This window comes from Lemur catta, chromosome 3 (assembly GCF_020740605.2).
Source record: "Lemur catta isolate mLemCat1 chromosome 3, mLemCat1.pri, whole genome shotgun sequence".
NCBI lineage: Eukaryota > Metazoa > Chordata > Mammalia > Primates > Lemuridae > Lemur > Lemur catta.
The window spans coordinates 93,972,746-94,094,768 of NC_059130.1; the positions used below are offsets into that span (position 1 = coordinate 93,972,746).

The 122,023-nt window shown below is 52.3% G+C and overlaps 6 protein-coding genes across 16 annotated transcripts; 1 reads left to right on the forward strand and 5 right to left on the reverse strand.

The window, feature by feature from the left end:
- Window positions 1–43,544: 43,544 nt before the first annotated feature.
- Window positions 43,545–73,769, forward strand: SLC6A9 (solute carrier family 6 member 9). Of its 7 annotated transcripts, none has more exons than XM_045545614.1 (15): window positions 43,554–43,700; window positions 49,401–49,513; window positions 60,254–60,342; window positions 61,029–61,102; window positions 61,796–61,927; window positions 62,291–62,561; window positions 67,340–67,472; window positions 67,676–67,810; window positions 67,895–67,998; window positions 68,652–68,889; window positions 68,964–69,098; window positions 69,209–69,308; window positions 69,397–69,497; window positions 72,231–72,401; window positions 72,501–73,769. In XM_045545614.1, the coding sequence occupies exons 2-15, from the start codon at window positions 49,475–49,477 to the stop codon at window positions 72,693–72,695; spliced, it is 1,917 nt and encodes a 638-aa protein (XP_045401570.1). In that variant the 5' UTR covers window positions 43,554–43,700; window positions 49,401–49,474; the 3' UTR covers window positions 72,696–73,769. The 7 variants fall into 7 exon arrangements, with proteins under 7 accessions (XP_045401572.1, XP_045401570.1, XP_045401571.1 ...); XM_045545615.1 differs by having other exon boundaries at window positions 60,257–60,342; window positions 72,501–73,756; XM_045545616.1 differs by lacking the exon at window positions 60,254–60,342 and having other exon boundaries at window positions 43,545–43,700; window positions 61,029–61,185.
- Window positions 73,770–73,976: 207 nt separating this feature from the next.
- On the reverse strand, window positions 73,977–77,528 carry CCDC24 (coiled-coil domain containing 24). The gene is made up of 9 exons (XM_045545622.1): window positions 77,451–77,528; window positions 77,153–77,310; window positions 76,774–76,949; window positions 76,522–76,638; window positions 75,727–75,801; window positions 75,108–75,162; window positions 74,580–74,649; window positions 74,392–74,470; window positions 73,977–74,307 (listed from the first exon to the last, which is right to left on the reverse strand). Exons 2-9 carry the CDS (start codon window positions 77,276–77,278, stop codon window positions 74,070–74,072), a joined length of 936 nt encoding a protein of 311 aa, XP_045401578.1. The 5' UTR covers window positions 77,279–77,310; window positions 77,451–77,528; the 3' UTR covers window positions 73,977–74,069.
- A 458-nt stretch (window positions 77,529–77,986) lies between these two features.
- B4GALT2 (beta-1,4-galactosyltransferase 2) lies at window positions 77,987–88,122 on the reverse strand. 3 transcript variants are annotated; one of them, XM_045545624.1, is made up of 7 exons: window positions 87,851–88,122; window positions 85,878–86,233; window positions 85,421–85,656; window positions 82,412–82,602; window positions 82,074–82,196; window positions 81,854–81,958; window positions 77,987–78,869 (listed from the first exon to the last, which is right to left on the reverse strand). In XM_045545624.1, exons 2-7 carry the CDS (start codon window positions 86,179–86,181, stop codon window positions 78,719–78,721), a joined length of 1,110 nt encoding a protein of 369 aa, XP_045401580.1. In that variant the 5' UTR covers window positions 86,182–86,233; window positions 87,851–88,122; the 3' UTR covers window positions 77,987–78,718. The 3 variants fall into 3 exon arrangements, with proteins under 3 accessions (XP_045401580.1, XP_045401581.1, XP_045401579.1); XM_045545625.1 differs by lacking the exon at window positions 87,851–88,122 and adding an exon at window positions 87,745–87,820; XM_045545623.1 differs by lacking the exon at window positions 87,851–88,122 and adding an exon at window positions 87,302–87,507.
- A 919-nt stretch (window positions 88,123–89,041) lies between these two features.
- Window positions 89,042–92,418, reverse strand: ATP6V0B (ATPase H+ transporting V0 subunit b). Of its 2 annotated transcripts, XM_045545627.1 has the most exons (8): window positions 92,228–92,418; window positions 91,435–91,483; window positions 91,109–91,192; window positions 90,900–90,977; window positions 90,645–90,714; window positions 90,488–90,539; window positions 90,097–90,287; window positions 89,042–89,356 (listed from the first exon to the last, which is right to left on the reverse strand). In XM_045545627.1, exons 1-8 carry the CDS (start codon window positions 92,292–92,294, stop codon window positions 89,330–89,332), a joined length of 618 nt encoding a protein of 205 aa, XP_045401583.1. In that variant the 5' UTR covers window positions 92,295–92,418; the 3' UTR covers window positions 89,042–89,329. The 2 variants fall into 2 exon arrangements, with proteins under 2 accessions (XP_045401583.1, XP_045401582.1); XM_045545626.1 differs by lacking the exon at window positions 89,042–89,356 and having other exon boundaries at window positions 89,911–90,287; window positions 92,228–92,415.
- A 1,956-nt stretch (window positions 92,419–94,374) lies between these two features.
- DPH2 (diphthamide biosynthesis 2) lies at window positions 94,375–97,692 on the reverse strand. Of its 2 annotated transcripts, none has more exons than XM_045545628.1 (6): window positions 97,348–97,692; window positions 96,974–97,086; window positions 96,513–96,736; window positions 95,633–96,316; window positions 95,370–95,546; window positions 94,375–95,289 (listed from the first exon to the last, which is right to left on the reverse strand). In XM_045545628.1, exons 1-6 carry the CDS (start codon window positions 97,492–97,494, stop codon window positions 95,165–95,167), a joined length of 1,470 nt encoding a protein of 489 aa, XP_045401584.1. In that variant the 5' UTR covers window positions 97,495–97,692; the 3' UTR covers window positions 94,375–95,164. The 2 variants fall into 2 exon arrangements, with proteins under 2 accessions (XP_045401584.1, XP_045401585.1); XM_045545629.1 differs by having other exon boundaries at window positions 97,358–97,429.
- Window positions 97,693–99,666: 1,974 nt separating this feature from the next.
- Window positions 99,667–120,571, reverse strand: IPO13 (importin 13). Its single transcript, XM_045545631.1, has 20 exons — window positions 119,693–120,571; window positions 117,199–117,935; window positions 111,413–111,553; window positions 111,163–111,304; window positions 110,886–111,052; window positions 110,563–110,683; window positions 110,329–110,476; window positions 109,709–109,890; window positions 109,599–109,625; window positions 109,269–109,403; window positions 108,953–109,096; window positions 107,276–107,356; window positions 106,586–106,723; window positions 106,309–106,405; window positions 103,259–103,311; window positions 100,957–101,023; window positions 100,813–100,871; window positions 100,576–100,665; window positions 99,921–100,102; window positions 99,667–99,831 (listed from the first exon to the last, which is right to left on the reverse strand). Exons 1-20 carry the CDS (start codon window positions 119,774–119,776, stop codon window positions 99,735–99,737), a joined length of 2,892 nt encoding a protein of 963 aa, XP_045401587.1. The 5' UTR covers window positions 119,777–120,571; the 3' UTR covers window positions 99,667–99,734.
- Between the last annotated feature and the right edge of the window lie 1,452 nt (window positions 120,572–122,023).

Here is a 122,023-nt window from a genome sequence, read left to right on the forward strand (position 1 = left end):
TGTCTTTTCTTCTTTCCTGAGTTCAATGAACTCATCATTTATTCCTTTGGAGGAGACGGATGTCCATTTCTGTTTTTAATTTTTGAATTTCTGTTTCAAGGTGATTGTTCATATCCTCCAATGTTTACTTGGAGACAATCCAGCTTAGCGTGTTACATTGCAGTTTTCTTCTGCTTCACGGTCGTCTTTCACTGGGGGCGAATGTAGAAATGTTCGTCACTTGAGCTATTTGGATTCTCATTTTCTATTTTATTACAGAAACTTGGTATCAGTTTGATCTGTTTTTGGCTATTCATTTTTTGGAATGAAGGTGGTTTCCAAGATTCTTAGTGCAATGGCACTTCCTTCTGTCCGTGTAATGAGGTACAATTTTTTAACTCGACAGATCTCAAAGTGTGGTTCAGGGATGCTCTGATGGTCCCAAAACCTTTCAGGTAGCTGCAAAGTCAAAACTATTTTAATAGTAATACTAGGACATTGCTTATCTTTTTCACCTTCATTCTCTTACAAGTGTGGAGTTTTCTAGAAACTGCGTGGTGTGACATTGCGACAGGTTGCATATACAGATTCTCGTATACAGATGTGAGAATCCAGCTGTCTTTTCTTTAGCCAGACGTTAAAGAGATTTGCAAAACTGTAAAATAATACCACTCTTCTCATGAAATTTTTTGTTTTGGAAAATATAATTAGTCTTTATTTTAAAAAATTAGTTATGTTGACATGTAATCAGTTTATTATTTTTAATTAATTTCTAAAATATTAAAAAAATTCTCAGCTGTAATACTGAATACAGGAAATGTTGCTAGATGTAACCCACAAATTCAAAAGCTCTTTAGATGACTCAAATTTTAAGAGTGTAACAAAGTCCTGAGACCAAAAAGTCTGAGAAGTGCCGCTTTAATGGCTGTCTCCTGTGTGTGTGTGTGTGTGGTGGGAATTGTATATCCTGCAAGTTTTTGGTTCGGTTTTGTGTTGCGTGCCCTACATTTTCCTCTTTTGATTCTTTTCCTCTCCGCCACCTGATCTCCAGAGGGCCCGTCTCTTTTCCCGTTCTGCGTCCTCTCCCGCCAGAGACGCACTTTCCGAGAGCGCCTCCTTGAGTCCTACGGGGCTTTTTCGAGTCCCTCCCGCGGTCCGTGCTCTGATCTCCCCGCACTCCTTTCCAGCATTTTCCACCGAGAGCGGACTTTCTCTTTAACACGGTGGTTTTAGATCAATCTTTGACCTGTCAGCTGCCCCCTCTCCTCTTTCCCTCGGTTTCTGCAGGACTGCGCTGGCTCTGCACAGAGCTTTGCGGTGGAATCGTGCACGACGTCTCACCGGGATTCAGGGCTTATTTTTCTACTTACAGGTAATTTAGAGGCTGGGAATTCTCTGTCATCTAGTTATGCTGAGAATGTAGTTTTTGTTTTATTTTTTTCTTCTTGTTCTATATCAGGAATCAGGAAACTTTTTCTTAAAGGGCCAGATAGTAAACATTTTAGGCTTATAAGCCACAGGATCCCGGTCACAAGTACTCAACCCTGCTATTGTGATGTTAAAGCAGCCACTAAGACAATGCATAAACAGATGGGTGTGGCTGTGTTCCCATAAATCTTTATTTACAAAAACAGGTGCCCAGCCCCTAGGACATTATTTGATGATCCCTGTTCTTTTTTTTTTTTTCTTATTAATTTTTTGTTTTAAGACACAGGGTCTCACTCTGTCACCCAAGCTGGAGTGCAGTGCCTATTCACAAGTATGATCATAGCCCACTGTAGCCTCCAACTCCTGGGCTCAAGCAATCCTCTTGCCTCAGCTTCCTGAATAGCTGGGACTACCAGTGTGCCACCATGCTCAGCTAATTTTTTAAAAATTTCTTGTAGAGTTGGGGTCTCAATATTTTGTCCAGGCTGGTCTCAAACTCCTGGCCTCAAACAATCCTCCCACCTTGGCCTCCCAAAGCACTGGGGTTACAGGCATGAGCCTCTGAGCCTGACCCTGGTGCTGTATAGCTGTTTGGAATGTGAAGAGACTCAGATCCAGGCCGCCACTTTTATCCTTGGCAACTCAGAAATTCATATTGGTTTGCAGGGGTTCTTCATATATGCCAAATAAAACATGAGTCACTTTGTGGCAAACACAGAGATGCACCACCCAGATCCCCCTTCAGGGAAGAACTTGTTGCCCAGCTGCAGGGAGCGCATTAGGCAGACAGCCTCCAGCTGTTAGCTATTTCAGGATCTGCCTCATCTTCCGAGAGCTGCCTCACCCAAGGTCATACACTTCCCAGCAGTCCATATCTGGACACTGAGGGGGATGGCAGGATAGAAAGGCCCAGCTATTTTGGCTTAACTTAGAACACTTTGATGTGCAGTGTTGGCTCTAGAGCTCCCTGCTGGGTTAGTGGAGGCTTTGCAGGGCTGTATCTCAGTTCAAGTTCTTCCTCTGCCCAATCCTGCTTCCTCCGCCTTCCTTTCACAAGTGTTGATCCCTGCTCAACTTCTTGAACCTCAGCATCTGCTTCTGGAGAAAACAATCTGTGACACTCTTGCTGGTTACATGTGTTGCAAATATTTCCCTCTGTGACTTGTGTTTGGTTATGCCGCAGTTTTTTCCCAATACAGTGTAGTCCCACCTTAATACCTTTTTTTTTTTTTTTTGAGACAGAGTCTCACTCTGTTGCCCGAGCTCGAGTGCTGTGGCATCAGCCTAGCTCACAGCAACCTCGAACTCCTGGGCTCAAGCAATCCTCCTGCCTCAGCCTTCCAAGTAACTGGGACTACAGGCATGTGCCACCATGCCCAGCTAATTTTTTCTATATATATTTTTAGTTGGCCAGATAATTTCTTTCTATTTTTAGTAGAAACGGGGTCTCGCTTTTGCTCAGGCTGGTCTCGAACTCCTGACCTCAAGCGATCCTCCCGCCTTGGCCTCTCAGAGTGCTAGGATTACAGGCGTGAGCCACTTCGCCCAGCCCCCACCTTAATACCGTTACCTATTTTACCTTAGGTTACTCTCCTTCCTTCCTTGAAGATTTAACACCTGGCTCACTGTCACTCTCTGTGACACTAGTCCTATGATAGTTCTTGGTAATTTCAGTACACACAGAGATGTTCCTTCTAATGCCCTGGCCTCTCAGTTCCTGGGTGTCCACTCCTCCAGGGGTCTTTTCATCCACTAACTCAGCCATTCATTCCCGCAGTCATATTCTGGATTCTATCATTACAAATGGTTGCAGCCCCTCTGAGATCCCAATTCCATACACCCCATTCTCCAATCAACTACTGCTATTTCCAGCTCACACCTAATGCTCCAACTCCAATGATCATTAGCTACATCCATTAATCTTATCACCTTTTCACTGACCGAAACCCCCTCATATACTTCCTTCCTTCCTGTTAGAGACTGATTCATGTCCCCCCCAAATTCGTATGTTGAAACTCTAACACCCAATGTGACTGTGTCTGGAAATGGAGCCTGTAAGGAGGCAATGAAGGTTAAGTGAAGTCGTAAGAGTGGCCCTGGCTGGGCACAGTGGCTCACACCTGTAATCCCAGCACTTTGGGAGGCTGAGCAGGAGGATCATTTGAGCCTAGGAGTTCTAGACCAGGCTGGACAACATAGTGAGACCCATCTCTATAAAAATTTAAAAAATTAGTTGGGCGCAGTGACACACACCTATGGTCCCAGTTACTCAGGAGACTGAGGCAGGAGGATCGCTCAAGCCCGGGAGTTCGAGGCCCCAGTGAGCTATGATTGCACCACTGCTCTCTACTCTTAAAGAGAAAAAGGAAAGAAAGAAAAGAAAAGAAAAAGAGTGGCCCTAATCTAATAGGACTGGTGTTCTTATAAGAACAAGAAGAGACACCAGAGATCTCTCTCCACAGTCATGGAGGAAAGGCCAGGTGAGGCCACAGCCAGAAGGCAGATGCCTGCAAGCCAGGAAGAGAGGCCTCACCAGAAACCAACGCTGCTTGTACTTCGATCTTGGACTTCCAGCTTCTAAAACTGTGAGACAATAAATGCCTTTCCTTTAAGCCACCCACTCTGTGGTATCTTGTTGTGGCAGCTTGAACTGACTAATACACTTCCTTACCTAGTTTAAATTTTATGCTCAGTCATAATCAACCGTTGCAAAGACCCTCCACTCCCTGGCTGGATCTCAGTTTGTGTCATTTGCTTGGCAAAACCCAAACCTTGGTGAAATCTGATTCTTCCCTGTCTACATCGGTGCTGCCGAATACAGCTGAAGAAAAGCAGCCGTGTTGACTGGACCACTTTACATTCATGGCCACCTACCTCAAGTGGGCACTTAACTTCCTGGCAATTATTCTCCATTTTTCTAGTCCATTAACTCTCCCACTCTCTGAGTTAATTATTTCACATCTTTTCCTTCCTCTTTATGCACGGTCCATCCTAACTCTCTGCTAATGACCCTGCTTCTTATTTCACTATCAGAGGCCACCAGGAGAGAACTTCCATGAGCTCCGGCCATCAAACCTGCCTTCTCCCCTGGGGCTGTCTCTGCCGCCACTCTGCTCCTGCGGTTCCACTGATATTCACTCTCCAGCGGATAATCGCCATCCGCATTGAAAGATGCTGAATTGTCCTCCAATCTGCACCCCCCAAAAGTCCAGAAAACAAAAGGGCAAAGGCAAAAGCTTTCCTTCTTTCCCCTTCTAGCTGTTGTACTGTTTCTGTGCTCCCCTTTAAAGCAAACCCCTCAACACAATTGTCTAGGTTCACCGTCTCCAGTCTCTCTCCATCTGGTTGCCTCTGGCGCCACTTGGTGAGGTTTTCACCCTGTCACTCCTCCAGAGCTGGTCCTCGCTCGGTTCTCATCTCACTCCACGACCAGCAGCATGTGACAGAGGTCACTCTCTCCTCCTTGGACACATTTGCTTCACTTGGTTTGCAGAACAGCACGGTGTCCTGGTTACCCTCTACCTCTGTCAAAACTTGTACTGGCTCCTCCTCACCTCCCAGACCTTCAGTAACAGAATGTGCCGGGACCATTTCTCTCCTTCTGCGTGGGACGTAGGCACACAAAGTTCATCACTCATGATCTTGGAGTGCTCTTCCCTCAGGCAGCCGCATGCTTACTGTTACTTCCTTCTGACTTTATTCAAGGGCCCCTTCCCAGGGAAGCCTTGTCCTGGCTAAAATCGCACTCCTCTTCCCACCTACCACATACATACATTTTATCCACATTCCTTGCTTTATTTTTCTCATTAGCAGTAAAACTACGAACATAATATATAACAATTTACCTCTGTACTTTGTTTGTTTTCTGTCTTTCCCACTAGAATGTGAGCTCCAGGAGGGAGGCAGTTTTTACCTTCTTTAGTCACTTTATCCCCAGCACTTAGAGCAGTGCTTTGTATATAGCAAGTGCTTGCTAAATATTCATCGAGGCCAAGTGCGGTGGCTCACGCCTGTAATCCTAGCACTCAGGGAGGCTGAGGCAGGAGGATTGCTTGAGTTCAGGAGCTTGAGACCAGTCTGAGCAAGAGTAAGGCCCTGTCTGTATTAAAAATAGAAAAAATTAAATTAGCCAGGTGTGGTGGCGCATGCCTATAGTCCCAGCTACTTGGGAGGCTGAGGCAGGAGGATCACTTGAGCCCAGGAGTTTGAGGTTGCTGTGAGCTATGCTGATGCCACGGCACTCTAGCCCAGGCAACAGAGTGAGACTCTGTCTCAAAAAATAAATAAATAAATAAATAAATATTCACTGAATGGATGAACAATAATGCCAACTTGCCCAGTAAATACCAGTAGCTCACCCTCTACCACAAAGGATATTTATAAATTTGTAAGTTGTTTCTACCCAGACAAAGAAATGTTCATTTGGTTATGCCTTGGTAATTCACGTATGTTTTTAGAACAGAGAGAAACTCAGCAATGAGCAAAAGTTTATACAATCACCACCAATCAGAAACTTCTTCAGAGCTTCACTCCTAGATTTAGGCAACTTTAGCCTCTAACAGTGATCACAGCCTTCAGTTTTCAGGTCAAATTGTAAGGAAATGTGTAAAGTCTTACCGATACACTAATCCTGTCACTGGAGTAGTGTGCCACAATTAGCTTGGGATAGTGGGAAGCCAAAACGGAATTTCAAAATATAAATTGGCTAAAATGTGTGGACGAAAATGGCCAGATGTCTTGCCCACAGTTTTCAAGATCGTGAGATCTGTAGCTGACAGGACTGGATGGGCTCATGAAACTTCCTTCTACACTTGCAGCGACCACTCACTTGGAAAACATTTATATAAAAAATAGCATTTTGCTAGATTATTACAAAGCATTACTGAAATGTGTCAAAAGTTTCCATTCACAGGAACAAGAAGCCTAAACAATCACCCTGGTGAAACTGAGCTATAATCTACAAACTGGAGATTGAATACACATGAAGATCAATCAGAGCCTAATAGTACTGGTCTGTGGCCTGTTAGGAACTGGGCCACACAGCAGGAGATGGGCAGGCGGGGGAGCAAGTGAAGCTTCTTCTGTATTTACAGCCACTCCCCATCCCTGGCATCACTGCCTGAGCTCCGCCTCCTGTCATATCAGCAGTGGCATTAGATTCTCATAGAAGCATGAACACTACTGTAAACTGTGCATGTGAGGGATCTACGTTCCTTATGAGAATCTAATGCCTGATGATCTGAGATGGACCTGAGGTGGTGATGCTAGCACTGGGGAGCAGCTGTAAATGCAGATTATCATTAGCAGAGAGGTTTGACTGCACAATAAATGTAATTCACTTGAATCATCCTGAAACTATTCCCCCAACCCTATCCATGGAAAAATTGCCTTCTATGAAACCAGTCCCTGGTGCTAAAAAGATTAGGGACCACTGAATCAGAGGAAAAAAGCAACACTTGAACTTCACTGGGGTGGACCATCTCAGCTTGTACTCACCACCCACACATCCTGTCCAGGGTGCCCAACTTGGGGAGAGGTCTGCCCCAGGGGCTTGGCAGCTTTTTATACCCATTGCGTGGACTTTTAGCCTTAAGAATAACTTGGTGGAGGCAGTCATGGTGGCTTATGCCTGTAATTCCAGCACTTTGGGAGGCTAAGGCAGGAGGATTGCTTGAGGCCAGGAGTTCAAGACCAACCTGCATAGCAAAACCCTGTCTCCACAGAAAAAAAAATTTTATTTATTTTTATTTATTTTTTTTAGAAAAAGCATTTTAAAAAAAGAATAATTTGGTGGATATTTTATATCAGCTTGTTATTTGCTCTCTGGATGCCAACTGACACTTGTCCTAACCAAGAAGGCTAGAAGTGTGCCAGTTTGTGAGCAATGTAAGAGGCTACAACTTTAAAGAGAATAATTCTGTCACTAATCTCATTTCTCCAAGGAAAAAACTTAAGCAAATTAGCAATTTTTCCCGACTGGATAAAAAAAGAAAAGAAAGAGGTCTTACCCAATTCCTTCATCAAAAGTTTAAAGACACGGTCAGTGTGCTGGTCCCCTCTGCTCTGTGAAAAGGAGACCAAGCAATGACATGAGTCCTGCCAGACAGTTATCATGGTGCTGGTCACACCATCCCCTCCGAATGCCCTGGTTTGGTTTTGGGTCTCATTTCTAAGGTACAGAAAACATGCCATGCCAAAGCGATAAGGATCTTCCACTCCAGAGCCAGGCATGATGGCTCACGTCTGTAATCTCAGCTACTTGGGAGGCTGAGGGGGGAGGACTGCTTGAGGCCAGGAGTTCAAGACCAGCCTGGGCAACATAACAAGACCCTGTCTCTTAAAAAAAAGATAAGGATTTTGCAAGGATCTTCCACTCCAGAGAGAAAAGAACTGTCATCAAAAAGATTGAGAAAAAAAGTTCCAAAATGACTGATAGGCCTTTGTTTGATTACTGTATGGCTTTTGTGTGTCAAAAATCCAGGGATAAAAATATAACACTTGCCTTAAACTCTCCCTTCTGTTCATAAAGAAACTTCATATCTTTAAATGTTGGATCAGTTCTCCTGGGGCACCCTTGATAATAATGTCTCTCCTCTGGGGAGACTTTTGAAGCCTGGGGACACAAAAAAGTTGTTTCTGACTACTGCTGGTATAGGACCAATAAAACCGTCCAAATGCACGCTGCCCACTGTGTCATTTCCAACGCTTTCACACTCTCTCCACAAATAGCCACCACCATTAAGAGGTTTTAATGTTTCGTTCAAAATGGATTAGTTCCTGTGGCCAATAGCCAATGTAATTATAATGAATGTTGTATTAATCCCTGTATTTCCCTGGGTTCAATACATCACTGTATCTTAATCTTCCGCTCTTCAGTTGCTCAATTACCCAATTAGACTATTGGTGATCATTTATTGGGACTTATTTCATCTGTGGTACATGAGCTTACTTTTGGTTCCCAAGGAATTGGTCCGGCTCATGTGATTATGGGGATATTATTCTGGTTATGCACCGCTTCTAGTCCTTCCCCCAAGCAAAATTATGGAATCTCAGAGAAATCACTGAAACAGAAAGGCTTTGGACGTTAACTTTCCCAATATATGGTGTTGCCAGGTCCACTAAGAAAAATCATCTAACATTTTAGAACAAGTTGGTAATGTCACATATAATAACACTCTAGGAGATACTACAACAAAAAGACTTCTGCCATTAGCTGTATGGCTCATTAGATATTTTGAAAAGCCTCCTGGTTAAAAATATATTGATACTGGATACATTTTAACAAACAAATGTTCATAAGCTTTGTTAGGACCACAAGAAGCTTGGGAAAATCTCTAGGACCCTAACACAGACACAAAGAGCTAAAATCAGTTATGTGCCCACATGGATGTGAGGCTACCGTGGGGGAAATGCCAGTACTAGAAACGTAGAGCCCTGGAGGTTAACAGATGTTATGGGAAATACGAGGCATGTCTTGGGCCTAAAGAAGGTGAGGCAATAACAAGGAAACCCTGTCTCTGTTGTGACCTTGAGTGAAAATAATAATAATAAGATGTAGGGAGCAACAACCGCCTCTACAGCTAAGGCAGAGTATCCAGGAAAGGAACAAACTTGGAAGAGAGCTGCCCAACCCAAGGCTGAGATTCAGACCTCAGTGGAGAGGGTGTAGCTGTGCTCCACTGGGTGGGGAGAAGGTGCCACGGACCAGGGCTGGCAGGCAGGAAACTGTCTGTTGGGGTGCTGGCTGAACTTGTTAGGAAACCACCCGTTGGGGAGCCAGAAAAACTCACTGGGAAGCAACCTGCTGGCATCCACACCTGTGGAACAGGAAGGAAAAGCACCAGAACCAGGAAGAGAAGTCCCTTCCTCTTGCAATGTCCCTCCAGCAACCTCTTCTGGCAAGACCTAACCTTGTGTCTGTTGACAAAAGAGAAATGTTTATAAGGTCAAGCTCTAGGACAGAGAAGGTAGGATTTGGAGTTGAGCAGCAATAAATTGCATAATAACTGCATAAACCTAAATGTGAAAGGCAAAACTATAAAGCTTTTAGAAGATATTATAAACGAATAGCTTCATGGTCTCAGTGTTATTAAGACTTCTATAGCACCAACCATAAGGAACTGATTAATCATTTCACTAAATTAAAATAAACTTCTGGCTGGGCGCGGTGGCTCACGCCTGTAACCCTAGCACTCTGGGAGGCCGAGGCAGGCGGATTGTTTGAGCTCAGGAGTTCCAGACGAGCCTGAGCAAGAGCAAGACCCCGTCTCTACTAAAAATAGAAAGAAATTATATGGACAGCTAAAAATATATATAGAAAAAATTATCCAGGCATGGTGGCTCATGCCTGTAGTCTCTGCTACATGGGAGGCTGAGGCAGGAGGATTGCTTGAGCCCAGGAGTTTGAGGTTGCTGTGAGCTAGGCTAACACCACAGCACTCTAGCCTGGGCAACAGAGTGAGACGCTGTCTCAAAAAAAAAAAAAAGAAGAAGAAGAAAAGAAACTTCTGTTTAACAAAAGTCCCATTAAGTCTGTGAAAACTAATCCTCAGAGTGGGAGAAGATATTTGCAGCATATATAAGCAACAAAGGACTAGCATCCAGAAAATATGAAGAGAGGGATGTGGCAGGTGTATTTTCCAAACACAACGGCAGCAATGCCTCCCATTTCAGGTGCTCCTGTATGATCTGACCTTGACATTCCTCCCATTCAGAGATAAGGTTTATGTCTAGTCCCCTTTAGAGATTCACTTGTAACCAACAGAATGCAACAGAAGTAACCCTGCATAACGTCCAGGGCCATAGAGCTGGCTGGTTTACTTGGGACGCTTGCCTTTGAAGCCTTGATCTGACATGTAAGAATTCTGACTACGCTGAGGCTAGTTCCTGAAGAAGGACAGATCACATGGAGAAGCCCCATGAAGGTGTTTCAGCCAGCTGCCCCAGTGAGGTCCCAGACAATAGCTGCATCAACCAAGAGACATGCTAGCAAAATACATCCAGATAATTTTACCCCTCAACCACTGAGTCACCCCAGACATTGAGTCTCACCAGCTGAAGCAGCAGATAAAGAGCAGACACAAGCCATACCCACTGAGTCCTGTCTAAATTCATGAACCACAGAATCCATGGGCCTAGTAAAATGGTTGTTTTATGCCACTAAGTTTTGAAGCGATTTGTTATGTAGCAATAGTTAACTAGAACATCTTACAAGTCAATATAAAAAAGAAAAAGACAATCCAATAGGAAAATGTCACAAATGAGGAAATCCAATGGGCAGTAAACTATGAAAAGTTGCCAACCTCATCAGTAATCAGGAAAATGCAAATTAAAACTACAGTGAACAATGGAACACCTAGATATGCAAAGCAAATATTATCAGAGCTGAAGAGAAAGATAGACCTCAATATAATAATTGTTGGAGGCCTCAATACCCCACTTTCAGCATTGTACAGATTATCCAGACAGAAAATCAACAAAGAAACATTGGACTTAGGCTGCACTATAGACAAAACGGAACTAAGATATTTACAGAACATTTCATCCAACAGCTGCAGAATATACATTCCTCTCCTTGGCTCATGGATCATTCTCAAAGATAGACCATATGTTAGGCCACAAAACAAGTTTGAAAAAATTTTTTTTTCTTTGAGACAGAGTCTCACTCTGTTGCCCAGGCTAGCTCACAGCAACCTGTCAGCCTAGCTCACAGCAACTTCAAACTCCTGGGCTCAAGCGATCCTCCTGCCTCAGCCTCTGGAATAGCTGGGACTCCCGGCATGTGCCACCACACCCTGTAATTTTTCCTACATATTTTTCTTTGTCCAGCTAATTTATTTCTATCTTTTTAGTGGAGACAGGTTCTCGCTCTTGCTCAGGCTGATCTTGAACTCCTGAGCTCAAACCATCAGCCCGCCTCGGCCTCCCAGAGTGCTAGGATTGCAGGCGTGAGCCACCGCACCCGGCCATGTTTTAAAATCTTTTAAAAACTTGAAATCATATCAAGTACTTTCTATGACCACAATGGAATAAAACTAGAAATCAATAACAAGAAGAACATTGGAAAATATACAAACATGTAGAAATTAAACAATATGCTCCTGAATGACCAGAGGGTCAATGAAGAGATTGAGAAGGAAATTTAAAAATTTTTCCAAACAAATGAAAATGAAAACACAAGATATCAAAACCTATGGGATACAACAAAAACTGTACTAAGAAGAAAATTTATAGCAATAAGTGCCTACACCAAAAAGGTACAAAAGTTTCAAATAAACAACTTGACAATATATCCTAAAGCACTAGAACAACAAAGCAAATCAAACCCAAAATTAGTAGAAGAAAAGAAATAATAAAGATCAGAACAGAAATAAATGAAATTGAAACCAAAAAAATACACAAAAGAGCAATGAAATGAAAAGTTTGTTTTTAAAAAGATAAATAAAATTCACATACCTTTAGCTAGACTAAAAAAAGAGAGAACAGACCCAAATAAATAAAATCAGAGATGAAAAACGAGACATTACAACTGATACTGCAGAAATTTGAAGAATCATTGGAGACTACTATGAGTAACTATACGGAAAACCTAGAAGAAATGGATAAATTCCTAGACACATACAGCCTACCAAGATTGAACCAGGAAGAAATCCCAAACTTGAATAAACCAATAACAAGTAACAAGATAGAAGCACTAATAAAAAGTCTCCCATCAAAGAAAAGCCCAGGACCCAATGGCTTCACTGCTAAATTCTAGCACACATTCAAAGAACTAATACCAATCCTACTTAAACTACTCCAAAAAAATCAAGAAGGAGGGAATACTCCCAGACTCATTCTATGAGGCCTGTATCACCCTGATACCAAAACCAGACAAAGACACCACAAAAAAAGAAAACTATAGGCCAATATTTCTGATGAGCACACATGCAAAAATCCTGAACAAAACACTAGCAAACCAAATTCAACAAAATATTAAAAAGATTGTTTATCATGATCAAGTGGGATTCATCCCAGGGATGTAAGGATGGCTCAACATATGCAAATCAATTAATGCGATGCACCATATCAACAGAATGAAGGACAAAAACCATATTATCATTTCAATTGATGCTGAAAAGGCTTTTGATAAAATCCAACAATGCTTCACAGCAGAAAACTCTCAAGAAAATAGGTATAGAAAGAATTTACCTCAACATGATAAAAGCCATATATGACAGACCCACAGCTAGTGTCATACTGAATGGGGGAAAACTGAAAGGCTTTTCTCTAAGATCTGGAACAAGACAAGGATGCCCACTTTCAGCACTGTTATTCAACATAGTACTGGAAGTTCTAGCTAGAGCAATCAGACAAGAGAAGGAAATAAAGGGCATCCAAATTGGAAAGGAAGATATCAAATTATCCTTGTTTGCAGATGATGTGTTCTTATATGGGGAGAAATCAAAAGACTCCGCATGAAAAAACTACTAGAACTGATAAATTCAGTAAAGTTCCAGGATACAAAATCTACATACAAAAATCAATAGCATTTCTGTAAGCCAACAACAATCTGGAAAAGAAACCAAGAAATTAATCCCATTTACAATAGCTACAAATAAAATAAAATTCCTAGGAATGAACTTAACCAAAGAAGTGAAAGATCTCTACAATGAAAATTATAAACATTGATGAAAGAAATTGAAGAAGTCTCCAAAAAATGGAAAGGTATTCCATGCTCATGGATTAGAAGAACCGATATTGTTAAAATGTTGATATTACCCAAAGCAAACTACAGATTCAATACAATCCCCATCAAAATACCAATGACATTCTTCACAGAAATAGAAAAAAAATCCTAAAATTTATGTGGAACCACAAAAGACCCAAAATAGCTAAAGTCATCCTGAGCAAAAAGAACAAAACTGGAGGAATCACATCACCTGACTTAAAATTATACTACAGAGCTGTAGTAACCAAAGCAGCATGGTCATGTTTCATGTGGGAGGGGTTGCAAGGGGGAACTACACTTCAGAATAGAGAATGGAGGGGAAATTTATCTTTTTGGCTCCTTCTCTCCTGTTTCCATTAGTCAAGGTGTACATCACATGCAGTGATTCCCCTGCACTTCCATTTCCATGTTTCCCCTGGCCCTCTGGCAGCTCTCCATGGTGTGCATTTCTTCCAAATCTGAAAGTGGACAAGTGACCAGGTGCTCAGAAAGAGAAAGAGAGAAAAGAAGGCAGTTGAAGGAATCTGAGAAAGTACATGAGGTTTGTTGTCACAATAAAAGACATTCACACACCCTGATAATGGGATACTGAATTGGTATGACCACTTTAGGAAAAAAATTGGCAGGATCTGGGAAAGTCGAAGATGGACATATCCTGCAAGCTAGCAATTCTACTCCTAGATTCATACCTTTTAGAAATTTTTGCACTAATTCACAGAATCAGATCACATGAACGAAAATGTTCATGTTACAGGCTTATTTGTTGTGGTAAAAAACTAGAAGTAACCCCGATGCCCATCAACAAAAGAATGAGCAGAGGCTGGGCGCGGTGGCTCACGCCTGTAATCCCAACACTCTGGGAGGCCAAGGCGGGTGGATCATTGAGCTCAGGAGTTCGAGACCAGCCTGAGCAAGAGCGAGACCCTGTCTCTACTAAAAATGGAAAGAAATTATATGGACAACTAAAAATATATATAGAAAAAATTAGCTGGGCATGGTGGTGCACGCCTGTAGTTCCAGCTACTTGGGAGGCTGAGGCACAAGGATCGCTTGAGCCCAAGTGTTTGAGGTTGCTGTGAGCTAGGCTGACAGCATGGCACTCTAGCCCAGGCAACAGAATGAGACTCTGTCTCAAAAAAAAAAAAAAAAAAAAAAGAATGAGCAAATAAACTGTTGTTTGCTCTTCCCATGTTGTTATACCATGCACATGAATCACAGAAAGAAATTTATTTCATAATTTATAGAAAATGGGAAAATATCTGTAAATCTGAAGGACCTTGGTCTATATGGACCTTGAACAAAATAGGATTCTCAGAGGTGAGTGTTAAATTGGCAATGCATATCCAAACGTTGTCCAGAAGAGAAAGCAACTTGGCCCAGGGACTCTATTTGCTTGGTCTTAATGACAATATATCTCTATTCTAGAAACATTTATTAGATTCTGATATGAACAAATATTCTTATAAGTCAAATTTATATACAACAGTGATGGGCAAATTTACAAAACCACACTCATCTTGACTTTATTCTAGCCAAGAAAAAAAGGGCTTGTGCCCTCCTTGGTAAAGAATACTACTATGCGTTCCAGAAAATTCCAAAGAAAAAGTATCAAGCACCAGATTGAGTTGTTTTTTTTTTTTGAGACAGAGTCTCACTCTATTGCCTGGGCTAGAGTGCCATGGCGTCAGCCTGGCTCACAGCAACCTCAAACTCCTGGGTTCAAGCAATCCTCCTGCCTCAGCCTCCTGAGTAGCTGGGACTACAGGCATGTGCCACCATGCCCGGCTAATTTTTTCTGTATATATTTTTAGTTGTCCATATAATTTCTTTCTATTTTTAGTAGAGACAGGGTCTCGCTCCTGCTCAGGCTGGTCTTGAACTCCTGAGCTCAAATGATCCACTCGCCTCGGCCTCCCAGAGTGCTAGGATTACAGGCATGAGCCACCTCACCCGGCCCAGATTGAGAATTGAGACCTATGATCTTGTGTTGGTATCTTACTAAGAGAACTAGGAATAAAATTACATTAGGAATCATAATTATATTGGGAACAATAGTTTTGTTTATATGCCACACTAGCACATAAACATGCATACCTATATATATGTATATGTGTGTGTATTTATATACATTCTTATCTAGCCTTGACTAGAAAGGTCACAAGTTGGTATAGAGGAAAAAACTTGTAAAGAGAGGCCAAAATTGTGAATGTTCTCACCACAAAGAAATGACAAATGGGTGATGTGATAGATATGCTAATTACCCTGATTCTGTCATTGCATAACGTAAACATGTATTGAAACATTACATTGTACCCCATGAATATGTATATTATGTGTCAATTACAATAAATAAATAAATAAACAAGAGAGGACAAAAGTCTCAAGAACCTGAAAACACTTTGTTTATTCGAGTGCTGGCTGATAATTTCATTTGAAGAGAAGATAAGATAAAAAAGGATACAGAGCAGTTACCACCTGGCGGGCAGTGCAAAAAGCCTTGTTAGCTGACTGGTCAGTCTGGGGCAGAGATTAGGGTCTCACATGAGCTTTGATTTGAATTGCTCTGTTTATCATGACTTACAGATGCTCTCCCAGGGTTTCCTGACATTATAAATTAAGAAGAAACAGGTCCTCCCCGAAGTCAGATTGTTTTTACCACAGCGACTGTTTTCATCTCTCAGGCTTGGAATCCCCAGTCCCAAGCTTGTGATAATGCCAATATTTGTAAAACATATTTTAGAACATTTCAGAAAGGCATTTGTTGTGTCTGTTGAAGGGAATAGTACTCGTTCATAAAATATGCTTGTTAATATTTACTTAAGTCAGTAAGAGGAGGTAGTTCCCTCTGTCCTTCTTCCCACAGCTGCTTATGTCAACCAGGCTTCTGGCAGCTTCTACCCAATACAGTGCAAAGCTACGTTTCTTCTCCAGGGTGATGGGGCAGCTCGGGAGGCTGGGGTGGGAGGAAGGCCAATGAGGCAGCTTGAGTGGTGGGGCAGAGGGGCAGAGGGGAGTGACGGGAGTGGAGATGGCGACTCTGTGTTGATGACAAGGGAATGGACGGAGAGAGGCAGCGCAGGGAGGACACTGGCGACGGAAACAGGGAGGAGGCTAGCCACAATGGTGGGATCAAAAGGCAGTGGGGACGAGGACAGGGGATGTGGGTGGGGACAGGGACGAGAATGGAGTTAGAAGAGAAACTAAGGGGTTGGATGACATAAGACACAATGAGATGAAGATGACCCACAAGGGGTGAGGACAGGGTGGGGAGAGGACGGTCTAGGAGTGATGGGGCTTACGCTGGAGATGACACTGAACGTTTTCTTGGACCAATGGGGAAGGAGAATGGGAAGGATGTGAGTTACAGATGAATGGAATAGAAATGAGAATGGAATGAGAACTGAGCCTGTTGCATGGGGCACGGGGAGAAGATTCATTTAGTCCTTCATTCCCGAATGTTTGGGGGCAGTGACTGTGGGCCAGGCATTCTTCTAAATGCTGGGGATGCCGTGGTGAATAAGACTAAGTAGCTTCTCACATGGAACTTACATTGTAGCAAGGAAGACATAAAATAAACACATTTGTTGTGTATTATTATGAGAAGTGCTACAAATGAAAGCAAAGGAGGGTAAAAGCAACAGGGAATGGTGGATGGGGAATACCACTCTAGAAGGGTGGTCAGAAAAGACCCCTACAAAGAACAGACACTGGGGCCGAGTAAAGTGAGAGGAAGCTGTGCCAAGGCCTTAGGAAGAGCTCCCCATGGGGGGCAGCGGCCGTGGAAGTCCTGTTCCTACCCAGGGTCAACCTCTGCTTGGGGAGTAGATCCCTTCCTCTCCCAACTCCTCGAGGATTCTGTTCTCGAAACATTTCTCTTGCCTCATCAATGTTTTCCTCTCTGTGGGTCAATCTCACAAATATTCAGATATAATCAGCTGTTATTTATTGCATCTTAAAAAAAAAAAACACTCATGACCCTAATTCTCCCTCCCACTAGCATCCATCTTACCGCACCTTTTATGGAAAAATTCCTTGAAAGAACCGTCTACCCAACCAACGCCAATCCCTCTCTGCTCTTTCTCTCTTGAATGTGCTCTAATAAGCTTTTGTCCACATCATTTCCTGAAGCTGCTCTTGTCGACATCACCAAAGACCTTCTCTTATTAAATCAATTCTCAGACCTCTGCTTACGTGATTTTTGACGCAGTTGATCACCTCCTCCTCTTTCACACACTCATTTCACCAGGCTCCCAGGATGCTCCTTTTCCTGCTTTTCCTCCCCCGTGACCACCTTTTCCTTCCTGGGCTCCTGTCTCCAACCTCTAAATGTCGAAGGTTCCTGGGCCTCTTCTATTATCTATCCACACTTACATCCTCAATGTTCACATCCACTCTTGTGGTTTTAAATTCCACCTACACACTGATAACTCACAAATTTACAGCTCCAGCTCAGATCAATGCCTGAATCCAGACTCAGATACCTAACTGGGTTTCCAATGGGCATTTCCATCAACACCTGCCAAACTAGCTCTTTATCTTCCCACCCAAACTTTCTTCCCACTACCTTCCCTTCTCTCTCAGTGGAACTCATGACTTCCAGTCACTCAGGCAAACAAACAAAAAACTGGCCTCTGTCCCCACACATTCAAATCCATCAACAAGTCCTGTTGTATCTGCCTTTAAAATATGTTCAGAATCTCACCAATTGTCACCATATCCATCATCAGCACCCATGTCCAAGTCACCATCACCTCTTGCCTGGTCATTATTGTCCCAAAAAACAACAGTCAGAGGATAAGGAGGAGAAGGGAGAAGGCAGCCCGAGCAGCAGTGTGACGGGGCAGAGGGGAGGCTCCAGGTGGTTAAATACCATTGGAGCAGAGGGTGGGTGGCAGACAGCGGGGAGAGCCGTGCTGAGGTGATGTCCGGAGCCAGAATGTGGGAAGTCTGGAATGCCACCCTGTGGAGCTTGGATTTATGCTGAGCCAACAAGGAACCATTGAAACCTCATCAGGTTGGCTTCAGCTTAGAAAATGGGTTGAGGAAGTAGAGACTGGAGACTATTGTGGTGAGAGATGATGGTGACTTGGACTATGGTGGTGGCCATGGAAATTCAAGACATCTAAGGGGTAGAGCCAACAAAACCTGGTAGTTGATTGTAGGTGGGAAGAGAAAGGTTTGAGCTTAGGGCTTAAGTGGATGATGATGCTTCTCACTGAGATGGGGAACACTAGAGAAGGAAGGTTTTATGGGGGGAGATGAGGAATCAATTTCCAACTTAGTGAATTTAAGTGTCTGAGAGTAAACAGCTGGATAGACATGTCTAGAGCTAAGGAGCCAAGGCTGAGCTGGGCAAAGACATTGGAAGTAATGTACGTATAGATGGCAACTGAAACCATAGAAGCAGATGAGCTGGCCTAGGAAAGTAGTGTAGACGGAGAGAGAAGTCCAGCTCAGAGCTCTGAGGAACACAAACATTTCAGGGAAGAAGAACCACAAGGAAGTCAGGAAGGGAGGAGATTAAGAAACAGAGGAGAACCAGGAGAGCTTTTCAGGGACAGAGTTGACTTCTGCCAAGAGGTTCACAGCTGAGCATGAAACATGCCCATTGTATTTATCAACATGAAGGTCATTGCTGACCTTGGGAGGAGCAGTTAGGACATGGTGGTGCTGAAGATCACACAGTGGGCTGAAGATCAGGAGGCCGAGGTGGGAGGATCACTTGAGCCCAGGAGTTCAAGGCTGCAGAGTGCTATGATCATGCCTGTGAATAGCCACTGTACTCCAGCCTGGGCAACATAGCAAGACCCCTGTCTCCAAAACAATTTTTAAAAATAACAAATAACATAAAACCTATATGAATGTTAAAATTCAAATAAACTCTTTCTAAATTATTTTAATTCCAGTTAATTTCATTGCAAATTTTCATTGAAAACAACTTTTTTTCCTATTCAGTAATGCTTATTTATTGTGTTGTCCTTTGCTGGCACATGAGGTGTGCGCCTGGTTTGTCTATTTGGTAATACCGCAGGGTCTGGCTCTGATAAGACTCAAGACAACGGAGAAGTAGGGAGGAGGGGCTGGATGTTTGGTGGAGGGCAATTTAGGGGCTTTTTTTCTTTCAAAGTTATAGAGGTTTTAGTGTGTTTATGGGCTGCAGACAGGAACCAATTGAGACTTAGAGGCTAAAGTGCAAGAAAGGACTAATTGATCAAACAAGATGGTAAGATGGGAGGGATCTAGGGCATAGGAGGGACAGGCTGAGGGTGGGGACACCAGATCCTGCCCTTCCCCATCCAGAGACACTGGAGGCAAAAGATACCCCCTGACCACAGTGGCCACAGCTGCAAGGGAGCAAGGGACACCAGGTCTGAAGGAAGGAACAGGCATTGGCCGAGGCTGGGGTAGATGCCAAGGCTGCACAAAAGCTGGGGAAAGAGGGAGGAAGTTGGCACCTTTGGGACTGGGACATGGAACCCTGACCCAGATCACAAGATGCCATCTGACCCAAGCAGCTAGGGGGACAAATAGACTCAGCCTTTCCCTTTAGCACCCCCCAAGGTGAGCACTAGGAGGAAAGAAGGACTGGTTAGATGGGGCAGGCCGCCTGAGCCACCTCACCCCACGCCACCAAGATGTCCCCTGTCCACCTGCTGGCAGCAGGTGAGGGCTGGAAGACCCCTGTCCTGCAATGTCTCCCACCCGCAGCGGCCTCAGCCCCTGCGTTTCCACCACTAGGGTTGCAGGCTTCGACTTCTCCTGGGACTGATCATTAAGACACAGGTTTCTGTGGGAGGGTGGGTGCTGACCCTGAGAGCAGGGCGTGTGGCGGGGAGGGAGTGAGAGCAGAAAGCACAGGTAGGGAGAGGTGAGGCCACTTGGTTAATGATGCCGCCAGTGGTGGCCTGAGAAAGTCTCCGTAGACAGGTGTAGAGTGGCAGTTGTGTTGGAAACGGGGATGGGCCGGGGACACACCATCTTTACTCAGATGAAGCATTTCCCAGGTGGCTTGGGTGAGAACGAGGAAGTATATGGAGTGTCTAAACCCCCCACAAGCCTCCTGTTTGCACCACTTTTGGAGAAAACAACTTTCAGAACCCCAGGTTGTGGCCCTGGAGAATCATCCTGGCAGAGCAGAGGTTAAGGCCTTCTGTGAGGCCAGAATGTTCCACTCCAGACCGAGGGAGGCAGCTTGGGAAAAGCCGCCCATCACCCAATGAATCAGACGCCACATTGAATCCAGCACCAGCAGAGCTCGAGGTCAAGGCCCAGGCCGAGGGGGAGGAGGAGGAGGCTGCTGAGAGAGAAGCCTGGTTCTCTCTGCCTGAGGAGCGGGGAGGGTGACCCAGCGGCACTGGGGGTGGTGGGCCTGCCCCAGGAGCTCTCCCACCCACCCCACTCCCAGCCAAACAAGGCCCTCGAGATCAGGCACTCGGGACTCATGGGAATGGGTAGCTGAGGGAAGGGCTTGGCCTGTCCTTCCCATGTCCAGATGGGCAAGAGAGGTCAGTGCTGCCAGAGGCTAAGCCCTCTGGGTTTTAAGGGCCCCAGGCTTGTGCTTCTGGGGTACACAGGATGCACAGACCCTCCCAGCTTCTGTTGCCCTGCTCCATCCCACCCCCACCTCATCCTGATCTGGTCCTAATGAGGTCAGCCCAGCATTGTGTCATTGTGTCACTGCTGCTCTGCCCTGCTCGGTGCACCCAGCCTCAGGCTCGGTGAGTTAGCAGCTTCCATGCTGAATAACGTCTCTCCTTGGCCAAATGGGATCAACTGCCCCGGAGGTTCTGCACCATCCTGGGGTAGAAAGGGCCATCCCTCTGGGCTTAAACGGGATCCAGCTCTGGGGTGCAATTTGTACTCCGAAGCTCCTTGTGGGTCCAGGCTGAAGATAGCCTCCAGACGAGTCCACATCCACATTCCACATCCTTGCTTAGCTTTCTTCCTCTGTTCTATCCTGCTTCTCTCCTTCCTCTTCTCCTGAGAGCACTCCTCCCACAAATTCCTGGAACAAGAAGTCCCCATGTCAGGCTCTGTCTTGTGGACCCTGACCTAAGAAAGCCTTGTGTCACTCATAAACAGCATCCCCAAGATGCCACTGCAGCCGCAATACATCGTATCTCAAAATTCAGCTTTATCCAGTACCTAATCCCCTGTAATAAATCCCTTTCTGTTTAAACTGAGTATTACAGATTCTGTTGTCTGCAACCAAGAACCTTCCTTGACCAATATGATGATTCACGCCAGAAATGGTTGCAGCAACTAATACACGAGGAAGTGGGAGTCTGACCGAGGACTGGGATTTTTAACAGTTGTCTGAGCTGGTTGGGTTTAAAGGCAGTGATGATCCTGATATTGATAGTATTAGAGGATGAGACAGTGAGGACTATTTATTTATTTGGATGGTTAGCTGGTTTTCAAAATAATGTATAAGCAACCCATGAGCTCAACATTCATCCCAAGAGTTGAACATTATCAATAACTTAGGTCTACTCATGTCTCCCCAAAGAGGTAACTACTGTCTGAGGATGGTATTGCATATGTAGATGCCTAAATAAGATATTGTCTTGTTTTTGATCTTTATGGAATCAGTAGCCTTTGAGACTTGCTTTTTCACTCAAAATTATAATACTAAGATGTAACCATGTTGTGGCATATAAAGGAGTATCATTCATTTTCACTGCTGTGCAGTGTTCTATGTGTGAATACACCCTGATCTACCCATTCTGTGGTCCATGGGCATTTGAATTGTTATATTTTTGCCAATCTTACATACAGTGGTACTGGCAGCATTCCTGAGGGGTATCTTCTGATGTACATGTGCAAGAATCTTGTGTATATACCTAAACATTGAATTTCTGGGTATGTGATTGTTCAATAATACAAGACAATGTCAAATTGTTTTCTCCAAAGTGGCTGTTCAATTTGCACACCCACAATATGTAAGAGATCTCACTGACCAATATTATCTCCAGAAAGTATTATCATGCTTCTTAATTTTTGATCATTGATTGAATGCAAGTGATATCTCATTCTGGTCTTAATTTAAATTTCCCTGATTATTAATAAAGTTGAGCATTTTTTAATCAATTGATTGACCATACACATTTCCTTTTCTGAGAAGGACTTTTGCTAATTTTTCTATTTAATTACTTCTCTTTTTCTTACTGTTTTGTAGCTACTATTTACATATACTAGATATTAATCCTTCGTTGGTTATATGTGTTATAAATATCTCTTCCTTTGTTTGTGACTTGTATTTTTATTTTTTGTAAGGAGTAATAAATAAACAGAAGTAATACAGCTATTAAAGTGTTTTCTTTTTTTTTTTTTTATTTCAGCTCTTCATGGGGGTACAAAAGCTCAGGTTATATACATTGTCCGTGTCCCGCCCATCCCCCTGAGTCAGAGCCTCAAGCGTGTCCATTCCCCAGACAGTGCGCCTGGCATACACCATGCAGTCATACCTCCATCCCCTCCCCCCACCCCCCACCTCCCCGAGTCAGCACCTTCAAGCATGACCATTCCCCAGAGGGTGTGCAACGCACTCATCATGTAGGCATACACCCATCCCCTCCCCTCTCCCCCATCTCACTCTGATATCTAATTGGTATCCTTCCCTGATGTGCATTTAGGTGATGATCAGGGAAACCAATTTTCTGGTGAGTACATGTGATGCTTGTTTTTCCATTCTTGGGATACTTCACTTAATATAATGGGTTCCAACTCTCTCCAGGAGAACCAAAGAGATGTCGTATCACCGTTATTTCTTATAGCTGAGTAATACTCCATGCTATACATATACGACAGAGACAGGGTCACACTATGTTGCTCAGGCTGATCTCAAACTCCTGGCCTCAAGTGATCCTCTTGTCTCAGCCTCCCAAAGTGCTAGGAATACAGGCATGAGCCACTGTGCCCAGTCTAAGGATTATTTTGATTAATGTTATAAATACTATGGTACCAAACAATTCTATAAAGATTGAAATTATGACATAATATGATCACTAGTATTCTGACTTGTACTGTATAAATTGTTATAAACATTTCTTAACTTTAAAACCATAAAACCTCCTTCCTAAAGAGGTCTAGTTAACACATTCTCTTAAAAATTGCCATTAGCTTTCAATCTATTTCCATATTTAATTATTTGAAAGTTCCTAGTTAATATTTTTATGCACACAATTAGCAGTTTTCAAATAATCATTATAGCATTTTATTCATGAAATATGAAATATACATTTATACTTCCACTGACTAATAGAATTTCAGCATAGAAAGCAAAGAAGGACATTTTCACAAAGTAACATTTTGAATGGTTACCTATATTTGAAGATGAATATTCAGATATTATAATATCAATAAGTCCAAATAACATGGCTTGCTTGGTTTACTGATATACTGTTATATTGATCAGATATGATGGAAATCTACACAATCATGACCATGAATCACACAGAAGTTCAGAGATATCAGGAATGATACTGAAGTAGGAATTTGGCTATTCAACCTTCCAACGGCTGGAGCCAAAGGCACAGTCGAATAGCTGACATAAGCCAAATACCACGCCTGCAGCCAAACTTTGGTGCATCCCTAATATGAAACTATTACACATTCTACATCATAAAATTAAGTATATCTATCCTTCTCTATATATTTGCACAGAAAGTGTCTAGAATGATGATCAACGAATGCTGAAGATAATTGCTTTCGGGTAATGCCATTCGGGACAGTTAAAAAAACTTTTTAGTGCTTTCTGCATTAATTATTATAACGAGCATATGTCTTCTTATGAGAATTTAGTTAAGGATCTTTCCACAATAACAGTATCAATAATTGCTTATCCATAACAATAAATTTTACTGGTTTTGTTGCTGTTTGCTCTATTTAGCATATCGTACCTTCCTTGTTTTCGAGCTAACTTTTATTTTTTCACTTGGCTAATGTACTTCCTCTGGTAGTTATTTTACACAGGACACATGGGCAGCTGTGCTGATATTCTCCATTTGCCCCATTTCCTCCATTTGGTCCACTTTTCACCTTTTTCCACCCGGCTGTGTGCCCTGCTCCCCACCCCGCCAACCTTTAGGAATTGTCAGTCGTCCTTGCTTCCTTCTTAACAGCACCTACTCCCCAGTTAGCTCCTGCTTCCCTGTTCCCTTCTCGGAATCATCCAACACAAGCCCAAACCCAAGCCCCCTCACTACAGTGGTCTCAATTTTCCTCTGGGGTGCCTTGTTTCTGCTGCGGCAAGCCAGATCAACCTAATTTCTATTAGCTTCAAGTGTGTTCCTAACGGTCTTTTTTTGCTAGTAGATTCTGACATAGTATGCAAACCCATTTTTCCTGAAGCTATGGCTGAAGAAAAGAAAATTGCAAGTAACAAGCAGAGTCTTATCATTCTCAAGCTGTGTCTAAACCCCATAAGCAAAGAGTCAGAATATATCTAAGTGATTATTTCTTTCTTTCTTTTTTTTTTTTTTTGAGACAAGAGTCTCACTCTGTCGCCCTGGCTAGAGTGCTGTGGCGTCAGCCTAGCTCATAGCAACCTCAAATTCCTGGGCTCAAGCAATCCTCCTGCCTCAGCCTCCCGAGTAGCTGAGATTACAGGCATGTGCCACCATGCCTGGCTAATTTTTTTTTATATATTTTTAGTTGTCCAGATAATTTCTTTCTATTTTTTTAGTAGAGATGGGGTCTCGCTCTTTCTCAGACTGGTCTCGAACTCCTGACCTTACGAGATCCACCCGCCTTGGCCTCCCAGAGTGCTAGGATTATAGGTGTGAGCCGCTGCGCCCAGCATAAGTTATTATTTCTTTAAAAAAAAAAAAAGGTACCAGCTGCTCAAATCTTATAATTAATGATTTCTGGAGCAGCCTAAATGAAAAATGCTCCCAAATATTATAGAAGAAATAGCTTGGTTCTTCCCTTTCTTACAACATGCCTATGAAAAATGGTATTTTCATGTTACACTGCAATGTCAACTAATTATAGAAAAAAAGCTTCAGCTATACCTGTTATTAGCATCTGAATCAGTCACATCACTCTTAATAATTGGCAGCTGTATGATTTTCTTACATTTTATTGGAGTATAATCTAGATACAGTTAAATGTAAAAATCCATTTTATTTTATTTATTTTATTTTATTTTTTTACTCGCCACTATGCAAATGAGGAAAATCGATTTTAAATATATATACCTCCATGTACTCACCACCCAGATCAAGAGTAAAACAATTCCAGCACTCCAGAGGACTCTCTCTTATTCCCTGCAAGTTAGTACCACTCCCATGTGTAATACCTACCTGGCCTTACCACAGTGGATTGGTTGTGCCAGTTTTCAAACTTCGTATAATTGCAGTCATGCAGTGTGTATTCTTTTGTGTCTAAATTCTTTCAATCAAAATTACTCGAGGCTAACCATGTTATTTTATTATCAGTATTTTGTTTTTTATTATTGCCATGTATTAATAATATTCCATTTTATGAATACAGCACATTGTATCTACCCATTCTCTTGTTGATGGACACTTGGGTTGTTTTCAGTGTAAGCTATCATGAAGAAAGCTACTATGAACATTCTTGAACCTCCCTTCTGGTAGACAGAAGCACCCATTTCTGTTGAAGATATATTCAGCAATAGAATCTGGTCATAGAATGTTTAGCTTTAGTAAGTACTGCAGTTTTCCAACGTGGTTGTACCAGTTTACGAATTCTCACTAGCAATGGAAGAGGGTCCTGGGTTTTCCTCATCCTTCATGTTGAGATACATGATTTTTAAAAGACTTTAAAAATAATGTTCTCATTTTTAAATTTGGGGAGTTTGTGGATCTATAGATGTAGATACTAATATGGGTATAATATAAAATAAGAGATTGACTACTTGTAATTTGATCTTAATAAAAAAATAATTTCTCTATATTGTGTCTTACATTAGAGTTAAAAATTCATTCAATTAAAATTTCGATCATTTCTCTTGGGGGAAAAATGACTGACAACACCAAGTGTGGGAAAGTATGTGGAGCTTTTGATGACAGTGAGTATTGGCAGTGATGTGCTGATAACTATTTTTTATTTTTTAAATTTTTTATTTTATTTTTTTTTTCTTGAGACAGAGTCTCGTTCTGTCGCCCCAGCTAGCATGCAGTGGCATCATCATAGCTCACTGCAACCTCAGACTCCTGGGCTTAAGTGATCCTCCTGCCTCAGCCTCCCAAGTAGCTGGGACAATAGGCTTGTGCCACTGCTCTTGGCTAATTTTTTTATTCTATTTTTAGTAGAGATGAGTGTCTTGCTCTTGCTCAGGCTGGTATCAAACTCCTGAGCTCAAGCTGTCCTCCCACCTTGGCCTCCAAGAGTACTAGGATTACAGGAATGACGCCTGCGCCCAGCCCTGCTGATAACTATTTAACAATCGCTATCCAAGAAAGAAAGAAACCCTGATTTGTAGAAGTTGTCAATTTCTATGGTGTAAATACTTTTACGATGGCTGAACTCTCACACATTGCTGGTGGGAGCATAAATTGATACAATCACTTTATGAAACAATTTGATGATATCTACTACTGTTGAACATATATGCATAAGCTAGGAGATAATTCTATTCTTAGCTATGTGCACCAAAAGATACATGTTATTTATAATAGTCAAACATTGAAAAACTAAAATGGATAAATTGTTGTCTATTCATGCAATGGAATACTATACCACAATGGAAATGAACAAGTTGCTACTACACATAACAACATAGATAAACTGATATATACAAAAGAATACATACTGTGTAATTCTAACTGTATGAAGTTCAAAAACAGGCAAAATTCTTCTGTGCAGTTAGAAGTCAGGCTAGTGGTTACCTTGGGGAGGACAGAGCGGGTAGTGATTAGGAGGTAACACAAGGGGGGGTGTCTTTACTCAATGATTATTATTATGGACTGAATGTCATGCCCCCACCCAAATTCATATGTTTAGACCCTAGTCTCCAATGTGATGGTATTGGGAGGTGAGGTGATTGGGAAGTAATTAGGTTTAGATGTGGTCATGAGGGTGAGGCCCTCACGATGGGATTATGGCCCTTGTAAGAAGAGACCAGAGAGCTTGCTCACTCACTCTCTTTGCCATTTAAAGACACAATGAGAAAGTGGCTGTCTGTAAGCTAGAAAGAGAGCCCTCACCAGAACCCAACCCTGCCACCACCTTGATTTTGGACTTTCCAGCCTCTGGAACTGTGAGAAACAAATGTCTGTTGGTTAAGCCACCCAGTGGATGGCATTTTACTATAACAGCCCCAGCAAACTAAGACAGTTATGTTTACACAAATGTGTTCAAGTTGTGATAAGCTATATACTTATGATGAATGCACTTTTCTGCTTGAATGATTTACTTCAATAAAAAGTTTATTAAACTAATGTATTCATGTATTATGTGCACAAAAAACCACTTATCATTATTATCAGAATAAATAAACTTTTCAACATCTCTAATTTGAAGATAAATCCTACTGTGCTCATAAATTAAACAGATTATACCTTGGCCAAACACACGGACAATTTCACCGAGAGAAATTTGGATTAACAATAAAGCAATTCATTTATGTACTTAGAAAAAAATCACCCAGGCAAAAAGAATACTCTCTAAATCCCCACATACAAATTTTTAACCAACCAGCTCTAAATCCTATCATATCAACAAAAGGCTCAGGCTTAAAACACAAAGGGTGTGGTACCTTCTCAGAAGAAGAAAAAGTTAAACCCACACTTTGAGACAAAAACATTCACGATTCAGAAGAAAGCTCTGACTCACCTGTCCTTATCTTCCTTCCCTTAAAATCCTTTTATTTCCCCACTCTGACAAAAGCGTCCTTTTACCTCACTGTGGGTACAATGTCTGTGGGTCCCCTGTCTGTTCCAGGTGAACCGAGGGCATCAGTGGAGTCAGAGCGTTTCTCAGCAGAACTGGCAACCAGGGTCACCCAGGCACTCATCCAGCGCTGCCTGGGAAGTCACTGGCTAGGTCTGTGTTTCTCGTTTAAGTTACCTTACTGAGACTACTTGAAGAGAGGAAGAAAGTTTCTGTCTCCACAGCCTTCGGTTTTCTAATTTTTTAACATCTCCGGGCCATTGCCATCAGCTACTCCCACTTTCTGCTCGTACAACCGCTTCGCTGACTCCTGTGTGGTGAAGCTAGGAGAAGCCACACGGCCTCCAACATACACACGTACACTGTGCTCTCTTGTGGGCCTGCATTCCAAACACCCTGGATGCCGGTCCCCTGGTAAATAATCCATCTGCCACATCCAAAAACTGTTGTGTAAATTCACAAAGTGTCCACTAGAGGATACTATAATCCCACTTGTAACACCAAACTGTTGCAGTGTGGCATCTGTGAATTCCCCAGGGAATCTTCCTATCTAATCTACCCACATGTTTCCATCTGATTATTCCTTATACTAGCCAGCTAAGAAGGAAACAGGTGACATAAATAAGGAAGTAGCACCCCTTTCCATCCCCCTGGTCCCAGGGCAGGGTAACTCCATGATCCAGGCATTTTTTCCCTCAAGGTGGTTGTGACCAATGGCAGACGTTATTAGCGAAGTTGATTCGACTGTGCTGGATCCCCGGCAGTGCTCCAGGCAAAGCCAAGTGTTGAGTTGGGTCTTGGGTCATCATCCAAACCTTGGGGATTTGTCAACCACAGCAGCCCCATCCCATGTCTAGGCTGGGGCTTATCTAGACCTAGTTCTTCTCCTGGTTACCACCACCTGTCCTCCTCCTCCCTCCCCTCCCCCACCACCCCTCACCCCAGGACCAGCTCTTATTGTTCTTTCTCCCCAAGGTTATTAGATCAAAAGTCACAACTAATCTCTTCTTAGCCCACTCAGAGGGATGAATGGTTTAATGCTATTAGCACAACGGCTTTATCTTAGAAAAACAAAAATGAGCAACACTTTGTAATGAAAACATTTCTATGACCAAGGCATGCTAATACAACATTATTTCTTGCTGTACATTTTTAAATCAAAACTGGCATATCTAAACATCAATATTTTCAAGGAGGTGGCTATATCCTAGTGTTTGGGAGTGCATGTTTTTAAGTCAGGCTGCCTCAGATTAAACTCTAGGTTTGCTATTTGCTAGTCACGTGGACTTGGGCAAGTTACTTAACCTCTGCACATCAGTTTCCTTAGCTGCTAAAATGGGGAAAGTAATAGCATCTACTTCATAGAGTTGTTGTGAAGATTAGATGAGCTAATATATAAAGTGCTTAGAACTGACTTGGTCCTAGTAAGCACCCAATAAATGTTGCCTACTATTATTAGCATTATCATCTTTTGCCAAACCTTGTGGAAAATTCCTCATACATAGGCTGACACCTGTTTTATTTTTCTTATATTTCAAGGTAAGCTCATCCTAAATAGAATATTAAGAAATATTCTACATGCACGAAGACTGGCTGACAATGACTTATCTGAGGAGTGTCTGGATGGCACAAATCTGTGCCACATTAGCTAGTGATGACAGTGCTTAGAGAGCATGGGGTTGTAAGTGACAGTGGGAGACACACAGTCTAGATGAAAATGGGCTCAGGGTTACACTGAGGTTAAATAGTGTGTCATAATACTGGGTTGTGTGTGAAAGTGAGTTGAGAAAGAATTTGGGCGAAATAGGGTTGTGGGTAAGACAAGGTCTGGATAAAACCAAGTTTTTTGTGACAATGGTGTTGGGCTGTGATGTGCTGGTAACTGTTTAACTATTGTCTCTTTGAGAGAAAAAAATTTAAAAAGACACTCTGATTTGTAGCATTTGCAAATTCTGTGATGTAAATACTCCCATCGTGGTGATTTCAAGCTACCATCACGGTGAACCACTTGGGAAGGTTCGGAGGAAAAGAAGAGAGTTTGGGGTTGAGCTTTGAGCACCCCAGCATTTCCAGGCTTGGTAGAAGAGGAGAAGTCAGTGAAGGAGGCAGAAGTTGCTGCCAGAGGAGGAGGAGGAAAATTGGGAGAATGTGTTGCCAAAAAACTAGAGAAGAGAGTGTCATAAGAAGAAGGGAGTGGTCCAGAGAGATGAATATTTCTGGGAGGTTGACAGATTAGCTCACGGAGCCTCCTGCAACACGTTGTCACCTGTAACCCTTACGGATCAGATGCTGTGCCAACCCAGGGCCACCCACAACCCCTGCGTAGGGACATCTATCATCCTTGCCACGCAGCTGCCTTTGTCTTTCTGGCAACAGCAGCGCCCCCTCCAGCCAGGTGACTCTGATCTCAATCCTGAACCTTGAGAAGCTCCGGGTGATCACATGACCCCAGCCCAGCCCAGCCTGTGCTCTGGGATTTATAAACACGGTACTGTACTGAAGCAGAGACGAAGCTTCTCTCCTTCCCTCTGATATCACTAAACCGACAGGATATAAGACTGGAGCTGCCTTTGGCAATGGAAAAAGCCTGTCTGAAGTAGAAGCCGGAAGGAGAAGAGGAGAGAATGCTTGAGCCCCTGCATCCACGTCCACTCTAGTTCTTTCCAGGTTCGAGTCAATGAACAGCATCACTCTGCGCCAGGCACTACTGTGAACACCTTGCAAGTATTGGCTCAGTAATCCCAGTCTCCTCAGACGGGTACTACTACGTGGGTAGCTCCGGTTAGAGATGCACAAATGCGCCCGCGGCTACAGATGAAGAGTTGGCATCAGGTCTACATTCAGGCCCAACAGTTCTTTGTGGTGGGGGCTGTCCTGTGTGCTGTAGGATGTTGAGCGGCACCCCTGGCCTCTACCCACTAAATGCTAGTAGCACCTGCTCCCTTCAGGCGTTACAACCAGAAATGTCTCCAGACATAGCCAAATGTCCCAGCATGGGGTGGGGGCTCAAATTGCCCCAGTGGAGAACAACCTTTGCCATTCTGCTGCCTCCCAATTCCTTCTGAATTGCTGTCATTTGAGTCGCCCAGATGATCGTATATTAGCCACAACTTAGGGTCACCTAATCTGTGTGTCAAATACAAATAACCCAATGTCCCTCGAACCCTAGGGGTCACCCACAACTCATTGCCACCTAGACCCTGTTTTGTCTAAAACTCCACATCACCTACAAGTCTGTGTCCCCAAGACTTTCCGTCAACCACAATCTTCTCCTTGAGACTCGTGTGACCCATTACCCAATGGTGTCCATGCCTTCTGTCACCAACAACAGCTTCCCAGAGTCAAGGTCACAGAGCTGTCCGCAGGGACAGAAGGCATGGAGTGCACAGGGAGACAGAAGGAAACACAGAGGCGCATACTCGAGGAGAGGCAGAGAAACTCACAAGAGTGAGACAGACAAAGAAACTGGTTCAGCCTCCCCAAGGCCACATCTGGTTATGCTAAATGGCTTGCTGGGACCCACTGAGGCCCCTAAGCCCTGCCTGGTGCCTTCAGGCCCCTCCCCCTACCTCTGGATTAGACCTGGGGGTAGGGAAGCTAGATTCTGAGGGTAAGGAGCTTAGACCCAGCGTGACAGCTAATCACCCACACAAGGCCTCCCTCTAGGTCACAAAGCCCTGAGCAGCCTCCACTCCCCGCCCCCTGTCACTCCTCCCATCAGGCACTCAGTTGACAGGATCCCGTCACCAAGCCCACAGCCTGGGTGGGCAGAGGAAAGAGTTCAGACCCTTTCAGACTCCCCTCGAGCTCTTCTACCTGAGCCAGGAGGAATCCAGAGACACCCACCGGCGTCTAGGGTGTCAGTAGGAGCTGGGGGTCCCACCAGTTTGACTCAGGATGTGGCTGAGACCAGAGAAACATTTTTCCCTGAGTTGAGAGACATAGTAGGGACATGGTAGGGAGCATGTCCTTCTCTTCTGGACACTCCAATCTACAGGGCCCCTGAAGGTTACCAAGGTGGGTGAATCAGCCTGTGTTTGGGGGCAATAAAAGATTTTAAAGGCGCCCCACCCGCTCCCAAGCTGGCATGGCATGGTTGCCATGGGGATGCCCCAGTTGCTCCAGAGGCGGCTGCTGGTCCTTGAAGTGGGAGAGGCAGAGGCAGTTGATTCTCAGGCTGAGGCGGGTTGGGGTGAGAGGTCAGTCCTGTCTGGGAACATTCCTGACCATGGCTGGGGACCGGGAGCCTCCTGTTCTTCTGTCTCGCAGCTCACACCCCGACTCCAGCACTCCCTCTCCCTCCAGCCCCTGCTCCCTCTGCTGCTCCCTTGGGAGGGGTAGTCTCAGAGCCTGGGCACCCCTGCTAGGCCAGCAGCTGAAGTGTGGGGTCCTGGTGTGAGGGCTGATCAGCGGGTTCAGGTATGCAGGCTCAGGTGAGGAGCTTCACATGTTGCCTCAAGTAAGGGCTCAGGGAGGTTCCAGTGAGGAGGATGGGTGTGAAGGCTCGGTATGACGGTTCTGGGAAAAAATCAGGCAGGACATCAGCATAAGCACTCAGGTTTGAGACAGACATGCCCTAAACATGACACGGGGCTTCAGGGGGACTCCGGGGTAAGGACCCAAGTGTGAGGGCTCAGTTATAAAGGCTCAGGTGGGGCTCGGGTAAGGATTTGGGGTCTGTACTGGTGTCTCCCTTTAGTGGTAACTTATTACTAAGAGCAGTTGTTAAAGAACTAAACTTTAGATGAATGGGTTCTTTAATGTATGGATTTAGAGGGATTTAAGGTCACTTTTAATATTCATTTATAAATTAGAGAGGATTTAAGGTTAGTTACATTCCTACAAGTTTCCCCTAATCTCTCTAAGGTTTAGTTTTCTTATCTTTAAAATGGGAATAATAACAGTATCCAGCTCATGAAGTTATTATGAGGATTAAATGAGAAAATGAACATAAAGCTCTTAACACAGGAAGTGCTCAATAGCTTTTTTAAAAGTGTGCTTAGAAACCGAAGAGAGGGAATTAAGCTAGATCACCAGAAATCGAGCAGGGCCTATGGCCAGCCAGCTGCTGTTATCTGTCCTGAGGGAGTAGCCATGGAGGGATCGATTTTTCTTCCTCATTAAGAGAGAAAGTGAAAACATGCACCTTCCCTGCAGGAGAGAATGCTGTCAACCACACTGGGGACAGGCTAAAAGTCTATACCTCCTGTGCACTGTAATGTAAGCAATAAAATTAATTTATTCTTTAATAGTACATTAATATTAGCAAAAGTGTAGGGCCAAAGAAATCAAGACTTTTTTTTTAAGTAAATCTCTAATTTAGTCGTTCTCAGACTTTTTGGTCTCAGAACTCCCTCACAATTTTAAAAATAATTAAGGGCCCAAAGAGTTTTAAGTGAGTTTTATTTCTTGATATTGAAAGTATTCAAAATTAAAACTGAAAGTTAAAATATGTATTAATTCAGAATAATAATATCATTATATGTTAACCAAAAAATATATCTATCTATGATAATATATATATTATCCAAAAAATATATATATATATTTTCCAAAAAAAAAATTTTAATGAGAGTAGTGGCATTATTTACACCTTTGCAAATCTCTTTAATGTCTGGCTTGATAGAAGACAGCTGAATTCTCATAGCTGCTTCTGCATTCAATCTGTTGCAGTATGTTGTTTTGGTTAAAATATGTGATGGAAACTCAGCTTCATAATGTATACCATTGGGAAAGGGACAAGTATTTTAATAGCCTTTTCAGTTAGTTGTGGCTATTCTTTATGCTACATCAAAACTCGAGTTGGTAGTTTCTTAAAGGTTAGTTACAGTGTTGACTTTTCATACTCTGTTACATTAAAATCCATTGGTCTGCCTTGCACTTTGAATAGATCTTTTACTCATGCATGATTTTGCAACATCGGTTATTGGTCATTTGGAAAATACTGTTTCACCGAGTTATGCAGATCTTCCAAATGTTGACACATTACATTATACAATATCAAAAAGCCACCACACACGCACTCCCATTAATGTCACCACCGATCTCATTACAATAGGAAGCTTTCAAAATCACAGGAGTAGATATAAGTTTTCCAAATCCAAATTTTCACTTGAAAGCTCTAATTTTGTTATTGACAACAAATGCTAATAGTTTTTTTCCTTGAACTGACAGGCTCACTTGATTGACATATGCCAGATACCCAAGTCTGAACAACTATGGTTTGTCATTTATTCTTTTAAGTAAAATTGGCGTTTGGTGAATTCAGCACATGGTTCATTTGTGTAAGTGCTTTTCCTTGAGATGAAACATACTTCCCATTTTGTCATAAAAAAATATAAAAAAGGCATGTATTTAAGGGTTAACAATTAATAAAGTTAATAGTTTTACTGCTTCTTCTAAACAATATAAGTATAGTAATCACTACAGTGTGGTATTGGCATAAAGACAAACATAAAGATGAATGGAACAGTGTAGAAAGTCCAAAATAGATCGCTATATATATATATGGTCCATCGATTTTTGACAAAGATCCCAAGGTAATTCAATGAAGAAAGGACAGTTATATTTTCAACAAATAATGCTGGAACAATCGGAAATTTGTAATCAAAACAAAAACAAGGCCAGGCGTGGTGGGTCACAGCTACAATCCTAGCACTTTGGGAGGCCAGGGCAGGAGGATGGCTTGAGCCCAGGAGTTCGAGGCTGCAGTGAGCTATGATTGGGCCACTGCACTCCAGCCTGGGCAGCAAAGTGAGACCCTGTCTCTAAAAACAAAACAAAACAGAAATACAAAGAGAAACAAAACTCAACTCCTTACCTCACACAATTTAATAGATTAAAGCAAAGTGGATCATAGACCTAGAAGTAATAGCTACAACTATAAACCTTGTAGACAAAAACATAAGGGAAAATCTTTGAGGCCCTGCATTGAGTAAATATTTTCTCAGATAGGACTCAAAATGTACAAACTACAAAAGAAAAGTTAATCAATTGATTTTCATCAAAATGAAAAACTTATTCTTTGAAAGTCAGTGTTAAGAAAATGAAAAGACATGACAGAAGGCATGGACACCACTCGGTTCTGTGTCACACAAGTCTCAATGATAGGATTGTAGTTAACAGAAAGTTTTGGGGACACAGACTTGTAGGTGATGTGGGGTCTCTGTGTTGTGGGTGACCTAGGGTTTGAGAGACATTAGGTTATTTGTACTTGACACACAGATTAGGTGACCCTGAGTTGTGGCTAATATAGGATCATATGGGTGACTCAATGATAGCAATTCAAAAGAAACTGGGGCTGCGCATGGTGGTTCACACCTGTAATCCTAGCGCTTTGGGAGGCTGAGGCAGGAGGATCACTTAAAGCCAGGAGTTCTAGACCAGCTTGGGCAATATTGAGACACCCATCTCTACAAAAAAGTTTAAAAATTAGCCAGGTGTGGTGGCACATGCCTTTAGTCCCAGCTACTTGGGAAGCTGAGGCAGGAGGATCACTTGAGACCAGGAGTTTGGGTTTGCAGCTAGACCCTATCTCAAAAAAAAAAAAATAGGAAGAAAATTAAAGACAAGAAACAGACTACAAAAAAATTTGACTTGTATACAGAATATATAAAGTACTCTTAAAACTCAGTAATAATAATACAATCTTATTTTTAAATGATCAAAAGATTTGAGTGGCCAGGTGTGGTGGCTCAGGTCTGTAATCCTAGCACTCTGGGAGGCCGAGGTGGGCGGATCCTTTGAGCTCAGGAGTCCGAGTTCAAGACCAGCCTGAGAAAGAGCGAGACCCTCGTCTCTACTAAAAATAGAAAGAAATTATATGGACAACTAAAAATATATATAGAAAAAATTAGCCGGGCATGGTGGCACATGCCTGTAGTCCCAGCTACTCAGGAGGCTGAGGAAGGAGGATTGCTTGAGCCCAGGAGTTTGAGGTTGCTGTGAGCTAGGCTGATGCCATGGCACTCTAGCCTGGGCGACAGAGTGAGATTCTGCCTCAAAAAAAAAAAAAAAAATTTGAATGAACACTTCACTAGAGAAGATACACAAATGGCAAAAAGCCCATGAAAAGATGCTCAATATTATTAATCATCAGGGAATTGCATATTAAAACACAGTAAGATATCACTGCACACCTATTACTAAAATGGCTAAAATTTAAAAGGTACACAATGCCAAATGCTGGTGAGGATTCAGAGCACCTGTAACTCTCATAATTGCTGATAAGAATGCCACATAATATTGCCACTTTGGGAAACTGAAAATCTCTTATAAAGTGAAACAGTTATGTACGATATGATCCAGCAATCCCACTCCCAAGTATTTACTCAAGAGAAATGACAATATACACAAAGATATGTATGTGAATGTGCACAGCAACTTTATTTATAATAATAAAAGTGGAAAATAGCCCAAATGTCCATCGACATGTAAATGTTTACACAAGTTGCATAGTATCTGTACAATGAAATACGGCTCCATAATGAAAAAAAAGTAACTACTGATACATAAGACCTCAAAAAAATAATAATTTTACTGCTTCATCAAGGACTTTTTAAGTGAAACTGACTTTCCCCTCTTGTTTTACTGCTCATGCACCGTAGTGGAGAAGAATGCTGCCAGCACAGTTGGGTGCCAGGCCTGGATGGCTGCTTAGGCGCCAGTAGTTTTAGCCACTGCTGCTCTTGCATCATGTGCAAATATCAACGACGTGAACATGGCAAATAACAACTCAGTATTGTTAGGAAAACAGCTTTTGCCCTGTGGATCCCCTGTAAGGATCTTAGAGTTGATCTGCCATCAACACCTTAAGAACTAATGTTTAAACAATTAGAATAGCCATATTGACTTTTCTTTTTAAAATGACAGTTGTTTTTAGATATCACACAAAGGCGTGGAAAATGCTTTTACAAATAAAGGAAGACTAACTTCATCTGTGGTACTATTTGCTTTACTTCCTCAAAAACTAAAAGGGGGAAATGAAATCCCGGGCAGGCCCATGGGAGTGTATCAGGCATGTGAAGTCATCCATCATGTGTGTCATAGTGAGCAGACGCAGGCCTGGGACTGAAAAGGCAAGTGGCGCTGGGAACTCAGGGCCCTCCGTCACCTTTCCCCACACAATCCCACTAGCCACACACCCCTCTGCAACACAGCCTTACCATCTCTGGCTCTCTCTGTCGCGCACACACACACACACACACACACACACACATACACACACACACATACTAGTCAGACTAGCCGCACACGGCCATGGCTGATCTCACACAAGCCTAACCATGGTTACACTCACACAATACAGTCATACACCCACACCAAAGCCACACAAAAAGTCCCAACAGCCAACACCCAACCTTATTGTGCTCAAAACCAATTGACACTATTTTATGGTCACAGCTAGAGACTCTCAATGACCATACACCCAATCCTAGTTGCACTCAAACTACCAGCATGGCTCATGTTTAAAACATCTACTGGATGGCATGGCCCTGTGTACATACCCTCCTAGGTAGCCTGCGCATACTGTGCAGGGGGTCAGACCATAGGTTTTGCAGACAGGCCAACCCGAATTCAAGTTCAAGTTCTACCACGTACTAGTTCTGTAACCGTTAGCAAATTATTTAATCTGCCTGAGCCCTAGTTCTAGAAAATGGAGATAATTCCTACCTTGTCAACTTGATGTGAGGATGACATAAAATAAGCAGACAAGGGACAGCATCTTCTCTGGCCCAGTGTGTCCTGGGGATCCAGCTGCCATGTATGGCTTTTGTCACCAGAGGGCACAAGGGCTACAAGGTGTCTGGGGGGATTGCCAGGAAGGCCAGGATTCCTGAGGAGTGTTGGGTGAGGACAGGCTAAGTAGGTGTTGGGGCTATGCCTGAAGCCAGGCAGCTGGGCCCCAGGTGTACTGCTGGAGGTGGTGGGCCCCTCCTGGGGAAGGTCCTGGTCTAGGAAGAAGATGAGTACTTGCTGTATACCAAGCCCTCTTCTGTGCCTCTTTCCCACATACTAAATGCTTTAATCCTCACGACGATGCTGTGATTGGTAGTCACTGCTAATACAATTCCTGGCAAGGAGTATCGAGGAGACTGAGGTCCAAGTTTACATAGCTATTAAGTAGAAGACTTGGGCCACGAATGCAGGCAGCCTGGCTTCAGAATGCATGGCCGAAACCACTGCTCCACAATTCCCTCACTGTGACCCCTCACCTTGCCCTCCTGGGCTTCTGCTGGGACTCCCTGACCCCTGCGGTCTTCTCTGGAGCTCAGCCAGCCCCAGCTGGCCCTTCCCCTCTTCCAGCCTGTTCCTACCTGGCGCCTGGGCCAGCCCATGGTAAGAGGCTTATCAGACATGTGTGGTGGCAGATAAGGCAGGGTCCCCAGCAGGGCTTATCCAGCCATGCCATCCCCAGCTGCTGGGACTTGTGGGGAGCTGCCAGCAGATGGAGCCCCACCCATCCAGGCACCAGGCCACCCACCCCCACTCCCTGCCTGGTGTCACTCCTTGTGATGTCATAGCTTCCTATGATGTCATAATTTGCTCTCTTCCCCTTTCAAGTCCAAGGGGAGGCAGAGTCACACAGGAACCCCACCCAGGCTCCAGGTCAACGGGGCTGGGTTGGGTTGGACTGGAAGAGGGGGTGGCGTCACAGGATCCTCCCCAGGGCAGATGGCTATTTTTGGCATCAGCTGCTCCACTTATAGCTACCCCTCTTCCTGTCGTTCCAATCCAAAGAGGCTCTGGGTCCAGTCCAGGCAGGAGCAGTGGGAGAAATCTCCAGCCCCACTGCAGGGTGGCTCTGGGGTTGGCCCTCTCCTCCCTGCAGGAGACCTGACCCTCAGTACCTGGGGATCTAAGGAGAAGGGGGACTTTACATCCCATCCTTGGAATAGCAGTGAGGCAGGGAGGGATTATTAGGATGGTCAGAGAGATGGACATAGCCAGACCTGCTCTGATAGTCACACACATCAACTTGTCGATACAGTCTGCACTCAGCCTCAGCCAGCACCATCACACCATCAGCCATTCTCACAGCCGTGCCTGCAGTCTCATCTGGGCCACTGATGTCAACAGGCTGAACCACACCAACACACCAGGACAGACATGTTGTCACCCGTCCCCTCTGGGAGAGCAGAAACCCCTTCTCTCTCATGGCTGTACTCCTTTAGGGTAGCTCAATTCCCAGCACATAGCAGATGTGCACTAATATCTGATGAGTGAGAAAATGGACATTCAATTTCACAGGTCCTGTGACCAGGTTGGGGTGGGGCGGGAAGAAACACCACCCTCCTGCAGCCCCTCTTGGCCGCTCCAGACCCAGGGTGGTAGCATCAAGGAAGCACTGCCACTTCTGCCAGCACCACCCTAGCCCCAGCTTCATAATGTCCACTCCCCAGAGTGAAGGCAGAAGGGAGGGACCTTGGTCATAGAGGGCCACCGCTCCCTCCTTCCAGGTTCTTTTCCAGTGACTAGGGCACTGGCACTCTGAAGGTTGGATGTTATGAACATTGGGTGTTCTAGCTGTTGGGCACCACTGGCATTAGGCCCCCTGGGGGCTGGGCACTGGGAACTCTGGGATTTGGGTCCTCTGCAGTGTTGGGCACTCTGGCACTCCTGGCCTTGGGAATTCCAAGGTATTTAGGAGTCTGGGCATTGAATGCTCTGGATACTGGGCTGCCCCTTGGGCAGGGCCAAAGGCAACACTTCCTGTTGGTATGCCTGATCTTACCTGGTGCCTGAGGTCCAGCGGGACACCTTGCTGTGCCCCAGGATTGGCTTATGCTCACCTGGCGGGGGGAGCAGAGAAAGCACAACAGCATGGCCTGAGGGCAGCTGGAGCCCCAGAGAGAGCTTTTGGATCTGTCTAACCTGCTCGCCTGCATTGGGACAGGGCAGGGAAGGTGCCAGGCACTGACCACCGGGCTCCAAGTTCAAGAGAGGAAGAATCTTGAGAGCACAGCCCAGGCAGGCCCCTCCCAGTAATGCTTCCCGGCTGCTGAGGCTCCACCGCCAGGCAATGTCCACCCTCCCCAACTTCTCAGCAGGACGCTGAGCACCCCTCCATCAAGGTGCCAGTGCTGCCAGCTCCTACAGGGACCTCCAGATAATGCCTAAGTCTGGCATTATCTCTCTTCCCCCAGCCAGACACACACCTAAGCTAACTGCGTCCCAACACAGAGGCCTGGATCCTGCTGGTTGATGACGCCAAATGAGGAACCCAGCCAGCACTGGGGGATCTGAGCTGGGTGCAGCCATCCCAGGAACTAGCAGTGTAACTGGAGGCTCCTGAGACACACCTTGGTGGGTGGGGCCCGGCCGCTGCCAGCCCCTTGCTGCCCTGCCCCAGGAGGAAGCAGGCCAGTCAGGATGTCTGACCCCATCCGTCCTCCTATTGGTCCTCAGGCCTGATCCCTCTGCTCTCCCTCAGTGGCCCCGGCTGGCCATGCCCTTCCCACTCTGTGGGCCAGCTGCCGCCCAGGGCCAGGGGCTCACAGCCAAGGATGAAGGCCATCCAGCTCTGACCGGGGCTAGGCCCAAACTTGCCTTCCTTGGGGCCTCACTCTGATCTGAAAAAAACAGCCACTTTGGTCCCTGTCTCATGGAGACGGCTTTTCATACCAGAATCTGTCTCCTAAGGCAGCAGCCCCTGAACTTTTTGGCACCAGTGACCATTTTTTATTGTTGTTATTGTTGTTTTTGTTTTGTTTTGTGAGACAGAGTCTTGTTCTGTTGCCCACTCTGGTCCCTGTTTCGTGGAGATGGCTTTTCATACCAGAATCTTTCTTACAAGTGTCTCCTAAGGCAGCGGTCCCCAACCTTTTTGGCACCAGGGACCGTTTTTTTTTTTTTTTTTCTGAGACAGAGTCTCACTCTGTTGCCCGGGCTAGAGTGCCGTGGCATCAGCCTAGCTCATAGCAACGTCAAACTCCTGGGCTCAAGTGATCCTCCTGCCTCTGGCTCCCAAGTAGCTGGGAGTACAGATGTGTGCCACTACACCTGGCTAATTTTTTCTATATTTCTAGTAGAGACGGGGTCTTACTCTTGCTCAGGCTTGTCTTGAACTCCTGAGCTCAAGCGATCCTCCCGCCTTGGCCTCCCAGAGTGCTAGGATTACAGGTGTGAGCCACCGCACCCAGCCACTAGGGATCATTTTCATGAAAGACAATTTTTCCACTGATGGGGGTGGGGCATGGTTTCAGGATGATTCAAGCACATTACATTTATTGTGCACTTTATTATATCTATTATTATTACACTGTAACATATAATGAAATAATTATACACCTCACCATAGGTTGGGGACCCCTGTCCTAAGGACTCAACTTACTATGTGGCTTCCCAAAGCTCTCTCTGGATCCAGATGGGTAAAATACACACATCCATAAGCTTTGTGTTATGTCAGTTGTTAGTCTAGCGAAACCCTCGAAATCAACATCTCCAATTTCCCCAAACACCCTAAGGAAAATCTCTTTCCCCTACTCCATGGGCTAAAGTGCTAGGCTGCCTCCCTGTCCCCAGGTCAATCCCCAGCTCTTTTTCTTCCCCACAGAGAGCCTCAGAGGACTGAACCCTGAGCACCCTGACCCCTCTCTTCTCCCAGGGCCCAGCCCCCAGCCCCTGGGCCGAGGGCATCTGGGCTTCAGCATCCCGCAGCTGCCTCCCTTCATATAGATTCCCTGATGTAGGTGGGAACTCCCACTTTCCCTGGGCCATGGGAACTCTCAGAACTTTAGTTGAGTGTCGTCAGAACGCTCTTGGGGCCCTCTCCCAGGCCTCCCCCAACCCCAGCCTGCTGCTTCAAGGGGGAGGGGGAGGGAGGCCTCTTCCCCCTCACACTCTTCCTGTCCCCCCTCTACTGCTTGGGGGCCTCTTCAACAGCCTCCATTCAGCCTTTCCTGGGTGGCAGCCCTTTTGAGAAGCCCCAGGGAGGAGGCAGGGAAGAGGATCCTAGAAACAATTTACAAGGGAGTTGGGTCTTGGCAGGAGAGACAAGGAGTGCATGAATCCAATCTGCCCAGTCCCCGGAGCTGGGCACACACACAACTACACAGACCTGCTGCAGTGCACAGTCTGCACACATCTCTTTCACAGATGTACCTGCACAAACACACAGCATCGGGCACAGTCACAAGCTGCTCAGGTAGAGGTGCATGCACACACACACACACACACACACACACAAGAAAACACCTGTGATTGGTTCATAGGAGAAAATCTCAAACATGCTATATCTGCTAGGTTTGGAGAAAAAGTAAGTAATCTTGCTAAGGCGTCTTACCGGATCTGACTGAGTCTCCAGTGTGAATAGTTTGTAAGTTCTGAGACGGTGGAGAGCTGTTTTTATATGTACTTGGCCCTGGGAAAGGTTTCTGTGATGGACTGTGTGTGGCCTGAGAGAGCTCACATTGCAGGAAGTGTCTGCTTGGTACCTGTTACCTTGTTCAGTGCCTCCGATTACAAAACAATAAAGTGGAATCTCGCTCATCAATTGGTCTTATGCGAGTTTGACACGTGTGCATCAGCTTCTTGGAGGCTGACTGTCCCCAGATAAAAAATAAAACCGGTTTCCCAGCCAGAAAACGGAGAGGAGTCAGGGTGCAGAGTGGAGACTGTCTCCAGGCTGGACCTTTTCCCTGAGCAGATGCCCCACTCACGGTGGGGGCAAAAATGGTTCCTCTGATGGTTAGTACCAATTGGCCCCTTTCCCTGGAAGCTGGTGGCTCTCGCAAGGTAAGCAAATGTGGGCATCCCCTTCCAAATGCCAGGCACCGCTGCCAGAGGCGGCCTGGAGCAATGTGTTTTATATATACATATGTGCATTTCCTTAGCCCTTACTCTCCAATTCACAGGGGAGGAAACTGAGGCTCAGCAAAGCTCCTTTTGGCAAAGATTCCTTTAGCTAGGATTTGAACCCAGGTCTGTCTCCCCACAGAGGGAAGAGGAAGCCCAGGTTGGTGTCTGCAGCCTCTGCTTTGCGACCACGAGAGTACGGCTGACCAAGCCAGTGGTCCAGGGACGGTTTGTGGAGAAAGAGCTCCCCCCAGCCGGCCGGTTCCAAGAAGCAGGACCCAGGCCTTACCCAGCTGTGCCCACAGCCTCTAGCGGCTCAGCTCCAAAGGGAATGGAATTTGCTCTGACTTCTCTCTAGGGCTAACGCAGGCGCAGAAGGCCAGGGGCCTGGCGGGCTAGCTCCAGCCCCAGCCCCCCGAAGTGCTCCAGGCCTTATGGCTTCATTCCAGCCTAGCCCGAAGGGGACGACATCTGCTTCCTCCAAGGGCCCCAGCTGGAGGGCAGCGAGGCAGGGGCGCAGAAGGGGGCTCCTTTGTGGAGCCCACTCCCTGGGGTTCGTGGGGATCAATCATCTGAAAGCTGGAGCGACTTGTAATTTTATTCCCTGGGAGGAGGAGTCTGAGAAGTCGGCACCGAGAGGGAGGGGATGAGATGGGGGGGAGGGCGGCCAGGGGAGCTGCTCAGGGAGGGGAGGGACTTGGCTAGGTCTCCCAAGCCTTCTCCACTCTTCAAACTTTCACCAAACTCTTAGCCCCCGCCTCCCCGAAACCAAAACACAACAAGCTCTGGAAGAGCTGCGAGCGGCGGCGGGGCGGGCGGACTCGCGGCGGCACAGTGCCTCGGGAGGCTGATGCAACTTTCCCTTTAAGAAAGCCACCTGGGCGCACCGCGGCGGACCCAGCACGCCCGGGCCGGGGGCTGCAGCATGGTAAGGGGGCTGGGGGAAGGGGGTGCTGCGGCCCGCGCCCCGTCTGTCCTGCCGTCGGTCTGTTTGGAGGCTCGGCGGGGCTGAGCCCCGGGACCAGAGTGTGTGCGCGCGCGCGCCCGTGTGTGTGTGTGTGTATGTGTGTGTGTGTGTGTGTGTGTGTGAGAGAGAGAGAGAGAGAGAGAGAGAGAGAGAGAGAGAGATCGCGCATGCATGCGGGCATCTGTGGGTAAGAGTGTAGGGGCACGCACCGGGATGTCTGTCTCGCCGCAAAGGTCGGGGTAGGTGCGCGCATCTTGGTGTCACCGCTGTCACCAAGGAGCCGAAGCGGGCGGGCACGGGGGGGGGCGCTCCCCGAGCGGGGTGCTGCGTGCCGATGCCGGCTTGGTCGGGGGCGGCGGCGCGGGCTGTGCGGGTAGTGGCGGAACCAGAGCGTGTCACGGTCCGTCTGGGGCGCCAGCGGTGCTGCGCGCCAGGGGCCTGCAGGAGCCGAGACTCGGCCGGCGGCGTCTGCGCCCGCGTGCGGGCTCCCGCTCCATCTTCTCCCACCGCTGGCCAGCCCGGCTGCCTATCTGGCCGCCCCAGCCGGCCTGCCTCCCTATCTGCCCGCCCACCCGCCCGCCGGGCGCCGGTGCCCGCGTGCCCGCGTGTCCCGGGAAGCCGCGCGGGAGACTCCTGGCGCTCCCGGGTTCCCTTTGTCCGCAGCTCCCGGGGCTGGGGCTTTGGGAAGGGACTGCGAGCGGGGCGCTCTTTGGGGGCTGCCACCCGGGAAGAATCTGCGCCCTCCCTACCGCGCCCCGCAGGACGGGCGCGCCTAGGGCGGGCCGGGCAGCCGCAGGTGAGGGCCGGGGCCCAGCAGCCCCGGGGCGCCCACCTCCCGCCAGCGCCCCGCACTCAGCAGCCGCCGCCGGGCTGGAGACAGCGGCCGCCCGGGCGGGACTGGAGGGGGCTTGCCCGCAGGGCCGGGAGGGGCCGAGCCGCCCGAGGGCGGGGCCAGGGGGCGGGGCCCTCGGCGCCCCGGTACTTTTCCACGGCAGGGCCGGGGGCGGGGCCGCCGCCTCCGCGCCAGCTGAGCGGCCCACACGTGGTGGCTGATGTAACGCCCACCCCCACCATAGCACCCCGATTAAAGCGCACACGCCCCGCTTCGAGGAACCGGGGCGCTGCCGCAGCTCCGAGAGCGACCGCGCCCCTGCCCGCCGGCCCGGGGCCTCCTTGCCGGGGCCGGCCGCTACTTAAAGGAGCCGCACCCCCTTTGGGGCCTGCTCGCCACAGGCCACGCCCCTCGCTGATCGCTCTTAAAGGAGCCGCGTCCCCGGCTCGCTGACAGCTCCCGCACAAAGCCGGGTCTATTTCTTTGCTGAAACCAGCGTGAGGCTGCGGCCCCAGGGAGATAAAGGCTGGGGACAAGGAGTAGAGGAGGAGAGAAGAACCTGAGAGATGAAAGATCCCAAAGTGAGGGGGCTTCAGGAGGTTGGAGAGTAGTGGATGAGGGGACTGGTTCTAGGGACTAATGGGCGACATTGAGCATGCCCATGTGTTTCCAAGGACCATAGAGAAAACGCCCCCTTACTCGGCCTATGCAGCGACTGCGACGGTGCCCGCTCAGTTCCTGGGTTTTGGGGGCATGGAAGAATCACACCTCTGCCCTGGAAGAGCTCTCCAGCTAGTGGGGGAGCCAGACTTGGACACAAGCGAGCATGCCGCAATGCTCCGTGTGACCAGAGTGCTAATCAGATGCACACAGCGTGCTTTGGGGTTACAGTAGGAACGTTGACGGCAACCCGGAGGACCGAGGAAGGCTCCGTGAGGATAAGGGCCCTGGGATAGGTTTTGAGGATGGAGAGGATATATACAGGTGGAAATGAGGACAACGGTGCTCGAAGAAGAGGGAGCCCCTGCCTGAGCAAAGGCATGGAGGCAGAAGCCCTCTAGGAATGCTGGGTAGTCCCGCATGGGGGCAGATGGCCGCAGGTAGCTGACCTGGGCTCCCAGGTAGACCTAAGGATCCTCCCCTTCTCCCACAGCCCCTTCACTCCCTCCATCACAGCGAGTGGAAATTGTGCTTCCTCCTCTATCTTCCTACTAAGGGAAAGAGCCTGTCACCTTTCCATCCCCAGTGAGGACTCCAGGGCTTGGCCCTTAACATCCATTGACCTGACGATCCTGTTTGGGGGAGAGGAAGGACACCAAGTCCTGTGACTGCCCTCTCAGCATCTGCCCTTGGTCACAGCTCACAAGCAGCTCAGACTGGCTTGTCCCACCTCACTCATCAACTCCCCCTGCAAAGCTGCAGCATCACCAGCATTCTTGTCTCTGAGACTGGCACCCGCAGAAACCAGAGACCCCTCCTTACCCTTCAGTATTCACCGCCCCAGTCCATTTCATCACTGAGTCCCACTGTGCTACCTTCTGTATTTCTCTCAAATCTGTGCGCTTCTCATCCCCTCATCACCTGCTCGATCCAAGCCCCCCCCCTCATTTCTGCTGGGCCCATCCCTGGTAGATTTCCACTCTTCCACTCTCACCTGCCTCCCGTTCTTTCTCCACACTACATCTAGGATGATGTTTTCAAAATGCACATTCCACTAGCTGCTCCTCCAAGTTGATCCTCTGCTTAAAAGCTATTAGCAGCCACCAGTGCCCTCGGGAGGATGACCAAAGCCCAGACCCAAAGGCTTCTCTGCCCTTCTTCATCTCCGGCCACTTTCTCCCTGGCTGGCTAAGCTCCAGCCTCAGAGCTTTTCCATGTGTTGTTTCATTTGCCGGACCCTCTCTCTTCCCTTTTCCTCACGATTGCCACTTTGCCAATTAATCCCTTTAAACTCTTAAATATCACTTCCTCAGGGACACCCTCTCTGACTCACACTGGGCCAGGCCCCCCTGCTGTAGAGTCTCATAACAGGATCTTTCCCTTTCATATCCCTTATCTCAGTCTGTAATTATTTAAATTTGAGTCATCAGTTTCACTCTTGCTCACTAACCTGTAAGATGCAGGAGGGCAGAGACCTTTGAGATCTTGGTGCCTAGCACAGGTCTGGCCCAGAGCAGATCTGCAGTCAACATTCGTGGAATAAATGGGTCTAATTGTGGCCAGCCTTACTTCAGTGCCTGCTGAGCAATTTAGGCCATGCCCTGTTGGCTGTGCGGAACAATTGGCAGGAATAGGGGCTTTAGGGCTTTCGGAATTTCGGAAGATTAACGGACTGGAGGGAAGGAAAATGTGGAGGACTTGAAGTAGAGAGAAAAATGAGGCAGAAACTTTAGAACTTACAAGGGAATTATTATTAGCCCCATGTTCCAGATTGAGAAAACTGAGACTCAGAGAGGTTAAGTGACTTGCTCAAAGTTACATTCCTAGTGAGTGGCGGAGCCAGAAATGCCGCCCAGGCCTACCAGCCCCGAGCACCCGAGCTCTCCACCACATGCTAAACTGACTGTGACCCGCTGCCGTGTGACAGTGGTGGCCCGTAGAATGCATTAGGGGCAGGTCTGGGGCCTGGGTGTTGTGGATCCCCAGCACCTAGGAGAGGGCTGGCGCACCATGGGTGTTGAATTGGGATTTTCTGAGTGGATGGATGGGGCCATTTGACAGAAATGGCAGGGGCAGGGGAAGCAGCAAAGCTTTATGCCCACCTCATTCTCCCGGGAGCAGCCACTCAGCAGTCTTTCCCCACTGACCTGTACACTACCTGAGGGTGCTCAGGACCTGGCCCGGAACAGGCTTTAGGGACCGCCTGGGTGTGGATGGGTTCCCTCAGAGTCACAGATGGCAAGTCTGAGAAGCTGGGTTCGAGTCCACAGTCAGGCACTTACACAAGGCATCTGGCCTCTCCCAGTCCAGAGGTGCACACTGCACACTGCACACTGCAAGAGCAACCCTGGGATGACCCGGGGGAGAACACTGTGCAGCCTAAGTTCCAGGACAGTGTCCTCAGTTCACTCACCGGACCAGAGGTACAATAAATAATGTCCAGCCCATGAGGTGGCTCTCAAAAATGCCATCTGTTGTTATTACTATCACCATGGTCATTATCATTCCCTGGTTGAAGACAGACAGCTTTAAGGAAGTCAAATCTAGAGTTTACTTGGGTGGGGGGGAGTGAGAAAGGAGGACAGGGCGTGACTCCCTTCTGAGGAAACACCCCGTTCTCCCCCTACTTGCCCCCAGAAGACCAAAACCATGAGTCAGGACCTCTTTAGAAGGACATGGTAAGAGGCAGGCAGGCCTGGGTTACAGGGTTACAGTCACCTCCCTCTCCGCCCCTGCCCTGAGGAGAAGGCTGTGCAGGAGCCCAAACCCCAGGCAAAGGGCCTAAAGAAGCCAAGGGCCCATTTGCATAGGCAAAGAGCTTCCTCCTCTCTCCTGTGGCCTTCCTGACTTCCTGGGCTTGTGGGTGAGAGGTGGCCCTTGACAGGTGGCTGTGGGTGGGGCACCGTGGCCCAGAACAACCTTTGGAGTAGAGCCCCTTTCCCGGAAAGGTAGGGAAAGTTCCAGAAGCAAAGCCAAATCCTTCCTGGGCCCAGGCCCTATGGAGGATGAATGCCCTTGTCCATCTGACACAGGGTTTTCCTACCATCTCCCATCGAGAGAGTTCTTTAAGACTCTCTGAAGATTGATTCCTCTTTTGAGGCCTGTCAAAAGCTACCCACTCTTCCGTCCTGTCTGCATTGAACCAGTCTCCACCTTCCATTGTCTGGCGCTCCCTCCAGGCACCAGCCCCACCTTGCCTCTCAGGTGCTGCCTGCTGGGTCCCAGCTGACCTGGAGCCCTTGTTCCTGGCCTCTGCCTCACCCCTGCCCCTTCAGTTCAATTCAATCTACGCTCTTGCCAGCTAGCCGAGCGCAGGGTTAGGCACTGGGCACAGAGGTTAAAGGAAACACAGTCCCAAGCCCTTGGGGAACTCACTGACTCACGGTTGACAAACTTATAAGCAAATAAGTGTAATATGAGATAAGGATGCTAGAATTCTGCATAAAACAAAGGAGGAAGAAATTTGTTGATTCTGGTGCGTGACAGTGTCAGGAAAGGCTACAGAGAAGAGGTGACATTGAAGCCTGGTCCTAAAGGATTTGTAGAATTTTACCTGGTGAGCGGGAGGGAAGGGTTGTAGGAGAGGGGATAGCCTGTGCACAGGCAAGGAGGTGTGACGGACTACACAGGGGCGTTTGCCTGCCCAGAGCTTACGGTCCAAATGAGTGACATAGCAACAAGCCCAGCTGCCCTAGAGCCTATGCTGAGTGGCACCAGGATAGGGCAGGACCGTCCTGGCTGCCTGGCCGGGGTGAGGTTGGGGAGGGGAGCATGTGCTCATCCAAGCTGACTCCCCTCCTGGGGACAGGCTGAAGCCATTCACACAGACGATGAGGGATTGGACTCCATCCCAGCTCTGTGTTCGTTTTTCATCTTTTATAGGACTGGGCATCTGGAGACTCAAAAATAGGCCTTTGCCCATGGGGACAGGAAGCCTGGAGATCGAGAGATCCAGGGGAAAGGTTGGGAGAACTGGGAAGCAGTTGGATCCGAGGGCCGTCCAGAAAGGAGCAGGATGCGGAAGAGGCCTGGCAGAGGGGCTGGGCGGGGGGGGGGGGGGGGGCAGTGAGGACTGCGAGCTGGCGGTGGTGCATGGCTCTGTGCCACCTGTCTGGCCTGCCCTGCCTTCCCGGGCCAGGTCCTCACCTTCCCCTGTGCTCTCTCCACAGCTCTTGAGGTCCGTGTCCTGAAAGGTGCTGGAAGCAGAGCCAGTCTGGGTCTGCAGAGCCCCCTGCCCCCACCCATGGCCACCCTGGTAGGAAAAGGTGCCAAAGGGATGCTGGTGAGTACAGGGGCCAGACTACAGGGAGGAGGGGAATCACAACACCGCCCCCCCAGGACCTCCCTCCAGCAGCTTGCCATGACAGGAGGGCCTAGGGGGCTCCGTGCATGGGCCCAGGTTTGGCACTGCCGGGGCTCCTGAGTGCCAAGCTGTCGCAGGCCCAGGCAGGCAGCCCCTCACCCAGCAGGTTAGACAGCACCAAGCTCCGAGCTCACAGGTGGGCAGATTCTGCCACAGACCCCTGCATGAAGGCCTCCCAGAAGGCAGGAGGTGCTCTCCCCATCCTTGTCACAAGAGGTGCTGGGGAGAAAAGGACACAGTTTGTCTGCTGAGAGAACAGTAGGACACCCATCACAAGTTCAGTCTTTGCTGACCAAGTGGTCCTCAGGCCCTGCCTGGGTTTTCTCTTCTTCTTTGGTTCTTCTCATTCTGAAAAGTAACATTTCATTTTGAATCCTCTCCTGAGGGCTCTCAGAAAATTTCCCTCTTCCCCTTCCCCAGTCATGGCCCTTCCTTTGCCCTCAGCCTGGGAGCACAGCAGAGGTGGTGGGGAGGCCCCTGGGAAACCTAGGCCTGGGGCAGCTCCCTGAAGGAGCAAGACTAGTTGGCGGATGGAGCAGCTCAGCACCTGAGGCAGGAACCGGGAAAAGATGCCAGATCCTATCCCGAGGGCAGTGGTTGTGTCTCTGGATCTTGCTTTAGGGACAGGCTAGACTGGTCAGCCGTAAGGCCTCTCCTTCAGCAGCTCCCTCCCCATCATTTCCTTCCATGGCTTTTCTCATTCAGTGAAAGATTGGCCTGGGGTCCTGCTGAGCCCTCCCTCAAAGAATCCTATCTCTCACCAAAGATTTCTGGACTCAAAGCACCTGGCCCAAAGGAGTGGTTTAGGGGAGGAAGCAGATGATTCTGCTTGGGGATTCAGGATCTTCCAGCTCACACTGTTCTGAGCCTCAGCACCCCTCCCCTCCCCCAGTTCCTCAGGCCTGCTCTGGTCTGGCCCCTCCCAGTGGGAACAAGTCAGAACGCACCATGGGTGCTCAGAAATGGGCACAGATGGAGGTCTTAGGACCTGAACACTTGGTAGGGGTGGATCCTGGGTGGGAACCCAAACATGGCCCCACCTTTCTCAGAGAAGTCTTGGAATTTCCATGGGCCTGTTGTTAGGAAGTGGGGGTGTGGCTGTGTCCCTTCTGAGTCCTGCCTGGCTGCTCTTCTTTCTCCGGAATGACCTGGAAGGACTGGGGCAGGCAGGCAGGAGCAATGTGAGACCCATTGTCCCAGAGTCCCTGCCTGAGCTGGGCTTCCCAGACCCTGCGGCCAGCCGGGCCAGCCAGTCTATGGACGGGAATGCTGCCTTGGGACTCCCGTTCCCAGCACCAGGATGTGCCTAAAGATAGCTGGGGCTCGCTTCCCTCCCTGCTCTCTGCCCTTTGGCTTCTGCCCGCTATTGCTGCCTTTGAGACTCACATCGTCTGTCCCATGGGCACCCCCAGTGGTTGCTCGGAGATTCTATTCCTGCCTCTTTCAGTTCTGCTGATGACCTTGGGCTACGCTATTCTTGGGTCCCAGTTTGGAACTGAAACTGCCTCCACTCAATGCTTGTCTCTAGGACACAGCCTCAGAGGTGCCCTGGCAGGGGGCCCCTGCGAGCCCTATCTCTCCTAGCACAGGCAGCTAAGTCAGCTCTTGGCGAGGTGTTGTGTCTTCCTAAGGGCAAGTGGCTAAGGAAGTTCCTTTCCAACACCACTTCTTGGGATGCCGTGGTAGGTCAGAAGAGAGGATGTTGAGGGGTGTGCATGTAAGCTGATGGCACCTGGACCTTCCCAAGTTGCCTTGTTTGTGCTCTAGCATGTAGGGGGTGGGTAGCTGGCCCCTGCCATGGGGTCCTCACTTCCATCCCTTTTTACCCCAGGTTTGGTGTGAGGACACTGACCCTCCAGCCCTCTCCAGAGTCCACAGATGCCCTGTGTCATCCTGGGAGCCTGTGCAGGGCTCTAGAGCAGGTGCCCCATGGAGGAGTGAGCTACTTCCCGGCACGTGCCCAAGCCCACATGCCTGCTGCACGTGTCCCTCCCCCCACTCCCAGCCCAGATGGTCTCTGCCAGGCCAGCTCAGCTGCCTCCCTCACGCCTCAGCAGCTCCTAGGACAGGGTCGTGCAAGAACCCAGCTGGCCAGGGTGCCTCCGAGCCTGGGAGCAGCTGGGATGCTTGGGGGCACTAGGAGGTGGGTGGGGTGGTCTTTCCACGGAGACCTAGGGCCTCTACACGTTCAGGGCAGGGCTCCGAGGACAAGGGGCTGGAGGAGAAGAGCCCAGGACAGGAGGCAGGACAGCCCCCACTGGCTCAGCTTTAACCCCACCATGTCACACCAGTTCCTGGGCTGGTCACCTCTGTCCCCTCCCCTGTGCTGCTCCCCACTCATGCAGAGTCTTGGGAAGTTGAGGCCTTGATGAGCCTTGTTGACCTCTTCCCATGTCTTTGAGCATGCTGCTTGCTTCTGCCGCTGGGAAGCCTGGTGATGAATAAGAGCAGAGTCACTCAGACTAGGGCTTTGGGCGCCACAGCATCTACATCCCAGTAGGCTTTGCAAGCACCACCAGCCGCCTGGGGCTGCCCCACCCTGACCTGTTCTCTTATGCTTTGACATGAGGGTTTGGACACCTCTCGTCTGCAGCATCCATCACAGGGCCTGGCACACAGTGGGTGCTTACCCAGCCCGAGTCTTGACATGTAGCAAGTGCTCAACTAGTACAGGCTTGGCACATACTGGGAAGTGCCCAGGCACAGGGCTTGGCACACACTGGGCACTCCCTTCGTAGAGGGCCTGTCATTCCCTGGGGCACTCACCTTGCCTAAGCCTCGGCATGTGCCAAATTGCTCAACTAGTACAGACTTGGCACACATTGGACACTCCCTTAGTAGAGACCCTGCCATCAGTGCTGGCCACACAGTGGGTGCTCACCCAGCTCAGGACTGGGCACACATCGGGTCCTCACCTGGCACAGAATTTGGCATACCTAGGGTCCTCACCTCGTGCGATACCTAGCACACCACAGGGACGATGAGTGCTCCCTCAGCATTGGACTTGGCACACAGTGTGTGTTCTTCCAGCATTAGACTTGGCACACAGTGGTCACTCTGCTCATGCAGGTCCTGGCACACAGTAGGTGCTTTCCTAGCATAAGGTTTGACACACAGTAGGTGCTCTCCTAGCTCAGGGACTGGCACACAGTGGGCACCTCCTTATATAAGGCCCAGCACAGCAGAGGTGCTCTACCAGCCAGGACAGCCTGAGCAATGACCTTGCACTGGTCCTAGATGTGGAACTACCCCCTCCCCAGTGAAATGGATAGTATCTAGATCCAGATGCAAAGGCCCAGCCTTCCTCAGGCTTCCTCTCTGGTCCCAGGGCCCTGGCCCCCACCCCGCCTCCCCACCTTCCCTCTAGCCCACCTCCTCAGCCCTGGCCCAGCCCCCCACACACAGCTTCTCTACAGCCCTCCCCCTCCCCCAGCACAGCTCAGTCCTAGCTCAGCAGGATTGTCCCTCCAGAGTCACAGGGGGCAGCAAAGCTCCTAGACGCCTTGCCCCTCTGGAGGCGTGCCCACTCTTATTAAGAAAAGTCAGAGGCAGGGGCCGGGAGTCGGCCTCCCTAAGTGGGGCTGGAGCAGCTGGATCCCGCTAATGAGGCCTCATTACGGCCAGGGCCCAGCGGGGCTGCCGCCGCCTCCTGTCCCCATGGCCAGAGCCAGGGAAAGCCATCCAGTCAGGGCTGCCTGTTCCGGGCACCCGGCCCAGGCCAGGGCAGCCAGAGCCCAGAGCCCACCCTGGGTGGAAGTGAGCATTTGGGCATCATGGGTGACTGGGCCTTCCTGGAGCCAGTGGCCCCGCCAGTGCCTTGGCCCTCAGTCTGTGCCTGCAGGAAGTCAGGGGAGTGTGTCTGGGGACCCGGCTTCATGAGGCTGGCTCGGCGAGCAGCTGAGTCAGTGGGGTCTGAGGCCATCCTTAGGAGACTTGCTGGAGCCAAGGCCCGTCGCCATCTTCCCCCCAAAATTGAGATAATAATGTAGCTCCCTCGTGGGATGGTTGGGAGGACTAAATGAGATAACATATGCAAAGTGTTTAGGACAGTGCCTGGCTCATAGCAAGCACTTAATATGTCTGATCTATTACTACTATTACTAACACTGACTAGGTTCGGTGATTGGTGGATATTATCCCCATTTTACAGATGAAGAAACTGAGACCAGATACGCTAAGTCACTTGCCTAAGGTTATATGTGGTGAGACAGTGACAGAGCTGGGGTTTGAGCCAGGTCTGTATGACTCTAAAGCCTATGCCTTTGTTTTTTTAATGTCATCCTGCCCTAGACAGTATTCCTGTATTCCCCTTGGGGTCACCACTTAGCAAACTCGCAGGAAAGCAGTCTTTACACCAGAACTCACGCATGCCTCCCTTGGTCTACCGTCTGTCAGGCCTTCTGCCACCATAGAAATTTCCAGAGGGACTTTCACCTTCCCAGCACAGGAACACTTACAGCCACTGGTTTGTGGTATCTTGGCGTCAGCTGGAGTCTGGCTGGTGAGTGTGGCCTCAGAGAAGAGGGCCTGGATAGGTGTGAGTGACATCCCACTACAGTCGTGGTGGCAGCGCCGGACTTACGCAGCCCGTGCGGCACACACTCCCAGAACACACCTCAGGTTCCGGGCAACGCAGTACAAACGCTCGCCGGTGCTTATTCTGAGACCCCCCACTTTGTCGGACTCTGTCAGCCACCCTGTTGGCTGACGCCATCTTTCTTTGGACAGGTGATGGTGCAGTTCACTAGGCCAGAGCTTTCCTGCACCGTCAGTCACACTCTCCTATGAGGACACCCCTCATCATCTTGGCTGGCTGGGGGTCCCCGACTCCACAGGGCAGATGCTCCCAGCCCATGCCCCTCTAAGAAGTCTGAGGTGCTCTGGTGGGGCGCCATGGACACACCTTCCGTCTTCCTGCCTGTCCCCTCTGGTGCCCAATGGGGCAGAGCCCCTCACTCACCTGGCCTACCGGGAGCCCACCCAGAGCCAGGCCTGTGGGCTCAGATGGCATCTGGGCCCCAAGGCCAGCTCTGGGAGGGGAGGGAGCCATCCTCTCGCTCTCTCCCGCGCTCGCTCTGCCCCACTCTGTGGTTGCAAGTGTGTATGTGTGTTTTGTTCCAGTAACTTGCTGGGAACAAGGGAAAAACACAACAAACCCCACGCCTCACTCCCAGCTCTGGATCACCCGCGCTGGGCTGCATGGGGACTGGCCGGAGGGGGAGGGCAGGGAGGGGGAGGCAGAGCTTCGGGAGGAGATGAGGTGAAAGTAATTGACGCTGCCCAGCCCGGCAGTGGGAGAGGCAGGGGATGCGTCAGTGTCGCGCTGGAGCTGGCAGAGGTGTGAATGAGCGGCCAACACGCGGGCTCTGAGTGCTCGCCCCGGGATGGCCGCGGCTCGTGGACCTGTGGCCCCCTCTTCCCCAGAACAGGTCAGTCACCTTCCAGAAGGTCGAGCCCCCTCCCTGGTGCCAGGCAGGCTTGGAGACTGGGCTGGGGGTGGGGAGGGGGCTGAGTGGTCTGTGCCAGGGAGGGGCAGGCACAGTCAGCGAGCGAGACAGACACCAGCAAAAGTGACCCAGAAAGTTGCAACTGTGCAAAGGAGTGCAGGAAGAGCTAGCTGTTAGGGGGGGCGAGGGGGAGGAGAGTGGGGGTGTGAGGGCTCCCCCAGCCCAAGGACCTGCTGAGAATCTGCTCTGTGTATCAAAGCTGCATTGTCCTCGCTCCCGGGGAGACGGGCCGGAGGTGCCCAGGAATTGTACTAATCAATACAGCCTCATTGTCTGTGCCACGGCAGTTACTCCTATGGGGAGAGTGAGTGAGGGGGCAGGGGAACGTGTACATGGGCTCAGAGGTGGGGGCGGGGGTAGGGGACGGGGCAAGAGTCTCAGCTGAGAGGAGAGAGACCCCACGGAATGTTCCCCAGTGTCTAGGGCAAGTGCCCGTGTGGGGTGGGAGCCAGTGTGTCCTCATCCCTGGAAGCTGGGGATGGGCAGGGGTACCAGGCACATGCGGCAGATGGCAGCGAGGGCAAGGAGACCGGGAAAGCTACCTTCTCTCCTGTAGGACATCCTGACTTGACCTTCAGAAGGCAAGAGAGGGAGTGTCCTCCGAGGCCACGGGGTGGGTTTGGGAGAAGCCTTACTCAGGGCTGCCCTCAAACCTCAGGTCTGCTGGGGTCCAGAACCAAAGCCACTTCCCAGAGTGCCAGCCCGCTGCCAGCCTCGAGGGTAGAGGCTGCCCACAGCTGCTGCAGCACAGGCAGGCTGTTGCCTCTGGTCTCCGGGGCTGCTAGGCTTCTCTGGGGTGGGAGGCGAAGGGATGGGCAGGGCCCACCGATGTCTTCCATCACTCTCCCTGGGGCCTGAAGTGGAGCCCAGCATGCCTGGGGGTGCCAGTCCTCTGCTGCCCGCAATATTGGCAGGTCCCTTTCTGCCAATCAGAGCCCCGTGATGAAATAGCAGCCTTGCCTCTCCCACCTGCTCTATGAAGGCCTGGACTGTGCGGGTCTGGAGCTGCTCTGAGGTTCTCCTTGAGGCAGGAGGCACTAGTAGCCCCTGGGGACTGCTCGGGCTTGGGGCAGATTTCCCGTGGTTCTGTTCTTCCACCCCCAGCCCCAGCCTCTTTCCCATGTCCAGGTAGCTGAGGCCAGAGGTTGGAGCCATGGCTGGGTCCACTCAGTGCCCGGAGGAATGAAGGACAGAAGATTCTGTCGTTGCAGAGCCAACACTGGCTACGGGCCTGCCCAGCCCCTGACTGAGGGGAAAGAACTTGGGGAGCAAGAGCAAGGGGACCAAAGGGTGGTCATGGGGTCTTCTGAGGCAGCCACATTTACTATAATGGCTGTTCCGCCCGAATTCCCCACAGGGGCTCGGAGAAAGCTGCCAGTGATCTGATTTGGCTCCAAGTCAGTCTGGGATGTGAGGTCTTGCCTGTTCTCCTCCATAAAGTTTGTCTTGGATGGGACTTCATCCCACGAGCAAACAACTGGGGCTGGACAGTCCTAAACGAGAAGCCTGCTGGGTCCCAGCGGGGCACGTCCAGCCAGGGCAGCCCTGGGGTTCCTCGGTGTCCACCAAGAGCAGGGGGTGGGGGCTGCAATTCACAAAAACATCCACGGGACACTGGTCTAGGAGGGCGGGAGTCACAGCCAGAGCAAAGTCGCAATCCAGGGCAGAAATCGGGGCTCTCGGAGTCTGCACGGAAGAACGGAGGTAGTACCTCCTCGCGTTGGTCGTGGTTACTCTGGGAGTGAGCTTCGCCACAGCTTTGTTTCGTCTTTGTGCTTTTCTGTATTTTTCAAAAAAAAATTTCTTTTTGCAATAAGCTGACTATAGTTTTATAATCAGCAAAGCAGCACAAAACATTTTTTGAAAGTAATCTAGAAAGCCAGTGGGAACTAATGGAAAATACTGGGGAACGTCAGAAATAGCAAAATACTTCTGCCCGGCGAGGCAGAGCTACAGAATACCAGCAGACCTGCTGCGGCTGTCCAGTCTGCGACTCTAGTAACCCTACTGAGGTTGTCTGGTGCAAATCCTGGTTTCACAGGTAGGGGTGCTGAGACACCAGGAGTGGAAGTGACCTGCCCAGGGTTACTGGAGAAGCAGGCTCTGGAACACCAGGGTTCTCACCCCCACGTGGTGTCCTGCCTCTGCCAAGCCCAGGGCAGAGTGGGAGATCCAGGTTCCGTCCTCGGAGCTGAACAGCCTTAATTCCAGGAGCTCATCCAGGGCAGTAAATAAGCCAGGCAGAGGGCTATGTAAAGCACTTACGTAAGAGACTTTGCTCAGTGGGTTCACTCGGCTAGTCAGGGACAGGGTGGGGGGTTGCTAACCCAAGAAAGACCACAGGTCTTTGTGCAGTGGGGGGACACTGGGGCTGCAATGACTGGTTCTAAGAGTAAGGGAACATCTGAGGGGCGTGTGTGTGTGTGTGTGTGTGTGTGTGTGTGTGTGTGCGCCAGCCAGCTCACCCCACCCAGCTGTGGAAGGAAAGCTCCAAAGCCTCCATTCTGCCCAACCTGGGAGAGCATGGGACAGGGCAGGGCAGTCCTGTCCTGGAAGCCACCCACCAGGCCCATGGCAATGGCCTTTCAGAGCCGCTGGGAGGGGTGGCAGGGCACAGGCAGGGGACTCAGAGGTGAGGGTAGGGGCTGTCCAGGCAGCCTTTGGAGGAGGGGGCCAGCCCAGAGGAAATCATGCACTATGGTTTAATTCCCCGCTGAGATGTGAGTGAGGGAGAGCAGAGGGACAGAGGTGGGTGACAGCGGGGGCAGGAGAGGCCTGGAGCACAGCCCGTTAGCGGGGCTGAGCTGGCTGAGGCAGACGGGCAGCCAGTCTAGGTCAAACCGTGAGCACAAAGGGGTTTTCTCATGGGCACCTCGGAGCCAGTGACCACTGCAGGGACAGTTGATATCAGTGACACAGCCATCCACCTGGAAGATCAAGAAAAACAAGAGGCTTAGAACAGGCAAGATTACGCAAGGAGGAAAAACAGTTATGCGGCATTGAAAAAAGCTTAGCTGCTCGGGAGGGAAGTTGGGGGGGAGCTGTCCCCAGAGGAGAGTTGGGCAAGGAAGGCGACCAGAGTACCCAGAAAGCGCCTGCAGAAAGGGAGCATGTTGGAGAGCCTCTCCTCCGCTCGCTTGGAGAAAGGTAGGCTTGCTCTGTCCTCTACCGAGAGCTCGGCCCTCCCCAGCCAAGCCACCTGAGTGTGGATTGCACTGGAATGGAAGTCAGAGGCCCAGCCCTGGGTGAGGTTCCTGCGGTCAGGGCACCACGGTGCTGAGACGTAGGCCCGGGCCAGGGGAGACGGGAGCTGCTTCTGTGGGGGGCCTCTGTCCATGGCAGACCTCTAGTGTTGTCAGGGACTTCCTGCCAGAGCCTGATCGCCAACCCCAAGCCCCAGTCCTGTCCTGGGCACTCCGGCCTCCCTGGGCTGCACCCTGCACGGCTGGACTGGATCTCGCACGGCTCATTAACAGAGCACCGCCTGGCTCTTGAGGCTCAGGAAGGCAGCTGCTGGGGGCATGTGGCTGGGGGCACCCTCTCTGTGCCCCTCATATGCCAGGGAAGGAGCCAAGTGTGGTCCCGCTGCACTTGGTTGGGAGGATGGGGTGTCTGTCCCTCATGCTGCTGGGGCCAGGAGGGAGGCCTCGAACTTCAAGCCTTGGGGACCTGGGTCTCTGCAAGGGACCTTGCCTTTGCCCCGCTCACTGGCCATCCTGGACCCTCAGTTGTCCCTCTTCCAGCTGTAACTGCTACTCTGTGATCCCACCCACGTACTCTGTAGCTGCCACAATCCGGCATTGTGCCCCTAAGTAAACAAGCCTGGGACAGAATAAAACCATTATTGTGGGGTCAACATATAGGAGCCCTATTTGGCTGGTGTTTGTTCGGGAACGGATAAACCTCCCCAGGCAGGACTCACACCCTCCAAAAAATGGCCCCCTGACCCTGTGGAATTGCTACACCTACCCCAAAGAAGGCTCTAGGAGGAGGTGACATGCTCAGGCAGGATTCTGCAGGGGCATGTCACAGAGGGCGCACTCAGGCTGGGGGTCACCCCCACCCAGGGCCCAGTGTGCCCTTTCATCAGCGAGGCCTGTCTTGGCCTCAGCGTGCCGTCCCTCCTTGTCCTCCTGCCATGCTCTCGTGGCTTTGAGAACTCCCCTCTGCGGTCACGTTGAAGTCGCATCTAAAGATGATGGGTGTTTAATTTGTCCATGGGCTGCTCCCCTGCTAGACTCCCAGCCCTGAGTGGGTGGGAGCTCTCTGCTGCGTGCACTGCTGAAGTCCCACCGCCTGGCACAGGGCCTGGCACACAGCAGGTGTCGATAAATCTGTCAGTGCAGGAATGAATGAATGAGTGAGTGAATGCAGGCTTGTTCAGCCGCCGATTTGCTCTGGGTGCTCCTTGAAGGGGACCCATGGTCCCTGGCGCTGCGGTCCCCAACCTCTGCAGAGGGTGTGCGGGTCAGCACCCTGTGGGGTTGATGCGGGCTTTCAGGGTGCACCAGGCCTCGGTGCCTGCTGTGCCCGCTTTCCCAGTCGGGCTGCACGAGGGCGCCTGGGGCCCGGTGAGGCCACTCGTCCCCTCCGTGTTTGTCTGTCAGCATTTCCATACACCAGGCTGCCTTGCTTGTTGGCCAGAGCGATTGTTGTCCTTGAATATGTCTCTTTGAAGCTGAGGGTCAGTGTCACGTCACCATCATCTCTCCAAGGCTGTGCTGCTCCGTCTCTGATCCTGGCGTCCTGAGACTCCCGTCCGTTTCTTTCAGGGCAATAGCTCATCTCTGGGAGGCTGTCTCTGGCACTCGGGGACTCTCCATGTTTCTCTGTTGGTGACTCTCAGGGTCCCTATGTCTCCTTAGTGACACCCCCAGGCCCCTCAGGCTCTGGTTCAGGGCAGCTTGATTTCCTGCTCTGCGTGGTGAGGGTGGAAGGGCGCAGTGCACTTACTAGCGGCTGACCTCAGCGGGGCCCCAGGCCCCGGCCCAGCCCCCAATCTCCCCCTGTAGGCCTGCCTCCCTCCCTGGGGCAAATGCCCTCATCAGCCCCTCCTGACTTCGCCCCCACCCCTGCAGGCGACCCTCTCTTGTTTCAGAGAGACCCTTCTCCCTGCCTCCCTTTTCTGGAACCGCTCCCTCTGTTTCCCTAGCAGAGTCTGTCCTCAAAGTCTGGCATGATGCCTACAACTCTGGTCTCCTCCCCCAACTCACGGCCCAGCACTCCCCAGCCATGGCCCAGGTCAGCTTCCCCAGGGCCCCTCCCCAGCCGTGGGCAATATAGAAGGCTCCCCTGGGCCCCCCTACCCTGAGTCCCACAGCGCCCTCCCCAGGTCTGGCCCAGCTCAGCTGCTCCCCCACTTCCCCCCCAGCCCTGCCCACCTTGTGCCCCCAGAAAGGAGCCTTCAGCTGGGGGAGAGGGTCTGGCATCCCCACCCCCGCAGTCGCCTGCCCGTGGGCAGCGTGCTCAGCCTGGCGATGTGGTAGGCGACCGCCGGGGGGGGCTGTCTGGACACAGGCCCCTTTGTGCCCAGCCTGACTTGGCTGCTTGGTGTGAGGCTCAGCTGCTCCCAGATCCTTACCCAGAGGGCGGGGGTGGTTGTGGAGGGGCCAGAGGCCCTAGGTCCTAGCTCCCTTCCCAGTGTCCCACCTCTCAGATGTTGGCAGCAGCTCCTCAGGTGGGCTGGCGCACCTGGCACGGGGCGCTGGGGGGCTGGTGAGGGAAGCTCTGCTTGATGCCCTCTGGCAGCCGCTCCCCCTTCTCCCCTCCTCCGCCAGGCCTGCCTGCAGCTCCTGCCAGCAGAGGGGAAGCCCAGGTGGGGAGGGGCTTGGGGGGGCGTCCATGGTTTCCCTGCTTGGGGAGGCCCAGAGGGTCAGGCACAGAGCACAAATGCCTTGCTGATGGTGGCTTCTCTCCTGTCCCCACAGAATGGTGCTGTGCCCAGCGAGGCCACCAAGAGGGACCAGAACCTCAAACGGGGCAACTGGGGCAACCAGATCGAGTTTGTACTGACGAGCGTGGGCTATGCCGTGGGCCTGGGCAATGTCTGGCGCTTCCCATACCTCTGCTATCGCAACGGGGGAGGTACCCGGCGGGCACAGGGCAGGGACCACCCACTTGGGTAGAGCCCACCCATCAGGGCCTGGGCCACCCTCTCCCTGGCACAGACCCCACTGCAGATAAAGGCTGGCCTCCCGCCTGGTCTCCTTCACCCCACCCCTGGCATAGGCACCCTTTGCCCAAGGCAGATCACCCCAAACCCTGGCAGTCTGTTGTTCGGGCCTGGCCCTGCCAGCCTGCTCCCTTGAGGTGAGGAGAGGTGAGAAAAGCACCCCAACCTCCTGGGCTCCCTGTTCTATTTCCTGGGTTTCAATACCCCCCCAATGGTTCAGGGATATTTAAGGATCCCAGCAACTTATGTCTGTGAAATCGCTTGGTTAAACCATCAAATCCCACCCAAACGTAGTGGCTCTGAGGCCTGGATTCTGCCCAGAGCAGACTTCCTGGGAGCCTCTGTCAAGTTCAAAGACAGGCTGGGGAGCGTGTGCCTCGGACCCAGGCTCCTGCTCAGTGCCTGGCACGCTCCTCCTCAGGTCCCGCCCGATGGCGAAGGTTTTGCTGTTGGGTTCTGAGCAGGAAGCCCAGGGTGGGATCCCCCAAGCCCGTCCTGAGCCAGACCTCTCCTCACTGCCAGGTGCCTTCATGTTCCCCTACTTCATCATGCTGATATTCTGCGGGATCCCACTCTTCTTCATGGAGCTCTCCTTCGGCCAGTTTGCAAGCCAGGGCTGCCTGGGGGTCTGGAGAGTCTGCCCCCTGTTCAAAGGTGAGGCCGGGGCAGGGCCCTTGCTCACACGCACAGGCCCCGGGGGCCGTGCCGACTCGCCCACCTGCACAAACACCACCGACCCCCATGGGGCCACATCAGTGGCCAGAGCCATGGGCACACGCTGGGGTCCGTGTTTATTTGGCCTCCACCCTCCCCTCCTACCACGTGGATACACAGAACTCCTCTGCCCCTCCACTCGCCCTACCAAGGCCTTGACCTGTCCCTCCTGTGGCCTCCATCAAAGCCTGCCCCTTGGGCCCACAGGAACTGTTAACCTCGCCTCCTTCCCCTGGATGAGCAAGGCTCCTCCTGGCCCACTCCCACCCCAGCAGCGCTGACCGTGCCCCTCCCCTCCCCCAGGCGTGGGCTACGGCATGATGGTGGTGTCCACGTACATCGGCATCTACTACAACGTGGTCATCTGCATCGCCTTCTACTACTTCTTCTCATCCATGACGCACGTGCTGCCCTGGGCCTACTGCAATAACCCCTGGAACACGCCCGACTGCGCCAGCGTGCTGGACGCCGCCAACCTCACCAATGGCTCCCGGCCCGCCGCCCGGCCCAGCAACCTCTCCCACCTGCTCAACCACAGCCTGCAGAGGACCAGCCCCAGTGAGGAGTACTGGAGGTGAGGGCCCGCCGCCCCCCCTCTCCCCATCATGCAGCATGTGCAGCCCTCTGCGGGGCTGGGAGGGGTCAAGGTGGCTGAAGAGGGTTTGGAGAAGAGACTGACTTACAGAGAGCAATGGGAGCTGGGATGTAGAATCAGGGAGTCCTGACAGGGCAGCAGTGAGGGGCCTCCAGAAACCTGGCAAGTCTTCAGAGGAGAACGGGGGCTGGGGGGAAGGGATGGTGTCCTGGTGAGAAGAGCGTGAGCAAAGGCCCCAGAGCCAGGATGAGCAGAGGCTGGTCCTAAGGCTGAGGAGAGCCTGCTCTGAAGAGTGACAGGTTGGGGAATTCATGGGCCAAGGAGTGATCCAGGAGGCGGCACCACCTTCACCGAGAGCCACAAGAATTAGGCTTATACTTCACGCTGCAGAACACAAGGAGCCACGCAAGTTCCCTGAGCCAGGGGTGCCGTGATCAAGACATCCTGGCACACTTTGTTCAGAGGTGACAAAGAGACCAGAGTCCCAGGGCCAGCTGAAGGGAAGCTGCTGCTAGAGGTATCCTGGAACCCCTTGTCCCTGCCGGTGGGTGGAGGGACAGCAGGACATCCCGGGGAACCCATGGGCAGAGGGCTTTAGGGTGGCTAGGCCTCATTCATTCAGTCCACAAACATTCATGGCGCCTGCACTGCCAGGTCCTGTGTGCCCCTGGCGGGCGTGAGCGGCCCAGAGCCCTCACAAGGTGCCCCGAGGAGCTCACAAGCCAGTTGGGAGACAGATAGCTGGTCACTGTAGGGGCAGGAGCCTTGGCGAATGGTGTGGGCTGGGCAAAGGGGGTAGCGTGTAGTGCTGAGGGGGCAGGGCAAGCAGAAGTGGTCAGGGCGTCCCAGGAAAGGGAGAGCAGGAGGCCGGGGGTTGGCAGTGCCACGAGCAGGTGAGCAGAGGCCGGGAGGCGGCAAACTGGCGCTGGGGCAGGTGGAACGCGGCAATAAGACAGAAGAGGCCAGCGGGCACCGTACAGCACCGGCTTCCTGTGCCAGGCTAAGGGTTGGGGCTTTCTCTGCCATGTGACAGAGACCCACAGGGGATATGGATGAGGCCCCGGGGATACCTGAAGTCACAGCAGGTCCTCTAAGCCCAGTCCCGAAGGACGCAGCTTCCCTGTGCCAGCCTCTGTGCTGGGCTACAGACTCAGAGACAGGTAAGCCATGGCCACGGCCCTCGGGACTCAGTGTGGAGAACAGAGCTGCTGCCCCAGTGAGGGACAGGCAGACTGTCACTCAGGCACTGGACAGATCATTTCTTGAGCACCTCCTAGATTCCAGGTGCTGCTCTCAGAGAGCAGACAGAGCCGGGAGTAAGACACACAGGGATGCTGCCCCCAGGGAACTCACGCACAAGTAGGTGTTGTACTACGTCTGAGGCATGGTGTGGACTGGGCAACTTGATCCAGACTGGGGATGATGACACTTCCTGGAAGCTCCCAGAAACACAAAACCCCACCCACCCCTCAGCCCACTCCCCCTTCCCAGATGCCCCAGTGGTCCCGGGGCCTGTCTGCCAGAGATTCCCAGCCCCGGAGCCACCCAGGGCAACACTCTGGAGATTTGATCCAGTGAAGTCGGAAGTCTGGCTGGGGGGCTCGCTGAACTCCACTCCGCAGCGGGGGCTGGAGCCGGGCCTGCCTCACTGGCTGCTGTCCCGGGCGGGACTCTTTCCCCGCAGAGTGGCTCCCTGCTGCCCCCTCCTGGGGATCCTGGGAAATGCCCCTTAAGACAGCTTCCCCGGCAGGCTTCAAGGGAGGGAGCAGAGCAAGCAGCCCCGTTTCCTGAGCACCTACTATGTGCCAGGTGTATTATCTCAGTAGATATTATTATCCCTGTTTTCAGATCCAGAGGCTGCTGTTTAGAGGTTCGGGAGCTGGGCAGCATTCGCTGCGGCAGGATCTGTGTGCTCTGGCCACTCTGGCTCTGCTGTGGCTTGGTGTGCCTGGTGTGAATTAGGCTGATGGGGCTCTCTGTGCGGGTGTCCTTCGTCCTTACTCTCCAATGTCCCTTTGAAGAGCTGTGAGGAGGGCCCACAACAACTCTGTTGGAGCCCCACAACAACTCTGTTAGGTAGTGGCATTATTTTAAAAACCACCATTTTACAAGTGAGGGTAGCGACTCTAAAGAAAGATTAAGAGACTCCTCTTAAGTGGGAGAAGCACAAAAAGCAGATTTCTGAGCCCATGTCTGCCTCTTGCCCATTCACTGTCCTCCCCTGCCTCGCCACTGCGTCACAATCTGGTTTTACAGTCCTCTGTGCTGGTCCGGTTCCTGAGACGGGCCCTACACTCGTCACCAGGCTTTCTCACCTCCACGGGCCCGGTGCTGCCCTGCTCCTGGCATCTGGCTCCCATCCCCCAGCGTCTTCATGGCAGCTCTGGAGTCACATGGCCCTCGCTCAAATCCTGGCTCTGCCACTTACTGACCCTGTGGCCTTGGGAGGTCACCAAACTTCTCCAAATCTCACTTGTTCATTGTTAAATCGGGGTTGTTACAGTGCCTGCCTGGTCATAAAGATGAAGTGACATAGTGATTCACTAAGAACAGTGACAGGCGCTCACAGTCACTGCCACTGCTGGAGATGCAAGGACAGAGCTTAGGGGGTCCTGTTCTCAAGGCATTTACTGTCTGCTGGGGAGATAAGATATGTACGTGTATGTGGAGAAATACAAAAAATAACATGGAATGATCCCAGAGATATTCCATATGAAAAGACTTGTAAATATGTTAGGTTCCAAAAGTTCTTAGGTTAATTGTTTGATCTCAAAGGCACATGGTCCCAAACCAAAACGAAACAAAAAGACTAAATATGGTGCCATAAAAATAAAGCTAGAATTCATTATTTGGTTTCCAGGCTAGCCTTCTAAACTCTTGTATCCCTAGTACTGTAATGCTGTACTCCTGCAATAAAAAATATAACATAGGCCAGGTGTGGTGGCTTATGCCTGTAATCCTAGCATTTGGGGAGGCTGAGGCAGGAGGATTACTTGATGCCAGAAGTTTGAGACCAGCCTGGGCAACACAGCAAGATCCCTATCTCTACAAAAAAATTTTTAAATGAACTGGGCATTGGTGGTGGGCACCTGTAGTCCCAGCTACTTGAAAGGCTGAGGCAGAAGACTCACTTGAGCCCAGGAGTTCGAGAACAGACAAAAACTCCTGCTCTTATAGAGGACAGGTGACAAAATAACTAGGCCAAATAGTCTGACAGAGGCACCAAGTGCTGTGGAAGGAAATACAACAGAGGAAGGGAGGGGTGCTGGGCTGCGACGTGGGCTGCAATTTTCAGCAGTGTAGCCAGAGAAGGCCCCTTGGAGAGGAGCACACCTGAAGAAAGACTTGAAGGAGTTGAGGAGGGAGGGAGCCATTCGGACAAGCCCAGCTATATAGCATGTGGGGCCCAGCACAAAGTGAAGGTACAAGACCCTTGTTTACAGGTGTTAAGAATTTGGAGATGGCAATGGCAAGGCGTTATCCCAAGCACAGGCCCTGTGTGACTGCGTGGGTCACACACCCATGTGTGCGTGTGGATATTTGGGGAGAGAGCACCCCAGACTGAGGAGACAGCATGTGCAAAGGTCCTGGGGTGGGGGCATGCCTGGCATGTTTAAGGAACAAGGAGGCCACTGCTGCTTGAGAGGTGAGCAAGAGTAGGAGGAGAGGTGATCAAAGAGATGGCAGGGCAGGGGATGATGGGTCGAGTAGGGCCTTGTTGCCACTGTACGGGGCTGTGGCTTTTCTGCAGTGAGAGATAGGAGCCACTGCAAGGTTTGGTGCTGAGGAGGGACTATCAGAGTGCCCCTACAAAACCCTCAGAAGCTTCCCATCGCCCTCATGGCTTCTTACACTCAGTTCCCTTCCTACCCCTCACCTTCTCTCTGCCCTCCCCCACTGTTCCAGCCTAACTGAGCTGCCCCATGTGCCCAGGCTGAGCTGTACCATTTCGTGACCCCCTGCCCTGCTGCTGCTGCTCCCTCAGCCTGGCACACTCTTCCACCCCTCTTCACCCACCTCCTCCCCGTTCCTCAAACCACAGCTCCAGCTTCGCCTCTTTTGGGACACCTCCCACCCATGCCTCTCCCCAGGGGACTGAGAAGCCATTCTTGGCGTGCCTGCAGCACCCTGTACTTACCTCTGCCCTGGACCTTCCCACCCAGAGCAGTCCTGCTTGTCTCTTGCACCCTCTTCCCCAAGGGCCAGGATGGTGCCCTGCAGGTCTGCATGCCCAGCACCCAGCACAGGGCCTGGCTGGTTGGGGGGGCACAGCTGGTGTGGCGTAGGGCACCCGGATGGAGCCACCCAGAGGGGAGGAATTGGGTCCAATCATTGCTCGGCACTCCACTGCCTCCCTCAGTTCACTGGTGATGGGACAGATTGGTGTAGGTGACATGCTCACAGAAGGCTTCCTGAGCTGACACCTAATAGGACGAGGAGAGGGCATTCCTGAAGGGAGAAAGGCCCGAGCAAGGGCCTGGGGTGGGCCTGACCAGGGACAAGGAGACCACCCAGACATGGGATGTGGCCTCCAGGAGCCCTTGCGGGTTCTGGGGGAGGCTGCAGAACTGGGACTTGTGTCCTGCTCCCCAGGGGCTGCAGCAGGCAGGGGGTGCTGCTCCCACAGGGGCCCCCCTCTCACACAAACTGGCCACTGGGACCTCATGGCAAGGGAGGGAGCCGACAGGCTGGGCCCTGGGCCTTGGGAGTTTGTTGCTGGCAGCGGGGGCTGGCCCTCAACAGTCTCCTCTCCCCAGGCTCTACGTGCTGAAGCTGTCAGACGATATCGGGAACTTTGGGGAGGTGCGGCTGCCCCTCCTCGGCTGCCTCGGTGTCTCCTGGGTGGTCGTCTTCCTCTGCCTCATCCGGGGGGTCAAGTCTTCAGGGAAAGCAAGTATCCTTCCGCAGCAGGATCTGTGCCCACCCGGAAGACCCTGCCTGCCCCACCTGGGCTGTGCACGTGTTGGGGGGAGGCTAGGAAGGGACACGGGACGGGGAGAGGGACCAGAGGGCCGGTGGTGGTCGGGGCCAGGGGCGTGGTGCCCAGGGCGGGGAAAGCCCGGAGGAGCCCACGGAGCCCGTCTGGCACCCAGGTGGTGTACTTCACGGCCACGTTCCCCTATGTGGTGCTGACCATCCTGTTTGTCCGTGGAGTGACCCTGGAAGGAGCCTTCACGGGCATCATGTACTACCTAACTCCACAGTGGGACAAGATCCTGGAGGCCAAGGTGGGTTGTGGAGGGGAGCCCAAAAGGTGACAGGGAGGGGCCTGCCTCTGCCCACAGCTCCTCACCTGCCACGGCTCCCTGCAGGTGTGGGGGGACGCCGCCTCCCAGATCTTCTACTCGCTGGGCTGTGCGTGGGGCGGGCTCATCACCATGGCTTCCTACAACAAGTTCCACAACAACTGTTACCGGTGAGCTGCCCCTGCCGCCTGGAGGCTGCCCGTTCCCCGCCATTCTCTGCAGCCTGACCCCGGCTCTAGTGCAGCCCCCTGGCCCACCGGGACCCTCTTCCACTCATGGCCTTGATGTCCTGGGAACACTGGGTCTGGACCGAGTCACTGGAGAATGGGGAGAGATACTTTGGCTGGAGAGAGAAGAAGGATGGGGACAATGATGTCCCAGGGGACTGTGAGTACTCAAAAGCCTCAGGCCCACTTAAAAGGCCCAGAGCACACTTTGGGAGGCCGAGGCAGGAGGATCGCTTAAGGCCCAGAGTTCAAGACCAGCCTTGGCAATAGTGAGATCCCATCTCTACAAAAAATAGAAAAATTAGCTGGATGTGGTGGTGTGTGCCTGTAGTCCCAGCTACTTGGGAGGCTAAGGCAGGAGGATCGCTTGAGCCCTGGAGTTTGAGGTTGCAGTGAGCTATGATGATGCCACTGCACTCTAGCTCAGGTGACAGAGTGAGACCTATCTCAAAAAAAGGCCCAGACCAGACCAGAAAAGGAGCTGGGGCACCTTTGCTCCTGGAGCTTGCCCTGTGTCCATGTCTCCTCTTGGCCCCAGTCGGGGAGAGAGAAGCCAACAAATCTGCTGAACTCAGCCTCTGATTTCCTCCCATCAGGGACAGTGTTATCATCAGCATCACCAACTGTGCCACCAGTGTCTATGCTGGCTTTGTCATCTTCTCCATCCTTGGCTTCATGGCCAATCATCTGGGCGTGGACGTGTCCCGCGTGGCAGACCACGGCCCGGGCCTGGCCTTTGTGGCTTACCCCGAGGCCCTCACACTGCTGCCCATCTCCCCGCTGTGGTCCCTGCTCTTCTTCTTCATGCTCATCCTGCTGGGGCTGGGCACTCAGGTATGAGCTCAGGGCGGGGCTGCTGGCTTGGGGAGGGCGGGGGCGGGGCAGGCTCTGATGGTGGCGTCCTGCAGTTCTGCCTCTTGGAGACACTAGTCACGGCCATCGTGGATGAAGTGGGGAATGAGTGGATCCTGCAGAAAAAGACCTATGTGACCTTGGGCGTGGCTGTGGCTGGCTTCCTGCTGGGCATCCCCCTCACCAGCCAGGTAAGGACCCAGTGATGGGAAGGCTGGGCACGAGTTGCCAGGGTATATGGGGAACGGGTGGGGGCACCGAGGCCACGGGCACCCCAGCTCAGCTGTCGCCTGGCCCATAGGCAGGTATCTACTGGCTGTTGCTGATGGACAACTATGCGGCCAGCTTCTCCTTGGTGATCATCTCCTGCATCATGTGCGTGTCCATCATGTACATCTACGGTAAGTGCCCAAGCTCTCGGCGACTCCCATGTCCCAGCCCCTGGTGCATCCACCGTCCTGCCGGCCTGCTGACTCCCCATCTCTCCAGGGCACCGGAGCTACTTCCAGGACATCCAGATGATGCTGGGATTCCCACCACCCCTCTTCTTTCAGATCTGCTGGCGCTTCGTCTCCCCAGCTATCATCTTTGTGAGTTCCTTGGCTGGCCCTCCCTTCCCCTGCTGTCCCTTGGCCAGGTGTCCTTCTCTTGGGAACCAGGAAAGGGAGAGCAGGTGCCCCGCACCCACAGCTGTGGCCACTGGGAGGCTGAGGGAGGCTGGATGGGTACGTGAGACTCAGAGGCCCCCAGGCCTGGCAGGGTTAGGAAGGGAAAGCTGAGCCCTGTGTTTGACCGAGGGCACTGCCCAGGCTTAGAGAGGGAAATCGGCTGGCAGCAAGTCGAGTGAGTCAGCCCTGCCTCCCTGATGTTCCTGCCCAGAGTCCCTAGAGGGGCCTCAGGAGTCACGTTATTAATATCGGTGCAGCCTCTGCCTCGCTGATCTCACAGCCCAGCGCTCACTGAGGAGGTGCTCGGGGAGTGTGGCTGTGTGGTGTGGACATGTGAGTGCCCCAGAAGCAGCCCCCGGACCTGGAGCAGCAGGTTGTAGGAGGCTGATGTCGGCTCTGCATCGGGGGCGACTATGTGAGCCTCCCAGCAGTGAAGGGGCCTCTTCCTGCTGCCATGAATATCCAACAGCTGGGAAACTCCACAGGGGAGCTGAATTGGTGGGAGGAACGCACCATGGCAAGGAGCCAGGCACTTTCTGCACGCTGTTCATGTATTAACTCCTAATACCACTCTCCAGGGTATAATTGTTAACCCCATTTTACAGATGAGGAAACTGAGGCACAGGGATGTTGAGTACTTGGCCCATGGTTACACCGCCAATAAGAGGCAGAGCCGTGAGTCAGATCAGGTCGTCCAGCTCAGAGGCCGTGGGCCGGGCCTGCGCTGCGCTAGAGGCACCTCTACGCGAGGGAGGACGGCCCAGGCCTAAATCCATACGATGCGACTCTTTCTGTCTGGGTGGGAAGCTGGGGAGAAGGGGTGATGGTCGCTCCACAGAGAAGAGGCAGGGCTACCTCTGAGTGACAGTCAGAGCGTTGGCCTGGCAGCAAGAGCAGTGTCCGGAGTCACGCTCTTGTCATGTTTCTCAGTGCCACAGGGGGCTCAGCAACGCACTTCCACTGTGGCTTATGTTTCTGAATGAACAGCCCGCAGAGGGCCGAGGAGTGTGAGATGTTCCCAAGCCTGGCACAGGCATGGGCTCTGGCCACTGGCCCAGCCTTGAAACAGGAGAAGCGGAAGGCCCCTGCCAGTGGGGAGGCTGGGCAGGGCAGGCACCGCCAAGCAGCAACGTGCCATGCCCTGCGGGCTGTGGCCTGAGGGCAGCTCGGCGGATGAGGGTGCTCCCCACACTCAGAACACAATGCCGTCCTGGGGACAAGCTTGGGGCACCTGCCAGGGACAGGAGGCAGCAAGCGGGCAGGCAGAAGAAGGCTCTGCGAGTGCAGCCTCGGCCTGGGTCTGGCGTCTCCACAAGGTTGCAGCAAAGTGGGCAGGGCCCTCTCTGCCCAGGAAGCCAGGCTGGAGTCGCCTTTATGGGGGGCTCTGGGCTCCGTGGGCACATCTGTTTCTGTGCTGTTGTGGTTCCTTTTGGGGCTTTGCTTCTTTATATTTCTGAAAAGCTCTTTTTGACAAACTCTATCTTTCTGTCAACTCAAATAAGGGGTTTGTCCACGCGTGGATCGGAATCTAGTTCCATTCAGGGAAACTTGTTGCATGCAGAGTCCCAGGAGGGGTCCCCCGTTTGGATGTGGGTCTTGCACTCCAGAATTTGGTCACAAGGAAGGCCAGAGGAGCCCGAGCTCCGGGATGTGTCTGAAGGCCCAGGAGGAGGACACTGAGCCCTCCTGGCACAACAAGGCACCCCCGAGGCCCTCTGGGTGGCTGGTGAGCCACAGGCCTGTCCCTCTGCCTCCTTTCACTTTTTTGTTGCTGTGGCCGCAGGCTTTATTTCCCATCGCACTCATCTCTCTCCAGAGAGGCTCCCGGAGCATCCATAGCATAACACTCACCACTTCCAGCCTTCGGAGCCTCCCCGGGCTGAATGTCATGGTCTCCACCGCCATAGACAAGCAGGGCTTCACCCTGCCCTCTCCCCCATCCCCTTCTGCCTTCTGCACAAATCCGTTCACATCAACAAATGAGACTGTGCCAGGCACTGTACTGGGCACTGGAGACCCTGAGCTGATGCAATCCCAGGAGCTCTCAGGTCTGCGGGAAACATTAAACAAAGTAACTCTAAGGGACGCAGATGGCAAATGCCACTGACAGGCCCTTCAGAAGGAGACAGGGGAACCTGGGGCAGCTTCTTGAAGGAGGTGGCACTGGCTTAGGGTTTGACTGAGGCAGGTGCAGAAGGTGATTGCCCAGTAAACGAAGAGAGTGTGGGAATTACTGGGTGTACAGGAAATGCTGGAACAACGTGCCAGCAAGACAAGCCGATGGCGCTTTGCAAGGCAAAAGCCTAAAGCCGGAGATTTGGCTTCCTTGCCTCGCTAGGCAATAGGGAGCCACAGCACGTCTTTGAGCAGAACTGACTGGCTCCCAGAGGCAGCAGCAGCTTGACTGCTGTCTGGACAGTTGAGGACTATGGCGAAGAAAGACCTCTCCCCTCCCATGGTGCCTTCCTTGCCCCGTTTCCCGGCTCCGCCTGCTTCTTCCACTGCCCGGCTGTTGACAGTCACCCCTGCCCTGCCCGAAATGCCTCTTTCTAGCTTGGGGAGCCGGAGAGGAAGGGGTGCTGATAGGAGGGAATGCCTGGGGTCTGGGCGGGGCTCCGGACGGGCCTCACGCCCACTCCCACCCGCCCCTTGCAGTTCATTCTCGTCTTCACGGTGATCCAGTACCGGCCCATCACCTACAACCACTACCAGTACCCAGGCTGGGCCGTGGCCATCGGCTTCCTCATGGCTCTGTCCTCCGTCCTGTGCATCCCACTCTACGCCCTGCTCCGGCTTTGCCGCACAGATGGGGCCACCCTCCTCCAGGTGAGGGCTGTGCAGCCAGGCGAGGGGGGATGGATGGGGCTTAAAGGCTCCCTCTGACTCGCCCCCCACCCCTGTGTCCCATGCCTACCTCTCATGCAGCGTTTGAAAAATGCCACAAAGCCAAGCAGAGACTGGGGCCCTGCCCTCCTGGAGCACCGGACTGGGTGCTATGCCCCCACCATAGCCCCCTCTCCTGAGGATGGGTTTGAGGTCCAGCCGCTGCACCCGGACAAGGCCCAGATCCCCATGGTGGGCAGTAATGGCTCCGGCCGTCTCCAGGACTCCCGGATATGAGCACAGCTGCCAGGGGAATGGCCCCATCACCACCCTGTGCTCCCACCACAGAGACTGGGGAGGCAGTGGACAGGTGTCACCGCCTGCCCCCTGCCACACCCTGGCCAGGACGGCTGCTGTCACCATGGCCACCACTGCTAGTGTGGTCATTTGTGCTCGTGTCCCCGTGTTTACACGTCCTTTGGATGCCAAGATGGCAGCTGGGGGTGGGGGTCACGAGGGGAGGGTTGCCGGGGAGCCCAAAGCACTTTGGAGAGGTCTCGGGCCAGGTCCTCCGCGGCCTGCCTGGCTTTACATGGCCTCTGATGCCCTCGCACTCTGCCCTGAGCTGAGGTTCTGGGTAGGTCCCCGCCTGTCCCCTCCTTGGGCCTCCAGCCCCATGACCAGTGTTCCTGCCCTCTGAGCAGACTCCAACCTCTGCCCAGGCAAATTTGGATCTTCCTACCTGAGGGCACGGGGAGGGGTTGGGAGCTGCGCAGTGTTACTTGTCAGGCTGTACTGCCCAGCCCTGTTTATCTGTGTAGTTATTTTTGTAAAAATTGTATTATCTGTGGTTGCCACCCCTCACCCCCAGCCTCGGGTCCAATCCGTCTTCCAGGCCTGCTTGCACCTCACTCGGCTGCTCTGGGGTCTCTGTGCCTCGTCCCAGCCCTGGCTGTCAGGCCCAGCCAGCAGAGGCCGTGACCCAGCAGCCTGCCCAAAGCACTTGTTTCTGGGGGACCGGGGTGGGGGCTGCTCAACAGGAGGCTCAAGTCCAGAACCCTGGGGAAGGGGGCCCTGCACGTCACCCTCTTCCCCCAGACCAGGCTAAAGGCCCTGTCTTCCCAAACATGCTGCCCTTGTTCACGTGCCAAATGGCCCCAGCCCATGTGCCCCCTTCGCCTCTCTGGAGCCAGAGCTCCTTCTCCCAACACTGCAGTGTCTGTCTGTCCGTCCTCTGTGCAGTGACAGCCCCCGCCAAGCCACCTCTAATCCTCTGTAGCAATAACGGTGCACCGCCCACCCCCACCCATCGTGCACCACTAGGATTTTAAAGTCCATAGATTTTAATGAAATTTCTATTCCTGTCTCTGAGCTTCTGCTGTGCTTTGTCTGGGTCCCCCAGGGAACGAGAGTCAGGGCTGGGATGGGACCTCTGTCTGCAGAAGAAAGGCCAAAGGCTTTGAGCATTGGGACAGATGCCCAGCGGCACAGCCCCAGATACAGGGATCTGGCAAGGGGGTGGGGCAAGGGCCAGACAGATGGACAGCCCTGGGGTCCTGGCGAGAGCTCATCCAGACTCCAGCTGAAGCTGGCTGGGCCATGGCAGCTGAGAGGCAGCAGCAGAGAGGGTGCATTCCAGCAGGAACAGAAGCCCACTTTGTGACCAGCCCTTCAGGTTGGCGCCTGGGGCACCGCACTGGACACCGGGGTGGAAGTTGGCCCTTCCCTGGGTCTGCACCGAAGCTGCCGTCCCCAACGGCAGCTGGCAGCCTGGCCTCCAGGTCGGGGACAGTGCTCCAAAGGAGGTGCAGGCAGGTGGCACTGGAGAGGCGCAGCCCAAACTCCAGCAGCCCCACGGAGGCAAGGAAGGGGTCTGAGCCCCTGAGTGGAGGACCCCAAGGGCCACCGCCTAGATAGGAAGGAGGAACTGTAAGGAGGCGGTGGCCTGACCCTTCAGCCCACCCTGCCTGGCCATCTACCTGCTTTGGTTTACCTGTGGTTGGGAGAGACACAAGAAGGCCCCGGAGATGCCTGCAGCTCCTGTTCCATGGCACTCCTCTGTTCCTTTAGCTCTGGAGGACAGATACAGCTGAGTCACGGTGCCCAGCTCTTCTGGGGTGTGTGCAAGTGCAGGGCAGAGAGCAAGAGGCTGGGTGCTCTGGGCCTGCTCAGGGTCCTCACCTGCCAGGGTGGGCTCCAGGGTTGCCTCAGAGGGGTGGCAAGCCCGCAGGGACTCCTCTTCCAGGCAGCACTGCAGGGAGAGCTGGGTCAGTGCCCAGCCTCAAGGGAGGGGTGGGACAAGGGAGGATACAGAGGCCAACATCCCTGGGGCAGGGCCCAGGAATGTGCCCGTGCAGCCCCCTCAGCCCAACCGCCATGAGGGCAGCCCCCGAGGGAATTCCAGCCCTGCAGGAAAGCCGAGTTTAGTGAGATGGTGGTGGAGCCTGTACCCAGACTTAGGTGAAGGAACGAGGCAGAAGACCTGAGGCAAATGCAGCAGGTTAGTCTCAATCTGCTGGACTTAAGCGTTCAACCAGAATCCTGGGTTTCTAGGATTTCACACAAACACACAATGTGCACACGCGAGAAATGGATGCAGGAGTCATACAACCTTTATGTGCACATATGTACGAAGACACGCATACACCCAGGCGAGAAGTTTACACTCAGCAGTGAGGCTCCGGGGGAAGGCCCAGGGCTGCGGCTCACCTGCAGGATGGGGATCTCCCTCTCCAAGGTGCGACACTCCTCTTCCAGGAGGCCCCTGGGACACGAGGAGCATGGCAGCCAGATCCAATGTCACAGGACCAAGTCTCAGCCAAGCCTACCACATGGCCCCAACCTCCAGCCTCACCGAGAGCCCCTCCAGCCCTTACTTTCTCAGCCCCTGTTGCTCTCTGCTGCCTGGCAGCTGCCCCAGCATAAACTTCCAGCCCCCATCAGGCTCCTTCTGGAGAGGCTGTGTCTCCTCCTTGCCCACCTCACAGTTCCCACCCTGGAAGCCACCATCCTCTCTCTTCTGCACTATTGCCCTGGCTTGTGACTCTTCTTGCCTCCATCACAGCCCTTCCCCTGCTTAAAACCCTTTCGCCTTTCATGGCTACCCTCCACCCCTACCCCGTGTCAGGATAAAATTCCTAGGGCCCTGGCCCCTCTGACATCTGTCCTTGGCTACCTCCTGGTAACAACCTCATTAGCTCTGCAGCAACTGGCTGTCCTTCTACTCAGCCTGACACAAGGTAGCTGCCCCAGCACCTCAGGACCTGTCCCTGTCTCCTGTCCTGTCTCCACCCCCACCTACACACACTCAGGTGCCCCTGGGCCTCACCTCAGGTGTCTGGCAACCTGATCAATGTTGGACACGTTCAGTTGGTCCTTGAAAACGCTGAGGTCCCTGTGACTGCTGCTGGCAGATGAAATCAACATCACTTTCCCCATATTGCCCACCCCAGGACTTCAGGACACAAATACCACTTCTCCTAGACAATTCTGTGTGTTTTCTCGCAAAGGCAATGTAGTACAGTGCAATGGTAAGAGTTTGGGAGCCTGAGTTTGCAACTGCCAACCTTCACTGTGTGCAACCTCAGGCAAATCACTTATTCTTTCTGAACTTTAGTTTCCTCGGGTGTAAAATGGGGATGCTGCCCACCTCCTAGGGCTGTGTGAGGATTAGAATAAGAAACTGTTACCATTCACTTCTTATGAGCACGTATCTCATTCAGTCCCAGCTGTAAATACCTCCCCCTCAGCTGTCCCTACCACTCTAGCCCCGCCCTCGATGCTGTTCTCTAGGCCTGAAGGACAACTGCCCACTGGACATGGCCTCCTTTCCTCCCTTTTCCTGCAAAGCTCTTCTCTCTTTCATCTGCTAGAAAACTGCTTTTCATACTACAACACCCAGATCAAACCAGTCGTTTTCTCCGGGAAGCCTTGCCCCCGTGCCCAAGCTGGTTAGGTGTTAGATTAGGAAACCTCTGGGTTTCCAAAGCCCTCATGTGCTGATCTCTATCACAAGTGGCCGTAAAAGCGTCCAGCTCCTCCATGGAGGCAGGTGGAACCCACTAGCTGGCTGGGGCCCACTGCCAAGTGGGGACAGATCCCATCTCTCCTACCAGCACTTTACCTGGATTCACCAGCTCTCATCTGGAATATCTCTGGTTCTGGCAAATCACACCTGGGCTCCTCCAAGGCAAAGCACAGGACCCTGGGGCTATACTGGACCCAAGCCTGGGCCTGGTCTCTGCAGAAGGTGCACATGAAGGAAGCTGAGGGGCTTCTTTCAGGAAACCACAGGAAAGACGACCCTGGCTCCTTGTCAGGGGCAGGGCCAGCCCACCAGCCGTCTGGGGAAGGGGCCCAGGTCTGAGGCTCCCACCTGCCCTCGCAGATGGCCTTGTGGCGGAGACCCTGGAGCAGCTGCCGGAGTTCCTGGCGCATGAGGTCCCTTAGGTGGGGCGGCGGTGCCAGAAGAGAGGAGGGGTCAGAGATGGGGCGAGAACTGGGGGCTTGGGAGGATCGAGCCTCTTGGAGCAGTGCCCGTAACGTCGCCACCTGCAAGCAGAGCTGGAACGCCTTGCAACTGGGGAGGGAGGTGACGAGAGTGGGGTGGGGGGCTGGGGGAGTGAGGGGTAGGGCGGACAGTAAGATCTGACAAGACCTGGGGAGTTACCAGGCAGGGCCAGGGACCGGAGGAGGAGGGAAATCGGCTGAGTGTTGGGGCAGGCCAGGGGCGTGGCCCCCTTCCCACTCCCCACCTCCGCCCACAGCTCCAGGCTCAGGTCCACCGCCGCCTCCCCCAGAATTCTCTTCACTTCGGGCCGCTCCGGGAGCGGAACGTGCTCCTCCACCAGCTCCCACAGCGACGGGGAGTCCCGGGGCATGGCCCGCCAGCGCCACAGTGCCCTGCTGACACCTGCGGGGCGGTTCCGAGCGCGGCTCTCACTGCGAGCCCGCTGGTCGCCCGGGCCCCGCCCACCTGAGCCCCGCCCGACTCCAGGCCCCGCCCCCAGGCCCCACCCAAGTCCCGCCGCCGGCCCCCGCCGCAGGAATTACCGCGTCCAGAGCCGCCAGTCCCTGGCGCTGTCTCTTCTGCCCCTCTCTGGCAGACTCTCGGGGGCCGCGGTTCCAGGCCACGGCGCCCCGGAGCCGACAAGTGGGAACCCGGGTCCTACCCCGCCTCTTCCGCGCGGCCGTCACCCGGGAAACCGCGCCGCGACTCCAGGCCCCGCCCCTCGGAGGCGCCGGCCCCGCCCCTGCCAGGCCGGGCGCGCGGCGAGCCGGCTGCGAGTTCCAACTTGGAGGGAGAGGTGCTGGGGCGTGTGGGAGCCACCCAGAGCCCTGACCCCAAGCACTTCGGGCTCATCCCCGAGCACCTCCGGCCTCGGGGAAGGTGTAAGAACCGAGAAACTTGAGCCCACTCGGTTTATTACTTCGTTGTCTTGACTGGCCCGGAGGCAGCGGCAGCGTGAACTTTTCCCCCTAGGGCCGTCGGACAATCAGGACAGCCCCGGACCAGGTGTCTTTCCGCCGCAACACATTCGGGAAACTAGGTCAGGGACCCGGATCCCCATCCCCACACAGACAGGGGGTCTGCTCCATTCACGTTTTTTACTAAAGCACCCACACAAGTTTCTGTGCAATGTACAAACACGAGCCGGCCCTGGGGCTACTGCCTCCTTTCTTGAGACAGGGAGGCGGGAACCAGACTGACTGATCCAAGCCCCACCCGCCCCCATGCAAAGGCCAACCAACCCCAAGACCCCAGGCAGCGACACAGCACCCTCTCTGGTCCCCTCCTGGGGCTGCTCCTCAGCAGGCGGCACACCAAAGCTTGCCCCCTACCAGTTGAATGAAAAAGGTTTCCCCTCCCCTGGAGTAAGGGGTTCCTCAGATTTGAGAATTCCCCCTGGAAGAGACACTGCCCTCTAGTCACAACTCCCACCCTTCCAGGCCCTAGGGGACTCAAGGGGGGGAAACTGAGGCACAGAGAGGTGGAGTGACCTAGCCCAGGCCACTCCGCGAGGCAGTGCAGGGGCTGGCCCGACCCTGACAGTGACCTGGGCTGGGCTGGGGGGAGTGGGGCAGGAAGGAGGGTTGACCCTGGAGAGGGCCACAATTGAGGGGCCTGCCCAGGCAGGAAGCCCCCCAAAGTGGGTTCTGAAACTTCCAGGTGCAGCTGAGGGGAGAGGCCTAGTGAAGACCCTCAGAAAACAGAGCCCAGTCTCAGTCCTGGGGGTCCCCCCCAGAGCAGCCACCAGCCAGGCTGTAAGTCAGTCCTCTGGCAGGCAATCCTCGGCACTGAGAGCCTGTGTCCATTAGCATCAGCCCCGAGGGGGCCATGATGGGGGCCGCCCAATGTCCACTGTGATGTTGGTGAAGAGCGGTTGCCGAGACACCTCCAAGACCTGGTACCGCACTGACCCGATGCCATCTCGCTTCATGGTCAGCTTCGTGTTTTGAATCTTGGTAAACCTAAACAGGACGAAATGCTCTTGATCAGGACTAAACACCAAATCCAACAAGGGATCTCTGGGTCAAAGGCTTACGACATCCTGGTTCCTTCCAGCGCTGACTGGGCAGGAGCCCTTCTGTTCTTGCATCTGCCCTCAAAACAGATCTCACCCCCTTAGGTCATAAAACAGAATTGTGACACCCTCACACACCTCTCAGCTCAGACCTTCCTTCTAAGCCTGAGACCCAGACATGAGGCATCCCACGGGCACCTCAAATGCAATGTGTTCTACGTCAGATGTGTCATTTTTACTCCCAAGCCTGTGCCATCTTCTGTTCCTCACCCTTTAGTCACCCCTTCACCAGCTACTTATTGAGCTGCCCCATGTGCCAGGCTGTGCTCTAGCACCAGGGCTACAGTCAAAGCCAGGACAGACAGGTCCTTCCTCAGGCATGTCTGCTTCTCTAGGGTAGTGAGATAACAGTCAACGAAGAGGTCAGAGTGCCAAGGGAGGTAAGAGGGCTGCCTTGGAAGGGGTGAGTATGTGACACTGAGCTGAGGGTGGGGGAAGAACGTGCCAGGCAGAGGTCAGAGCACATGCTGACCCTAAACTGGGAGTAAGATTTTGCACAGCTGAGTGGCTAAACCTTAATGGGCCTGGAAAAACAGAATAATACCAGCTTGGATTGGAGTATACTGCACATGGGTAGGGCTCTGTAAGTCAGAGTAAGCAGTTCATATTTTATTCTGTGAGTGAGAGGGCACTGAGGGGTTTTAACAGTTTGTGGGGCAGGCCATGAACTACAGAGGGACAAGGGGGAAGCAGGGAAACCAGTTAGAGGCCATCGTGGTGGCCCAAGCAAGATCAGAGGTTGGACTAGGGTTAAGGTAGTAGAGGGGGACCGGGCACGGTGGCTCACGCCTGTAATCCTAACGCTCTGGGAGGCCGAGGTGGGAGGATTGCTTGAGGCCAGGAGTTTGAGACCAGCCTGAATAATGGCAAGACCCTGCCTCTACAACAAAAATTAAAAAACTAGCCGGGTGTGGTGGTGCGTGCCTGTAGTCCCAGCTACTAGAGAGGCTGAGGCAGGAGGATCACTTGAGCCCAGGAGTTGGAGGTTGCAGTAAGCTGTGATGACGCCACTGCACTTCAGACTGGGCGACAGAGCAAGACCCTGGGGGGGAAAAAGGAAGGAAAGAAAGAAGTAGTAAAGCGGGAAGGTGGGTGGGCTCACTGGTGTTAGGACTTGCTGATGGTTTGGATACATAGAGTGACAAAAAGAAGAATCCAGGAGAACTCCTGGATTTGAGGCAAAGGCAACTAGGTAGACAGAACCACCATCTACAGAGTTCTTTAAGCCAGCAGTTTCTGGCTGTCTTTCCATTTCCACACCCAAGGCAGACATCACTAATTGATGATAGCACTCAGACAAGCTATTCCCGAAACAGGACCAAGGCTCCTCACATGTACTTGTAGAGCTCCACTCCCACCCTCATCTCAAGTGTTTTGATCCTCCTAGTCCTGAGCTCAGTTCGGATCCCTCTCCTGAGCCACCCAGTATTGAGCATGCTCCCTCAGCTGCCCTGAAGGCCCTCTTCTCCCAGGCTGTCTTCCCTTCCCTGCGGCCCATGGTTTTTATCTGAGCCACTTTTTCATCAGCTCCCCGACCCCCCGGTGCCTCAGGCTTCTGCCAAACATCAACTCTGCATCAGTGCTACAACCCACCTCCCCCGTTCCTACACCCTGGGTTCAGAGCAGAAAACCCTACTGTTCAAGCTGGGGGCACAGCACACCCCCGACCCCGGTCCTTACCCCAGCATGCCCCTTCGGGCCCCAGTGATTCTTGTGGCCCAGTCCACTTCCTCTCCTGCTGTACTCAGCAGCCAGGCCAGCCCTTCACCTTCCTCAGACTCAAAAGAGTATGCCACCCAAACGATCCTGCCTCTCCCTGCTCCCTTCCATGACTCCCCAATCCCTCTGGGACAAAAGTTAAACTCCCAACCTGTTGGTATTCGAGACCCCTAATACCCAGCACTGACCTCCCTCCTGTCACTACCAGCCTTCAGAGATCTTACAGCCAAACAGTCTCAGACTCTCAGTATATACCGTGCATGTTCACATTCCAAACTCTTGCCAATATGATTCCCTTTATCCACATGGAGCTCCTCCATCAGCCTGGTGAATATAGCACTGTGCCCAAGATAGGCACGAGACAAACATCTGCTGAATGAATAACTCTTTTCAAATTCCAGTTTGCCGTCACCTCCTCCAGGAAGTCTCCCACATCAATCCCCCTTCTGCCAGGACAGTACTTTGCCCTGATCTCCTTGTGCTGTAACTTTTTGTCTCCCTGCCTAGAATGAACTTTGTGAGGGAGCGCAGGGATTGGGGATGACTGCTCTGGGTCCCCTGTCCCCGTAAGGTTTGGTACCAGACAGTCACAGAGCGGCATGAAGAAGCCCAGAAAGCCCTTGTCTATGTTCACACACCCTTTAGGCCCTTCTCCCTGCCAGCCCCAGGCACCAAATGCGGCCTCCTCCAACCTCAGGGGTGTTGGCACTATCCTTCCATGGCCTGTCCCACACTGCTCGGGCCACCTTTGTCAGGTCCGCAGGAGCTGTGCCCAGTGCCTGCTATCTTTCATCCTATCTGCTCTGGCAGGGCCAGTATAAGCAGAGGTCGTGGAAGGTACACAAGTGAGGACTGCGAGGGCACCAACAGGAACACAATCTACTCAATGAGCCCTGACTTTCATTTCTAGTCACCTCTAGGCATCAGCCCAGGGGTGGGCGATATCTGGGGCTGAAGCTGAGCTGGGGGTGGGGGACAAGGATCAGGGTGCCAGCTGTCACCTCTAGGAGTCAGGGGTATAGGACCTTGAGATCACCTCTGAGGATCAGTGGCACTGGGAGTCACCTCTCAGGGATCAAGGATACTTGGAGGCCACCTCAAGGGTGTCAGGGATTGGGGGCACTTGGGGTCAGGGGTGCTGGAGGGGGTCACCTTTGAGGGTTGGGCTCGTTATGCTTGTCCCGGTCATGCTTGATCATGCGGTAACGGCCTATCCGGATGTCTGGGCGTGAGATCTTCATCCCAGTCAGGGAGATCCTGAGGATGGGGACAGACTGACTGGAGCAGGCCCTGGGAAGGGCAAGGAGCCCCACCCAGCCTGCAGCTCACACCCTCACCCAGCCAGTCTACTCCCCATCCCATCCCTACTCACCGGTTGAAGATGTCGTCATCCTCACCGCCCCAGCCCCAGTACTCGTTGGGGAAGCCATTGATTCTCAGAAACTGGGCCTTACTCAGGCCTGACACACCTCCAAAGTAGCCAGCATAGGGCAGCCTACGGCACGGGGTGGCAGGTGTCAGTAAGGGTCCCAAGGGGATTCAAGATGAAGGACAGAGAGGGAGTGGCAGGAATGTGCAGCTGGGGCCAGGGAGGATCCAGCCCAGCCAGAGGGGTCTGGGCCAGGGCCAGGGGCCAGGAACAAGCATGGCACTGGGCCTGGGAGTGCGGGGGCAGGGCGGTCTGGGTGCAGCTGAGAAGACAGCCCTCACCGGAAGCCGAACTTGTCCATGGCGATGGCAAAGTGGCGGGGCTGGTCGCCGCAGCGGTACAGGTTGCGGTCATCCATGGGGACCAGGTCCACGTCGCTGAAGATGAAGCAGTCATAGGTGGCGTCCTCCTTCAATGCTTCTAGGAAGCCCACGTTGAGCAGCTTGGCCCGGTTGAAGGTGTCCTCACCATGCTGGGGTGGGAGGGGGACAGGTCAGCTCTGAGCCTGTGACTAGCAGCACCTGCCACTTTACCACTCTCCAGAGCAGACGCTGGGGACCTACTCCCCGCCATGCCTCCTCCAGACTCTCAGGATCAAGTCCAGCTTCTATTCCAGATCTGGCTCCGGTCTCTTCCCTGGCTGCTACCCTCAGATCCTAAGGCCCCGCCACACCGCACTCCTCGCCAGCCCCAGAACTCCCAGCCTGGCCTCCCTCCAGGCCTTGGGGTCGGCAGCGTCCCGACCCGGAATGCTCTCCTTCACTTTCAAACTCACGTCTGGAAAGTCTCCTCTGATCAAACCTCCCTTCCCAGTATGCTTCCTCCTTCCCTCTGCGCTTCGTTTATACCAACGTCCGCTTAACCAGTTATGGTTATGTAGAGCTCTCATCCCATTCGATCACTCAAAGACACCCTGTGGCCTTGGTGCCAGGGGAGATTCTAGAGATGAGTGGCCCTGGTCCCTATCCCTGCTGAGCATACAGTCATGAAGTGAGATGAACAATGAATGCCCGTGTCAGTCCACCGGGACTGAGCCATCGAGCCTCAGGCACCTGCCCCCCGCTGGCTCATTTGGATCTGCATCTAACTCCCTGGGCAGCCTCTGAGACCAGGACAGGACTGAGCTAAATGCACTTGTCCCCCCAATGAAATGACAAGGAGAGGGCCTACAGGCAGTCACAGCCTAGTGAGCCTGAGGTCCACTAAGAATGGGGCTGCAGGGATCCAGGCCACGGAGGCTTAAGCACCAAATTCCGGGCAAAGCAGGGAGCATTCAATGGGAGGGACTGACCCCTGAGCCCCCGCCCCAACCCACGACCTCCAGGCCTGGAGAGGAGGTCTGACCTGGGCCTGGTGGGGAGGAAGCTGCTCCCCTGGACTGCCCATCCCCCTGCTCCCTGCCTTCCCTCTCCTGCACCTTCTCTTCCACCAGCCCCGGAGGGGCAGTCCGCATCCTCTCGGCCCATCAGCACTCCCTCTGACCTCCCTCACCAGCCAGGAGCCCTAGGTTTCCCCCACTCGGCTCATAAACATGCTCAATTCTCTCCCATCTAGAAAAACACAAACCTCCCTCCAGCTACCACCCTACCTTTTGCCTCCCTTCTCAGCAGAGATTTTTTAGAAAGAGTTGTCTCCAATTGGTTATCTCCATTTCGTCAAATCCAATTCCTTCTTCAACCCACTGCAATCTGCTTCCGCCCCCACCATGCCCCTGAAATGGCTCTCACTGGGCCCACCTTGTTGCTAAATCCACTGGACGCTTCTTGTCCACGTCCCTCCTCACTCCCCCACAGCGCTCACGCAGCTGCCACGCTTCCTTCCTGACAGTGACTGCCGGGCTTCCGGGACACCGCACTCTCCTGGGCTCCGCCGGCCCGTCTGGCCGATCCTCTCAGCCTCTGGAGCAGCCTCTTTTTCTCCACCCATCCCTTAAGTGCTGCCTTTCTCCTCCCACATCCCTTGCTCCCTGAGCAGCTCAGACATTGCTGGTTTAGGGACCATCCACGCACCAGTGCTCCCAGATCCCTCTCCCCATGGCAGACCTCCCTCCTTGGTCCAGACTCATTTGTCTACCTGCCTGCTACACATTCCTCCTATACGTCCCACAGGCACTCAAACTCATCACATGCAAGAAGAATTCAGAGTCACACTTCCCCAGACCTGGCCCAGCTCCTGTGTCCCTGTCTCACTCACAGGCATGGCCACCCCCACAGCAAACAGCCAAGACAGAAACCCTCGCACTGTCTTGACATCACTCTCTCCTCACTCTCCATAACATCTCCCCTTTCATCCCCGCAACTACTGCCCTCCTCACAGGCACTGTTCTCTCTTCCTAAGTGGTCACCCTGCCTCTGGTCTCCCCCTTCCACTCACTTGCCACATGCAACCAGAGCAATCTTTTTAAAAAGCAAACATACATGACACTCCCTCTTTACAACCTCACAATGGTGCCCCACCACCTTTAGGCTAGAATCCAACCACTTAACGTGCCTCCCAAGACCCTTTTTGGTTTGGTCTCCACTAACCCCTCCAGCCTCATCTTTGCCACTCAGCCTACATGTTGGACTCCATCCTTCGGCCCATAGTTCCCAAACACATGAGACCAGCTCTCTGGTTGGGCCCTGTGTCCTCCAGGTCCTTCTGCCTAGGATGCTGGCCTCCTCCAGTCCCTGACACTGTTCATCCCTCGGGACCTGTCTCAGCAACTGCTTCCCAATGCCAGGCTGGACCAGGCCCCTCTGTGCTCCCACAGCCCAACTCCACTCACATACCAACCACCCGCAGTCTGCGGGAACCCAAGTCTGGGAGGTCTCTGTGGGCAGGGAAGGCCTGTGGCAGATCCTCTCTGGGCCCAAGTGGCCAGCCCTACCAGGCCCACCAAAGGGCTGCGGCACTTAGCTGAGTTCCCGGGGTCTAACTTTCCCTTTCCTCGGGGCCCGAGACACCTCCTCCTCATCAGCATACCCTAGTCCTCCACCACCACGGGGCAGGGCTCTCCCCCTTCCGAGGCTATGCACACTCTCGTGGTGTGCATGCCAACATTCACATGCACACAGAAGCCTTCACACACACCCAAATCTTCCTGTGTACACTGACAAACACGTACGCATCCATGCCCATGCACGTTCCAATATCCACACTACCGCAGGCAGACGAGGACCACAAATGCCCCCCATCCACATACGCACCAACATGCACGTGGGCTCCACACCCCCGTGGGCAGGCACACCTACAGGTGCACGTGGGTTCCTTGGTAGCTAGTGTCCAGCCAGGGACCACAGATAGCGCACCTGGTTGATGACATAGACGCCATAGCGCAGCCGTTGCCGCCTCAAGATGGGGTGCAGATAGTGGAGCCAGTAGCGAAGGTGGTGCTCTCGGTGTCTAAAGGGGATGATGACCGCCACTGTCTGGGCTGGGGTGCAGTCAGGCGGTGTATAGCGGCCGCCCAGAAGCACGCCTGGGTTCTCCCTCTGCACCCGCTCCAGTGGCATGGGGGAGGTGAACTCGATCAGCAGTCGGCCCACTGCATGCAGGACAGTGTCAGGAATCAGGGCCTTGGCCAGAATCCAGGGACATCAGCCCCCTCCCACACCCAGCCTGGGCGTGGGCAAGGGAACCCCAAGAAGAGCCCTCTTACAGCAGATCTGGACCCTTGGCACCCCTATGGGTCCAGACTCCGTTTCCCCAATCAAACTCTAAGACCCTTTTCCCCACCTCCAGGCAGACCCTACCCTCTAGGCTTACCCAGACCAGGCGGGGAGTCAGGACAGGGCAGCAGCACGGGAGCCGTGGGGCCAGGCCGGGCACTGGGGACCTCAGGGAGCCCGGAGCTGGGGGCAGTGGTGTTGGGCCGAGAGCAATTGCTGTTGCTGCTGGCAGCCGGGAGGAGGGCACGGGCAGGGCCACGGACACTGAAGCGGGTGAAGAAGGCCAGGTGCTGGGCATAGACGTCAAAGTAGAGGATGACGGCCACGAGAAAGTGCAGCAGACAGAGAAGGAGCACGGCCTTGCAGACGCGCTCCAGCGTCCCCCCCAGCAGTCTGCTCATCCCGTAGGTGGCCACCGGCCCGTCCAGTGGGCCCGGACATCCGGCTGCCGGCCTGAGCAGAGCGTGAGGGAAAACAGACCCAGCAGGTCAGGGCAGGGCGAGCAAGGCTGCCCACCCTCCTCCTGCCCAGCTGCTCACAGTCACGGACCCACACATCACACCTACTTGCTCACACCCTTTGACACTCACGGACTCACATTCTACCTGCAAACAGACACCCAGACACAGTCCCTGGCAACTCAGTACTCGAACATCCTCAGGCACACCCCACTAAGCCACATACTTACCTTCCTCGACTTCACCAACACACACACTCAGGTATAAACCCTTACTGCTCAACTCTACACACATACCCATATATTCCCAAGAACACAGACATGTGAACTCTTATCATGCTGGTTGATACCTAAGCATGGAAACATGTTTACCTATAGACCCACATGTGTACCTGTGCCCCAGAAAACAGATATCCCACAGGGCAGCATCCTCAGCACGACTCATGGCTTGGGGAAGGGGGAAGGGAGACCACTTATGAGTACTGAGTACCCACCATGCAGAAGCACTTTATACTCAAGACTTCATTTAGTCCTTCCAGGAGCCATGGTGGGAAGTGGTTTGGTCATTCAGGTCCCAGCAGCAAGCAGGCTGGGTCAACTGGGACCAGGCTGGGAAGGGGCCCTCAGCATCCAGAGGACCCAAATATGGATCCCTTCCCACTGGAGCACAAGGCCAAAATACAGGGTGGGGCAGAGGACACCCCTCACCTAAGACTTCAAGGCTAGAGCCCCCTTGAGACTGGGACAAAGGCTCTGGGGCCTGCCTGGCACAGCTGGTTCTAATTCCCAGAACAGGGATGCTTGGGCCCTGGAGACAGGGGCACAGCACAGGGCATGGTAAGAAGGGGTCTTGCCTGGGTGATGCCTCCAGCTATGGTTCCAACAGAGCAGCAACTACTTCTGGCAGTGCTTCAGGGAGCAGGGTGAGTCTCGCTCACAGACACGCAGAACCACACGGACATCCTGGTCCCAGCTATGGTCACCCACATCCACACACACAGACAACTACATACAGAGTCACAGACACACCCGGGTGACAGTAACACAAGGAGTCACACACTCACAAACAAAGCGGCTGCTCCTGGTCGTATACAGCCATCCATCCGGACTCCCAGGCAGCTCACACCCAGACCCACGTGCAAACATTCCCACCCCTCCCTCCGGGGCAGGGGTTCTGGGTCAGGCTGGCGGCCAGGCTAAGGGGTGCGTTTGGGCGGGGCTGGGAGGCTGAACACGTGGCACCCCGGGACGGGGGAGGCAGCAGAAACCGGTGGGTGTGGAGCCTGGGGGTGAGGGGTGTGGATTGCGGGGAGTGGATGTAGGGCGGGGGCCGAGGCGAAGGGGAACCGTGAATGGAGCGCCTCCCGCACCACGAGGCCGGGGCGAGCGAGGACAATGAGCGAGGCCGGCTGGGGGCGGCGGAGGAGCCCAGGAGAGGAGCTGGGGAATGGATGAGGGTGGGGTGGCGGAAGCCAGGCCGGGGTCTGGCCGCCAGTGTCTCTCTCACCGGGTCCTGGGTTGGGGTCTCGGGGCCGCGCTCGGGGTGCCCCTCGCGGGGCCGGGTCTGGAATCTCGGGGCCCTGGGTGGGGGGCCGCGCGCGCCCTCCTCTCACCCGGCGCTCGGGCTCAGCAGGGGACGCCGCTCCGGCTCGGGCAGGGTTCCCGGCTCCGGCGGCTGCGGACAGCTCCGTCCCCCATGGCCCGGCCCCGCCGCCTCCCGCCGCCCGGTCAGCGGCCCCCGCGGCCCCCGGGCCGCCTCCCGCCGCCGCCGCCGCCGCGGGCCATGGAGCCGAGCCGCCCCGGGGGGCAGGGCGGGGCCGGGCGGCCGGGCAGACCCACGGACCGGCGGACCGACGGACCACAGCACCGCCGCCTCCCTCCCGCGCTACGGCGCCTCGGAGGGGCAGGCCCGGCCGGCGCGCCCGTGCGCGCGCCCCCGCGGCCCCCGCCTCCAGCGCGCCCGCACCCGCCGCGCGCCGCTCCGACGTCCGCCCTGGCCGGCGGCCGAGCCGGGAGACAGAGGAGGCTCTGAACCCGGCAGGGGCGTAGGAAATCGGCCAGGCCCATCCAGCGGGTTGGCACAGAGGGGAGGGGACTGGGTTGGAGCGTGAACTCAGCCCAGAAAGCGGACCTGGAGGTTGGGCCCACAAATTGCAGGGGTCTAGCAATTTGTCAGCTCTCTAATGGGGGCGTGATTAAGGCTGGCCTGCAGAGAGGGGGCTGCCGGTTGGACAGGACCCTTAAATACGTGGACCAGAGGTGGCCAGGGTTTCCAGCGTAACAAGAAGTTGGGTAAGAGGAAAAAATTAGAGATTGGACAAGAGTAGGAGGAGCTGGACAGGGCCCTGGGAACAAGGATCAGAGTAGAGGTTGCGGGGAGGGGATGGTTGCTAGGGGGACAGTATTATCACTAGAGAGGCAGAGGCCGGGGAAATAGGCTGCTGAGCCTCACAGAGATGCCGGGTGATGACGCCTGAGGGTAGAGCCAGGTAAGTAGATGTGGTCTGACAATTCGGGCCTAGTGGGCAGAGTGCTGAAGACGGGGGCTAGAAGGACCCCAGGCACAGACATACCCAGGGGCCCATATCCTTGGACTGCCTTGTCCACTCTTCAACGAAGAGGTTTGGGGGCTGCAGAGCCCTCCCCAGCACCCTTACCTCCCCACCCAACAGCCAGCTCTGTCCAGAGCAGAGAAGGTATATACAGAGTCAGAAAATTAGCAAGAGATTAGCATGAAGTTGAGGAGCACAGGCTCAATTACCCTTCCTCTGTGAAAGGTGGCGCAAGCAGGCAACAAGATGCGATGACCTGGACAAATACCACGTTTATTTCACAAACACTGGGGAGATGGGTTGGGGGTGGAGGTGGGGGACACGTGCACAGTTGCACACATAGTCGCCACCAGCAGCCCTCTCCCCACACTGAGGATTCAACCTGGACTGCAGTGCCTCCAAGTCGGCAGGCAGCGAGTGGTGAGTACAGGAAGGGCCCTGAACACCAAGCCCCTGAAAGGCTAAGGGGCACAGCTCCAGCTGTCCCAGGAAAACCAGCAATAAATAAGAGTGAGGCACGGCCTCACCCACACAGACCATCTAGTCACCCATCTTCACTCTGGAGGTCTGCAAAAAAAAAGAACAGGAGAAATCAGGCAGGAGCAAAGGAATGGATAAGATAGTGACAAATGACAAGAGATCAGACCTAGCAAACCCATAGGTGGATGGACAGACCACAACAGATGGATGACTGACTAGGATGGACACATTGTGACGGATACACACAGATGAACAGGGACAGTCAGACAACCACAGAGTTAGGCTGTGGGACAAATGGAGAGAAGTGGCATCTGGACAGAGCCATTCACCAAGAGTCACGCTCAGACTTCAGGCTGATCCTTAGTCACAAACCCACATACTGTAAGACAGACACGAGACACACATTTCAGATATCCTTTCCTACTAGCAGGACCATCACAGATAGAGATACACACAGGCTCTGACAGACAATGGTTAAACACACTGAGACAGACTGAAGCAGACACACACAAAATGGCAACATGGTCTAGACCACAAATAAATACAGAGACAGGAAGAGGATGACAGATAAACAAAATGACAGAAGAGACTAAATGAGAACTATACAGATACAAGGCATTAGACAAAAGAACAAGACTGTTGTCAGTGACACCAGCTCAGAGACAAAAACAAATTGAAAGCCTCAAAAGGAGGAAATGAGAAGATGGAAGCTGTTTAGGGGATTCTACAGTTATAGGTAGAGACGAGGAGCACTTCAGCTTCTCCAGAAAGAGGGTAAGGCTAGGTTGGGGACAAGGATACAGCGGCCCCGGAGCGGGTTTTGGCACCTGAAGGATTGCGACGATGACCCCAAAAAGGCCAATGGCGCTGCCGAAGATCTCCACGATGAGAATCTTTACGAAGAGGCTGGGGTTCTGGGCATCGGCCAGGGCGGCCCCGCTGCCCACGATGCCCACGCAGACTCCACAGAAGAGGTTGGAGAGGCCCACTGTGAGGCCAGCCCCAAACATGGAGTAGCCTGGGAGGACAGAGAAGGGGTGCCCTGAGGCCCAGCTAGGCACAGGGGCAGATGAAGACAAGGCCCAATGTGGGCTAACGGGGCCAACATCCACCCCAACTCTACAAAGCAGGCCAAAGTATGTGAAAGCACATCAAAATGCAGAATCCAAGCTGGGAGGCAGGAAGGCTTTTCACCTTCACACATACTCACCCACCTACCTGCATGGTAGTTCCGATGGCCAATGGCCTGGGGGTCAGTGGCACTGAAAGGCTGAGAGAAGCAGAAAAGTAATTAGAAATGATCCCTTATGCACCTCTAAAGCAATGTGTAGAACACACTAGAATGGATGGCCTCCCCAACCCTGGTCTTCCATACCTCAGCCATGTTGCTAATGACAATTGCCATGATGATGCCGTAGATGGCCACAGCTTCACAGAAGATAATGCTGGTAGTAGTAGAGGCAGGAGCAGGGGGTGGAGAGGAGAAAAGAGATGAGAGAGAAACCAACCTTTCCCCCACTAACATCCCGCCCCACCACGAAGCTTGGCAGAAGCAGTACGTCATGTCAAACACACAAGCAGCTCCCAACATAGTTGGTTCTGACAACCTTCCAAGGACCCTTACGCCTACCTGACCAGGTTCTTGGTCTTGATCCTGGGGGCCTTCACCCCTCCCCCAATGATGGAGGAGCCAGTAATATAGATGCCCCTGGTGGAAGGGTAAGAAACTGATGATGAGCAGAGCCCAAGCTGTCACTGCCCCCAGGGTGACTAAGAACCCAGTGACACCACCTGCCATGACTCAGCCCCTCCCCCAAGTCCCACCACACCAACACTCACCAGGCTGCCCCAACCACAGACAGAGAGATAGCTAGGCCAATGCCCAGGTTCGACCACATGAAGGGTGAAGTCTCAGTCAGGAACCTAATGTGGAGACAGGAAAGAAAGCAACTCAGCCTGGGTAGGGAAAAGGGACACAAAATTTTTAGCCTCCCGACTACCCTCTAACCCCACCAGTCCTGGGTGCTGCAACAATAAACTTCGTATCTCCCAAAGGTCCATGTCTTAGGTAGCTGGGAGTGGTGTAGGGGAGGGGCTCGGATCAGAGAAGAGGGAAGGCTGCAGAGAAGCAGCTCCTGGGGGAATTCTTCCTTCCCCTCCCTTACCATGCCACATCAAAGCGGAAACCCAAGTCAAAAATGGTGTAGCAGATTCCTGCAGCAATGAGAAAAAAAGGGATTAGGTGCTGCTCTCTAGAGAGAAGCTCCCCAACCTAGAGAAGAAGTAGCTGCCCAGGTGAAGGGCCACCTCCCCAAAGGTCTGCGTACATCCGAGGCAAGGGAGTAGCTAAAGCCCAGGTGAAAGTACAGCTGTCCATACAGATTCCTTTGCTCAGGTCTCCATTTTCGGCCACTCCCTCAGTAACGTATCTCTCTCAGTGACACCACCTCCCAGACCAAGATCCTCCACAGGCACGCCACCACCGGCAGGCCTCGATACGTGGAGGAAGGGAAAGAGCAAACGCTCTAGCCTGGCCCCACCAGATCCCGCCGGCCCAGCCCGGGCCGCTGTTTACCCAACACGCCGTGGGTGGGGGAGGGCAAAACCACCGGGAAAAGAGGAACTGGAGCAGCCGGCTTGTGACCCAAGCAGGGCGGTCAGCAGCAAGAAAGGGACGACAGCAGCGAGGAAAGGAGATGGCGGCAGTGACAGAAAGGGGCTGGTGCTGCCCCCATGGCCCCCAACCACCGCCGCCCGCGACCCTCCTCAAGCAGCTGGAGGCCTGGGTCCCGTCCGTCGGGAGTCAGAGGCCCCAGCAGGCGTGTGGCAAGTCTCGAAGCCCGGGGTACAGAGCCCGTGCTGGGGCTCAGAATTCCCAGCACCCCGCTTCCCCCGCTGGGCTCCAGCCGGGCCAGGTGGGCCCCATGCTGTGCCCCGCCCGCCAGGGCCCTGCCTCACCCACGACGACCATGCAAGCCCAGAAGGCCACGAAGACCCCGGAGTACAGCAGCGCTAGCCCCGTCATGGCGGCACAGACGGCGGGGGTCGGAGCGGCGGGGCCAAAACTAAAACAGCCTCCCTGGGTCCACCGTCCGCCCCGCAGTCTGTCGACCCGCCCCGCAGTGTCACCTGACTCGCCCACGTGATGCGCCGGCCCCGCGTGACCCGCGCCGGCCCCGCGTGACCCACGCCGGGCCCCGCGCAGCGCAGCCGTTCGTGTAGATTAAACATGGCGACCCCGGAACTGCAGGCGCTGAGGATTGCGGTAGTTGTAGTTGCCCGTCCGGGCGGAGGCTCGGGCTCCTCCCTTACTAAGTACCTCGACTTCTAGCCAGTCCTTCTCCAGTCTCTCCATCCCACCCTGCCAGCCCAGCTTCATTCCCGAGCTTGCTCGCGGGCCTGCCTGCTTTAGCTTCGAATCACTGCTACTGCCTCCAGCCTCCTCATGTTCTACCCAGTTCTGGGCGGGTGCTGTGCGTGCTCTCTTCCATACCCTGCTCTAGCTGTTTCCTTTGCCTGAAGCCCATCTCTTCGAGCTTGATCGATCTGTTGCCTTGCTGCTATCTACTGATCCTCAGAAGTCATTCTTCCAGGAAGCCTTCCCTAGCCCAGTGGCAGGGCCTGCTCTGGGTTCTCACGATGCCCTGGTGACCCTTATAAAACTTCAGTAAGATCGTGACACTCCCGTTTGAATGCCCCACTGGCTCCCATTCCATTCAGAATAAAAAGCCAAAGTCTTTACAATGGCCTACTAGGCCTCAATCTATGCAGCTCCCCATGCCCCTTACCTGACTTAATCTTTTTAACTCCCCCACTAATTCTCCTCTGGCTGCATTGCCCTCCTTGCTATTCCTTGAATATGCCAGCCATACCCCACCTCACTGCCCTTGCACTTGTTCTCTCTGGTTCTCCTAATTATGCATGTGGCTCATTCTGTAACTTCCTTTCAGTCTTTGCTCCCCGTCTTCAAAAGGCCTTCCCTGACCATTCTGTTTAATATTGCAATCTCCTACCCCCCAAAACTCCTTATCTCCTTCCTGGCTTTATATTAATATTTCTCCATGGTACATACTTATTATTTGGCATACTATTTTATTTGTCCATCTCCCCCCAGAAGAGTGTAAGCACCATGATTTTTGTTATGCTCACTGCTGTATTTCCAGTGCCTGGGTCCACAGAATGGGTCTTCAGTACCTATTTGTAGAATACATGATTGGTGCCCTCTTTGTCCAGGTTAGCGTAGTCAGTTGACAGTCTGCCTTTACCACTAATCTGGGCATTCCCTGGGAGCAGGGACCACATCTCCTTTTTTCCACTCCATCTTCAACACTTTGGACAATGCCACTATGACAAGATTCTCAGCAAATGTGGGGAATGAAGAGGTTAGTCTTTGCACTTCATACCTCTCAACCTGTGGGGTCCAGCAGCTCTCTTTTGCTTAAAGCACCCACCATGTTGGTTCATGCCTGTGTTTAAGCCCAAATGTCCTTTTCTCCTGACAATTTTTTTTAAGAGACAGGGTCTCACTCTGTCACCCAGGCTGGAGTGCAGTGGTGCAATCATAGCTGACTGTGACCTTGAACTCCTAGGCTCAAATGATCCTCCCTCCTCAGCCGCCCCAGTAGCTAGGACTACAGTAGCTAGGACTACCGGCACGCCCCACCATGCCTATTTGTTTTTTTTTTTCCATTTTATTTTTTTGTAGAGACAGGATTTTGCTATGTTGGCCAGGCTAGTCACAAACTCCTGGCCTTAAGTGATCTTCCCACCTTGGCCTCCCAAAGTGCTGGGATTATAGGTGTAAGCCACTGCACCCAGCCATGACAATTATTTTTTTCCTCCACAGGATCCAGCTTAGGCATCACCCGCTCTGTGAAGCCTCCTTTGAGTCCTTGTCAGGTACCTCCTTTGGGATCCAGCTGCCCCTGGGGCTTTCCTCCTCCTGGATAGTACTGTTTCACTGTATGGTGACTACATATTTAACTGTCTCTCTTCCCAACTACACTGCACTGTGGGGACAGGAATCTGGTTAAATATAATTCATATCTCCATCCACAGGACCTGTGTAGGACCTGCAGTGTTTGATGAATAAAAAGAAACAGAAAGAAAAAGTGTCTGGTTTATTCAGGTTTCTGTGATCTTCTTGAGAAACAAATCTGAGTCAGTATAAATTAGCACTGTCCAACAAACAGAACTTTCTGCAATTATGGAAATATCCTGTAGTTGCACTGTCCTCTCATGTGCTTTGTGTGACTGAGAAATGGCTTTTAATATTAATTTTAGTCACATATATCTAGTGGCTACTGTACTGGACAGTGCAGGTCTACACCAGTACTTCTCAAGAGGGGGCAATTTTGCCCCCACAGGGGACATATGCCAATGTTTAGAGACATTTTTGATTGTCACAGTTGTGGGGGTGGGGTGCTTCTGATGTCTAATGGGCACAGGCTGGGGATGCTAAGCACCCTACCAAACACAGGACAGCCCCACAACAGTTATCTGGCCCCAAATATCAATAGTGCCACAGTTGAGAAACCCTGGTGTAAAGCATCTAGCACGAGCCCTTTGACAAGGACAGACCCTCAACTGGGACTGCCCATGAACTGGGATTGCCCAAAGGTCCTGGGCTGCTCCTGGGAGGACAGATGGGTCCAGAAGGCCTCAGGGAAGCCCCAGCCCCCTCCCCCATCAGCTGAACAACAGGCATTAATTAAGCCAATATGTGCTGAGCCTTGTGCTGGAGATGGATCCTATCCCCAGTGAGGGGCTGCTTGCCCTCCCTTCATCCAGGCTCCTTCAAGGATCCTGGCAGGTGCATGGGAGGTTGGTGCAGGTAGCACTAAAGGTCCTAGCAGTGATTCATAGAGCCACCAATGTCTCTGACCCCACATGGTATCAGCTGCTTCCCTCATCCTCGTAGGCGATGGCAATCCCTCGTCTTCCACTCACAGCTTCTGTCACTGGTGTCTGACCCAGGCGGGGCTCCAGCCCCTGCCAACTCCGGGAACTAAGGAATAAGGCTGTAAAGGGAGGGGGCTCAGGCTGAGTGCGCTGAATTGGGAGAAAGAGTTTAGCTAAGGGTGGAGACTTGCACACTTACCTGCAGGACTGCTCTCAACCAGCTCCAGCTGGGGCCGTGGGGTCAGGGCTGAGCACCCAGGATCACCTGGCAACTTCCAGGCAGGTGGTGGTCGGAGATCCCCGGTAATGAGTGACACATCTGGGGTGTCCCACAGCTCTGACTCAGGTGGTGGAAGGGGCACATGGAAGGGAGAACCTGGGAAGGAGGGAGAAAGAAAATCCATACTGGCCCCCTAACTCCATGTCCCAAGTTTCCAGCTCAGGCAGTACCCCACCACTCACCAGGCAACAAGTCCGCATAATGTGTGAGGTGGGGAGCCAGGCCTGGAGGTGGCCAGGCAGGGTTGCAGGCAGCCTCCAGCTCACAGGGTGCCAATACAGGCCGGAAGAAGCTACCAGAAGGGTGGGGGGCTAGGGTGCCCAGAGGACAGGCTAACAGCACAAAAACATCCACTTCAGGGAAGTTGGCAAGCTTGGCAGGGGTGGGCCGCCCCAGGGCCAACACATAACTACGCTTGCCAGCAGCCTGAGTCAGATTCCGCAAATGTGCCAGTGCCTCACGGTGTTGGGCCACACCCAATGTGCCCGCCAGCAGCCCCACCACTCGGGCATCTCTGGCCCTCTCTACCAGATATCGTCTTCGTGCCCTTAGCTTCTCAGCCCGGACTCCCTCATCCTGCGTATGCCCTGTATCTGGGCAACAGGAGGAGAAGGGCTGCCCCGGGGCCCACCCCAAGAGCAGCCGGCTCAGGTCTGGGTCAAGGTCAGGGTCAGGGCTGGCCTCAGAGCCCCCCACATAGAAGGCACCATACTCTTCTAGACATCTCCCTGGGGCCAGGGGGAAGCGGCGCCCAAAACGCTCCAGGGGCTTAGGCTCTGGACTGAGGGACCCCACTGGCAGAGGAAAAGCTGGGCTGGAGACTAGCAGGTCCAGGTACCGTGGGCGCAGGAGAGTGGCCAAGGCCTCTGGAAGAGAAGGAGGTGGTGTCAGAGTTGGAGCCTGGCAAAGCAAGAGCTCCCTCATCTCCAAGAGACTAAATGTGACCCAAAAGGCTGGGGCAAAAACCATATCAGGAGCTCCATGGGAGTGTACTGAAGTGGGGAAATTAAGGCATAAACCAGTCGGCCCACCCTTCCTACATATACAGGCATAACCTCTCACCCAGGGCGTGGGCACAGGCTGGCTCACTCAGCAAAACCAGAGGTGCTTTGGGGTCTGGGTTCTGGGCCTCAAAGGCCTTAGCACAGAGCTCCAAGGACACAGGACGTTGACCAAGGACGAAGGCGACTGGCAACGGGCGGGCCGGGGAGCTTAAGCAGGCAGGGCCAAAATGTACAAGAGCCTGAGCTCCAGCTTGCTCAGCACCCAGCACATCCACACAGCAGCTGCAGAAAAGATACCATCTGTGAGACGGGTTCTCAATCTGTCACCACGGGAAATGCAGTCAGTGAAGAAAATGATTTCATGAAAGGAAGACTGTCATCGAAGGGGACATCAGGAGGGGAGCCATCACCATCATCATCAAGAAAAACCACGGCCACTGAAGGCAGACACCATCATAGACATGGGACTCCATGAGCCCTGGGTCCCCAGGCCCAGCCCACTTACGGCCAAGTTCACACCTGCCATAGGCTGTGTCCCCCAGAATGAACATCTTTGACCCCGTGGTCTCCTCCAGTCGTGCAGCCACGGCCCCAGCATCTCCCAGTAGCTGGTCAGGGAACTGCAAGGCCACCTGTAAGCATAAACTATGGAGTCAGAGACAGCATCTCCCCCACTGAGGGCCTCTTCAAAGGAGGGGCCCCCACTCAACCTTCAAAGTCCCTGGTCCCAAAGGGGCACTCCGTCCCACGGAGTAGGTGGAGGGATGGTCAACGCGCCGCGACAGACCCTGATTCTCTCCTCCCCTTATCCTCATGAAATCCCCCAAGATCCCCATCCTCTGGGCGACCCATCCCCATAGAGGCGAGCCATCCCTCCCTAAGCCTGCCCTCACCCGTTGACACCTCAGGTCACGGACAAATCCAACGATTCGCTCCAGCTCGTACACTCGGTCGAGGTCCGCGAGAGGAGTGGGCAGTCCCGGGACCCCCGCCTCCCGCTGCAACGCCGCCTCCGCGGGGCTGCTGAACGTAGACTCCATGAGACACCGCTTGGGTGGCGGGATGCAGCAGGGACTTCCCTGGGTCAGCTTTCGGGCCCGCGTCCTCAAGAACAGCTCTCAAAGGGTCAGGGTCGCTCGGTGAGTGGAGGGAGAATCACAGTTTGGCTACAGCCGGTGGATAACCCCTCCAGCCGTCCAAACTCCCGTGTCTCCACCACACATGGGCCTGCCGCGAGATTACTTCCGGGTTTCAGAGGCGTGGCTAGCAGCAATCTTACCAATCCTAAACCAGCTCCAGCCGCAGAGAACCGGCCACCCGTCCCGGTCCGAGGCCTGCCGGAAGTGCCTCAGAGGGCGGCGCGGAGCCTCACGGGTGTTGTAGTTCCCCTGCGCTCCCCCTCGGGCGCGGGGAGGCTTGCGGTCCGCCTGCCGCCCGCGCTCGGCAACACCGACTCCCTGAAAATGGCTACCCCAATTTGAGCAGCTCCTCTCCGCCGGTCACTGTTAAGCATTTCATGTGCAATTTACCCTTTGGGAGGTAGCATCGCATAATTTTTAACTCAGTGTCAAACCGCCTGGGTTTGAACATTGTGCTTGGCCACTCGCTCCTAAGTATCATAGGAATGTCTCTATGCGTTTCCTTATCTGCAGAATACCTCTTAATAGAATTGTTGTGACCGGCAGATTAATTTACATACAAAACTTTACATAGTAGTCCTTGGCATAGCACTTGCAGTGAAAGCATTTGCTACTTATCCTCAGAGCAGTCTGTCAACCAGCCAAATATTGAGCACTTACTGTTCATCAGGCACCACATTCTTAGTTTACAGTCTTTGGAGTAAGAATTATCCCATTTTACAGATGAGGAAACTGAGGTTTGGAAGGACTAACTACTTGTGTAGTAAGATGTAGCAAGTCAGTGGCACAACCAGCATCAAGTCCAGGTCTATTGATTTTTACAGTTGGGCCTTAGACCATTCTCCTACCTTATATATGCCACATTTGCTCATGGGGATGGGGGAAGGTGGAAGAAGACACCTGGATACCATGTAGTAGGAAACAGGACTAAAGGTATACAAAACACACACGAGAAGTACGAACTCAAGAGGAAGGTGAGAATGGGACTGGGGAGAGGGAGGGAAAAACAGAGTGGTTTCAGGGGACAGCAGATGGCAGAGGGGGGCTGATGCTGCCTGGTGTGGGAAGACATTGAGTGAGGAAGAATGGAGAACACAGAACTTGTGCAAAGGTTGAGGAAAGAACAGGGGAAAAGTGGGATGAATGTGGGAGTAATTCCCCCCTCACCTCCAAGGAGACTCAAAGCTCATGGATGAGAGTGGGGGAAGTCAGTCCTGCTCTTCAGATCTTATTGAAAAGAAGGCTGGGATACCTGAGAGGCAGCCCAGGTGAAACTATGGCTGAGGAGACAAAGGAAGGCAACCCTGCTAAGGAAAGAAATCAAGAGCAGGCCAGGAACTGTCCCTGGTCCTGACCAATCCCTGACCATCCCATAAAAGCTGGGAGCTACGGGTACACAGACAACACTAGGTCCCGCCTTGCTCCTCCTCTAGGGGCTGTGATACCTTCTCTCCCCCACCCTCCAACTCCTACCCCCACCCCTCGGCCCCTTTCTATAGCCCTCCTCAACTATGTGCAAGTTTGGGGCTCTGTAACCCCACACCAGAAACCCATCCTGGAGCTCAAAGCCCCACTCCACTTCTCTCCCAACTGGACCCAGCCCTACCCCATTTGCAGCCCAAGGCCCCAAGTCCTGTACTGAGGAAGCCTCCTATTCCCATCAGAAACTTCCTCAAAGCAGACTTCCCTTACCATTCTCCCAGCTTATGGTTGCTATGACTAGTTCAACCTTTGTTCAGGGCAGAACAAGGCAGGAGGTTGTTGACAACTCAGAACTGTTGATAACATAAATGTATACATGCATGCATGTTGGGACTAATTTAATGGGGATGGAGGGTTGATGACACTACTGCAGCCCCCACCCCACCCCAAAGGAAATGGCAGTATTCTGAATGGCTCCAGCCTAGGTGGCTTGGCTCTGGCAGTACCTCTTCCACCCTAGGAGCTAGAGGGTGTTCCCACCATTCTCTCCCAAGGCCTGGGCCCAAGGAGCCTCCCATCCTTCCCCCAGGCCTCTGGACCCAGGCTTTCAGTTAGGCGGTGGTGGCAGCAGAAAGGAAGCAGAGGCAGCAATGAGGGTCCAGGTTTACTCTTTGGGGACAGGGAGGGATGCGAAGGGGTGGGTGGGACGGGGGCGCCCCTCAGTAGTCAGCTGTGTAATCTGTGCCATGTAGCCCCCGGCACAGCAGTGTGAACTCCTTCACCATCTCCTTCACCCGCCTCTTGTTCACTCGCTCACTGAAGGAGAAACAGGAGAGCAGGTTAGCGCCATCCACTACCACCGACTCCTCCTCCCTGCCCAACAGGCCCACCACAGCTCTGCTCACCGAAGGATCTGTTGGCTGAAGGTGTCCTTCTGTTCAGGGCTGAGGCGGGCAGAGGGAAAACCAGGTGGCTGCAGTGCTTCCTTGATCCACATGCTCAGAAGACTGAAGCAGTGTTTGTTCAGTGCGAACAGGATGTCAGCAAAGCAGTCCATGAGGCTGCGGGAGGCCTGGCCCCCGATGGCCTGAGGGAGAGGAGTTCTCAGCACATCAGGGTCTTGCCCCTTCTGCAGCAAGGATGCCTGACCATGCCCCAGGACCTCTGGGACAGTTCCTAAGCCAAACTGCACATCACAGTGAGTGATGCTTTTTGAGAGCCAGCTGATCCTCACAGCAACCCTAACAACTTTCAGCCATTTAAGAAAAATTTTATTCTTTTTAGGAATGGAGTTCTTGCTCTGTTATCCAGGCTGGAGTGCAGTGATATGATCATAGCTCACTGCAGCCTCAAAGTCGTAGACTCAAGTGATCCTCCTGCCTTAGCCTCTCGAGTAACTGAGACTACAGGCACATGCTACCACACCCAGCAGCCATATAATTGAGGGAGAAATAGAATCTGAGAACTTAGGGAACCAAAGGCTCAAGCCTCCCAGCAAGCCAACTGCTTCAGCAGTGAGCCTTCCCCCACCCCATCAAATCCCCACTTGCTCCACCTCACCTCCAGCACTGCTATGAGCAGCATACGACCATCCTCCTGGACCACCTTTCCTACAGATTCTACTTCCCCACACCGAGGCAGCAGCTCTGTCTGCAGAGGATGGAGAGGCCCATCAGCCCCAGCTCCTTCCCCCCTCTCCCTGAGGACAAGACCTGCACACCACACCCCTACCCTCTGGAGTCCTGGGCAGGGCAGGACATTGGGGTGGCAGGGGTCAGAGGTCAGTGTGGGACTCACAAAGAAGCCACAGGAGGCCTTGACAGTAGGTGCCTCAGGGAACTTGAGGGCCAGCACAGCTGTGGGAGAGGCAGAGGCAGATCAGATTGGGCCTAAGGATCCCCTGGGAGCCCCAGGCCCACCTGTCCACTTGACGCCACTTACCACACTGGAATACAGCTTTGACATCCAGCCGTTCACATAGGAACAAATCTGGTTTCCGCTTCAGAGCCTGCAGGAGGTGGAGCTGGTAAGCCCAGCCCTAGCCAGCTCCAAGGACCATCCCCCCACTCACCTGCCACCCCAGCCCCCAACTTCACACATCACAGGTAGAGGCTGATGAAACCAGCCACCCAGCCATCGCTGGGGGACTCACACCTCCTCGGAGTTCAATAGGTCAGGCGAGGATAGCCCAAGGGATGCTGTGTACATGTATGTGTGCATGAACGCACAGGAGTATGTGAGAAAGGTTGGGGGTGGGACCATGATGTAGAAAGTTTGGGTTGCAAACACCTTCCCCTCTCTCCTCCATCAGGGCCAGATATCCTGCAGGCTCCAGGTAGCCAGCAGTGACTTCACTCTGATTCACAGAGGGAGAGGAGGCCCCCTGGGTTTGTGAACAGGGCGCCAGGAAGGAGAGACGGCAGCCAGACATGGAGCCCCCAGCCCAAGAGCCACCTCCCATGTCCCACCTGCATTCGTCAGGCACCCTCCAGCTCCTGCTCAAGGAGAGGAAAAGTAGGGCAGGAGCCTTGGAGCCTCGGCACCACCTTTCACTCAGGATACCCTGTGTCCAGGCCCTTCTCAGCCATACCCACCCCAGGAGCCAGTGCTGCCATAGTGGGGGAACAGATGGAGTGACGGGAGCACATGGCCCAACCCAAGTGGTACCAGGACATGACTGGCATATCCTCAGGTCACAGGAGATGCTCTGCACAGCTCCAGCCATCCTCAAACACTGCTGCTCCCCAGCAATGAATGCCCCCAGCATGTACCACATAGACCCCTACCCTCCAAGCCCTCACATACTCTCTACCCTCCATGTTTACTCATGTGCAAACACCCCCACATGCACCCTGACTTAAAATGCCCTGCTTATACACCTGTATCACACCTTTACACACATACACTCTCCCACACCTGCAACGCACCCAAACACCCCCACATCCCTAAGCCATGTCCACACACCTACACCACCAACCTACCCACAGTCTTCCTGTACACTCTCCCAACACATCCATCCACAAATACATACCCAAACGCCCTTGCCATCACAGATATGCCTTCACAGGTACCCACACATATCCATCTAGGCCCAGAATACTCCCCCTCATGCCTTACCCCCTCCTACCCCATCAACTGGACTAAAGTTCCGGAGAGTAAGAACTGTGCCTGCTTTTGCCCACCATTACATCCTCAGCACCTAGCAAAGTACCACACAGGTATTACACGTTCAGTAAATATCTGTGGAATGATTGAGCAAAGAAACACTTTATTTACCCCAACCCCCTAACACACAGAACCCCCATCACACTAACTCCACACTCCCACAGCCCAACATGTATATCTTCCAAACCACACTCCAACACAGACACACCAACCCCACAACACACAGTCCTGTCCTCCATAATACGCACTCCCACAGCCCAACAGACGCACACCTCCAACACGTATCCACGCTCAAAATCCATCAATGCCCAGCACACCAACAAACAACACAAAACATCCATGTACAACATGCATCAGTGCACATGCCTGTGCTTCAGCTACACATTTATCCCAGCACCCAACACAATACCCATACCACTTACAGCAGCAGGTGATTTCTGTTCCCTTCCCAAACCAAATTCAAAACATACAAAATAAGGTCCAACACACTTAAACACACACGAAACACAAACACATCCTAATGCGTTCTCACAATGGAGCCTGCACCCCACCTCCCAGCAGCAGCACAACCTCTCCAACAGCCCAACTCTAGGCTCCACCGGGCACATTCATCTTCACTCCCTCCCTTGGGAGCTGCTCCCAGCCTACCTCTCAGGAGCAGGCTAGGGGCACTGAGGCAGCCAGTTCCCGGCAGGAGCACGGGGACAGTGAACCCCAGGCCCTTCAACTCCAACACTACCCCTGAACTTCCTGGGCAAACCAGCCACACAGGAGCTGCTGGGCACAGTCACCACTTCCTCCTCACCCCACTCCCCCACCCCCAGACCAGCCCAGCTCCCTCCCTTCGGGATCAGCCTCTCCCTGGTCTTTGTTGAAGACTGAGCTAGTTGAGGCAAAGGGGCACTAAGGGAGGATGTTGGGTTGTCAACTTCCACGGAAACAGATGAAGAAACTCTATTCAACTGAACAGAAAAAAAATTTGTCAACAGAAAGCTAAAAATAGGCTTAAATTGAATTTCAACATAAGAGAAAGAGAAAGAGAGAGAACAGAACGTGAATGAATAAAACTAAAACACACCTGTGCCAGGAGTTGCATAAATGAATCAACAATATCAGGATGATCCCTGGGCCCTAAAATATAATAAAGATGGAACTTAAGAAAAAATTATACAAACAGCAACTCAACCTCATATAGTTATGTGGGACTGAGAGCCTGCAGGGAGACAGCGTGGGGGCACATGAGCAGCAGGAAGCAAGATAAAGAAACAAAACATACAAAAACCATGAACTGGGAGAAGCCCAACAGAAAGAGACGGCAAAGTGAAGGACGGGCCTGCCCCAGCTTCCCCCAAGGGGCCTTCTGCCTACTCCCCACTCCTCCTCAGGTCAGTCCCCCAGTGATCCCTTGGTGCTCAAGCAATTCTGGACTCTATAGAGTTGAAGAAACAGCCCCCATACTCTTTCTGTAGCCTCTGGCAGGCTGGGGTAGCCCTACACTGCTTCCTAGCACATACCTCCCCATCACCAGCCATCCAAGAGGAGAGCAGGGCTGGTGGCGGGTCAGTCCTTGGTATCTCCTTTGAGGCTTGGCTGCAGGCCCTGGAAAGGCCAGGGCATCAGTATCTGAGCAACTGTCCCCTCATTATGATGGCCTTAGGGCTCTTGCTCTGGCTAAGGAAAGGAATCTATTGGGTCCACTTAAACCAGAGTACTCCCATCCTGGGTAGGGCAGCGGTGTGCCACGTGGATGGCTGGGCAAGGCACTGGTAGGGCCCAGGGGAGGAAACAGCATCATAAGGTCAAAAACAATAGCCCCACCCCAGCAAAGCTTCTCCACATGGTCATGGACTCAGCAGAGAGCCAAGCTCAGGGCTGAGGACCAGCTCCCATCATCTAGACAGGCCAAGAAAGAGGGAAACCAGTTAACATGTCATCCCATAGTCCACTGGGAAGGCAGAGCCTAAGGAAGGCATGGCTAAGCCTGGGACAGCCTAACAGGTATGGGGGCCATCCTTTATAGCAAGACAACCAACAAGCCCAACAAATATGTTGGACACTTCTGCCTCCAGTTCTGATGATTCCTGAGGCAAGAATAAAGCATGCACCTGGAGCTCCTACCCAGGCTGCTCCACTCTCAGGAGGATGTGGTGCAAAACCATCTGCCTAAGACACCGCTAAGTAGCTGTGTGATCTTGTGCAAGCCACAAATGCTCAGTTTTCCCATCTGTAAAGTAAATAATCTCTGCCTTACTTCCTTCTCTGGGCTATGAGGAGCCACTAATAAATAAAACCTGTCCCTTTCATATCTGAACCCTGAGGTACTTAAATCCTGGCAAGTGAAGCCCAACGTGCCCCATGCCTGGGTCCCACTACAGAAGAGCAAGTTCGATGTACAGCAACCACCCGGCTAGAGATGGGCCAGGCAGTGAGGAAGAAAGGTTCCCAGGGCAGGAATCCCTCACCCTCCTTTATTTAACAGTATCTGAGACCTCCTCTATTCTGGCCTCATTCTGGGCACTAGGAATGTGGAGAGAAGAGACTCAACCTTGCCTTTGAGGAGCTTAGTCTAGGAAGAGGGACAGACATGAAGGCTGATTATTGTGTGTGATTGGTGCTGTATCAGCAGTGTGTACATGATGCCATTTCAGCAGAGTTAAAAGCACCCAATTCTGTCTCAGAGAAGTTTCTCTAAGGACTGATATGGTCTTCCCCCTTTCCAAGGCATGAAGGAGTGAGAGTTCATCCAGTAAAGGGCATAGGGCATTCCAGACAGAGAAGCAAGCACAAGATCAAATGGGACATGGTAAGTCCCATGGTGAGTGTGGCGGGAATGTTGGAGTCATGAGGACATTGGCAGGAGAGGACATTAGAGGTATGTCAGAGCTTTGTCACGTGGGTGGGGAGGGGATAATAATCTCAGGGCAATGGGAGAAATGAAAGGGTTTTGAGCGAGGGAGGAAAAATGCTCAGATTGATGTTTTTATAAAGAACATTATATCTGTAGTTGCAGAATAGACTGGAGAGAAGGGTAGATGTCAAGGACACCAGGTAGCAGGTTGTTGAGGTAATCCCAATGAGACCCTAAACTGAGGCAGTAGCCATGGATGGTGGGTACAAGGGGGCCAGCTGAGGGATAATCAGGAGCCAGCACTTGTCCCAGATAAGGTACGAGGAGTGGGATAGGTGGAACTGAGAGGACCACCACACCTGGGTTTCTGGCTCAGGTTTCTCCCCAGTTTGGAGCTAGCCCATGGCCCACAGAAACAGAGGCCAGGATCATGGGCCCAGACACTGAAGATATGAGCAGAGAACATTCTGGGCTCCAGCTGTGACCCCCTGGTGAGCCTCAAACCTGGGACCACGAAGCTAGGCAAGACTCACAAGACCGCCAGAGCAGCGGTGTTCCTTTTCCAAGCTGGAAGCATGGGTTAGACAGCACAGGAAGCCTAGAGCTCCTGCTCCCAACTCTCTCGGGCAGAGGGCCACAGTGAGTTGGGGGCTGGGAGCACAGCCAAAGGTACTTGACTTCTGGCCTAGAAAGGACTAAGCCTTGATGCTGGGAAAGGAATCACACTTTCTGAGTATTTCATGTACAAAAACCCCAAGCCAGGGGCCCAGAAGGTACAACTTTAATACCTAAAACAATCATCAGGTATAAGGTATTTCCATTTCACTGATATGGAAATGAAGGCTCAGCAAAGGTAAGTGACTTGCCCAAGGACACACAACTAGTTGGTGGTGATGAGCTTAGCATCTAGGTCTATCTGACTTCAAAGCCCATGCTCTTTCCACTTTTCATTATGTCCCAAAGGAAAGGAGCCAGCCTAGTGCCCCAAGTCCCTCAGAGCCTCTGCCCCCACCTTTCTCCATATCCAGACTGGCCCTCGGCCCAGTAGAAAACATCAGGCCAGGAAAAGACATCATTCGCCCTCTTATCCACTTCAACCTAAGGTTTCAACTATGTGTAAGGTGACAATTGTGCTGTGCTTGATCCCACAAGTTTCCCATCAAGTCCCACGTGCAACTCAGGGGACAGAGAAGAACAGAGTGGGCAGCTTTGGCTCCCCAATTGGGGAAGCAGAGGCAGTGGCAGTGGCGGCAGCAGCAGAGACCCCGGTCAGGACCTACCTTGCTGGAAGAGAGTGAGTGTGACGGAGGTGACAAGCAGGAAGAGGGCCTCAATTGGAGGAAAGTGGGCAGGCTCGTGAGCAAAGATGTGGACCAGCTACAACAAAGCAGGGAATTCTGGTCAGTTGAGGCCCAGTCTCACGAGGACAAGTCAACACCCCTGGAATGTAGGTGAGGACCCAGCCATGACAGACATCTGACCCACCCCCACCCAGGGTCAGGATCTTTGACTAGGATGAAATTCCAGAACACTGGCTGCCCTAACCAGAAGGCCCACCTGTCGAGTGAGGTCAAGAGCAGAGGCCTGGGGGATAGTGCTGTACATCCGACCCAGCATCTCACACAGCTGTGGCACCATGGGGGCAAAGTCATCCAGCAGCGTCTTAACAGACTTCTCAAAGATAGCGCATACCGCCTTGGGAAGAAAGCAAAGGGGCCCCATTCAGCAGACCACAATTGGCTGGAATCCTAACCCTAACCCTAACCCTAACCCTGCACAGGAGGCCTAAGAAAGGGCCCTTACCTATAAGCCTTGCCTGGCCCTGCAAACCAAGGAAGGTAAGCAGGTCTGACCCTCACCCTGAAAGGCAGAGGACAATAAGGCCCTTCACGGAGGGGCACAGGATGTAACTTTGTAACTTAACTCTTGCTACTTACATCTCCACCATTTCCTCTCAGGGAACAGCAACAGCAATAAAAACCTGAATTGAAAAGGGACCAAAGGCAGGTCTCTGATGCTAAACCAGATGCTTGACTGTCACTCAACCCTAACATCATAGTCCTCTTGTCAAGCACTTCTTCTGATACTGGGGAGTTCCCAAAAGATTCCCTGTGTCCATGGGGCAAGATTCGCCTCTCCTGTTTTCTCCATACCATCACAAGCTGAAGTGGGGACAGCAACACCTTACTCCTGCTCCATCTCTGAGCAAACTCACCATGGGAGCAGAGGACAAGGGTGAGGGCTCACCTCCACCACCTGGGCATCATTCAACCATTTGCTCAGCACCTTCTGGATAAGCTGGAAGACCTGCTGCAGCACCACCACCACCTGAAGACACAGGGAGAAGTGAGGTGCCCCTGCCGTCACTATGACCCACCTGAGAAGCACTTGGTAGAAGGGAGTAGGGAAGGAGTTTAAAACTATTACCCCAGACTACATATTGAGGACTCAATGCATGGGACCCCTGGGGAAATAAGTGGTTTGCTGAACTCCCCTATGAATGAAAGAGGAGGATATCCTGAATTCTAGAAATCACCTCAAAGGAAGCCTCAAACTGCAAAGCAAATATATCACAAGTGCTTTGTAAGATTATGAAAACTTTGTAAACTTAAAACAAAAAAAATCAACCAAACATGGTGGCTCATGCCTGTGATCTTAGCACTTTGGGAGCCCAAGGTGGGAGGATTGCTTGAAGCCATGAGTTTGAGACCAGCCTGGACAACATATCGAGATCTTGCCTCTACCAAAAAAACATCTTTAATTGGCTGGGCATGGTGGCATGTGCCTGTAGTCCTACCAACTTAGGAGGCTGAGGCAGAAGGATTGCGTGAGCTCAAGAGTTTGAGGCTACAGTGAGCTGTGATGATGCCACTGCACTCCAGACTGGGTGACAGAGACCTTGTCTCTAAAAACAAACAAAAAACACCACTCCCTATCTATCTCTACTCAGTAAAACCAAGGCTATGGGCTTCCCCTTGAAAAAGCGGAGATGCTGTTTCACCCAAATAGGCTTGGTGTAGGGAGCCCCAAGGGATGTGTTGATGCAGGCAGCTTATGGAGGAGGTGAGAGCACACTGAGGTCCTAATAGGTGAGGGAAGGCAGGATGATGACTACCACAAAGGAGAAGGGGCTCCATGGGACCACGGTGGCCCAGACATGCTCTGAAGCTAAAAGGGTAACTGAAACTAGGGTGGGGAGTTGAGCAGAGAAACGAGGATACTTATCGCTTCCTTTTCTTCATGAGAAACCCTGGAGGATGTTCTTGGAACAATGACCACAGCAGTCCCTCATATTTGTAAAGAACTTTACAATATGCAAACTACTTTTACTCAAGACCATAACTGCTATCCATCACAGTTCTGTGTGATGAGCAAACCAGACATTCCCATGTTTATAGCTTTGAATGGGAAGCTGAGGCTTGCCCAGATCAAACAGCCTGGAGGCCCCAAGCCCCCTGTGCCTAAGCTTATCACAGCACCTTTCACACTGCTTTGTGACAATCTGTTTACATGCATTTCCTCTAGATTGGATGCAACTTGGAGGCAAGAACTATTACATGCAGAGGATGTAATAAGCATCCTCAGTGCCAACAAGGGACACTAAATGCTGAAGTAGAAGATTCCACAGAGTTGGAGGTTGAACAGCAGTCCATGATAACATTACTTGAGGGTTGAAAGATATAATGTCAGTGTCCCTCATGGAACTCAGGAATTGGGCTAGGCAATATCACCTACAGGATTGAATGAGACAATACCATCGCTAGCTACAAAGTGGGGTGGATGATAAGGTCATTCACAGGGCCACAGGACCAAATACATCACCCCCAATGGGGCCAGGGGTCATGACATTAGCCACAGAGTTGGGGAGCGGCCATGACATTCCCACGGTTTGGGAGGGGGGACGGCAAAGACAATGTCACCCACGGGGTTGGGTCCCTGTGGCACTGGCAGCTTCCGAAGCTCAGGGCCTTCATGATCATCCTCATGATGACTGACATCCAGTGTGGTGAAGAGGTTGGAGAGAAGCCCCAAGATGTGCACAATCGCCAGCTTGTTGGAGGGATTGGGCTATGGAGAAAAGCAAACCAAGCTCCAGATTTCCAAGCCACAGCTTGGTCCCCAGATCACTCAGCTCCAGCTCTGAATGCCACTTCCAGCCCCACCCCTTATCAGCCACAGCCCACACAAGGGGAAGCCCCAGAGTCCCAGTGCTGCTTCCTGGGCCCCAGAGCTCACTCACTATCTCTTCTGCCAGCTTCTCCAGCTGCTGGATATAGGGCGAGATGAGTGAGTGCAGGTTCTTAAGGATCTCCTCCACCTGCAGAGCTGACAGCAGGAAGCCCAGTGCCTGCATCAGCCACATGCACTGGCTCGTCTGTGGGGCAGAACATGGATGGTCAGTCCTGGCCACATCTGGTTGTAGGTGGAAAGGAGAATGAACCTCTTGGAGAAGGTTCCAAAAACAAAGAATAAGGGACAAGGAGGTAGGGGAAGGCAAAAGATAGGATTTCTGGGATAAGAGAGTCCCATAAGACCCACAAGGAGATCCCTAGAAACTCTTGAGCCGCACCTTGTGGATTTGTTTCATCAGCACATCCTGGAGATAAAAAGAAGGAAGGTAGTATCAGCACAGTGTAGAATGTGCCCTGAGGCCCAGCACCACCCAGGGCCCCTGCATACCTGGGAGACAGCCACGATATTGGCAGCATAGGGCGGCAGGTCATACTTGCACTCTCGGCAGATCTTCTTGAGGGTGGAAACAGAAGAGACAGAGAGCTCAGGATTGCCCAGGGCATGCAGTACAAGGGGCAGTACACTGTTGATCATGACAGGGTGGTCAGCTAGCCATTCAGACAGAGCTCCTGGAGGAAGAAGGAAGAAAGGAGGATCTCTGAGCCAGGCTGGGCTGGCTTTGTAACATGTCCCCAAGGCAGACAGAGCTCCTGGCAGGGTCAAATTGCAGTCCCAGCACAGATCACTGCTCATTCAGATAACTGAATGGACAAATATGTATGTGCATGTCCAAACATGAGCCTTACAGCTGAGAAGCAGGAAAGGGTTACTCAGCAGAGGCCCAGCACTGCTGTTCCATTGACAGTGAACTAGCCTCACTGAACTGCAGCTCAGTGCACTGTAGGAAGGACGCCTAGACCTGCCAGGACAGTCAGTTGGCTGCAACACTGATCGCACATGTGGGCATGTGTCTCTCCCATTTTAGATAGGACCCAGCATGCTGGCTGTGACTGGGGATGGGTGCTGTGGCTCTGGGAATATGGTCACGGGAATGTGCCAGGTCTCACCAATGGTGAACATGACAGTATCTGCCAGCTGCACATTGCTGATGCTGATCCGTGGGATGAGTCCAATAAGCCCAGGCACCACATCAGAATAGTTGACGTCAATGGTCTCTGCGATGGATTGGAAGCCATAGAGCAGGGCCTCTGTGTGCTGGGGAAAGAAGGTGCCACTGGCTTGGCTGAAGAGCAGGGTGTGACAGGTCTGGGAGGGCTGAGGGAATCAGGCTTGGGAGGTACCTGCCAGGAGTAGGGCTCCTCTGAGCTGGTGAGCAAACGACCCAGCTTGTCATAGAGGTTGCTGAGCAGCTCGGCCCCCAGCATCTCATAGACATACATGAGTGTGTCTGAGATGTCCACCCTGAGAAGCAGACGAAGGCCTTTTATACTGCCTGGATCCTGACCACAAGCCCAGGAGCCTACCCCAGTACCCTCACAACCCTGCAAAAATGCCTAGAGAATAGAGAAAGGAGCCTCAGGAAGCCTGGCCTTGGGCTCCTTCCCTCATTGCCTTCATTATTGCAGGACTCCATTTAGAGCTAGGGTTGGTCTGCTACCATCACCTGTAAATTCGGAACTGCTCCTTCTCATCTGAGGACCAGAATCCATATTCCTCATCAGAAGGGAACTGGGCCTTGTGCAGGAGCACATCCACCAGCTGGAAGTAGACTGGCCGGTATACCTGCTGGTACACAGCCTGCTTCTCTGCCTCAAAGGACAGAATATCATCCTGAGGGAGCCAGGGAAGAGAATCAGCCACCTCACCAGCAGCCACAGAAGCCCCCATAATCCACCTTCTTCCATCACCGCCCAGTCCTACTGGAGGTCACATAGACACACCTGCAGTGTGTACCAGAAGGTGAGGGTTAGGGAACTGGTAGTCTCATTGACAGGATAGTGGCCAGGGATGCCCGTGCAGAACATAATCATGTTGACAAGTGCCAGGAAGCTCTGCCAGTGCTCTACTTGGTCCAGCAAGGCCCTGGGAAGGAAGAGACATAGTAAGGTCATTCTATCTCCCTCAAGGGGGTTCCATAACCCCACTCTTAGAGGGCCCTGCTATCCCACCCTCAGCTAACCCACTCCTCACCGGGAGTGGTTCTCGCCCAGAGCAACAGCAATGCGACAGATGCCATGGGAGGTCTCCATGTCCCCATTCTGCACTGCCTGTCGCAGTTGTTCCTGCAGTCCCAGCACCAGTGGGATGAGTTTCAGGAGTGTGTTCACATACCTGGAGGCATGAGGTGAGAAAATCCATCAGAACTGTCTGCCCACCCCCCAGCAGTTCCGAGAGAAAGGTACAATCTCCCTGTCTTTTATCAAAGCCCTCCTCCCCATATCAAATCCTAAGCAAAAAAAGGTCACAGCCTACATGGCAGCTTTGATGCTGCCCATTTTGGGAAGAACCTTAGGTCAGGGACCTCCGGGAGAACCCTGGAAAGGAAACACGAGAAGGTCAGTGTTATGGGTTGAACTGTGTCCTCTAATTGGACTGAGAGTTGATGTTACAATGGGTTATGACCTTTAGGGAGGTTGGGATGCAGTGAATGTATTTTGCATGTGGTAATGACATGAAGTTTGAGGGTCCAGAGGGCAGACTATTATGGGTTGAATTGTCCCCCCCAAAGATATGTTTTTTGATAAGTCTTACCCCCAGTACCTCAAAATATGACCTTATTTAGAAACAGAGTCACTGCAGATGAGGTCATACTGAAGTAGGGTGGGCCCCTAATCCAATAACTGGTGTCCTTATAAGAAGATATCCATGTGAAAACAGAGACATAGGGAGAATGCCACATGAGGACGAAGGTACAGACTGCAGTAATGCAGCTGGAAGCCAAAGAATGCTAAAGATTGCCAGCTAAAGAAGCCAGAAGCTAGGAGGAAGCAAGGAAAGATTCTCTTACAGGTCTCAGAGGGAACATGGCCCTGGCAACACCTTGGTTTCAGACTTCTAACCTCCATAATTGTGAGACAATAAATTTCTATTGTTTAAAGCCACCCAGTTTGTGGCACTTTGTCACAGTAGCCCTAGGAAACTAATATAGTGTTAGGGGAAAATGAACAAGGGTGGGAGACAGAAGAGTTAACACAGACTCAGGAGCCCTGTTAAAGAAGACTTGAGAAAGCAGCAACAGCTCATGAGAGCATCAATCCCCACCAGCCACTCCACTCTCTACCACCAAATCCCAACTGCTGTGTCATCTGGTGGCAGCAGTAAAGGAGAGAAGTAGATGATGAACTCAGAGAGAGCTAAGAGGCAAAATGGACAAGACTTGATGATTGATTAGATATAAGGATGGGTAAGAGTCAAAGACAATTCTCAGGTTACTGGCTAAACAACTAAGTAGATGGCGAAGCTATTTACTGAGACCTAGAGGGGTGAGTAGAGGAAAACAGTAACACCTTTGATGGGAGGTGGGAAGGTGATAGGTTCCATATTAGGCATGTTGACTCAGAGGCACCTGGTAGGATATGCAGGTAGAAGGATCCAGAAAGAGCCGGATAAAAAACCCTGAAGCCCAGCAGAGAGGTTAGAGCAAAAGACATAGACCTGGGAGTCATCAGCTAACAGCTGGTAGTTGAAGCTATGGGAATAGATGAGACTTGCCCAGGGAGAAAATGTTGAATGAGAGAAAAGAAGGCCTAGGTCAGAGCCCTAAAGCACAATGATCCCTAAAGGAGGAGCAGAGGAAGCCCAGTATACAAAGGAGACAGAGAGATGGCTAGCTCCATCCCACTGGACCCCTCCCTAGCAGCCTGCTCTGTGGAGATCAGACTAAGCAGAGGAAGCCATACTCTCAGGGGGGATCAGATGCTTGGGGCCCCTCTGCTGTCAATCATACTATTAGCACAGCAATCTATGTAGGGAGAGGGGACTGAGAGTCTAGAAGGAGTTCTATCTGGACTTGCCCTAAGCAGGTCCCTAGGCAGTAGCCTCATAACCTTAGTGGGAGGATGAGGAGGACAAAAAGAGGCAACCAGCCCAGGGACACTGGCCTCCTCCACATTCCCATTTCCACATTCTTGTAGGAAAACTCATCCATACCAGCCTACCCCCAGCCCAGAGATAGCCCCAGAGGGTGCCGCCTGGAGACAGCTGGGATAGCTTCAGTCTCATGACCCTGACACGGGCTGCACCACCAGACAATGGACATTTTCAGGCCAGACTCTGGCACAAAAAGCAGGGGCAGGGCCAAGTCTGTGGCACACAAGCTCCCCAGCAGCTGAGATGGGGGCAGGAGGTAGTGCCCTACCCCCATAGCATGCCCACTGTATTCCAAGGCTGCGAAAGTTCACACAGACAGCAGGGACTCAGTGAACGTTCTTGATTTGTCTTATCTAAGCCTCATAATAGGACAAGTCAAGGACAATGTAGCCTAGAAGGGCTGAGTATTACTCAAGGTCATTCAGCAACTTAGAGGCAGATTCCTGGTTGAAATGGCCCCTTAAACTGCTAGAGGTCTGCTCTCTTTTGGGGCCCAACCAGAATTTCCTCAAAGGATCTATGCAGATCTCAGTCCATATCTCCAGTCATAACTGATGGGAACCCCCAACAGTCTAATTCACTTTCTTTCCTCCCCCAACCCCCAGTGAAAAGCTTTTCCAGGATTAAAAACATATTTCAGGGGGAAAAAAGTATATTTCAAAGGAGAGAGCCAAGAAGCAGCAGCAGCCATGGAGGAGCACAAAAAGGGTGACTTGAGTGCAAGCTCAGCCAGGGGAGGGCAAACGTCAGGACATCTGGAGAAGGCAGTACCTGGATGACCCAGGAATCAAAGCCACTGCAGGTGACTTTCCCAAGCCCAAGCTAGGAAACTAGTCTGGATAGAGTAAGGTCCAAGATCTGACTGTGGGCTGGGTGAAGCTCACCCATGGAGATAGATTTCCTACCACCTGAGCACCTGTGTCTGAGACCTGTGAGTGTACAGAAGAACAAGTCTGAGGCCCCAGAGGTTTCTAGGTTTAGATGAGGGAGACAGGGAGGATGTCTTTAGGATCATAGCTGAGGCTGGGTTCAAGATGCCTGGCTCCAGTTGGTCAACATGAGCAGCCGGGCAGGGCTGCTGGGACTCCTCGGCTGTTGCTCACACTGAGCTCAGCCCAGACCTGCAATTAGAGCTCCAGGAGCAGAGCTGAGAAAATGGGGAGAGTTGCTAAGCAACCAAGGGGCTGCAGCCAATGGGAGCCCAGGAGGCTGTGGGTTACCTCACTGGCTCCTTGCTCTCTCATTCGTTCAGAGGAGAAGGGGCATCAATTACCTGCCAAAGCCCTTGAGACTGGCTGGCGGGTAAACTCGGGTGTATCCAAGGACACCCCACATCACCCACACACTTCCCCTGATCAGTTCCCTTAGTCACCAACTGTCTGAGCCCATCCAGCACTTGAGCTCCAGGCTGCCAAGAGAGGCCTTGTCCTGGGACTTGGTATTCACCTTAAGCTGGAAAACCTGGGAAGCTAGGGGACTGGTATCATAATAACTGCCAATACAATAATGATACCAAATACTAGCAAATGCCACTTATGGCGTACACAGGAACCATGCTAAACCCTTTGCAGACATTCTCTTATTTAATCCTCATACCAAAATGATCTTTCATTTTTTTTAATCAACCCCAATGTTTTAAAGCTTTAAAAGGCAATGGTGAAGCACATTATCTATGCTTGTACATATACATATGCATATGCATACATACATATATATAAAAGGTACCAACCCTTTTTCAGTTTTAGCCACTAATCTACTAGGCACACGGTCTGTTACATGAATCACTTTCTACTTCTTTATATGTTAGAAAGGTAGAACACACAATCACACAAACAGTCCCCAATTTAAAACATGTGATATATGAGTGACCTACATGTACAAATGGGTGCTGCTGACTCCCCCACCCCACCAGTGGCCACAAAAAAACTCCCATTACTCAGGGAGTCAAAATATTCTTTATTGATACCAAGGGCAGACCCTGTGCATATTATCCTATTTAAACCATTACAACAACTGTCAGGTTGATAAGATCACCCCATTCTACTGATGAGGAAACTGAGGCTTAGAAGTGGCTTACCCACGGTCTCAGATCTAGTAAGTGAACTATCTGGGATTCACACTCAGACGTGACTAAGGCCAAGGCTAGAGCCATTAACCACTCCTCCATGCAGTCTCTTTCAGTGGCTTTCCCCTCCAACTCTGCCAAGTGTTCCCAAAGCCCTATCTCTGAAATGTCAGCGTTAGGCCTCCAGTCTTGCCCTTTCCAATCCAACTTATACCAAACATCTCAGCAGACCATTTTCTCTGCTTAAAATCCTTTAATATCTTTACATCATCTTCAGGATGATGACCGACATCTTCAGCTTGGCCGACAAGGTCCTGCATGATCTAGGCCCAGATCTCTTACAACTCTGGCCCTTAAACCCTGCTGTCTAATCACACCCAACGATCTACAAATCACCAGACTCCCCAGGCTCTTTCACACCCTTCCCTTGCTCAGACTCTTTCGTCTGTCTGCAATGTCCTCTCCATCCATCACCTCCATCTGGCTAACTCTTACACAGCCTTCCAGGCACAGCTGGTTGTCACTTCCTCCGGGAAGGCTTTCACAAGCCTTAGACTGGGTTAAAGCCTCCTCTGGGCTCTTAGAGCCCCTTGCTTTCTCCAGGACAGCATTTGTCACGTTGACTGTCTTTGCCCATTTGTGTGTCCCCTAGATTGTGAGCTCCTGACACACAGAAGTTAAAGCATTCATCTATGTGCTTTCAGTGCTCAGCACAGGGCCTGACACAGCAGGTGCACAAAGAACTTTTGCCAGTTCGCTACAGTTTCTTTTGAGCCCTTGAATGTGCCGTGATACTGCTTACCACAGGTCTTTGTACTTGCTGTGGTTCCTGAAGCCTGAACATTCCCCTCCTCTCCCCCAGTCTCTTCCACCCCCACCCCTCCCCACTCAGGCAACTCCTACCTTCATCATTCAAAAAATATTGAATGCTACCATGTATCATTGTCACAGGCACAATGTGACAAAGTAAAATGACAAAGTCCCTATCCTCACTGAGTTGAGAGACTAATGGGGAGACATACATTAATTTATAATGAAATCATGTTGTAGGCTAAGAAGGAAAAATATTGCAAGCTTAGAGATACAGAGAATACCAAACTTAGTCTTAAAAATCATTGAGGACTTGCCTATGCAAGTGAAGTTTAAGATGAGGCAGAAGTAATGTGTCAAGTACATGTGGTGGTTCGGAGGCTAGAAGGAGCATGGGACACTGAGGAACTGAAAAGACCATGTGAGACCATAGAAAGCAAGGAGAGTAGCATGAGATAAGGTTGATGATGCCATATTGGGCAACACCTTTATGAGTGATATTGGAGATTCTGAACTTTATCCTAAAAGCAGTGAGAAGCCACTGAAGGGTTCTGATAAAAAAGGAAAGATCAGATCCTCATTTTCAAAAGATCACTCTGGCTGCTGGGACAATGAAGGGTACAAGAGTGAAAACCAGGGAACTGGTGAGAAAGCTCTGCAGTAATCTGGGGAGAGAGATGATGACAGCTTGGACTAGGGTGGTAGTAATGGAAATGGAAAAAAATAGATTTGCAATATGGTCAGGAGAGAACAGCTAAGACTTGGTGGCTGGTTGAGAGAAAGAAAAGAGCCAAATATTTTAATGCAATAATTCATTGGATGATAAGTTGTTTAATGTCTGTCCTCCTCTATGAACCATGAGGATAGGGACCATGTCTTGTTTGGTTCCTTGCTATCTCTAGCATAGAACCAGGCATGCAGTAGGCACTCAATTAATGTTTATTGACCAGATGGATGGATGGGTAGCTGACCAAGAGGCTCTCCCTCTCTGGGCAGGTGGGGACCAGCTCACCTCTGGGAATCAGGCTGTGAGATGGCATTGACAATGGCCTCCACACTGCTGTCGAAGAGCTCCGAGTCCTGCAGAGCAGCGAAGGCAGCCTGAATGAGTGCCTCACAGTCCTGCAGTGGCACCTCCAGCTGCACCCAGCTGGAGAAACACTTGAGCACCTTCTGACGCACACAGCTGGGTGAGCTGGGCTGCTGTAGCAGCTGCTCCAGCAATGGGAAGACAGCCCCACACTCCACTGCCAGGCTGGCCCGTACCAGGCCTTTGCGGTATTGGGGAAGGCGGCTGGTCTGGAACTCCTCAGGCAGCACTGTCAACAGTTCTAGCAGGGCGAGGCAGCGGCCCTGGCCATCCACTGGTGAGTCCTCAGCCTGGAAGAGTCGTACCATATCTGCCACAGCACATGGCCAAGCGTCAGGCATCATGCTGAGAGCCAGTGAGGCCAGTGCCACGCACAGCCGAGTCAGCACAATCTTGGAGCCACTGGCAAAGCGGGTGATCTGGGTGAAGAGCTGTGCCTTTAGGCTTTCATACTGGTCAGTGGGAATGTCACTCCAGTAGCGAGAGATCTTGATATGCAGAGCACTGGCCCCAAAGTACTGGATCTCAGGTACCTTGTCAGGCTGCAGCAGCTGCCAGCTGAAGTGCCAGGCCTGTGGGGAGACCTGGGCCTGCATCAGCCACTTCTGAGCCAGGTTCTTGTTCTCAATGTTAGGGTCGTAGTAGAGCTGGTGCAGCGCCTGCAGGACAGCACAGGACTGAACAGGTGCTGGCCACTCTGGATCCTGCCAGAGCCCAGAACAGAGGTGTGACTTGGTCCTGCAAGACTGCTCTCTCTCCCTGACTGGGGGGCTGAGCAAGGAGAGCTCAGGGCTCTGCAATGTTTCCTGAGCCTGAGGTCCTGCTGACATCTTGAGAGCCTGAACCTTGCCCATGCTCTACCATATCCTCTTCTTCTTATAGCAAAAAGTTATAGGTTCAGACAGGGAATCTCCACAGGAAAGCAGAAAAAGAGGAGATTGAGCTTCCCAAAGGGGAGGCACTTGAGGGCAAGGCCCAGGTAAAAGGAATGGCTCCACAGGGATGAAGCTAAGCCTGAGAAGAGCATGGAAAAGTCTGAGGGGTCCTGACCCTCCCAGGCACAGCTGTTCCCATCAACTCCAACAGCTCCTTTCAGCTCCCCCAGGATCATCCCTAAGTCACTCCAGATGCTGGCACCAAAGCCAGTGTGAAATTTGAGCAGGACTAAGATTTTTGCCAGGCAGCCCTGGGGCTGAGACATACTGGAGGGGGAGGGGGAGATCATCCCTCAGAGAGCATATGTGAAGGTCCAACAAGCTGATCCAGAGAAGCCTTGGCCATAGCTGCAGCCCTGGCAAATGCCTAGCTGGGAGCTCTCAACTAGCAGAATCCCCCCAGAGTCCCAATTCCAATGGGACTTCATGAAGTAAGAAAACATTGATTTATCTCCCTGGTAGCACATGGAACAGTGCGCCACCATGCCAACACTGCCCATCCCCAAGGGGAGGGAGAGTGAATCCAGGACCCTGACTCCTAAGCAGGCTCCATCCAAGTAGGCTTAGCTCTATTTGTACCCCTGACAGCCAGTTATGATCACTGTTCCTTGTTGGCCCCTCAGGGATGCCAAAGCAGGCAGAAAACCGAAGCAGAAGGGATGCATCCTCACCATTTGTTAAGGCAAACAGGGGTCAAGAATAACAAGTGAACATCTGCAACCATCCCTTGCTTTCCAGCAAGGTAGCCCCATCTTCCCATTCATCCTAGGGTCCATGCATTCCTGCATTCCAGGCTGCAGGGAGCAGATGCAGAAAAGAACCAGAGAAGCAGTACAGAGAAGATAGACTGGGCAGTGGGGGTGCCTGGGAGGGCCATGGCGGGGAGCTATGTGGGCAGATGAGTCGGAAAGAGCCCTGTAAGGTTGCCAGCAGGGCCAGGACCCTTGGACACAGCACAAAACAAAGGGAGCCAGCCCCATTCCTGCCTGCCCCAGACTGGTCTGGCTTTCATCCAATAACGGAAGGACCCTTCTCCAAAGCAGAGTGAAAACATAACCCAGATTGTTTGTATTCCAAGTTATTTTCTGAGCCCTTGGCTCAACAAAGTCAGGTCCAGGATGGTTCAGCATCAGTATGGTTCCCTGGGACTGAGCTGCAGGTTTCCTACTGCACTGCTCATGCAGTTCCCATGGAGCTGGAGAATGGCCAGTCTGGCTGGAAGTCTAAGCCATCAGCACCCTGAAGGGACCATCCCAAGAACCTAGAGTACTGCCCACAGCAACCCACCTCTAAGGAAAGCCAAAAATAGCCTATTAGGGCACTGCAACACTGCTGTCCTCCCTGCCCAGAGACAGCAAATGCCAGGTGCTTTGGGGGCACCATCCCAGCAGGCATCCAGCCCAGGCCTGAGCTCTGGCATTAGTGACAGTCCCTAGAACTTCTGCTCTGTCACTGGAGTGCCCACCCCAGAGCCATCATACCTTCTCCACGTTCTCCACAGTGAAGTCCAAGGCTGGTGCTGCTCCAGCCCCTGCAGCCCCCGGCTGCTCCTCCCGCCGCTCCATCTTTGCTCCCTGCCTAGCAGGGAGGTGGACCCTGATCTGTGTCCTGCTCCAGCCCCTTGGCTGCTGGCCCCCTGCTAGACCCCGGCTTGGGTGCCCAGGGAGTGGCGGGGTGAGGGGGGGCCCAGGGCGGGCATGGCTGCCGAGGCCTCCCCACCTCGTTTGGGGGTGGGGGGCTTGCCAGAGACCAAAAGGGGTGCTCTTAGGAGACCCACTGAGGGGGACTCCAAGGAGGGAACCGTCAGTGAGGAGCTCGCAGGCGGAGGTCCTAGTGGTAGGTCACGGCTCTGGCCCCAGAATCTGTGAGGAGGGAGTCATAGGAGAGGGAGGCCTGTGGGGTAAACCGAGCCCCTGGCCCGTGAGGGGTCACAGGGTCGATGGCCTGTACCCACAACACCCTCGTCTGGGGGAGCTCTCTGGTGCTATGAGGAGGTCAAGGGGCTGGGGGGTCACGGGGGAGAGAGCCCTTCGCGGGTTATGGAGGCGTCCAATGAAGCGCAGAGGTGCAGCTTCGCGAGTCAGAGGCGAAGAGTCCGTGGTGTTGAGGGGCTGTGGCAGGTCCCCTCCGCTCGGCCTGGCCCGCGCTCTGCTCTCCGCCCGGCTCCTGCCCGGCTCCGGCCGCTGCCTCCGCCCCAGTGACTGACAGACACGCCAGCCCAGCCGGGACGGGCCGGGGACCTCCGCAAGGCGCAGGCTGCCCCGAGCGCCTGTCCCCGGCACTGTCAACTCAGGCCCCCACCCCCGCCTGTCCTGCCCCGGCACGGCCCGGCACGGCCCAGCGGAACTGCGCGGAAACTCATTCCGGGTCCTTGGCCCTGTCCTTACGCCAGCCCGCGCGCCCCCGAGTAGGCGACGGAGTAATGCACTGCCCCAGGCCCCCGCCGAGTCTAGGCCCCGCCGCTGTGCACCCTGGGAAATGTAGTCCGCATTGCGCCAGGCTGGAAGGCGGCGCTTTGCAGAGGAGGCCGGGAGCACGTGGGTTGGGGACAGCCCGGCACTGCCTGTCCTAGGCCTACAGTGGCCGACAGGCACTCCGGATCAGACCGGTGGGAGGCGCTGCGGCGCAACTCCCTTGGAGGATGTGACTCAAGGGACCTGTGGATGGAGGAGGGAGCCCGGGCTAGAGGATCGGGGAACGTGGGGAGCCCAGGTCACTCTGGTGCTCCGCTGCGGGGGCATCCTCGGTCCGAGGGGCAATGTGGGAAGGTGTCAGCACCACCCAAGGAAGAGGAGAGGGGGCTGGGCTTGGCACGCCTCAGGAATTAAAACAGGAAGGCTCTCTGGACCACCCAATAAGCAACAAGGAAACCACATACCGTGGACAGTGCTCGGGCAATTTCATAAGGTTTTGGAAGCAACTTCTCTTTATGTGCAATTAGAATAAGGGTAGCTCACACTTAAGTACTAGGAACAGTGCTTTGCATACCTTAGGTTCAATTCTCTTAACGACTCTGAGGTGGCTGTTTTTATTCAGCATTTTCAGATGAGATGAGGAAACAGAAGTTGGGGCAAGTTAAGCTTATCTTGCCCCCGGATACACAGCTGGGGTGGCAGAGCCTAGCTATAGATCTAGTCTGCCACATGTCCTGGTAGTCCCTGCCTCTCACCCCTCCAGTTGTCCTTTTATTATCTCCTGCCAGCTACCCTAGCAGGGAAGAAAACAAAATTGAAAGTGGAAAGAGCTCTGTAGTTGTGTTCACGTGGAGGAAACTGGCATTGGCAGTAGCTGCTGAGGCCTGAGAAGGTTGATGAAGGCTTCCCTGAGGAGGGGAAACTTGATCTGAGCTTGAAGAATGGAGATAGCCCTGGAGGGAAGGGGCTCACTTAGCTGGTAAGCAAAGTCCAGTGGGACTCTAGTCATTCAATAAATCTTTATCAAGAAAGTGTTTGAAGAACAGCTAGTAATTTGTGTTCAGTTTATGGGGGTATATGTGGGGTGAGGAAGGGGGAGTGTATGAGTAACAGAGATGAGGTTGGAAAAAACAAATTGGGAGTTTTTAGGAGATTGGATGTTATCCTAAGTGCAATATAAAACCATGATGGGGTTTCAGGTGGGCAATGATGATTGCATTTACATTTTAGAAAAATCTGTCTGCAATATGGAGGAAAGAGTAGAAGCAGGGGACATTTGGAAGGAGGAAATAGGAAACCAAAATAAAGTAACTGATTTCAGACCTGTGCTTAGAGTGTGAAGTACCCTGGGCCTAGGGTTGATTAGAGGTTTCACTGGTGGAAACTTTGGGAAGGATG

Bases quoted from the DNA above. Each gene is read 5' to 3' on its own strand.
- ATP6V0B (XM_045545626.1), bottom strand. From the start codon at position 92,294: ATGACGGGGCTAGCGCTGCTGTACTCCGGGGTCTTCGTGGCCTTCTGG. The intron at 91,484-92,227 runs GTGAGGCAGGGC...TCATTGCTGCAG, and splicing joins GGCTTGCATGGTCGTCGTGG to GAATCTGCTACACCATTTTT. The intron at 90,978-91,108 runs GTGAGTGTTGGT...CCCTTCCACCAG, and splicing joins TCTGTGGTTGGGGCAGCCTG to GGGCATCTATATTACTGGCT.
- B4GALT2 (XM_045545623.1), bottom strand. From the start codon at position 87,336: ATGGCTGTATACGACCAGGAGCAGCCGCTTTGTTT. The intron at 82,603-85,420 runs GTGCGCTATCTG...CTCCCACCCCAG, and splicing joins GCGTCTATGTCATCAACCAG to CATGGTGAGGACACCTTCAA. The intron at 82,197-82,411 runs GTGAGGGCTGTC...CCCGTGCCGTAG, and splicing joins ATGGACAAGTTCGGCTTCCG to GCTGCCCTATGCTGGCTACT.
- DPH2 (XM_045545628.1), bottom strand. From the start codon at position 97,494: ATGGAGTCTACGTTCAGCAGCCCCGCGGAGGCGGCGTTGCAGCGGGAG. The intron at 96,317-96,512 runs GTGAGAGGTTAT...CTTCTCTTCCAG, and splicing joins AGCCTGTGCCCACGCCCTGG to AGGCCTTGGCCACTCTCCTG. The intron at 95,290-95,369 runs GTAAGTGTGCAA...CTCCCTTTACAG, and splicing joins GGTTGAGAGCAGTCCTGCAG to CCTTATTCCTTAGTTCCCGG.
- SLC6A9 (XM_045545614.1), top strand. From the start codon at position 49,475: ATGGCCACCCTGGTAGGAAAAGGTGCCAAAGGGATGCTG. The intron at 62,562-67,339 runs GTGAGGGCCCGC...TCCTCTCCCCAG, and splicing joins CCCAGTGAGGAGTACTGGAG to GCTCTACGTGCTGAAGCTGT. The intron at 67,473-67,675 runs GCAAGTATCCTT...TCTGGCACCCAG, and splicing joins GGGTCAAGTCTTCAGGGAAA to GTGGTGTACTTCACGGCCAC.
- IPO13 (XM_045545631.1), bottom strand. From the start codon at position 119,776: ATGGAGCGGCGGGAGGAGCAGCCGGGGGCTGCAGGGGCTGGAGCAGCA. The intron at 111,554-117,198 runs GTGAGCTGGTCC...TCATGCCTCCAG, and splicing joins TCACAGCCTGATTCCCAGAG to GTATGTGAACACACTCCTGA. The intron at 100,872-100,956 runs GTAAGTGGCGTC...CCTCTCCCACAG, and splicing joins CAAAGCTGTATTCCAGTGTG to CTGTGCTGGCCCTCAAGTTC.
- CCDC24 (XM_045545622.1), bottom strand. From the start codon at position 77,278: ATGCCCCGGGACTCCCCGTCGCTGTGGGAGCTGGTGGAGGAGCACGTT. The intron at 76,639-76,773 runs GTGGGAGCCTCA...CACCTTCTGCAG, and splicing joins AAGGCCATCTGCGAGGGCAG to AGACCAGGCCCAGGCTTGGG. The intron at 74,650-75,107 runs GTGAGCCGCAGC...CTCTCCCTGCAG, and splicing joins GGGAGATCCCCATCCTGCAG to TGCTGCCTGGAAGAGGAGTC.